Genomic DNA, 135,416 nt, shown 5'->3' on the forward strand with positions numbered 1-135,416 from the left:
TATCTCCAAAACTAGGTGCATAGTAAGACAGAGCGCCTGAACACACCAGCAATCTAGGCTCACCTTTGGTCCTGACACCCGCCGCAGATGACCTACAATATAATTCGTGTGCGGAGGGCATGCAAGGAAGAGAGAGAGAGAAATAACTTGAAAAAGACCGGTATTTGGGCTTACCCAGCAGGGAGTAGTAGGGAGCACGACTCCGCACCTCTGTGTACGGACTCAGCTGCGTGGACAGCCAAGCGCGGCCACGGCCAGACTAGAGGAGCAACGCATGCTTGATTATGTGAACTCTAACCTCCTTGACAGCTTATCCTCGCACACGTGCTTGCCTTTGTACACTAAGCAAAGGTCCTGTGGACGACTAGTTGTATTTGTACCTTAGACTTAACTGTCAACATCACGGCGATGACGACGGCCAAATTCGTCTGGATTGTCCGCATTGACTGATAGCGAAATAAATAAAGCGCAGCCTTCTATGCGGATGAAGCCGATTCCACAGGGACGTGCAGGTTTCTCTTTAAAATAAAAATAAAATGTGCGATCACGGACTGCTTTGTCCTTACTCAAATTTCTCATAAATTTCACGTTTCGTGCACCTGATTATTCAATATGTGTCATTGCGCCTGTCATTGCTCCTGTCCTGTCTTCTTACATGTGATTGTCTAGAAAGCGCAACCAATGTTTCCTATTACAATGAACCAACTTGCCCAACAGCGCATCCTGCTAAATACGTGTCATGGTTACTTGCCTTGTTTTAAAGAAAGAAGAAAGAAAGGTCCAGTTACTGCCGAAAGGCGAACCATCGATTGCAATAGCAGAGAGAGAAAGAGAGAGAGAAAAGGGAAGACGGAAAGGCAGGGAGGTTAACCAGACTGAGTCCAGTTTGCTACCCTACACGTGGGGAGGGGAATGGGGAGTGAAAGAGAGAGAGAGAACTTAGGTGTAGGATGTCTATAGTCGGACACTCAAGTCTATTGCCCTCAGGTAGCGAAAAAGCGCTTGAACTGCTCTCTGGGCTGATGAACTGTGAGGCCAGGCTCCCAAGATCTTCGCTTCCGTAAATGGCCTGTCATCCAGTCTATTTAAGGCACACTAGAGAGTCTCCCGCTGATTGTCGAAGCGAGAACAGTGGCACAGAAAGTGACTGATGGTCTCTTCGCACTTGCACTTAGCGCACATTGGCGAATCCTCCATTCCAATACGATAGCTGTAGGAGTTGGTGAATGCTACTCCTACCCACAGCCGACACAGCAGTGTTGCGTCACGTCGTGGAAGGTTCGCAGGTAATTTAAGTTTCAGTGATGGGTCGAAGCTGTATAAACGACACTTAGAGTTCTGTGGTATATACCAGCAAGCTAACGTGATGGTACGAGCGAGACTGCGAAGCTCTCTTGCAGCGTCGACTATGGATAAAGGTATAAGGAGTGTCGGTGAGCTAGCCTGGGCACGTCGGGCAGCGTCATCGGCGATGTGATTACCAACGATGCCACAATGTCCCGGCAGCCACTGAAATATGATATCATGTCCTCGTTCAGAAGCGCAATGACAGGTTTCGTTGATTTGTGACACCAGCTGTTCATATCGCCACGTCGTAAACTTCGCAAGCTCTGGAGGGCTGCTTTCGAGTCACAAAATATTGCCCATTTGTTGGGCGGTTGTCTTTTAATGTATTCGATAGCAGCGCGAAGAGCGGCCAGTTCGGAACCTGTAGATGCCGCATCAAAGGAATGTCCGAGAGTTAAGCGAGAACTCTCCATATTGAAGAAAATGGTGAGGGATCGGTCGACTCATCGTGAAGCAGCTGCTGACGTCAGGCGACGCCGTTCTCGTCGCAGACGCTCATCAAGGAATTCTGCTCTCCGCACAAAGAATACGCGTGCCGCACAGCCTCATACTGTTGAATCTGCTCCAACCCCTGTGCAGAATGTGTCCATTGCAATAGCAAATTAGTACACAACTATGCGAAGTAAGGATAGCAGTTCTATCGGCCGTGTAAAGTTGGGAAAATTCGCTCACCGTGACTGAATTAACAAGCGTGGTGTCAGCACGCACATGCAAACATGAACACCTTACGCTCGGTGAACGCAGACACTCGCTGTCAGAACGCTGGTGTTAGCGAGCGCGGCAGTAGCAGCGAATGAAATCACCTTCGTGTTTTCTATCGCTTCAACGCAAACAGCGGCAAGAAAACAGTGCGCACATAGGTATGAGCCCTCTGCAGATCACTTTCAAAAGCCGCCCACTCCTCCGCCCCCACGTTACCTCCCCATTTTCCCGTTTCGCGCGCGAGATTGAGCCGGGATCTTCACTTCCTCTCGTACTCGGTCGCGAACTATGCAGTTGCTGCCGGAACACATTGCGGCTCTCCTCCCTCCCACCCACGTTCAAATGGCCTTTCGCGTGACGGAAGACGACGCGTTCTCTCTCGGCCTTCCTCGTAGCGCGCGTCAGATTGAACCGCGATCGTCGGCTTCAGTTGCGTGCTTTCGCTGGCTCATACAGCATGCGATGCGCGGCGAGGGTGTCATCGCCCTTGGACATTATACGACTGACTGACTCTTTTTATGCGAAGCATACTAGCCGCACAACCACGCTCTTCCTTGCTGCGCCGCGCGCGGCCGCGCAGCTACCATATGACGTCATAACAGCTGCAAAAGCGGAGGCTCAACTCGTGCGCTCGCTTGCGGCCGCGTAGCTGCATAGCCGGGTCTCAGCTCGTGCGCTCACCTGCATGAGTTGTTTCTTCGTCTAGCCGAACCAAATATAGCCAAGCAACAGCAGTTCACCAGGCTAAACAGTGGTTCAACAACTAAAATAAAGGCTAGTATGCTTCGCATCCTGGGCTTAACCTTAGCTAAGCCACAGCCATTTTTCTTCTCTGTCCTTTGTATCTAGTCTTCCCCCTTCCCCATCCCCAAGTGTTAGGTAGCTAACTGGGCGCGAACTTGATTAACCTCCTTACCTTTACCTTTTCGTTTCTGTCTTTCTCTCTCTCTCACGGCGACAGCAAGGATACACTTGGAGATTCCATGTGCCTTTGCTATCGGAAATTTGCCTGCATATACGGGGAAGCTAATTGCTAAGGTGGTAAGCATTAATCTTGTGTCGCTGCCTTTCGGCAGCTGAAAAAGGAGCCGTTATGGGAGGCTTGCTGCGTGTTGCCCTCTAAAACAGAATGATGAGGCAGTTTCGCCTTATTACAGATCTATTTTTCCTTCCCCCAAATGTACGCAAGCCTCCTAACAGTGGTGGTTACCGTAACCTCGCGTGCAGATGTACATGTAAAAAACAGAAATCATTTTTATGTGTCAACGAGTTCGTGTTCGATGTGTGCAAGGTGGTCCAATAATGGGGTTTGCAATGAAGTGAACTGGTAAGTTGCGGCTTTGGAAATAATAAAAAGAAGTGCTCATACTGTGTATCAGCACTGATACTGTGTTTCATTCTTGATACACAGTATCAAAACTTTTATTGGGCCAACTTGCGCCCAAGAATGCAAGTGATACTCAAGATGCAACGATAGCAGCGAGCACAGTTGGCGATCGTCTAAACCTGATTAGCAGGTCAGGTGCGTCGGCTTTTTACATGCCCTGTCGACGGTTCCACCGTAATCCAGGGTGCACGCGTGCCTTCCAGAATGAGCTACACATTTGGCGTATCGCACACAACCAAATTACACAAGATTCGGTGACAACAGACAATGGATAGAACTATCTGCAACATTCTAGAAAGTTCCGACACATTCGGCCGTGTCTTAAGCTGAGCGATTACTATTAACATTTGTTAGGCGATGAAAAGCGCTCTCCGTAGAAAGATAAACAACTACCCGTGTCAATATAATCCAATGCGCATATAGAGCTGCAACTCTGCAAGTTAGTCTAAATTTCAAAGCAGTGTTGAACACGTTTCATCGTCATCATCATCAGCCTGGTTACGCCCACTGCAGGGCAAAGGCCTCTCCCATACTTCTCCAACAACCCCGGTCATGTACTAATTGTGGCCATGCCTTCCCTCCAAACTTCTTAATCTCATCCACCCACCTAACTTTCTGCCGCCCTCTGCTACGCTTCCCTTCCCTTGGAATCCAGTCCGTAACCCTTAATGACCATCGGTTATCTTCCCTCCTCATTACATGTCCTGCCCATGCCCATTTCTTTTTCTTGATTTCAACTAAGATGTCATTAACTCGCGTTTGTTCCCTGACCCTATGTGCTCTTTTCTTATCCCTTAACGTTACACCTATCATTCTTCTTTCCATAGCTCGTTACGTCGTGCTGAATTTAAGCAGAACTCTTTTCGTCAGCCTCCAAGTTTCTGCCCCATACGTGAGTACTGGTAAGACACAGCTGTTATACATTTTTCTCTTGAGGAACAGTGGCAACATGCTGTTCATGATTTCAGAATGCCTGCCAAACACAACCCAGCCCATTCTTATTGTTCTGTTTATTTCCGTCTCATAATCCGGATCCGCCGTCACTACCTGCCCTAAGTAGATGTATTCCCTTACGACTTCCAGTGCCTCACTGCCTATTGTAAATTGCAGTTCTCTTCCGAGACTGTTAAACATTGCTTTAGTTTTCTGCAGATTAATTTTTAAACCCACTCTTCTGCTTTGCCTCTCTAGGTCAGTGAGCATGCATTGCAATTGGTCCCCTGAGTTACTAAGCAAGACAATATCATCAGCGAATCGCAAGTTACTAAGGTATTCTCCATTAACTTTTATCCCCAATTCTTCCCAATCCAGGTCTCTCAATACCTCCTGTAAGCACACTGTGAATAGCATTGGAGAGATCGTATCTCCCTGCCTGACGCCTTTCTTTATTGGGATTTTGTTGCTTGCTTTATGGAGCACTACGTTGGCTGTGGAGCCGCTATAGATATCTCTCAGTATTTTTACATGCGGCTCGTCTACACCCTGATTCCGTAATACCTTCATGACTGCTGAGGTTTCGACAGAATCAAACACTTTCTCGTAATCAATGAAAGCTTTATACAAGGGTTTGTTATATTCCGCACATTTCTCTATCACCTGAGTGATAGTGTAAGTATGATCTATTGTTGAGTAGCCTTTACGGAATCATGCGTGGTCCTTTGCTTGACAGAAGTCTAAGGTGCTCCTGATTCTATTTGCGAGTACCTTAGTAAATAGTTTGTAGGCAACGGACAGTAAGCTGCTCGGTCTATAATTTTTCAAGTCTTTGGCTTCCCCTTTCTTATGGATTAGGATTATGTTAGCGTTCTTCCAAGATTCCGGTACGCTCGAGGTCATGAGGCATTGCGTATAAAGGGTGGCGAGTTTCTCTTAAACACTCTGTCCACCATCCTTCAACAAATCTGCAACAAATCAACAACACTACTGGGAACACATATTCAAAAATAATAAATGTGGTTCTCTAATTTTCGGAATAGAAGTTTTCTTGAGACTGCACACTCTATGACGTCGTTATCGCAATTTTTCAGCGTGCTACGAGCAAGTGCGGGCCGCACCTAATTTTAGAGGTTGCGCAGAAAAGGTTCCGTTTGTCTTAAGGAGACCGCCAAGTAGGGACGCGTGTTATGCCGACATTCCGAGAGAGAAAGCCCGTGGGGCATGGATTCACAGAGAGTAGGATTACACAGGCTGTCTGCGTGACGCATTGCTCTCTCCTAGTTTGTTCCTTTTTTATCGTTCTTCGCGTGACCGCCAGGCCCAATTGGCACAAAAGGCGCCCAAGGACGCATCCTGGCGTGGCAGTCACATTGGCTTCGGAATGCAATGGCAGGCCAACGGGGTTATTGCCACAGTCGGCCCAGCCCGCTCACTGGGGTCACTATGTGCTAAGCAGTGGGAAGCGAACGCTTTTGGTTTCGTGGTGCCCAGCCGCCCAGAACTCATCAGTTGGCTTTATCAGCGTTCCCGAGAGTTCCAACATCACCTATACGTTTTGTGTTTCACGCAGACTTTCGTACTTTTGAGTCATTTGACGGGTACGCTCTGACGGTGCTTCAATAGCGTTTGTGCTGAGTTGTAAGGACATGTCTCTACTGGGTGTGCCCGGGTGGCTGTTGTTCGCCGTCACATTGTGCGTTCTTCTATACCTGTGAGTAAACTAAGTACTCTCCGCACTTCGTTTGCATGCTAATGACAAGGCATGCAGTAGTGAGTCGCATGCTTTCTCATTGTTACGTTTAGCTGCAGTAACGCAGCTAAAAGCAGCTTATGCAGCGTGACATAAACGGTTAAAGAACCAGTTTCATGAAATACAAGCAAACGTTAATACTATCTATACGAAATTCATGTTTATGTTTCATGTACTCAAACTGCGCGGTAAGTGTATAGTCTATCGTAACTATCACGTCCGGTTAGCCGCTGTTGAGGTGCCAGGTGTATCGCAGCAGCGACTCTAAATATAAATACTAATTGTTGGATACAAATTTAACTGGCTTGATATTCGATGTGTACTATTGCAGTAGTAAGTCGCATTCTTGCTCATTGTTACGTTTTCGTTGCAATAGGCCGCGCCATTACAAACCATGGCATAAACGAATCAAGAACCAGGTTCTTGAAATACGCGCAAACGTTAGCTAAATTCAGAGCACGAACTACTGAGACACAAGCTAAGGAACAAGAAATCACAGGACATGGCACCATGTCGTGTATTTTCTTGTTCCTTAGCTTGTGTCCCAGTAGTGCGCGCTGTGAATTTAGCCATGCTTCCATACCAACTCACCATTCCTGACTTTTGATCACGCAAACGTTAATCCTTCCTATACGAAATTCATGTTTAAGTTTCAAGCACCCAAACTGCGCGGTAAGTGTACAGTCTATCACAGCTACCACGACCGGTTAGCCGCTGTTGAGGGGTCAGGTGTATAGCAGCACCGACTATAGCTAGAAATACTTTATTGTTGGATATAAATTCTACTTGCTTGTTATTACATGTTTGTTATTCCATGTTATACGTTAATGGGTTTAGCTTTTCAGCTCTTGTTTACGGTTGCTTCCAAATCGCAAGTCCTGGTACCATTTACTTAACCTGTGCAAATTGCACTGCAAGTGATAAGAATCCTGAGTGTTAGTTACGTGTCGGTATATCCCGCAATCATCCACAAATACCCTTACCGAAGAAGTCATGAAATTACCTATTTCATTAATATATATTAGGAACGAATTCGGCCCCAGCACCAATCTTTGTGGACCTACTGATTTGACGTGTGCTAATGGAGAACTGTGTTCGTTTACTGCAACGAATTCAAAGCGATTGGTTAGAAAATGCTAAAAGATCGAATGGCATCAAAAAACGTTATTGGCGCTGTTGTGCCTTGCGATCCCTCGGAGCGAAGGATGCTTTACCGGCAGATATGCAGCTGTCACCGGTGCTGTTTCATGCCTCGTCGTTCACTCAAGGCAACTTAATCAGAGTCACCTGAGTCTTACGGCAAGCAGTCATGTTCCAGATCTTCGGCTTTTCGAACGCCCTGAAATGACAGCTGAATTCAAGACAACACTGCCCTCCGAATAGAGCGTAGGAGAGTCTCCGGATTCTGACAGATTGACCATCATGAAAAGGTCAATAATTGATGACACGGTCATTGTCAAGGACTCACGGGGAAAGGACGTAAACGGAGGGTTCACCATTTGCCGTGTGTTTGCCTCGTATTCTGCAATGTTGGAGACAAGAGGGTCGACAAAACGGTGGGAAGTTGGAAACAAGTGGGACGTTGGAGGCAAGTAAGGGGTTTGGAAAAAAAAGTGGGAGTACTGCCAAATGGTGGGACGTTGGGGGACGTGATTGGCCAGTGAATTAACTTGATGAGTTAAAGAGGGAAATAAACGCCATTAAATGTGGATATGAACTGTTGCGAGAGGAAGGCTCGGACATGAAAGGACTCTAGCATGTAGCGTGCTCCGAGAGTTGGAGCCGTGTTTCTAAAATTCAACATTGTACTTTTGAATACAAACCTTTTTCTCATTCCTTTAAACCTCGCTTGGAACCTTTCATTCTACCGGCACCCGGAACGGAACTATCCATAGAACCTTCATAGCCGCACGGGCCCCCTACTTAAGAACAGCTGCTACTCTACTCTACTGTGCACAATATAAATTTGGTTGTTTTAGAGTAGGATGGCTCGTCCTTTTACAGCAAAGCTGGCTTTGTATAGGATCTGGAAAAAATTGTGTCTGAGATGTTGACAAAAGCAAATGATTATGTAGATCTTGGCGATAGTGTAGAAAGGGCCCAACCTCAATGGCACATATTTCTGTCGGCTCGGGGACCTGTAATGCACCCTCGAACTACCCTTGTCACACCTGGGACCCCAAGAGGGTTGAGGCACAAGGGTAAGTTGTTTTCGAAAAACATTTTGTTCAAATTTTTTAAGAACGACTGTTAAGAAAGCCTCGGCTCCAACCGCGCAACGCGCTAGTGCCACTGCTCGCGGTTTCACCATCTTTTTTTTTCTTTATTGCCAAATTGGCACAATACAATGAAAAACAACATCATAACATCACATTAAAAATGCTAGCTTGTGTCTGGCTAGCGTAAATGGGTAAAAAACGCTTTACGGTCAGGAGTTCGTCCAGATAAACACACCAATCTGGCTTTTCTTCCTTCTGTTTGTACACATCTCGTAAATATGCGATGCTTTCGTTGAAGTTGTCCCGGGCTGACCTCGCGTTGACGTCCGCATTACGCACTGACATTCTGGTTTTCCAAACACTGTGCATTACTAGAATCATTAGCATATCGTACGGCACACCTTCACTTTCGACGGGAAGAAATCGAATGCCGTAGGGTGTAAGCGGCATTTTCTTTTTCAGGGTTCTTTGCAAGATGTCCCGTAAGAATACGGCATCGCAACAATCGAGAAACATGTGCGCGATTGTTTCAGGCCTTTTGCATATTACACAGTCTACCGACCATGGTACCAAGAATCCTTTTTCCTTTAGCCACGGTATTGTAGAAAGTGTGCCACTATATATATATATATATATATATATATATATATATATATATATATATATATATATATATATATATATATATATGGAGCATGAAAAAGAAATTTTTTACTGACGATCGGATAGTCATACTTTTAACCCTTTTTAACATATTGCTGCCTGGCCCAGGATTGTACATCCTTCGATACAAGGGAACAGGCATCATCACATCAATTAGGTCTTTGTAGAGGCGTTTTCTCTTGACCTCGCTGAGATATTCCATTGAAAATCTTACTTTTAGAAACTGGACAGCCGCAACAATTTCATGCATGTATCCGCGGACATTGCGTTGCATATGGGCGCATGATGACACAATGACATCTGGCAATGCGTTCGCCAATCTCACTTGCATAACACTTCTCAAAAAAGGATTGGCTCCGTTGTGCAAAAACCTATCACCATCAGCAAGGGCTCGAGCGTCGTCGTCTTCCATGCTGATTCCGTTGCCGCTCATCATTCCAGCGTAGAATTTCACTGCACTTCTGTTGTCGTAATGGGGAGGCCGCGTTAACGCAGGGTTCAGCTATTGCTCAAAGGGGGTACGTATGAGCCATTCATTGTCTTACGCGACGGACACATTTTATAGCAGAGGTGATACGTGAATGTGTGTAGGCACCTTTATCGCCAAGATGACCACAGATTAGGACAATAGATGTGTTCGCAACTTTGTTCAGTATTCTAGGTCACCTTTTTGTTGTGCGTTAAGCAGCTTCACTGGTCTTCCATTTTCACATAGTGGAAAGGCTCTGAATCTTTTTTGAAAACCCGATGAATGAGAACTGAGACAACCTGTGTAGACCGCATAACTTGAAAGGAATAAATGCGCTTTTTTTATGCTAATTGCCCGAGTCATCAGGGTTGTTCATTTGATATTTACTGGTTGTATTTGCAGATATTCGGCACGAAAAAGAAACTATTGGAAGGAACAGAATGTTAAGCATGAACCTCTGTCTGTGTTTGCAGCGGTCAAACGTTTGCTTTTCAAGGTAAGTAGATGGCAAAACTAAACCGTGCATAAATACTTGCATGTGGGAATACGTTGCAGTGAAGTTTACGTTTTACGACCCATTCGGTACACATTAAGAAGACAGGGGCGAGCGCTAGCGTAGACAGAAAATGGTATAAATTTTTGGGGTCATTTGCGATGACCTTGTGACCTGAGCGGTCTCCTGTCAATACGTTTCGTTAGACACCGTCAGTGACAAGGAAATGCAAACAGAGCAAGCTGATGGCTGTTGTTTTATTTTTACGGCAGTGAATAATTGAGTTGGTTACGGAGGCAGCATGCTACGTTAACTTTGACTGCCCAAGACCCTTTGCCGTAGAATGATAACGTTGCTGTGCGATAATGGGCGATCATGGACAGACAATGCGAAGTAGTGCAACTGGCTCTCAATTCTCGATGCATTTGTCATAAACATTACTGCGGTTTCGTCTTCAGAAAATTTTCACCCCTAAAAAGACAAAATGTGCCGAGAAGCGCACACGGAAAGCACTATTGAGTCGGTCGTTGCTCAACGAGCATGGGTGGCCGGCATGAATGAATATGTACTCAAACAAAATTATCTATGTATATAATGCATAATTAAGTCCGCCCAGCAGAAAGGAAATTTGAATAATTTTTTGGTTATCTAAAAGCACCCATACCCAGTGGATCATATCCAGCGACCCAAGTTTGCGTCAGAGAGGATCGTTGAAAAACTGCACATAACTAATTAACCTGAACTAGTGACCCAAGTCGGTGCAAAAGAAGTTCATTGAAGAGGGGCATATACCTTGCGGTACATACCTTCTGGCATAGGCCCAGTTCTGCATACTCAGTGACCGAAGTTGTCGAAAAGAGGTTAATTGAAGAGTGGCATACGCCCAGTTGCACATACACACGGACACAAATTGGAACGAACGTGGTTTATTGAATAGCGACACATAAGCACTCGTGCATGCTCAGTGAACTAAGTTAGCGGGCAACGGGTTGACTGATTGTCATTGAAGCGCACCACATACGCAGCGGCACATTTCTCAGCTAACCAAGTTGGCCTCAAAGAGACTGAGAGTGGCACATACATTGTGTCCTAAGCTGCCATAAAAGGGTTTAATTAAATAACAGCGCATACCTACTGCCACATATCAAATACGTAGGGAAAACGGTTAGAGACATAGACATATATTCAAACAGTCCCCCCCCCCCCCCCCCCCAAAGTGAGTTAAGTGCCCTCAAAATGCTACTGGCATGAAAACTATTATCTTCTGTCACTCACTCGGCCGTTGTTCAGTCGGACAGTTTTAATGCGCTTAGTGTTCTCCGAGTATTTCACGCGCTTTCCAATAATGATGTTTGTTTCGGTTAGTTTGTTTCGACTTAGGTGACTGGGTGTCCATTGGTTTAATGGATATAGAGTATAGGGACTGCTGTGCTGAGGGATCCGCGTTCGAAAGGATCCATTGGATGAACTTTGATCATTGAGTACGTGCCGCTAGGTACGAGCCACATTTAACAAATTTCTTCGATGCCAACTATGGTGACTGGGTATGCCTCACTGAGTATGCGCCACACTTCAATCAGCCGATTTGATGTCAACTTTGGTTGCCGGGTATGCGCCATTCTTCAATTCGGACACACAAAATCCTTTAAAATTTCTCAGTGCAAGGAAGCATTGAAGTCACGTCATATATATTCAGACAATCTTGCCTGAATACACATTTAGACAACCTTGTCTGTACACAGCGTGTAGACAACGTGTAGACAACGCACCACGCACATGGTTCGCGGCGTGCGCCGATAGATGGGGAGGCGTGTTCGGAGGAATGTCAAGTCAAGTAACATGGATATCTGGGTGTATACATAAATACCTACTAAAGCGTCCACCAAGTTAACCTAAATAAGAAGGGAAGCGGAATACAGCAACAATGAAAGATAGAGCGCATTGTGGCTACAATCAATACCAGATTGTTAAAGGAATTTAGAAAACTATGATAGGGCCTAACGTTCGCAAATGCAATTGTGTGCTATAAATCATAAATCCTGTCGCCGTTTGAGATCAACCAGACGACTTTGGGCTGCCTGGCTTAAGGAGTCCATGGTGAAACCACAAATTAGGGCAGGGCAAGGAGATACGGGCTACTTCTTTTGCAGTCGGAGAAGCGCAGAGCGAGATTAGTTTTGAAGAAGTACAAAGGAACATGTGTGAAATGAAATGGTTGGTTAAAGTGCGCAAGCAGTTGTACCTTAAAAGTGTAAACACGCAATGAAGGAAGAGGGCAGAAAAGTTGGCAACCAAGTACATGGTAACTGAAAGGGTATATAAACAACCAGTAGTCAGAAACAATGAGAGAGAAACGGAGATGATAAATTGAGTGGACAGAATAATTAAAAAAAGATCATGGAGATTTACAAAAACGCGAAGAAAGAAATCAGGAGGGAAAATTTCTATAACGCAAAGTGGAGTGCCTTGTTGTTTGAGGCACGAGCTAGCTGCCTGAGGACAAAGACCTACCGGTGCGTACATGCACCACAGGTTGAGGCATGTGTGTGGTGCAAAATAAAAAAAAATCAGTCGGAATCGAGTCGGCGCATCGAAATGGAATGCCAAGATATTCACTCAGTTAAACACCTAGGGATGTCCACCTTTCAGAAGCGCTGGGACTCAAAGTAGAATGAAGAGTTAACCAGCGAGGAGTCCAGTTAAGTAAGGCACGATTCGAGTATTGGTGGGAAAAAAAAACAGAGAAGAGATAGGTTAAATTGGAGCCTTCGCAAGTGTGGGGAAGGGTACACTACAGTGATAGACGTTTTAAACACGAAATTTAGGATTGATGTCATATAGGCAGAAGGCTATATAGCCCCAAATGTTGTAAAACATTACTAAATAAAGCAGGCTGGGTGACTATTTTTGAACTGCGCCGTTTAAAAGGGTATGTCAATAAACATCATCACTATACTGACAGTGCGAGAGAGGAGCCCAGTTGAATACACACCGAAACATCAGACGTTTTCGCAGTGGCAATACGGTCTATCACTACATTCCTTCAACGGTGATTGCATAAATGTCTACATTACTCGTCAGATGGTTTCTGTTGTAACTTTTCTTCCGCAAAGAGGAATAGCCGTACTTGTGTGCTTTAGCGCCTGAAACGAGGTTTTGTTAACAAATTAACTGGAACGCCAATGCATTTCTCCCCAAAGTTTGGGAATTTATATCTCGAAACGGGTGTCGTCTTGAAAATTAGTTCCAAGTGTATCCGGCTTGCAAACTCCATGAGTAGAATTTGTAAATTGCAACATGGGCCATTATGTAATCAGCTAAAAACTTAATTAGTCAATCTTTAATAATTAGTCAATTTTGGATCTCAATTTCCTGTGCAAGTATTGTCCGCCGCTTCGAACAGACCAGCTCAGGAATTAAAATTGTGATGTCTGCCACAGGCAACGTTTAAAGATTTTTGAAAGCGTTCGCTGAAACACCCTGTGTACTTTCATTCTGCTGTATATACTCAGACAACAAGTAGTAACCATCCGGGTACAGCTGTGTACTGAATTTGGTATGTAAATAAAACCCTATGGATGTTGCTACATAACTAAAGCCATGATTAAATAACACATAAACGTTGTATAGATTGAATTATTAATTGAAACGTACACAGATCGCACTAAAGACGGAATTATAGGCCCACCTTGACCCCCAAACGAGGCAAATTCCTATTTCGGATGTATCTAGAGGGGTTTATAACTCGACAAGGGGTAGACGTCTACAATTGGGACCAATATCGAATGATTAGTCTTGACGAGATCTATCGTAAAAACACGGGTATGTTGAACTGATCACGTGAGCGCAATTTCTCCGATAGATGGCGCTAGGCGTGGATCGCTCCGCTAGGCGGCGTGCGTGCAGGCGTATATAAAGAGCCGCCTTTCTCGGGAGCTACGCTCAGATGCGCTCCTTTTGCCGATGCGTTCACTACCAGAGTGTGTTTGAAGAAGGACAGAACATTTCCACTGGTGTACCTCTCTTTATTCTCACCCACATGAATTCTAACAAGCGAAACACCTAACGCTCGTTACTTCAACGTCTTCCAGACGGTGGCGGCAATTCTTTGAACTCTATCGCGTTCCATTCATAAAGGCGAAGCTTAAGCACCAACGAACTTTTGGTTCGGCCATACCGAGGCGCAGTTAGGACGCAGGCGAGAGCTTGTACGGACTAAGAACGGGTGGACACAGGTTTCCGAGAGCGAGAGCGAGGGTGATGCGGCTTCACTGCAATGCCCTTTCTCCTCACACAACACCTTACGCGCTAGCGCGGCAGCATGTGTATCCGCTGTACGAACCACTGCTGAAAAATCGAACCGCAAAACTACGCGCGCGGCTGCAACCAGGCAACGTTGGGCTCAGCAGACCGCTGTTCAGAGAGCAGCACAAACCGTAGCTGGCCGTCGACGCCGGGCGGGCAGTTCACATCGTTCTCGTGAAAACGACGTAAAGATACTTCACCGCGAAGACCCTCTAGTGCATACTGCAAAAATGGAGCTCCCATGGAGCCACTCCTCCTGCGTACGCTGTGACTGTGATGCGTGTGCCGTGCCAGCTTGTGACTTTGTTGTGGACTTCACATCTCTTGTTGCAACCTCCATGTACTTCCCTATGTTGAACAGTGTGCACATATTGAAAACCAGTTTCACTTTTGCGGTGTTTATTTCAGCCTTCCCACATTGTGGACCAGGAGCGGTATAAGAAGATGGGCAGACTCTTTGGGTGCGTGTGTGCATGCGAGGCTAGATTATTGCTGGAAGTTTCGTGTGGGAAAACTTAATACATAAAAGGAACGAAGAAGTGCTTTTCTCTTACTGTTTTAAAGCTTTTATACATTTGCACTCTGTGCAGATTTTTTGAAGGTGGCGAACCAATTCTCATGGTGGCAGAACCGGATTTGATCAAGTTGGTGCTTGTGAAAGATTTTCCGAATTTACCAGACAGGATGGTGAGGCTGAAATTTATTCAACGAGAACGTACTGTTGAGGGAGTGCCTATCATATCAAGCGGTACGCAGGAAAGTTCATACAGTTAATGTTCTGTTCCTCAATCTCGGCCTCAAATCGCATATGCAATCAAACAGTCGGGAAAAAGATATGCAACTTCAGATAGTTAATTGTGAAATGCCAGCAAAGCCATCACGCGGTTTTACATAAGATTATGCCACGGTGATACACTGCAGGCTGCAGAACATAATAGCCTTCCAACGACGTGCACAAGTCCTGTTATCTTTCATCATTCGCTGCCGTTATCGCTGCATTACCACGCTCTGAAAAGACGACTAAATAGCTGTTTAACATGGCGTTAGAGTGTTTTAATTTACCTACGGCCTTGGTACGTGAGTGCTAACGGCTATAGAATAGTCACTCTTGTACAATTAGCAACAAAATAGCGAATAAAAAAAGGCAGAGCAGTGAGAAGAGCAAATATCAGAGGGGGGGGGGGGGCTATGATGCGTGATGAATAAGTCGGGCACAGGCCGGGACTTAGGAAAGGGAACGTGAACTGGGAAGTATCGCAGAGTTGAATGAGTTTATCATGAAAAATTGCCTATGGAAAGCATGTTTCCTTTTATTTCATAAGCCCGAACATGTCCGTTGTTGTAGAATAATATATAATTTGAATTTTAGTGTAGTGCATTTCGAGTCTCTACAGCATTGATGCACGTCGGTGGTCACATTTTCGAAACGTTTCGCGTTTGAGACAGATTTTGTTAAGAACTACTTATAGATGTGTTCAAATTAGGTGTTTTGCTTGCGCAAAATACCATGCGGTCAGATTTCGTTGAAAAAAAAAGCAACCACTTAAGCTTGAGCATACATTATCAAGGCCACAACATCAGGGGAAAGAGGTGCTGGAACTTCAAAGTTGCCTCATCACCGCTCTTGAATCTCTCTTTTGGTTTTGCTGTCGGATGAAGCATCCGCTCAGCTTAAGACTAACCTTTATTTTAGAAATGCGATCTTGAAATGCAGCTCCACTTGATATTATTTTTGTAGTCCTTTAAGAGAGAGCGCAGACATCAGGTGATATGCAGCATAAATAGAACCAAAACATTAAAGAAATTCGCAGGAAGATGGAGGCTCGAAGCCAGTAAGAGTGGTCGAATGCCGAAGGAGCGAATGTTGCGACAATGGGACCTGCCCTAGTAACTATGTTGGTAACGTGCAGCTCGAGATAACGTCGCCGATGATCTTGACTAACCTCAAATCGATGCAGTGATGCCATAAATCTGACATGATGATCGGGCTGGCGTGACCCTTAACGTCATCCCAGATTTTAGTACAAAGTGTTGATTCTTTTGGGGTCCCCAGAAGACCTCGCTACTGGGCCTCTTCTTCGTGAACGCTAGAGAACGTTAGTGACAGCTGGCCACGAGAGCTCCAGCCTTGCAATGTTTACCGACCGGCAGCAAACATTAGGTTTATAGATGCTGTTAGTTTCATAAATGCCCCGCACAAGGCCAAGTTACCCATTGATCCCCAATAATGAAAGCACAATTTAACAGTCACATACCGACGTTTATGCAATTAAGTCCTTACAGCAATTGCTACGAATGGCCATACTTTCAGCTAGTTTGATCGCCAGCTGAACTACTGCTGTCGAGAACTCCAATGCTAGCGGAAACGTCCCTACCAAAGAAATGCCGTTAAAACTACCGCAGTTAGCATCATAGAACGAATCATGCCGACATGCTTACGTGCGCATGCAGAGAGGTTATTTGAACAAACTGATTGCTCTCGGTCATTTATTTTGACAATAGGTGAGTTCAATATGCATCAAAATCAGCGCTTATCTGAGACATGCGCAACACTTTCAGCCGTTTCAGTTTTTTGAGCCTTTGCTGGATAACACGGTTGGCGTCACGCCGTTGGAAACATGGCGAAGAATTCGGCCAAGTGTCAGTCCCGCCTTCACAACGGGAAAACTGCGCAAGGTTAGTGCCTCTTGCCTTACCTTCTGATGCCATTTTGCCGTTCTGTAGACAGTAAATGAGCAATAGGTGGCACTTGTTGAATCTATGGTTAGTCTATTGTGCTCGAAGCCATTTGTTTTGAAGGTTACTTTTTGACATTTGTGAAGTGTGCAGCTATTCTGCACTTTTTCTAGCTGATTAAAATTTATAGCGTGAAAAAATCTGCGGCTTTTTCTTCTTTTTGCTACTGGTGGCCACATATAACAGTTTTTTTCTTGCACTACATTCATGTGAAAGTATGCGTCCGTCAAGGATGGACGTTTCTTTCCCGTGCTTCCGGGCTGCCATGTAGGCATGGTATTTGTCATCAAACTATCTGACAAAACACATTCTATCTTGTTCAATTATTCATCATTGCAGTTATAAGAAATCAGTCCAGAGCATTATTACTGCAGTGACCACTTTTTAAAGTGAAGAGTATGAGCGAAGAGTGTGAGCGTGAGGTACTGGAGGCAGTTTTAACAAACAGCTGTGCCTAACAGAAGCCTTGAATATAATTTGAAGCCGCGTGGAAGGAAAAGGACATGAAAATGAAAAGAAGAACGACAAGATGAGCGTTTACGGATAGCTATCGTCCTGTAGTGGTTTTCTTCTTGATCCTGTCCTCGTCGCTTCGCGCAGGTTCAAGTATATGCGACATGAATTAACTGATGCAAATCAAGTTGTTCCTCATACGAGAGACTCCACTTAGAGGGATAAAAACAGGGTACTTCTGTAAGATCGCCGCTCTGAGTCTTTGTGTTCAAACTTCAAGTAGGACTTCTGCCCAAGCTCGAAGTAGGGCGCTGACACAGTGCTTTTTAGTTCATGGTACGCAAGTTATTCTATTATTTTCAGATGACTGACTTGATTCAACAGTGTGCGAAGAAAACAGCGAGTCATCTGACGACCGCTTCACATACCCAAATGGATGTGGAGATGAAGCAGTAAGCACTTGTTTTCTACCTCCCAATCGAAGTTTATTCAATTCGTTTTTGACACCACGTTGCTTAACTATACCACCGACATATTTTCTATCAATAGTATTAAAAACCTAGTTTTTATTCAGGGAGGTTCACAGGAACATGTGAACTTGCACCGCGCAACAGTTCTCGTAGAACAAGGGATGTCTCAGGCTGTAGAAAACGTTTCAACAAGGAAAAATGTCTTCGTTAAAGCTGCAACTGCTCTCCCGGAGAGCGTTTATATAGAGAGGGAATGGGTGAAATGGCGGGTATAGGTGGAGATGTCGTTTTTTGAGAAAAGTGCCCGATGATTACTAGTACTTCTTAATGAGAAATTTTAGCACAGCTGTATATGTGCTTTCATTTTGCGATATATTGAGGGTAAGGATTTGTGACCGAAATCACCATAACACCGACTCACAGGGGGACAGTATGGCAACGCTGGCATGATGAGTGGCATCGGAACCAGATGCAGAAGAAGACGATGACGAACGCTCGAGCCATGGCATAAGTGCGTTCGCGCGGTTACGCCCAAGGGAGGCCGACACTCAGACCAGGAACGGGCGCTAAGAACTAGAAGCAGAGGGTGACAGTTATGGAGAATAAGCTTAAGAATGCTAGCACGCTTTATCAGTCTGCTGTTTTCCTATTGAACAGGAAGTAAGAATGGAGTGGGTTTGGGCTGCAGAGGAACAAGCACTATTCTAACTCCTCGGAATGCTGAGAGTTGACCAATTTGCACATCTTGAGCGGCTGCGCTCTGTGTGCGCTCTGCGTATGCTCCTAATAAATGAGTGCACTCTTAGTAGTTATGTATGTAAACCCCCATGTCATGTTTACCTGCTCTAATTTCCTGTGTCCTTAAAGCTCCCACTGTAATGACCGTAGGCGCTGTTGGTATACAATAAACAAAGAAGGACGTGGAGGGGCGGGCATCACGACATTCAGTTGCATCAACAGGTGCATGCTTCACAGAAAGGGCGAATTGGAACTGAAAGCAAATAATTGGTCGGAAGCAACCGTTAGCGACTGCCTGTGACATTTCTTCCCCGACCAAAGTGCAATGCTTCGAACTGGCAAGACGATTCTCTTTGCAGGCTTATATCAGATTCGATAATTTCCCTTTTTATTTTCATGTTAGCTTCTTGTAGATTCTACGAAGCATGCGGTGCGTAACTGTACAATATGCAAAAATAAAATTGGGGGTAGAGACAGTTTCTGCGGTAATAACCTACGGGCTTCGAGTATAATGATGTAGTCAGAACTTAATCTTGTAGGTGGATGTGGACCTGCGTGTAACGTGTTATAGTTCTATAACGTTATTAAGCAAACTTTATTGCTCTGTTTTGGTAATAAAATACCGCCTTCCCCTGCTGCAGAAAATGAAGTTCTCTGGTATGGTAACTATTTTTTCGTGATTCACAGGTTTTACGGACACTACGCTATGGATGTGATATCTCGTTGCGCATTCGGCACAGAAGTGGATTCGCACTCAGATAAAACGAACGAGTTCGTGACATGTGTCAGAACGGTGATATCGGGAGGCCTGAACCTACGCCTACTGGTGCTAAGTATGTTTACTGTGGACAAGTTCTGCCTGCAGGCATAATAATGGTGTTACTGGATGGGACTTGATATTCTGCAGAATGTTGGGCGAGTTGGTGTTGACGCATTTGCTGTGACATAGTTACTAGCGTTAACAAGACTAACGGAAAAAAAGATGGGAGAGGACAGAGAGCTATAGACTTCAACTGACAAGCATTGTTCAGAGAAAAGATGCAAAAAACCACCGTATGCTCAAATAAATGCGCAGACGGATGCATAAACGAATGTGCCACGTAGGAGAACACTAAATTCACAACGAAGCCAACAGGCGCCCACTGCAAGCCATTACAAAGCATTGTTCAGGTTCTTCGCAAGGTACACCTCTTTATCAGTGAGTGCCAGTGATGGAGCACTACACATCCGTTTACAGCTTTTGGAATGCAATACGCCTCAAATATTTCCCTATTGAACTGCCTGGCGAACCATCTGAGCATTTGCGTGTTATGAAAACACGGGAGCATTTACGTGTACATCTATGGCAGTGGTCAGCCAAGTGGCCAGCGCCTGCCAGACCGCTTACAGCATTCTGAGGCTCCCTAAGCCGGTCATGTAGGCACGTGCCTGTTTGTCCAATATCGCACTTTCCGCAGGGGAATGGAATTTCGTGCACCACCCCCACATGGCAGACAACAGAGCGGGTGACATGGTCTTTAGTGCATGTACTCCAAGCGTTGATTACCAGCCTGCGCATTCTTGCGAGCTTGAGTGGCGCTGAAAAAACAACATCCTCACAGCACTTGTTCACCACCTTTCTTAAGCGGTGGGACAACCCGTGTACGTATGGCAAGGCCACAGGGCGCACGCTGGGACGTGCGTTATGGCCAATGTTCTTTTTCTTTAAGGCGCATAAAGTAGACGTCCCCCCCCCCCCCCCCCCCAGAGCAATTGTAACTGAAATAGAGTCTCGACAATGAGAAATGTGAACAGTTCTTCAGAAATACCTTGATAGGTTACATGTCAATGACCCATTCATGTAGCATAACTCCAACGAACTGGTTAACTACCTTTCGACACATGAAAATACCGCGGAATGGTTGGTTGCCTTCGCTGTTGATGTGGAAGAGCTTTTTTACTACCTCCCCCAGGCTGACTTTTAATTTCTGTCAGGGAGCATATCGAAGAGTCTGGTCCCGTTGACTTTCAAAATACCACTGGCCTTTCTATTGACAATTTTGTCGAGATGCTAGGATTTTGTCTCTCTTATGCCCTTGTTTTTGAAGAGGACACTTTTGTCCAAGAAGATGGTATCTGCATCGGATAGCGCATAGCGCCTTTTTTAAGCGATTTGTTATTAGTATTTGTTAATAGTATTTGTTATTATCTGTTCTGACAATCGTATTTTAACCTTACTTGGCAGTACTTTTGTAGCTAAGATTTTTAGGTATGTCGATGACTTTCTTGTTGTTCTGAAAGGTGTGAAGCCTTAGGGGAGCGGCTACGCTGTTAACAATGTTGTGGGTGTTCTCAAAAGTGTGGAGTTGGTATTAAGTTCACACATGAGTTGCCAGTAGATGGTCGCCTACAATTCCTAGATATTTGTGTCAGAATAAATGATAGTTACATTTGTTGTATCTACTCTCATAGGAGCAAGAAGCCCTTGCTTGACTACTCGTCGGCCCACTCTAAGTTAGTGGGAAGAAGCATAGCTATTAAGTGCGTGGAAGCTGCTCTGGTTTAAGCTTATGTGCACCAGGTTTCCTGCGCGTTCAGCAACAAGCGAACCGTTTACGCAGGACCGGGTATCCCGTTGACACCTTAGTGTCAGTCCCTGAGAGCTCCATTAAAGAGATAAAAACTGGCCCGGCAACCGCTCGGTGCAATAATACACGCCCCAGAGGGTGCCCTGTGACCGTGGCATACGTACACGGTGTGTGCCCTCCACCTAAAAAATGGGACGAACATGCGCAGTGTGGTTGTTGCTTTTTCAGCACCACTCAAGCTCGCAGGAATGTGCAGGCTGGTATAAAAATGTTGGGAGTCAAGGTACACGCACTAAGTACCATGTCACCCGCTTTGTTGGCTGCAGTGTGGGTGTAGTGTACGAAATTCCACTTCCCTGTGGAAAGTGCTACATTGGACAAACAGTCAGAAGCCTGAATAAGCGGCTTAGGGAGCACCTGAATACTTTAAACGCTATGGCAGGCGCTGGCCACTTCACTGACAACTGCTGTACATTAACACGTAAATGCATCATCTGTTTTCAAAACACGCAAGTGCTGAGATGGTTCACCAGGCAGTTAGATATGGAAAGATTTGAGGCGTATTGCATTTCAAAAGCAGCTGATGAATGTGTAAATGTTCCATCCCTGGCACTCACTGATAAAGAGGTGTTGTAGCTTGAGAAAAGCCTGATCAATCCTTCGTAATAGCTTGCTGCGGGCGCCTATCAGCTTCGTTGCGCATTTGGTTTTCTCTATACGTGGTACATTCGTTTATGCGTCCGTCTGTGCATTTATAGCTACGGTGGTTTTTTGCATGTTTTTTTTTTAATAAAGCTTGTCAGTTGAAGTCTAGCGCTGTGTCCTGTCCCACCTTTTTTTCCGTTAGCCTTGTTAGCTCTAGTCACAGCGCCAAAGGAATTGATAATTCGCACACGTTGGTGTTCGCAGTGTGCGTTGTGTGTTTGCGGATAGGTAAAAAAAAATAGAGCGATAAAAATGAACTTGAGTAATAGAACAGATACTATGGATGCACGGGTGTAGAAGATGCGCACAAAACGAGCTTTAGTAGTCGATGAAGTTTTATGTAGAATGCCTGAATAAAGCGTTATTGTTTCTTTTGTACCGTTTATTCGAGCTTGCGTTCAGTGTATTGGCCATATTATGGAAAATTTCGCAAACATCTGAACTGTTTAGTCCTGTGTTGTGATGCGTCAACAACCACTGGAAATACACGAAAATTTGTTGGTTCTGCCAAGGCTCCTTATGTGGTAACTGTAGGAGACTCCGCGAAATTAGGTGCAGCATGGGCACTCCAAACAAAGCTGGCCTCGCGAACTTTTGCTCAAGTTATGCCACCTGCTGCAGTTGCATATTAGGAGCAAAGGAGCTTTGATGCTGCGCTTTATTTTCAGCTGGCGCATACCTGCGTGTGTCCACAGCTGACAACAAAAGCTCGTCTTAACGGGGAGTAATGTCTGTGTTCGTGTTGTTCTTTCGCTGTGTCCTCTGTTGCGCTGTTTCAAGCTGTTGTTTCCATGAATGCATCTCGGTGCGGCGATTTACAATTGACTGAATGGCGGCAGTTCTATGTTATACTCGTTTATTTATGATGACGATGATGTTAGTGCATGACTTGCAGCTTTCGTGAAAATGCATTTTTCGAAAATTCGTCAAGAGAGAATATATGTTTTTTTAGTGTTGTTTCCTGGACTGATGAGTGCACTTCGAATGAAGGTGTTTGACCCCAGAGCCTTTGAGTATCTGAAGAACTTCACACTTGCCGTTATCAAGAAAAGAGAAAATGAGGTATTTATGTGGGCCGTGTTTAAGAAATGCTTGTTCCTGCATGGTTATACTTCTTGTAAAGTGGGTAAGCGTGCATACTGTCACCACACCACAGTAAGTAAACGTGACCTTTACAGCCAAAAAACCCTTACACAAAAGACAACATAGGAGGAAATACTTGTGCTTTATAAAAGAAATAAAGAAGCGATAACATGGAGCAGGTGGGGAACAAGCCCACAACCTTGCCCGGCTTCCACTGCCAGGGTTCTACTAGGAAACAAAAACACCCAAGAAAGTGGATGGGGAAACATCTCAGTGGTAGTTCAATTGGTAGAGCACAGAATACGAAATGCAAAGGTTGTGGGATCGTTCCGCACCTGCGGCAAGTTGTTTTTTCATCCAATTTACTTTCCATTAATTTATCGTCTCTTTATTTAACTTATTAGGCACAAGTAATTTCCCCCTATCTTGTACTTGGTGTCAGTGTTTGTCGCCTTCTTATGATATGACTCATAAAAATTGGGCCCCTCGGTTAGCCCGCTTTGTTCTCGTTTACTACGTAACGAGGGTCCCGAATTCGGCAACATTGATGCCTTCAGGTGACATGTGGGGGTTTATTGACTAGTTGCCTTCACCCAAAAAGATCAGGTTCTGGAGACCCATGCGGCAGAAAAGGATGTTTCGCATCCGCCGCGAAAGTCTGTGAGTGGTGGCGCTGGCTAACACTCCCAAGGTTGTACTACCAAACATAAATACCAAAGAAAGTGGATGTGGAAAGGGCGCCGCTATAGCTCAATCGGTAGAGCATTGCGCGCGAAATGCGAAGGTTGCGGGATCGTCCCCCACCTGCGGCAAGTTGTTTATTCATCCACATTCATTGCCATTAACTTATCGTTTCTTTATTTCATTTATGAAGAACAAGTAATTTCCCCTATGTTGTCCTTGGTGTCAGGGCTTGTTGGCTTCTGATGATATGACTAATAAAAATAAAGCCCCTCGGTTAAACCCCTTTCTTTTCGTTTGTGACCTTAATAGGTGTTTCTTAAGTTTTTTAAACCCACAGAAAGACGTGTTCTCGTGGACAAACTCATATAAAAGGCTGTTTTGTTGGAACGCATCTTGTTGCATGCGCCTCGTTGGAATTGATGCTGTTGACAATGCATGTCACTAAATTGTTTCAATAAAAATTGCTAGGCAGCGTATGATACATTATCATAAAGGCCACACAATGGCCTTCATAATACTTTGATACTACTGTGACTGTGTAAGGTGCTCTAACAATGACTTGAAACAAAATGCTCGGAAAAAGAACTTCTACGCCTGCTTAGATGCTTGAAAAGCAAAAGTGGGAGAGAACGCTTAAACTACACAAAGTGAATTCCAGTTTGCACCTCTATCCGTTGAACATCCTGAAGTAACGCGAAGGTGCAGCAAGGGCATTCTGGTAACAAGTGTAAGCACACTTTCATAAATTGCAAGAAAATGAGGTAGAAGGGATGGTGTTTCGACAGCCAACACATCCTCAAAGATCCAATTTTTTTAACAAATGCGAATAGACAATGTTTGGAGGAAATAGGTGCAGTCACCTTAATAGCAGAAAAGGCTTGAAAAGATTTCATGTGATGAAAGAAAAAACGAAGAGGCCAAGCCGTAAACCAGGCCGAGAAAAGCATCGAGGAAACAAGTTGTGTATCAGTGAACTATCAAATTATTTATTAATGAGGGTGAAATTTGCCACATCCGCTCATAAGAAATTAACCCTTCATATAAATAAATGCACTGTGCAATAAAGGCAGGTAACTATTATTCATTAAGTATTTGCTTCGAATGTGTGGTAATAAAAATTGTATATCTCGGTTGTTGTCATTTTGGTCCGGCACAATAAAAAACCAGGTTCCTTATGAATCTTTAGTGCCCGTGCAAAGGATATGTTAAATCTTCAAATACATTACTGAACGCAACTAAACTGTTTTGGCACTACCATGAAGCGAAATCCAATTATAATGTCAGCGATGCGCTTTATTTTTATTCAAAGTGATAACATTTCCGAAGTTCTTCGTGCCCAAGTTGGCTAGCACGAGAAAATTTCTTAAACGACTCTGCTTGACGTCCCTGGAATTTTAGCACTCTACACTAATTATTTGAGGCGTTTTTCTCCGTTCGTCACTTTTTTTAGTTGCACCTAAATTCTAAAAAAAAAATCCTGCGCTCGACTGGTCATGGACCCAAACTCTTCCGAAGAATAAGCCTTGGCTATGCGCTAATGGCACGCTTTCTTTTTGTGCACTCATGAGTTATTGTACGCACTTTGAAATTACCCTGTTTGTGAATTGAACATTCACACGCCCTTATCTAATATTTTTCAGCGCCACGAAGACTTTCTTCAGCTTATGATAGACGCGCAAGAAGGAACCTTGAGTGATGCCGGTGAAGGCACACAAGAACATAATTCAGAAGTATTCAACTTGGGGTCCGACTCCAAGTGCAACGTTTTGTTTGGTGCGAGACGTAAGTAAGAAATACCCTGGCGGAAATATTTTTTTTTGCATTTTATGAAACGTGGATATTCTTTATGCATTGAAATTGATCAGCATCCTATTTCTATGGCGAATGTAGTGGAACCAAGGCCTCTGTTACTGCTCACTAATCATTCTCAGTTTTTCTCTACCGTGAGCTATCTGAAGACGGCGTCGTTTTCTGGAGTAACAAGTCGCCCGTTAATACCCCCGAATGTTGGTGAATTTATTGCATTCTGGCTCCATTTCCATCTAAACATCGCTGAAGTTATTGTTGTATATGGAGTCCTCGTCAATAAGTTACTATAGCGCAGCTATTTTGCCGCTGGTCTCGACTTTGTGGGTGCCGACTGGTGTTGTTTTATAGGGAAGACATAGCACCATTTCCCTATAACGACTACCACACTACTCATTAAGCCAACACCCAGAAATCTTGCAGGAATTCAACAGTTAGGGGACCACGAACGTGCATCAGGGCTGTCGTGGCTGCAATTATGGCTTTGCGTTTCTCGCCGCGTGATACAATCAAATGCGTGAATCTAACAAGGTGATGCTCATGTTCATTCCTTCAGACGTTCTTGGAAACAGAAAATAAAGAAGTCGGCGACTGAATTAGTTACCCGACTGTATAGGTCAGTTGCCTTACGTGAAAACACATCAACAGCAAAACGGAGCCAACGGTGTTCTGAGCGCGTGAAAAAAAAAAGGACGCTAAAGTGCAGCATGGAGTGTAACAAGAATGTCCTCGTTACGTTGCGAATGGTGGCGCAGAACGCGAGCGCATGTGAGACTATAAAGAGGAAGTGGAACAAGCTTACGCGGAAGCTATCGTCACTGAGTCAGCATTGTTCCTCGCCCTGTGCTTTGTTAAGTACGCATCTCAGGCATGGACCCCTGCATGGGTACGAGAGCAGACACGGCAAAACACCATTGGTGTTCGTTGGAGGCTTAGCGTTGATTGACGAAAACTAGAAAACCGTTGGTTACCGAATTTGATGGGATGCACTTTCCTTGTACGTTTCGCTAGGTGTTACCTAGCCTGTCATCACAGATGGAGTACAGGTCGAGCGACTGCCCATGTGGTTTACATCAAGAGGGCAAGAAATGCTGATCGTAGAAACAGTCAAGCTGAACGCTTCTCTTCAGGTCTCGTATTTCATGACGCACTTGCCGCTTCTCACTGTTGTGCCGAGCAAACAGCGCCATCAAGAAGATACCAGACAAAATACCATGCACCAGGTTCTTCTGCGCATCACTTCTATATATTATTACTGCTAATGTTAAACCGGCTTTATTCAAGGGACGAGATTGATGGTAAAGTCAAGATGGCGTCCTGAGGCTGCATCAGCTCACGTCTTCTTCCTCTTCTCCTCGCCCGGCTCATGCCGTAGCAATCCCCGGTTGCCAGACGAAGCCCGCTAGGCAAGTCCAAATCACCCAAAAAGCGTAGGGTGAAACCGCTTGAGACGGGCACATGTACTAACTGGGTCCGGCTAGACCGACGACCAGCCGACGTCAAGCGTGCCACCACGTACGTCAAGTCACTCAAGCGATCTACAATGACGAATGGGCCCGTGTACTGGGGTAAAAAGTTTTCGCATAAGCCACGTTTACGTTCCGGAGTCCACAACCACACAAAGACTCCTTTGGCGTACGAGACAGACTGGTGTCGGCTGTCATAGCGCTCTTTCGATCGGTGTTGCGATGCCACAGTACGAAGACGAGCGATACGCCGGGCTTCTTCGGCAAGACAAAGCGTCTTGGCAACAGAGTACTAGCTGTGAAAGTAAAACGGTAGTATAGTGTCAATGTAGCTTAGCGGTGAACGTGCGTAAAGGAGATAAAAAGGACTGTAATCGGTCGTCTCATGCTTTGCAGTATTATCAGCATAGGTGATGAAGGGGAGTACGTCATCCCAGTCCTTGGGATCGGAAGATACGTACATGGCCAGATTGTTAGTTAGAGTTCGGTTCCTACGTTCTACAAGCCCATTTGTCTGAGGGTGATAAGGCGTTAAATGACGGAACTGCGAACTGCAGAGACGAAGCAATTCTTCTACGGCGTCCGCAACGAACTGACGACCACGATCGCTAATGATCACACGGGGTGGGGTGTGACCATGTTGAAGAATAATGAATCGAAGCAAAAACGTTGCAACGGACGCAGCTGTTGAAGATGGTACGGCCGCCGTTTCCGCGTAACGGGTCAGATGGTAGACACATACGATCACCCATCGGTTGTCGTTAGATGATCGGGGAAATGGGCCAAGATCGATACCCACTTGTTCAAATGGCAATCGAGGCGGCGGCAGAGGTTGGAGAAGACCTGGCAGAGCGGTCGTAGGGCGTTTGTAGCGTTGACATTGTTCGCAACTGGCGACGTAGTGCTTGACTGCGTGCCGCATTCTGGGCCAGTAAAAACGCTCCTGTGTTCGGTTCAAAGTTCTGATGAATCCTAGATGGCCAAAGGTCACATCGTCGTGCATGGCTCTCAGTATGTCCGTTCGCAGACTCTGCGGCGCCACCAGAAGGAAGCGTGCGCCTTTAGCCGAATAATTGGTCTTGTAAAGCAGGCCGTCACGGACAGAAAATTGACCGATGGCTCCAGGACGTGATGCGGCTACAAACAGAGGTTCCAAACTAATGTCATTTTCCTGTTCTGCTTTGAAAGTCATCGAGTCTGGGAATGTATAGAAGAAATGGGAGCAAAACAGTCATCAAAACTGTCTTCGTCACACTCCGTCGTCGTCAGAGGAAGGCGGGAGAGACAGTCCGCATCTGCGTGGCGACACCCGGACTTGTAGGAAATAACGAAGTCGTACTCCTGCAGTCGAAGAGCCCAACGTGCCAGTCGTCCACTCGGGTCACGGAGATTCACCAACCAGCACAACGCGTGGTGGTCAGTAATGATAGTGAACGGGCGTCCGTAGATATAGGGCCGAAATTTGTGGACAGCGAAAACAGCTGCCAAGCATTCTTGCTCGGTCACAGTGTAATTGCGTTCCGCCTTAGTCAAAGAGCGACTAGCATAAGCCAGAATGTGTTCAGCTCCTTGATTACGTTGCACAAGTACGGCACCGACGCCGATGCCACTGGCATCAGCGTGCACTTCCGTACGTGCGGATGCATCGAAGTGACGCAATATGGGCCCTGACGTTAGTAGAAATTTTAGCTGACGGAATGCGTCCTCGCAAGCCGATGTCCAGTTGAAAGGGATGGCTTTTTGTCGAAGATATGTTAGGGGGTGCACCACGTCGGCGAATCTTAGAACGAAGCGACGAAAATACGAGCACAGGCCCAAGAAACTCCTCAACCCCCGCACTGATTTCGGTGTTTGAAGGAGCTGGCTGCCTCAACCTTCCGTGGATCCGGCCTCACACCGTTTTTGTCGACCAGATGCCCAAGTACTAACGTCTCGGTTTCTCCGAAAAGAGATTTCTTGGAATTTAGGATCAAGCCAGCTTGTTCGACACAATCCAGAAGAAGATTGAGACGGCTGTTATGCTCACTCAATGTGCTGCCAAAAATCCCCACATCATCAAGGTAGCACAAACTAATTTCCCATTTAAGTCCTCGGAGGATAGTATCCATGAATGGTTCGAAAGTTGCTGGCGCGTTACAAAGGCCGAACGCATAACGTTAAATTCATAAAGACCGTCTGGTGTCACGAAGGTCGTTTTCTCCTTATCGTCTGGGTGCATGGGTATCTGCCAATACCCTGATCGCAAATCCAGTGATGAAAAGTAGGCAGCGGAATGTAAACAATCGATGACATCATCAATTCTAGGAAGTGGATACACATCCTTTTTGGTGACCGCATTCAGTTTCCTGTAATCAACACAAAACCGCCACGATCCATCCTTGTTCTTTACTAAGATTACTGGTGCTGCCCACGGACTAGAAGACTCTTGAACAGCACTTTTCCGCAGCATGTCTTTCACCTGTTCAGCAATAACTGTCCTCTCTGATGAAGAAGCGCGGTAAGGGTTTTGCCGAATGGGGTGCGAAGATCCGGTTTCAATTCTGTGGCGAGCACAAGAACGCGGGAGTGAAGCCTGCTTGTCGCCTTGTGTGAAATCGAACACAGAAAGATGTGCCCACAAAACTTGTGTGAGAGCGCGGCGCTCATGTGAGGGCAGTGCCTTGTTGATCATTCGTATACGATCAGCTCTTCAGAAATGCTTCGTTGGGGATCGCTAGTATGAGACTGATCCTCCTCGCTTAGAACTGTAATGGAGCTCTAAGTAATCTCGTCAAATTCAGCGAGCTTCATATCACGCGGGAGAACGGCAGGGACGCAAAAACGATTGAAAGCCCACAAATTTGAGGCGCCATTCACTACTCTCACGACAGAGCGTGGTACAAGTACATCTTTCTTTGCGCAGCTCGACGTAAGTGGGTGGACTTGCGTGTCAGCCGATGAAAGGTCGGCAGCAGCGAAATTGACAGGGATACGTGACAGCGACCAAGGCGGTAGCAGCAAATCGTTCGAAACAACACAATAGTTTTTCACTGGTACGGATGTGTCGGCAAGGGTGGCGAGAAGCGCGCTATTCAAAGTAATTTCGCCTGTGCCACAGTTAATGGTTGCAGCACAATCCTGAAGAAAGTCGATCCCGAGAATCACATCATAAGTGCATCGCGGTAGTACGAGAAATTCTGTTTTAAGGTCTTATCCTCCGGATAAAACACTTGGAACACAAATACCAAGGGGAACTAGGCACTCTCCACTGACAGCACGAAACGTCCCACCATCATTCCACGGGAACATAACTTTCCGAGCCAGCCTCTCTTTGAAAGTCACACTCATGACGGAAACGGTAGCACCAGTATCCACTAATGCTGTTGCAGGTATACTATCCATTAACACACGCACTTTGTTCTTCCCCATCATAATAGGAGGAGGAGTATTTCGTAGAGACGCAGACTGTCCGGCGACCTTACCTCCATCGGCCGCGCCGGCTAGTTTCCCGACGGCGGTGGAGACGTAGCACGTTGCCGTGGTGACGGTGAACGGCGTTGGCGACTGGTTGAGGGCGCCAGGCCGCGGTATGAAGCTGGCGAGCCACTCCTACTATACTGACGGAAGGTATTCCGAGGTGGCGCGCCTGTGGTGTTTGCAGGGTCTATCGGCCAACGGTCGTCATAACTATCACGTCCGAAATTAGACCAAGTTGGTGGTGCGCCATATGTTGTTGTCTGCAGGCGCCGGCGACAAAAACGAGCAATGTGTCCTGAAGCGCCACAGCTGTAATATACAGGCGATGCGCGACCGACGTTGTATGCCTCGGAGTCAACCCTGGGACGCTGCGGATAATAAACATGATCTTCCGAATTCTGATTCGTGGTGGTAGCTCAACGAGTTCGTTGATCGTGCGTCATGTCGTCGGGAAAGGTACGTCGGTGCTGTCGCAGCTGATCGACTCGGACGTCTGCAACGCCTGGCATGGCAGACAATGCTGACACAGCAGATGCATGTTCTTGAGGTTGGTCGGAAGCGCAACAAAGCTGTTCAACATCCGCCCCTTTGGTGTGTCGTTCAAGTTCTTCGCGGACAATTTGCCTTATAGTTGCCGCAAGGTCAAATTGAAAACTGTAGTTGTCGTTTTCGTCAACGCTTGCCACCGTTGTGACATTTGCTAGCCTGCCAAACTTTGGCGTGATACGGCGCAGCTTCAAGGCCTCAAATGTGCGGCAATGTTGATGAGGTCGGTGACCGAGGCGAGACTCTCCTTTCCGATTAAATAATTGTAGACATCCTCGGCTATGCCTTTGAGAAGGTGTCCAACCTTGTCCTCTTCGGACATTCGAGGATTGATAGTCTTACAAAGCTTCAGGATCGCGTCTATGTACGTAAAACAGGTCTCACCTGGGACTTGAGCGCGCTGAAGCAATGTCTGCTCCGCCCGCTTCCTTTTCGTGGTGGAATCGCCAAAGCACCTTGTGAGGTGAGTAACGAAGCTGTGCCACGTTGTGAACGTATCTTCATGGTTCTCGAACCACACTAGCGCAGTGTCTGTCGGGAACAGAACCACATGGTCGAAATGAGTCGTGGAGTTCTAGCCATTGTACTTGCTCACACGCTTGTAGTGGGTGAACCATTCCTCCACGTCCTCGCCGAATTTTCCAGAGAAAGGGCGGGGCTCCATCTGATGCATCCAGGCGCCGGTTGTTCGCACTGGAGCAGCGAGAGAATGCTTTCGGTCGCTGCTGTGGGACATAGGGATCTCAAGTGGTGTTGCAGGCAGTCGAGCGAGGCGTCGGCTCCGGTGTGGCACTTGCCGCAGCAGCTCCGTTGTATTGGTCGAAGTACCCCGCACCTCCACCACAAAACTGTTACGGTTAATGTTAAACCGACTTTATTCAAGGTACGATATTGATGGTAAAGTCAAGATGGCGTCCTGAGGCTGCATCAGCTCACGTCTTCCTCTTCTCCTCGCCCGGCTCATGCCGTAGCAATATGACATGACGTTCGTGGAATCGTGCAAAATTTTGCTGGTTGAACTCGCATGGGCGTTTGCGAATGCTGACGTTTCTGATTACAACTAGCGTGAGAAAAAAACTTGGCTTTGTGATGTGGTGGTGATAATATGTGCAGTGCGAACTATCTACAGACACTTGCGTTGTATTTAATAAGTTTTGGGAGTACTTGTGCCTTATCTGAAGTACGTGTAATCTACACTGAAGCACTTGCCTAAATGTGTTACATCCGTGTCGTGTTGTGTTTGCATTAACATTGGACTAGAACCTTAAGTGTTACATTTGCGTAACATTCGGGTTAACATATCAGAAAAAGCTTCGCTTCGCACCAGTTCCCACATATATGCCACGAAATGTCTGTACTAAAAGTGTCACAGCCTAAACCACCATCAACGTGAGTACGCTAGTTTCAGTAATCGGTGAAAGATCCAAGTTAAAGCAGTGGTGGCTTCAGCTTTTATAGTGGTGAACACCGTCGAACACAAGTCCTTGGACAGTGCCTGACACCAGACTGTGAACTTTGTTGAAAATGCCGAGCACTTAATGGTTATTACTTATTCATTATTGCTTACGTTAAATATTTATCCTAGCTTCGCACTATCGGTATGGTTGAGTTTTAAATTGGGACTTATGTTCCGAGGTCAAAATATATTTTTCTTAGCAGCGGTACAGCGACAATAAAATCCCATTTTCTCCTCTAGGTTTGACAGAAACGGAAGCTCTGGCTCAATGCGTGCAGTTCTTTCTCGCCGGCCTGGACACCACGTCAGCAGTATTGGCGTACACCGCACATCTCCTGGCGCTTAACCCGGATGTGCAGAACAAACTGCGAAAAGAAGTTAATGAATGCATTGAAACACACGTAAGATCTGCATCTGCGCTGACGTTTATTGCCATTCAGCTATGGAAAGCCACAGCTTGGGTGCACCTAGAGGGTGTTGCTCATTACAACTCTGATTTATACACCATTGCTTCCACGTTATCACTAGTCTAAGGGCAAACAGCGGCGTCTGAACTAACGTGGGCTTTATCGAAATTAATGTTTCGTTAGTGGGGCGATAGTAGCTAACGCCGTCTTCTCACATGCGCCAGTCGGTAAAAGGTAAGTGGGATTTCGAGACAGATCTGTGCGTAAGTGGCACAATAACAATTCAAGTCACCATGAATTAGTCTTCTGTAGTGGAGAAATGGAAATTATCAGGTCTGAAGGCAAAATAGAAGCAGGCGCGTCCTTTTGCTAGTGCCTTTTCGTAGCGTATTTTCGTGTTGTCATGCAGTTCCGCTGCCTTAAGTCAAGTCTCATAGCGTAAAACGGCGTTGTCTCAGACAGGAAGAAAAGAGGTAAGCTCAGCTGCCGGCGTTTGTGTGTCCTTCCAGTCATACGCTATACGAGCAGGGGGAATTAATAATTACACGCACAAAGAACCCAAAGACGAAGGCGGAGATTCAAGGCCCGGCTAGATGGCGCAATTTGGTGGGTAACCCGATGAGCTGAGCATTCGACAGTAGGTGAAATAGCGAAGTGGACTGAGCTATGGATCAGCTTGGAGAAAGGGGTCGAAAACACAAGATTATCCAGAGCGCGAGAGATGTTTTTGATGAAAAACACATTTGGACAGACTGGTTTTACAGATGGAGGCACTTCCTTCCGCAGGATGGTGGCAGTGAGTCATGAACTTTCAGTGATGTCTCAGATTGTTTCAACGGCTATTTATGTATGCCTTTTCAGAATGCTAAATTTATAACAGCGTAGATCCATAACTCTTCTTTTATATTTGTTTCTTTTCTAAAAGAACAAGACCCTTTTCCTCAGTTGAATTTCTCGGGTATATTTATTCTGGACGAGCAGGAGGGGGGGGGGGGTAATAAACTTAGAATGGACACAGACGAAGTGAATGATAAATGAAAAACTCCGCCCGCTGTCTTGAAGCATGGCTCTGTGAATATAAACATACAAGCATGTCTATTCTCCTGGGCTTTGATGCACGGCATTTTGCCTCGAGGCAAGTGCTTGGATATTATTTTATGTTCGGAAGACGCGCAGATGAAGCTGTTATGATGAACGGAACGAAGATAGCTTGGTAGGGTAGCTTGTGCCAGAGCATATAACTAGTACACATTTTATAGAAAGAGCACGCATTTCTTAAAAGACTGGAAAGGCGCGTTAAAGGGCGGAACGTGTCCAATGAAGTTCATAGTACGTGCCTGGTGCATATTTCGCTTGTTTGGTTCTTATTAATTTTACACTTTAATTCCATGATTGTGTCTACATGAACGCGCTGCAAACCTATATTGCTTGGAAGAGATACGTCCAGGTTCACTTCACCATTCATGTGGTTTGTGGGGTGTCAGCGCGGATTTCTTGCACAGATGTGCTATTAAAGCTCACCAAATACGGACCTTTTGACCCCTTGATTTCTTTACTATGGTAATTGCTGTCCGTTGTGAGGAGGGTTCTCATTTCGCGTTCACTGTATTTGTGAAACACAATAACAAAATGGAAAACGTCAGGCAAATTCCTTTTGTAGATAGCCACTGAGGAACCTTTGGTGGCTTAAATTCACCCTGATTTACTTCTTCTCTCTTTGTCTTCTCGCCTATTTGCCCAGGGCTGCGATCCTAGTCTGGATGTTGTTTCCAGGTTGAAGTATCTGCACTGCGTTTTGTCGGAGACTCTACGGATGTATCCACCTGCACCAAGGTCAGGATGAATTGTTCTTATGGCCAGATAAACCATTATAGACCAATAAACCTTTACCAATAAATAGCTAGACCAATAACTAATAGACCAATAAACAATAAACCAATACCCCAATAAACCGTTATATACCAATCTCCTTAAGTTGTACAGTTGGGAAATTGCTCGTGTGCATAATCCATAATTCGTAGAACTCAATCACGCGAAATAGTCGTACCGGTAGCCTCTGGTGTACCGCAGGGTAGTGTTCTGGCATCGGTATTATCCTCATTGTTTTTCTAAACGATCTGCCTTCAAGTGGTAATCTCGGATGCAGGTTATTTGCAGGCGACTGCATTCTGTACAAATGACAATGGGCATATCCTCTTCAATACAGCCTTAAAGGCAGGTTCAGTGTGGTTCAATGACTGGAAAATGTACATTAACAATAAAAAGTCGGCTTGATTATGCATCACTACAAAAAATATTCCTCCAACTTTAAATTATACCATTTATTAAACTGATCTGACTAAAGTTAAGGACGATAAATACCTAGGTGTCATATTGTCCGAACATCTACGATGGGATATTCATATTGAATATTCACATCATTTGCACTAAAAAGAATGCTTTTTATGAAGAGGCGATTACAGCTAGCACCACCAGATATAAAGATAATGGCCCAAAATACGCTTATCAGACCTATCCTGGAACACACACACACGCAAACACACACACACAAACACACACAAACACACGCACACACACACACACACACACACACACACACACAAACACACACACACACACACACACATACACACACACACACACACACAGGGACACGCACACACGCACACACGCACACGCACACGCACGCATGCACAGCTCGAAGGAGTTAAAAAAAGCGCTTAGGGCCATTTTCAACAAATTTAACCGAACAGATGCGCACCCAAAACTGCGTAAGAAGGCTGGATTACTAAACATAAAAAACCATGCGAAATTGGCGTGCCTAAAGGTAATGTATCAACTATTGCACAACCACCTAAATACAGACCTGTCCCGTTATATTAAGCAATCCACAGCAAGAACTACCCGCCAGAAACCCTTGCGTCATACAAGTTTCGTACAGATGCCCTCAAATTCTCGTTTTTTCCCCTAGCGATCGGAGAATGGAATAATCTGACCACCTCCATTCTCAGTAGCACATCTTTAGCTCGTTTCTCTAAACTAATTGAAAGCGATTAGCCAGCCTCGCAATTTCGGAACAGTCTTATGTTTTTGGCTTTCTCCTCATAGAAGCCAAGTGCCGATGGGATTTGTCTGTGCAGCAGTTAATTGCGCGACGTTTGGTTGTATAATGTTTAACTTTTTTATTTTCCATTTTTTGCTCTGTACTTGCCCTCCTGTTATAATCCGTATTGGGATTGACAGTAGGCAAAAATAAAATAGACAAATCAATAAACCAGGACGTTCCGTGATGTCCACTGTGCGTTCAACATAGTGAGTGATTTGCAGGGCTGGTTTAGTATTTAGAGGGTGGCAACGCCAATAATATTGATAGGAACCATGACGGACACAGGGACGAGGGGGACGTGCCAGTCTATTTTCTACTTGCTGCTCCTCTCTCAACATGTATGAAGTTGCTAAACAATGCACATTGCAAGGGTTGAAAATTTGTCTTGTGTTCAGGCTCCAAAGGATTGCCAGCAAAGAGTACGTCCTTGGTGAGACAGGAATCAGGTTGTCAAGCGGCTGCGCTGTCGTCGTGCCTGTCTACGCTATGCACCATGACCCTCTACTCTTTCCAGATCCTGAAAAATTCAATCCAGACAGGTAAGGTTATGTTCTATGAGAACAGACTTAGTACACACTGAGAAATAGAGATAAGGTATGATGAACGCATGCTGAAGGTATTTGCAGCGTTTGGTGCAAATAGACAAAAGGGCCATAATCGGAACCTTGGGCTAGTTGATTTGACATTGGGAGTGGCAAATCCGTCAGAATGACATGTATAGACTCGGAGACATACTGACGCCCAAAAGACGCAGTTGTCGGCTTTACGAACCTGCTTATGGGAGGCTCGTTTAGCGTTTGTATGGAGAAGAAGAAGAAGAGCCGAGCGGCGTAGACGTGCTTCGCATGGGCTCTGTCGACTTTCATTATTCTCTTAAGAAATTCACATCGTAGGACGGAAGCCTTTGTCGGACGACCTTCGTGAAGTCATCCGGAACCCCCTTGGGAAGTTTGAAGATCGTGAGTGCATATTATTTTGCGCTTTTGGACTTTGAAGTTCTCCGGGGTGGCGCTGCCGTGTTAAGCCTGACGCCGCCGTACGTAGCAGCGCGGAGGTAGGCGAGACGCTCCGCCGCCTTTGCCGCCGCTCGCTTGCTACGATTACTCGGCACTCACTATGGCGCACATTGCTGGATCCCAGCCGGCCACTTCTACTTCTACCAGAGGGAGTGGAGGTGGAGTTGTTGCTACAGCCCCACCCGCCCCCGGTGCTATTGTTCAAGCTGCCGCCGGGCCTTCGTCGCCAGAAACTACAGCCATGGACTTCCAAGACATTTCGGAAGATCGCCACGACGACCCTGCCACTATGGAAGAGGACCTTTCGCAAGGGATGCCATCCGAATGTCCTTATTCCAACTGGTCATTACACCTCAAGCGAAGAACGAAGAAGAAGCTCGCCAGAGGCGAGCAAGTGTGCGTGGCAGGCAGGGTGATCTCTCCGCTATCACCCTCCTCTGCCACCACGTTATCATCATCATCCTACGCAGCTGCAGGCGCTGGGGCATCAAAGAAGCCTTCTTTTACGAAGAGGCGACGACTCCCCCCCCTGCCACGTAGCGACTTCAAAATCATCATTCGACCCAAGAAAGCTTAGCCTTCAGGTGAAGAGTTTCAGCAACCACCAAATATCAAAAGCCGTCTCGGCCGCCTGCGGAGGGAAAGTTGACGATTCGCATTTCATCGTGCGATTGAGACCCGGTTCCAACATAATTATTGTTAGTACCCCAGATCAGGAGGTCGCGGATATTGCGCGCACGATCACGCGGATTGTGCTGGGCGGCAACCTTTATGAAGTCAACTCTTACGTTGCGGCACCGCACGGAGTGGCCCGGGGCGTCATTCATGGAATCGACCCGGATACTGCGCCCGAGGAGCTTATGACTCACCTAAGGGTTAGGACCCAAGGCGTGGAAATCGTGCAGGCCCGCATGCTGGGAAAGACCAAGACCGCCTTGATCACGTTCAACTCTCACGTAGTTCCACGATACGTTTACTACTACGTAGGGGAGACCGAGTGCCACACCTACAAGCCCACAAAACAAATCTGCTATGTGTGCCAGCGCATGGGACACCGATCAGACGTTTGTCCTCCCCCGAACATCAAAATCTGTCTCGCTTGCGGGACGCACGACCCGACGGACGGCCACGAGTGCACGCTCAAGTGCGCCGTCTGCGGCGAAGCCCACGCCACGGGGTCTCGCGAGTGCAAGCAAAAGCTAAAAAACAAGAGCACTACCACCAAGAAGCATCCTCCACCCGGAAGGAGGAAGGAAGACGACGACAATGATGGAGGAAGGCCAAGGCGAAGCCGCCTACGGTGGTTCAGCTCGGAATCCTCGGCGAGCCGCTCGAGGTCCCGGGCCCAGTCCAGGTCAATGTCCCGGTCCCGGTCCCGGTCCCGGTCCCGGTCCCGGTCCCGGTCCCGGTCCCGATCCCGGTCCCAGTCCAGGTCCAGGTCCCGATCCCGCTCGGAGTGGCCAAAACTAGGAGAGAAGCAAGGGCAGCGGCAGCCTCCTACCTCGACATCCACGTCCAAACAGAAGAACCAAGCCAACAACAACAAGGTGAGCCGGAATCAGTCTAGTACCTCCTCCGCTCAAAATACCGGTGAAAAAAGTAAATGCTCCTCAGAATGTACGCGCATCAGGGAAGAAAATACAAAACTCAAGGCTCAGGTTAACGACCTAAACCAACGCATGCAACGCTTAGAAGCGTTGCTAAGGAAAACCAGCAACAACACATAGGCGGGGTCGCAAAGCGGAACGATAGGCCACGAGCCCGCCATCTCCATTCCTCCCCCCTCAAGAACCACCACGCCCTCATCGCTCCCCGGTGCGGCCTCGGCAGCGGCAGTCCAGTCAAGTATAGTCACCCTCGAAGGTATTTATGCTACGATACAACAGATGCTTCACCAGATGGGCGAATTAAACAATAAAGTCAAGGAGAACACACTAAGCCATGAAGACCTTGAAAGAAGAATACGCAAGGTTGAGTTTGGCTCGCGCAAGCGGGTCGACGATGAGAACAGCAACCCACGCATCAAGGCGTACAGGCGCATAAATAACACGGGTGACGTCAGGGACGCCGACAACTGCGACGGTGGTGGCATGAACGTCAGCAATGGCTAACACCACACGCAGCGCGCCCGAACACCTCGAGATCTGGCAGTGGAATTGTCGCTCTTTCAACAAGAAGGCAAGTTCACTCCAACTCTTCATCCAAAATCACCTATACCCCCCGACGTCATCTGCCTTCAGGAGGTCGGGAACCAGCCGATCAGGCTACGGGGTTACTACGTAATTAAACACGCGGGATCACCGAAAGTCGCTGTTTTAGTGCACAAAACGGTGACGGCCGTGGGACAACATTATAAACATCATGACATTAATCACGTGCTAGTGGAAGTCCTCCCGCAGAAGAGGGGTAGACGTAGCACTTTCATCCTGAATTTGTACAGTCCGCCGAGGGCTCGGAAAGACGACTTCCGCAACATCATTTACGACAGCGTGAGAGCCGCTGGCTGCAACCAGCTGGTAGTTGTGGGAGACATGAACGCTAGACACACGACTTGGGGCTACCAACAAGACACGCAAAAGGGACGGTCGCTCCTCGATGCGGTTGACCAAATGGGCCTCGAATTGATAACCAACCTCCTGCAGCCAACCCGAGTAGGCAACAGTGTAAGTCGAGACACGTTTTCGGACCTGTCATTTGTCAAAAACGTAAGGGAATATTCATGGGCGAACCTGGGCGAAGCATTGGGCAGCGATCACTATATCCTCAGCATCTCGGTGTCCACGCCGAAACTCAAGAGAACAATTGGCGAAATTAGGCTTACGGACTGGGAGGCATTCAGGCAGTACCCCCCGCCCGAAAACGGTATAACAGACATAGCGGAATGGATGCAGCACCTCCGGGACGCCCACATCCAAACCACTAAAACCATCCAGCGCACGGTCGAGACGCCCGAAGTCGACCGCCGGCTCTTACACCTGTGGGAAGCCCGTGCGGGCCTCCTCAAACGGTGGAAGCGACAGCGGCTAAACCGGAAGCTACGTCTTCGAATCGAGAAAATAACAGACGAAGCCAGAAATTACGCAAACGAGCTGACGCAGCAAAATTGGGTACAGTTTTGCACCTCGCTCAAGGGTACCCTGAGTACGGCGCAGACGTGGGCCATCCTACGCTGCCTGATCGAGCCCGACAAGGCGAAATCGACAACTAGTCGGACGCTTCTAGAAATCGCTCACAAGTTCCCCGGAAACGACCAGGATTTGATTGACACCCTAAAAACCAGATACCTGGGTAGCGACCCCATACAACCCTGCCTCCTAAAATATGAAGAACCAAGACCAGAACTGGACGCTCCCATCACGGAGGAAGAGGTATATGCCGCGGCACGAGCTTCACAGCGCAACACAGCTCCCGGAGTTGACAAAATCACCAATGCCATGATTAGAAACCTGAGCCCGATGCACATCCAGGACTTGACCGAATACCTAAACGAGGAACTCTGGAGCAAGGGCCACGTACCAAACGAGTGGAAACACGCGGAAATCGTGACTATCCCCAAACCCGGCAAGAAGCCCCCGATCGACGCCCTGCGCCCCATCTCGCTGACTTCGTGCCTCGGCAAGCTGTACGAGAGGGTCATCGAAACCCGCCTCCAACATTACATAGAGGACGGTGACCTCTTTCCGCACACCATGCTTGGCTTCAGGCCGGGACTTTCGGCTCAAGATGCGTTCCTAATCCTAAGGGAAGAAGTTCTCAAGGGCATCCCGAAGGGAGGAGAACACCTCCTGCTCGCACTCGACCTAAAAGGGGCCTTCGATAACATCTCCCACGAGGCCATTCTCAAGGGACTGAACGACATCAGCTGCGGGGAGCGCATCTTTATTTACGTTAAATCGTTCCTGACGGGCCGGACGGCAACCATCGGAATAGGCAAGACTCGATCGGATACGATCGACGTGCCGAACAAAGGAACACCGCAGGGGGCGATAATCTCCCCGATTCTCTTCAATGTCGCGATGCTAGCGCTGACCAAAGAGCTGCGGAAGATCCCCGACCTAGGTTACGCCCTGTACGCAGACGACATCACGCTCTGGGCCACCAAGGGCTCTCTAGCGCAAAAAGAGGCGACCCTTCAAGAGGCCGCGACGGCCGTGGAGAGATTTGCGGCAGCGAGCGGGATGCGTTGTGCTCCCGAAAAGTCCGAGGTGATCCGGTGCACGGAAGAGGAATCTACAAGTCCCCCGGCCCTATCGACCTCTATCTTGAGGGTCAGAAGATAACGGAAGGCAATAAGACTAGGATTCTGGGTTTTTGGATCCAAAGTAACCTGAAAGCCTCCCACACCATCCAAACCCTAAGGTCGGCCACCAACCAGATCTCGCGGATTATAAAACGAATTACAAGAAGCCGCAAGGGCATGCGAGAAGAGGACACGATTCGCCTCGTCCAGGCTCTGGTGATCAGCAGAATAACGTATAGCATGCCGTATCACTATCACTCGCTAAACAAACGCGACCAAGAACAAGTCGATGCCATCATCAGAGGCGTGTACAAAACGGCCCTGGGTCTCCCTGTCACCACCTCAAACGAGAAGTTAGCAGCCCTCGGGATCCACAACACCTTCGCTGAGCTGTCGGACGCGGTTATGGCTTCGCAAACGACCAGACTACAGAACACGGCGGCGGGCAGAGCCATCCTCCACCGGACCGGAACGGCAACGGAGCTCCGTGCCCTCGATGGGCAACGATCACTCCCGCCTGAGGTCAGAGGCAAGATCAAGGCGAATCCGATACCGAAGCACATGAGTCGATCATGAACTCCATAAAGGACGACGCAAGGCTCGCGTCGACAGACAGCGCCGACAATTCAAGGGTGACCCGTACGTGACGTACGTGGACGTGGCGGCGTACCCTGTGGGGGGCCTCTTCGCGGTAGCTGCCGTGAACGGGAGAGACAACTCCTTGACTCTCGCGGCCTCCGTGAGGGCAGAGACCCCAGCTGCGGCTGAGACCATAGCCGCGGCGCTGGTAATAAAGCAAGAAGACAGGGTAGGCAGGGAAGTCCATGTCGTTACCAACTCACAACAGGCCTGCCGTAACTTTACGAACGAACGAACACGGCTGCTGGCGGCTCAGATTCTAGGCCCGAGGCTGCAAGAATACCATCAAATCACGTGGACGCCGGGTCACGCGGGTCTGGAGGGGAACGAAAGGGCGAACGCCCTAGCTCGAGCGCTAATAAACCGAGCGGGGCAAGACCAATCGTCTCATCAGTCCCCACCCTTTACCTTCATGCCCCTGCCATCCAATTATTGCGACCGACTGGAGATCCAGCGACTGAACCGCGGGATTTATCCCCCGCCTCACAAAAAGCTCAGCACTGAAGATGCCGTAGCTCTCCGACTTATACAGACCAACACATTTCCAAACCTACACATATACGGTAAAATGTTCCCACATACATATCGCGGCATATGCCCCTGGTGCGGCGACACACGCCCTACACTCTTTCACATCTCGTGGGGGTGCGAGGGCAAACCTCAACACTTTAAGACGCCTAGCACGTCATTTGAGCGGTGGGAGGTACAGCTGACCGGCGATACCCTGGCGGGACAAGAAGCTCTTGTCCAGCAAGTACGTCGAGCAGCCACGGCCAGTGGAGTCCTGGGATGAGGACCCCACCCACTCGACCTCAAGAGCAACCACCTCGGTGGTCCGAATAAATGTTTTTTTTTCTCTCTCTCTCTAGCGTTTGTATTAAACAGAATATTTTATTGTATATTTTGGAGGGCGATTGTTTTTAGGTAAAATCTGACGGAACCGAAATTGGCGCATCCTGTTGCCAGTGGCAACAGGACTGTCAGTTTAGTTACTTGGAATTTTGAAGGCCCGAACACACAAGCAAACCGTATAAGGGACCAGTTTTTGTACTACAGGAAAGACGCTCCTCAGTTACATCGCGGAAAACCTTGGTATCAACAAGAAACAGTTAGAAAGTACATCGAAGAAGCACCTATTTTATATTGCGGAATTAACGGATGAGCTGTAGATGGATGGACATTAGATATGCTAATGGAACGCAGGCAAACAAAATATATACACTTGTGTTTCAATGAACACGTCGCCTTGAATTCATTACTTCTTCCCAGAAATACCTGCAGAGGTCAACTGAAATCGTACAGAAAGCATGTAGTTAAATTTATTAAATACATCATTAACCTTCTACCTGGCGCAACTATGACTTAAAAAGGCTTACTTACGTAGGTTAAAACCAACGTTACTGAAGTGAAAACGTATGCCCACGTCCTTGCCTTTGTGTTTTATACAACTAAAGTGTGTATTCAGCAATGCACGACCGAGCATGTTCACTCAACGTGAAGCGATGTTGCAGGAGATGAACGTGCTAAACACAATCCGCCTCAAAAATATTAATTATAAAAGTTGCGCATCAAAGAGTAACATAAGCTGATCTAACAGAGATACGAAGATACAGAAGTATGTAAGTCAGGGTAGCTCAACTGTAAAACACTGAGGGCGAAAACGAACTTCATTAGAGCCACATGATGCACACTACAGTGCGAAGGGTTGCACCTTTTGCTCGACAATATGCGGTATATTTCGTGTCACATTTTACTGTCCGTAGCAGGTCTTGTAACGCAACGTGGGTCACCGAGGCCCGAAAGCTGCTTTTGTTCCCTCGCCCCTCCCCTCCCCCCCAAAATGACACTCGCATATGTAACCTTGCGTGATTTGAAGGAGAAAGCATGAGGGCCTTGTCTATGTTATCACCTTATCTTAAAACTACACCTTAATACACCGTGCTCTAATTTGTACTAACCTTAATCCACCTTAATTCACTTTGATCTAGATTACTCCACCTTCATCTTCTTTAATCTACAAAATTAATTCACCTTTATTCACTTTATCTCCCCGTGGGATTTCTAAGTGCGAGCCGCCACTGATCCAGCGCCAGGAACGTGATGCCATCACTCGGTTACATTTGTTTTGGTAGGATCAGGCGATAACGCCAGACGGAAGCCGGATTTTTCACTTCATTGAGCATATAAGTTGTTAGATGTAAAAAGATCTGCTGACAGATTTAGGCGCTTCCGGGTACGCCAGTTTCAATACATGATTAACGCAAAAGCATTATATGTCCCATGAGGCGGGGAAGCTGGCCTTGTCCGAAACGAGTGGTAAAAAAAAGTCACCATCATTAGTGACATCATCAGCGAGTTGTATGAATTCAGTAGTAATACCGAATTAAAGTCAGAACAAGCGAAGAGTAAGGTGACTTAAAGTGGAGTAAAGTAAATCTATATGAAGTAAAGTGAACGAAGATGAACTAAAGTGGACTTAAGTGGATTAAGGTTGGTACAAATAAGAGCAATGTGGATTAAGGATAATTAGGGTATATTAAAATGCATTAAGGTGTAATAAGGTAGACTAAAGTTGGTACAATTTAGAAAAGGGTTGAATAAAGTGGATTAAGGGAGAGTTGCGAATGACGCATAACAATTTATGACGCCACGTATCATGGACGTAAGCAATTATTTAGAGCTGCCATTATACTTTCGCATTCAAAGCACGCAAGGATGCTTAGGTGACTGTCAATTTTAGCAGTGTCTTTTTATCAGCTTCTATAAGGCTTTGTATAAAACATAGTCGGAATCTTGCTAAAAGTTTCTCGACCCGTTCTGAGAATTTCTTCATGCCTGCGAACATTTATTTGGAAAACTGAAGCAGTCACTGTAGAAATTATTGAAAAGACGCCATTCTGACATCACGTTCTAGGCATTATACCGATAGAAAACGTTCTGGTTTTCAACTTTAACATCGACTAGCCGATCCTATGAGCGAGGTTCCGCGTCCTAATACCCATATGGCCCGGTATAATACTATGGAAAGAAATTGACCTGCCAAACGTTGGTCAGTTTACTACAAGGTGATTAACATGCGTCACTGAGGAAAGAGAAAAGCTTGGTATCTGTGTTTGTGTAGTAGAATGCTTTGAACGACCTTATTGGCACCAACATTACTAGACACAAAAAACTGATGGCCGCCTAACCACGATAGACACGATATAAGCCGATATTTGCCAGGATGACTTTCGCTAGCTCAGCAGTCAACAATTATTCAGTCTAATGTTACGGTATATAAGTGAAAGCGCATGACAGATTAATCATGGACGCGGCGCCAATAAGGTGGCCTTGGCGTTAGTACGTTGTGTGGTCGTGCGGCTTTGTTATCTGCTCCTAACATGCGATCCTACGCTTCTACATTTTTTCCTTTAAACTTTTTCAGTTTCTGTAGTTTCAATATGGCAAAAGTCTTATATTACGTGCACCCGAACAAGAAGAGACAGGGAAAATATGTAAAAAAGTGAGAATGGAGTTTTTGGCAAAGAACCCCAGGTTCTTTTTCATCAACTACCAAGAAACTATTGAATTGCAAGCAGCAAGCTGTTTTTAGGACTTCATAATTCACAATCATGATTGAGTCAAATACGATGACAGATTGTTTGAAGACCTGCTTGGCCTATTAGGCAACAGAGTCCAAAGATACAGCTCAGACACCAAACCCCAGCTTGCTGTGACGCACAGGGAATTGTGAAATATCAGGGAGACACATTTATCTAGGGAACAAATTTGGCTAATTATGTAATAAAGGGTGTCTCACATTCGCCCACCTTGGCTTGTAGTGGTGCTGGCTAACACTCGTAATACCAGGTCTGGTAAACATAGATGCTCAAGTTAGTGGACTGTTTGGTAGCCTTCGCTGTAGCACAATTGGTAGTGCAACACTCGCGTAATGCAGAGGTAGTGGGTTCGGTTCCCACTGGCGGCACGTTATCTTTTCGTCCACTTTCATTTCCTTTTCATTATTTTTTTGTACATTTCACTTTCAACTACAGCTAATTTCTTCGATGCTTTCCTTGCCTTCGTTATCTGTTGGCTTACTATGGTCATGATTAACAAAATCGAGCGCCTCAGTTCCCCGTCTTCTCCAAACTATGTAATAAGCACTTCTGAATGCATATTGACGTAAATTATTTTATTTTTGACTTTCATGACATTGAATATTTACTGCGAAAATCATAATTCCAGGGTTTATTAGACCAGAAAGGGTCGAAGTGCCTTACGCCGCCAACGGTTCGTGACTTATGCTGTTCTGGGGGAAAAATCTGCCATTCCATTCATCTTAGAGTGATGGTGGGATTGCCGCACGAGCACATCATATAAATATTAACTGGCCGTGGGCCGTATTGTGCAGCCCGCATCTGAATTCTCGAAACGGCGTTGCTAATCCACACTAAACATATTGAACTGATAATTTCGCGTCAGTGGAAAGTCAGTAAAATAAAATTCAACTATTGTAAGATTTAGGCGGAAAATAAATGACTAGAAGGGCTAAAAATATTAAGGTAGAAACACATATTTAAACTAGAAAATTATTAGTATGTCTAAGCTCAGTTTCAGGTATGAAAAAGGATGCGAGGTACATTTTAGGGCGATATAGCGTTAGTTTTTCTTATGGACGTCGCTAGGAGGATGAAACGTAGTGTGCTTCAGCGTAATAGCACTGGTGAGTGCTCAATGAAAATGTGATGCCTTTTCAAAGTGAGAAGCGCAGTGTTGACATTATGACTTCATTCACCGAAGTAGCCCGAGGGCGATCGTAATTTGCGGAACCGTTTTGTTGGTTCGGCACTCATGCTTAGAGACCCAGCAGCCGAGCGTTTGACCTCTCGTGCCAAACTGCTAGTCAACATCGATATTTTTCATCAAGATATCGATATCGGCAGCCGCTGCTACGAGCACGGTTATCAATACGCTTAATGTGAACATTAAGAGTTAGGAGGGCATGCCGTAACGTATCGCGAAGGCGAGAGCGTTAAGGAGGACCGAAAAATTCCCACTTCTGAGAATCACCGTTCACGAAATAATTGCTGCGAAAATTAACCAGGAGGAAATGCCAAATAAACAAATGAAAGGCAGTTGTAAAAAATTGACATCGATTAACAGCGTAGGGAGCTGCGCGCGGGGCTAACCTTGCGCTTTCCTGGAGAACAGGCAGCTATCACGAGGAAACCTGACGCGATATCGGAGGAGCCGCCTGTGCTCCTCTATCTTTCTATCTTCCTATCTATTTATCTATCAATGAAATTCCAATAGCCGTTCATTTTTGACCGCTTGCCAGATCATCATCACTGCACCTCATGCCAAAGCTGCTCAGTATCCGCATACGCCACGGATTCAATCTAAATTTTTTGAGCAAACAATTAAGTTGGGGGTGGGGAATTTGACATTTCCCTGCCTAAGAAATTGAAGAAATGTTGAAGATGTTGTTGAAGTGCAAAAAAGCGAAACTTTGTGGTTGTCTTTCTATTGAGTTTTAACGAGTGTCATTGAACGCCTTGGCGACATGCTACATAAAATGGAAAGAAAAGAGCGTTAAAAAATTGGGAAAGTGGTAATCAAGATGGAACAATTGACTTCTGAATGCAGACCATGGCCGCTACCGCTTATAGCTTTCAGTTCAACCAGTCCTTTCGGGCTTCTGTTGTCGTCGACGCAGCGGCGTTGAACACGTCATGTGGTGACAACAGCGCAGTTTCTCTTGACGCAGAGGCATCCATTCATGTGGAATCAGTTTCGCAAGGGAACAGTGGTGCATTTACTGCTGGTGCGCCCTGCGTCTTGCTGCTTCAGAGGTTGCAGGATTTGGTCGCATCGATCATCTGGTTTATTGAGCTGGCCAGTGGCACAGCATCAAAGCTCGCGTTAACTCTAGTTAACAGAAAAAATAATTTCATGCTTGACATTGCCACGTGAAAAATCATGAGCCATTCCACTCTGTGAGGGTGTATGACCAGCGAAGCTGGGTAGCGCAGAGAAAGGGGACAGAGAATTATGAACAAAGCTACCAACACATCTATTGTTTTGGTCGGTGATCGTCGAGAGCAAAGGTGCGCATGTACATATATATTTATGCATTCACGTTCATTCGTGTTATACATCCGTTAGACACATTCGTTATATCCATTCGTGTTTTCATTTTGCGATATATTGAGCTAAGCAATTTGAGTCCGAAACCACCGCTGCGATTGGCAGTGTACCAGTGCCGTCAGTCCCTTCGCAGAGGGGGGTGGGGCGCAGTATGGGAACGCTGGCATGATGAGCGCCATAGACGCTATAGCTGGGGAAGAAGACAACGACGATGGCATGAGCAGTGGCACGAGCGCGCAGGGAAATATGGGAAGGCTCGGCTGATGAGCGGCAACGAAGCCAGCTATGGAAGATGATGACGACGACGAGCACATGATCAGTGGCACGGGTGCATTCGCGTGGTTTCGCCAAAAGGCGCCAACGAACCAGCTGTTGAAGCAGACGGCGACGAAAGAGCGAGCAATAGCACAAACCATTGCACATGATCATTTTTGCTCGCACAGATGAAAATTTCACGGAACCCTAGCCATAAACAGCTTCCCTGTAAAAACATTAGCTCATAACAGAGCCTTGCCTCCATAATATTATCTCGGATCACCTAAATAAAAGTTACACCCGTGGAGAGGCCACGAGAAAAGGAAGCAAGAAAAGACAGTGATTCATTGTCTGTTGACTTCGCGTTGTAATTGAATGAGTCACTCAGTTATTTTGATTCTTCAAACTTTATGAAATGTTAGTTTTTTTAAGCTTTAATGCAGAAATGTGCAAGAAGCTTCCGTAAATATTACCTGTAAACGCACATTAGTAAGGAAAGATACGTAACAAGCAATACAAAAGGCACCATTGTGTTATTCAAAAGTTTGCTTTACTCAAACACTTGTCGAAAATTTCTTCGTAATATTATTGCGTTATTGTTTTGATAAAATGTTAGCGATTTCACTCATAGCAGCGACACAAACGAAGAACTGCGAATAATTTCTTTGCACTTGGCCATGTGCAAAGTCAGGAAATAAGTCCTGTAATTCACTGGCGCTGACGTGGGGCAATGGTAGAGGCCTACATGCTTTTCCGTTTCTTCACGGTTTCACGGCCACCCGCTACCTAGCTTTTTCACTTCATACCGACATGTCTTGGCTACGCCTTGGTTATGCCCTTTAGCTACATGGGCATGTTTTCCTGGTGCCGGTTTTCAGCGGCTCGCCACTGTTGCTCAACGCAATACACGTGTTCCTGTGTCACATCTGTTTCAAATGCGGCCGCCTATTTTACAGCAAAATAATCTTTGTCGAGTCAGAGTGCGTGCGCGATGCAAATAGTGGTGCAGTTTCAGGAGCGCACGCGAGAACCACCGACTACTCTGGCATATACGGCATGTATATGGCATGTAGCCTTTGATGCGAAATTCTTGAGCATATAATATATTCACATTTGGCTGAGTTTTTAGAATCAAACTCCTTTTTCAACCCCTGTCAACATGGTTTCCGTAAGTTCTTTTCCTGTGAAACACAGCTCTTAACATTTACTAACGATCTCTTTGCAATTTCTGATCTAGGTACCGACATTGACTGCGTATTTCTTGATTTTGCCAAAGCCTTTGACTCTGTGACCCATGATTTACTTCTGCTTAAGCTGACTCAAATTAACTTGTACGTAAATGTGCTCGAGTGGATGAAAAACTTTCTTTCTAACAGGACGCAGTTTGTAAACACTAATAACTGTAATTCTCGGTTTTCTAACGTACCAGCAGGTGTTCCTCAAGGGTCAATCCTGGGTCCACTTCTCTTTCTAATCTATATTAACGATCTTCCGAACTGCGTTCTTTCCTCTTCCATAAAGCTTTTCGCGGATGACTGTGTTCTTTACCGAAAAATTACTGATCCTTCAGATTCCCAAGAGCTGCAGTACGACCTTAACCGCGTAATTGAGTGGTGTTCTAATTGGTGCATGCAACTAAATTCAAATAAATGCAAGGCCATGCGTATATCTCGTAACACTGCCACGCACACGTACTTTATTAATGGTGCACCTGTGAGGTCAGTTACCTCTTGCAAGTATCTCGGCCTTCACATATCAAATAACCTGTCTTGGCGCTCGCATATTGACTCTGTTACTAAAAGCGCTAATCGCATGCTCGGTTACTTGCGCCGTAATTTTAGCTGTGCCCCTTCTTCCCTGAAGCTAACTCTTTATAAAACTTTAGTTCGCTCCAAATTGGAGTATGCTTCAGCCATTTGGGATCCGACTCAGTTTTCATTAGTTTGTACTCTTGAAAGTATTCAAAACCGCGGTGCACGCTTTGTCTTGTCTAATTATTCTCGCTATGCAAGTATTTCTTCAATGAACCGAACTCTTAACTTACCTGATGTTTCGTCACGCCGCAAATCTTCCCGTCTCTGCCTTTTAGACAAAGATTTTCATTTGAACCCCCTTTTAAAAGAAACCCTTCTTGCCCCTCCGTTTTATATTTCGGCCCGCACTAACCACAGCCTTCAAACCGGGGTGGCATTGTGCCGCACAAACCGGTACAGTGACTCATTCATCCCCAGGACAAGCACGGACTGGAATCGCCTTCCCGCCTCAATCGCACTCATCACCGACCCTACTAACTCCAAGACCGCCGTTCAGAATGCATTGTGTTAATATTTTTGTTAATAGTTTTTGTTTGTATTTTTACTGCATTACCTCTTGTTTTGACTCCACTCCTTTCTGTAACGCCTTCGGGCCTTGAAAGTACGTGAAAGAAATAAATAAATACGGACGAGTCTTGTTTCTAGCACTTGACCCGCATAACTCATTTATTTGAACAGTGGAATAATTAATTGTAACTAAATCAATAATTAGGGGAAATTCAAAAATAGACGGACTTTATCCAAGCAATGGCAAACAAGGTTACCTTGGCTCTGATCAACTAAGTGGAACGTGCATATCTTTTACATTTTGGTACAAATTACGCATGACACGGATTATAGCCAAGGAACTTGACCCGTAAATCTAGTTTCGATAACCAACGACTCTGCTCGCCGCTGTCGTTGTGCGGTCAGTGTTTGTTGTTGCTGGCAATGACTTCGCCCAATGAAAAATAAATGTTTTAGTTCATGCCCCTCGCAGTCACTTATTCTTCGCAGTTACGACAACTGACAGTATATTCACGCCTGTTTATAATGTTGTTTCTTTCATTTAGGTTCAGCGAAGAAAACGTCGGCTCCATCCTGCCGTACACCTATCTACCTTTTGGTGCCGGACCGCGGAACTGCGTCGGTATGCGGTTCGCTCTGCTTTCGCTGAAGCTGTGCCTCCTGCATTCTGTGAGAAGCGTGGAATTCGTTCCCACGGAAAAAACGAAGGTATCTGCTGGCCTACTTTTGAATATCGATGCATGCTAATAAATAACTTATGAAGACAGTATTACTTCGACCACATTTAGCATCTCGGAACTGGGATGTTTTCGTCGCTTCATTCTTTTCTGTTGTGCTGTTGCCTCCAATTTCAAGCCACTTCATTATTTCTCAATTCCCTTTCAGTGCGTGGGCAAAGCAAAACAATAAACACACACGCACACATGCACACGCGCACGCACACACTTATGGGGTTTTATGTGCACGAAGCACGATCTGATTGCGAGGCACGCCCTGTGCAACGAGAAGCATGTGGCTTGCCAGGACCAGCAGCCGCAGGGAAGGCTGGTTGCAATACCATTCGTATACACGATATGCAAGACAATCTGTGCTAGCGAGCACACCGAAATCTAGCTTTCGCTAAGTTCTCAGTTGTTGCACACGTGTTATTCCATTCGATACGCGAACCCGCACAGTTCCGGAGGCATGTTCAGTGCAAAATAACACAAGGTGGAAAAAAGGAAATGTGCGCCACGTGTCTCTACATATGCGTTAGCTTTAAAGGTCACAGCATCTCATTGAGCCCTAAAGTATGGCGCATTATGTCAGCTCCCTAGAAAAGCACCGAAGTTTTTCAGCGCCCGCTGCAATTATGATCTGCTTGCTTGTGCAATGCGACCGTTGCACAGCTTTTACGTTGCTCGGCTGGAAAACTCAGAATTATTGGTAATGCGATCCGAGGCATACCTACTTGTTCATTTCATTTTCATTTTGTATCATGGCTCAACCGAAACTGTGACTGCCCAATCGAATGAATTTACGCATTTCGTCGCTCATATTTGCTGCTCCACTGATAAAAACTTGAAGAGATTACAACAGAGTCATATGCTGGTAGTCAAAAGTCGAAGCCATTGTCGGCGTGGCATGCGCGACGAAAGATGCGGCGCGATATTGCCGTTACGCCTCCAAGGCGAGTGCCGAGACCGAACTCAGCGATCGACGGCTATGTTCGAGCAATGCACCTAGAAGATGCACTCTCGGCGTCGTATAAAATGCTCGGGAAATAACGTATTCCAATGCCCTCCAAGGCTACATAAATATCGTTAGAGCTCAAATGAATTAATTATTAGAGTTAAATTAATTTTACGCTTGCTAATGTTGAGGTTCAAGGCTTAGTTCGTTCTCAGGACTAAGTAATCATGTGAATAACCACAGGTTTATATACCCTGACTTCTTAAATGTTCCAGGAAATATTGATACGATAGATTTATTTTCACAACGTTTTCTTTTCAGGTGCCGTTGAAGTTCCACAGAGGCATCCCCGTTCTCAGTGCCAAAAACGTCTTTCTCGGAATCAGAAAAATACGCTCCCCTATAAGCGAACGTATGCCGCACTGAAGACACGTACCTAAAGCATATCATATATTTGCAACCTCGGAACAGCGATCGTGGAACTTATGTCTAGCAATAAAACATGCGCGTGCTCGTTCGCAAAAGCTCACATATCGCGCTAAGTCCACTAGTTGCATTTTTTGTTAAATAAACAATTTTACTGGAAACTGGACGTGCAGAATCCCTTCACAAATTTTATTTCTATTCGTTTGTGTGAGACATTCTAAACGCCTATGTATAGCGAGTGGAGAAAGGAATTTCCAGCTTCTTTTCAGGTAAATCAGGTGAGTACGTTCCAGTAGCCCGTAAAGCACAGATTTTCAACGTAACTTGGGAACAATCTTTACTGTTCCACTGAACTTGCGGGAGTCAATTTCAATCAGAGTCTATGGGACGCAAAAACGCTCGAAAAGGTTTGCACAACCACGACATCACGTGGAGCACGAAATTTTGCGTATATCCTTGCGCAGAGCCTCAAAGTGGTGGTAACTCATAACAGGTGGCAATTAACAGCTATGCAGTGACCGTGCTGCCATGTGAAGATGAACGGCTGAGGAAACGATAGTTTAATTGTACACGTTTTTCTTGCCTCACCTAGATATTTCATTTCTCGTTGGTTTTGACTTCCTTAGAGTCTTTACAATAGCCAGATTAGCATATAGCGATGAAAGCTTGAGCTCTTATACCATTTTTTGCCTTCTTTTCTAAACGGAAGCGACTGCAGACATTACCGCAGCAACACAATTGTTAAAAAAAGTGGCAGTTTGTCTAGAAGCTGTTGAATCGAAAGTGAAAGCAAGCTTAAGAGCGGCGCTCGAGCTCCTGCGACCGTGTTCAACACGTGGCGACGACATGTTGGGACGAAGCCACTCGCAAGAAAAGCGTTACTGCGCAGCAGGAACAGCGCCCTGGTAGACACCAGGTGTCTCACGACGCTCTGGCACAGCGAGTAACGCCAGCAGTAGCATTACAGGCGTCGCCACTCGATGGTCCATGAGATGACCCCCGACGCGAAAACCATCCGCGTTTGCATGCGCCTAATTAACGGATTAGATAGCTTTAGTTTCATGTTCATTGTCGGGACATTACTCGCGCTTACTTACCGCCTTGACGCTGCCCGTCTGCTCAGACCAGTATGTGTGCCACGCCCCGGTATGTTCAGCACAAATCCTAATATCTTTGCGTGGAAGGTTCGTGCCAGCAGCGTCATGCATGGACGCTGCCCTGGCTGCGCTGCAAGGCTGTTTTGGCGAGTGGATCGCGGCACTACGCACACCTGGCTTCGCCATTTTTGCAGCCCGAATCGGAGGTGCTTTAGCGGTCTATCTAGACCTTCTAGTCCATCACGAGCAGGCATCACGCATGCACGTCGACACTGCGATTGCAAGACGGCAGTGATGACGGTCCCTCGCTCGAGTGACCGTACGAGTCATATCACCAAAACTAACTTATAGTGTACACAACCCAAAAATCTAAGCCATCAGCGTGCAAACACCACTCGCGCTGCAGATGACGCTATTGCTCCAGCAAAATGGCTGTGAAGCCCGGCATTCTGAGTTGTAAATTGGTGTCAAAACGCGCATTTCTGTTCCTTGTAATAAAAGAAGAAATCTTGACACGATAGCCGTACGCAGATTGGTCCCGCTCTCATGCACCCTGTTGTAATAGAAAATTTAACATCGGGGCCGACTCCAATTTCTCTATTCATGTATACAATGAAAACGGAGAAAGCTCTCATTCGGCAACTCAAAATTAATTTTAAATTCTCAGGTTTTACGTGCCAAAACCACGGCATGATTATGAGGCACACGGTAGTGAGCTTATTTAACGTGTTTCCAATGCACGGTATACGGGCGTTCTTACCCTTCGCCCCCATCGAAATGAAGCACCTGCAACCGGGATCAAACCTGCGACCTCGAGCTCAGCCATGCCACGTTACAGCCACTAAGCCAAGCCGCTGGGTGAACGAATATTCAATGAAGTTTGATTATATGTGGTGTAATTCGGAGAAAGTACTAAATTCTCTCGACTTTAGCAATTAAAGTTTTAATTTAAGACTTGGAATGTAATGCAAAAATTGACGAACACAGGCAAGCTAAACAAAAAATTATAGGTCCCTTAAGCATCGTTAGTGAGTTGAATGCGAAATGATTCAAGTCCACCTTGATCCACTTTAATCCACCTTAATTCAGTTTAATTCACCTTTATACATTTTTTCTTCACCGTAATTCACTTTACTCCACCTTAAGTCACCCTACTTTATCTTGACAACTGTACCTTAATCTACTTGAAATCATCCTAATTCATTTTAATACACCTTAAGCAATCTTACTTCAACTCGCTCTAACTTTAATTGACTTTACTTCGCTGTATTTCACCTTAATTCATTTATTCGCTATATATAGGCATGATTACTATCATTATTAATGTTCCTATACCATTTATTATCTTCCGTATTACTACTAAGGTCATACAAGACGCTGACTACGATCCCTCCTCCCCATTAGCTGCACCGTCACTTGCCTAACGACGCATACACTAGGCCACACGTGCACATAGCAAGATGGCTGTGACGTTACGTGCGCAAAGACACACACGCTAGGCCCGCAAGCGGAACCAACGAATCCCCGTGGCCTCGGGGAAGCGTGCTCGACTCGAACCTCGGAGTCCCGGGGTAGATTCCAACACAAGCCAAAACTTTAAAAAGTTTCTTTTAAAAGGTATTCATTTATTTTGTTGACAGGAACCACCCTGAGAAATGCCACGTCACTCCTGTCATTTTTTTGACGTGCTCTTACACTTAGCGCCGTCGACTGTTTTTGGTATCATCGCGTGATCACGCCTGATTTTCTGGCTCATGGGACATAATGCATCCGCATTAAAAATTGAATCACCTAATTCATAAATCCTTAATTTGATCTGTACCAAAAACATCATTGCAGTTCCCTAAGCTTGATTTGCTGCATCATCTAAAGCGGAGGTATGTTATATATAAGTTTACTGCACACAGAAAGGTATTACGATGCTCAGTACGGTTTACTGAAAGACTGACTCACAAATTATGGGTGAAATTTACAGCGACGCATACTACATCAGTTTTGTCCACTGTTGATGTATCCATACTTGAAGTGTGGGGCAATATTGATATAGCTTTTAATGTGAAGTTACAGCGTTTTCAACTTGATTTTTGATATCTTTTATGAGCTTTAAGAATTTCTGCAAAGAAACAGTGTGGCACAGTAAAAACACAAACAGTAAAAAATACAATCCCTTCAGTCGGAAGATTCTAACCTTTACTTCTGATTGCAACAGTCCTCATTCTTATTAGTGCAGCCATTGCTGAGAAAAACTATTCCTTCTTTCTTATGCGTTTAGATAAGAGCTCCGCTGGTAATGCTTCTCGGTGTTTTTATTCTCGGGTGACAAGCTCAACGTGCAACTACAGTCAATTATGCGAATGCCAGCTCTTACGACTCGACACCACTTAAAACAGCTAGAATTGCGTTCAGGAGGCTTAGCATTCAAAGACATTGCAAAGTATAAATAAGACAATTATACGTAATAAGGCTTGAAGATTTATCAGCCGTATAAATGGAAGTAAACATGTGCTTACTAGCTAAAGAAGCATGGTGTCACGCGCACTTGCAAACATAAACCGATCTCACTCGACATAACTCATGCTTGTCCCAAAGCGAATGCTTCCTGTTGCCGCTCATTTCACTGTTTCAACTGTGCCGCTTCTCCGGAATTCATATTAAGCTCTCTCCAACACTAGGTGCATGTGAAGAAAGAGTGCATGAATATACCAGAAATCTAGACTCGCCTTTGACCCTGACACCTGCCGTAGATGACCTCCAACATAAAAAGTGTGCGCAGCGCATGCGAGGGAGAAAGAGAGAGGGAAAAATTAGCTAAAAAAGGGGCAGTATTTGTGCTTCCCAGCAGGGAGTGCTTGGGAGCACCGCTCTACATCCACTCTGTACGCGCTCAGCTGCGTGGACAGCCAAGCGCAGCCACGGCCAGACTAGAGGAAGAAACGCATGTTCTCCTCGATCCTCTAGCGATCGCTCGATTATGTGAACTCCCACATCCTTGACAGCTCACCCTCGCATACATGCTTGCCTTTGTACACGCAGCAAAGGCGCTGTGGGTGACTCGTTGTATTCGTACTTTGAACTGTCAGCATCACGGCGATGACGACGGCCAAATTCGTCTGGATTGTCCGCACTTACTGATAGCGCAATAAATAACGCACGGCCTTCTACGAGGGTGAAGCCGACTCCACAGGAACGTGCATGTTTCTCTTTAGTCTAAAAAAAAAACATTTGTGATCACCGACCTGCTCTCTCTTTACACAAATTTCTCACAAATATCACATTTCGTGCACCTGATCATTCAGTACATGGCAGGGTTACTTGCCTCGTTTTGATCGAAAAGAGGTCGCAGTTACGCCCGAAAAGCGAAGCATCGATTGCGGCAGTAAATTAATACAGATCTATACGAAGTAAGAGCAGCAGCTTTATACGCCGCATAAAGTTGCGAACATTCGCTGGCTATGACTGAATTAACAAGCCTGGTCTCAACGCACACAAGCAAACACGAGCACAATATACTCGATGAACGCGGACACTCGCTGTCAAAACGCTGGTGTGGCAGCCGCAGTCGGCAGCCGCAGCGAGCGATGTGACCTTCGTGCTGTCTGTCACTTGAGCATAAGAGCGGCGAGAACACAGCGCGCTCTGAGGTATGAGCCATCTGCAGATCCAATTCAATATACGACGCGCGCGACCACGCGCGGCCTTGCAAAGTACACACTCCTCAGCGTAGACGAAGCCACTCGCCTTCCTTATCGCGAAGCCTCCCCGCTTTCCTCCCCATCGCGTGCAAGATTAAGCCGCGATCGTCAGTTCCCCTTCACCGGATCACGAAATACGCCGTTGTTGCCGAAACGCTACGCCTCCCCCCGTCCCTCCCTACCATCCGCGCACGGTCTTTCGCAGCTGGTATCGACTTCCCAGAATGTCTGTGACCAAGTATCACAAGAAAATTCGGCGGAAAAGTGTTGGCAAGACTTATGAATTGTGTTTTGCTAGGTTATAGTGATAATAGTAAAATTAACTCAAATAGTTGTTACCAGAAATGTTTGTGAGGGCATGTAATGCTCACGCGTCGCCTCGCTTGCGCGCCGTGGAAGTGCTGCTCCTAAACACGCAACGAACGAAATAATGTCGCTCGTACAACGAAGTGCTTCGGACGTAAAATATATGTCGCCTTCCTTCAAGGCAGCTGTTACGTAGCTGCTATGGCGGAGAAAGATGGAAGTCGGCTTCCACGCCGACGCCGGCTTCGCTGGAGAGATCACACAATTGTTTAGCCATCTATACTACCCGTAAAGATGGTTAGTGAGTCCATTCTCTAGAAAATTGCGCAATAAAGTATACCTCCTTCACTGCAACAATTGTATGTCTTCAAGCTCCTAACTCCTACAATGAAGCGAAAATTTTGCTAGAAGCGTCCGGAAATTCTCTTACATTTACAATCATTGTCAGTGGTTGCTGCGCATACTAAGTATGTTTGTTTTTTGGTGGGTTGCTTTACCATGCTGAAATTGTCACATTTATTTATTTACTAATTTAGCGCAAGAAACAGTTGTCGGTCGGCACTTGTCTAAGGGTCGCGCGTTTCTTTCGCGTCGTCCGTGCATGTGGCTCAATAGCGCCATTTCTGTTCAACATGTACAACTATAACCTTCCCAATATCTTAGTCCTTCTCACCCAACGGCCCGTAGTTAGCTTTTCGTGCCAAGTGCTGCCATTTTCGGCGCCGTCAGATAACGGCACTGAACGTGTTCCGCTGTTACTTTTATGAACTCTTCTTCATAAGTCATCAATTCAAGTCTCTCATTTTCGAATGTGGATCTCCAACATCTCAAACATCGGTGTATCTGAGTCTCTTCTTCGGCATGTGGAAGCTAAAAATGGACGAATTATGATGACGGGACGAATTATGATTGTTGGAGATCTAGTTTCTCTCCGGGAGTCAGCTGCATGATCCTGAATAATTAGGCTGGATAGTGAACCAAAGCGTATCAAACTTTTTATGAGCTCGCTCCCCACAATTAGGGATCCAATCGACAGATGGTTAGACGATGTTCGACTAGGTATCGCGTACGGTGCGATTCTAAAATTTGCATCAGCTTGTATTCATAATGTGTGTATTGTCTCTCCCATTGAGGCACGCGTCCTATGCTTCTGATATACCATCCATAATAATAGATGCGTCCTACCTCCACAATAGGTGTAATTTTTTGCCTGCTTGGAGGATAAGGATACATCAACTCTAATCCAAAGCTTATGCGGGTCAAGTTTGTGCTAGCGCCTGTCCATCCTTAACAATGAAGAACGCAGGCACCTTCCTCAACCAACAAGTTTTATTCCGTAATCGATTAGAAGCCATCCAACCCTCACGTCCTTAAGGCCAGTCAGTCCGCAATCCTGAAATGGAAGACGTCGTTTGTTTATACTGAAATGCATTGCGTTTAAACATCATTCCTCTCTAAAGCTTGATATAATTATTATTCTACAACTAATTAGAGGCGAACTGCAACAAAATTTCAGTTAGGCCACAACACTAAAGAGTATGCTGGCGGGGTGCCCCGCGACTCTTCCCAACCTCATTGAAGAATGGACACAGTGTGAGAAAAGGATCCAAAGCCCATTGTTTCAGGACCAACTAAGGGCCGTCCAGAGGGCCCATGATGTCGCTGAAAGGCTTGGCCTGACAGTGCCAACGTGGGAGCGACCCGCCTTGACTTAAGAAGTCGAGCCTCCGGACCTCATTCCAATAAATGTTTTCACACACACACGCCCACTTGATGACGCATTAAGTTATGCAATCTGAGCGGTCAGACTTCTGGCAAGACATAACGAGCCGCAGTGTGACATACACGTGTGGCAAGCCGTAGTCTGCGGGATTTGGCCTCCCCTCTACGTTGTCGTCTCGATACGTCGCGTTGCTGCTTTCCCAGTTCGGCTTCTTCAGCTCGTTTTCGACGCTTAGCTGCAGCTTCGCGCGCCCGTATGGCGAGGTCGGACTCGCGCCAACGACGTTTCTGTTCGACTATACGTTTACGTTGCATCCCCACAGCAGGGGAAAGCAGCAATCGAAGTCGAACGCCTTTGTCCCGCAGCTTCGCATGCCACACCTCGCTTCTCGCTTGGCGAGCATCCTCAATCGTATAGTGAACTTCCGAGGGGGGTATGCGATGCTTTATTGATAGTTAGGATGCTTGTTTTGAGCTTGTTTTTTATTATAATTTGTGCTGTTCTGTATACTGTATGAGTGATTTCAGTGATTGTGCGAGCCATTGCATTTTTGCTTGCTTACGAGGGTATGAGCCATTGCTGATGATGATAATTTTTGTACCGCTCTGTACCAATGTACGGTATGGTACTTGTACCAATGGTGCGTGAGCCATTGCAACGAGTGACTAAAGGCTTCCTACTTAAGAAATGAGTGGTATATTGCCGTATATTTGCCAAGAGGACACTCTTGGCAAAGCTGGTCGCTGCCATATTTTATTGTTAGCAAGAAAGCGGTGAGCTGAGCCAGTTGGCACGTGCTAGAAAAGAAAACGAAAAACCAGGTGTAAACACTAATAGAAGACGAGGAAGACGGCGGAACAGGATGGGTATTATTATTTTCTGTTATTTAATTTTCTTCTTAATTTTATTTTAATCATTTATTTTGATTTATTTTGGTTATTTATTATTACCAGTACTTAAATAGCATCTCAGCACACGACGCTTGCATCTGGTGGTTAGCGGGTAAGAGGCAGGTGAGTGAGTAAAATCTTTATTGAATAGAAATAAAATAAAGCACGATGGTTGGGCCCCCTATTGCAGGGCCCCACTGGCACGAGTGCCTCGCTGTGCTTGGTCCAGGAGAGCCGATTGGCTCTCCCGACCCTCGCCCACAAGCCATGCCTCCCACTGCCTGTTCCTCATTAGTGGGTGTTGGCGTAATCTGGGGCTGTCTATGTGCGGAGGCCTCCTGGGGCACTCCCGTGTGGTGTGTTTTAGTTTGGGTGTGCCTGTGCACCACGGGCACTCGTCAGTGAACCTCGTGGGGTGTGTTATGTGTAGGTGGTGCAGGTTGGGGTGTGTATTCGTCTGAATACGACGCCACTCCCTCTCCTGCTGGCTGTTTAAATCACAGTGAGGATGTCCACAACGTCCCCGCTCATGGCTTTGCTGTAGGAGGATGTCACGAGAATTCGGTGGAAGGTCGTCACTGGGCCTAGCCATTGCTCGGACTTTTAATCCTCGAGGAATACAGTGTGCCCTCGCGTTTCCTGCCAGTCCCTCATGTGCCGGACACAATATGATAGTGTGGTGCCCTTCTAGTTGATTGTCTAAAATTTTGAGTATTGATTGGGGTGCCGTTCCATTTAGAAACAGGCGGCAAGCCGCTTGTGAGTCGGTTAATATGACAGCCGAATTGGTTTGGCACTCGGCGTTCCGAATGGCCAACGCGATGGTTGCAGCCTCTACCACGAATACCGAGGTGGTTATGAGGGATGCTGTTGTTATGTTTTTCTTACATGTAGAGACTATGGTTAAGGTGTCTGAGCTGGTTCGACTGGCATCCGTGTAGTATACACTACCGGTCCCATAACAAAACGTTTGTGAAGAGTCTTTACCCCTGCTATGCGTCATCCGGGATGGTACTTGGAGTGCCTGTTTTGGGGAATTGGGGCCACCACGATGTGCGATCGAACGTTGCGGTCTATCTGTGCTGCTTCATCTCCGCAATACTGGGGTCTCAGAGGAAAGCCTAACCTCGAGAATACTTCGCTGCCCTGAGTCAAATACCAGACACGTCGCTTTCTAGAATTTTCATTGCACCGCGGGCCACCGAGGCTGGCTCCAAATCGTGGAGGTAATGCCAAATAGCCGCGCCTTATGATACATGCTTTTTGAACAGCTCAAAGGACAAGGACGAGACGAGTACACATATACAGCGCTTGCTGGCCCAACCTCCTACAGTGTTATGATACATGCGTCACTTCAGAGTAGTAATGGCGGAGCTTTTCCTTTTTTTCAAGTTTCGGTATGAAAACCGAGCCCTTCGTGACGCGTCCGCTCGTATTTCAGGCGTAGAACTTCACATGTATTTTTTACTATATCTACACTCTCTGAAAGTGTGACTCTTACGCGGTCCATAATTTTGTTCGATCGTTAGTAAGCACTATTGCAACGTTTCCGGTATATGTGACAGCGATAATACTAGGTTGCTAGCCCGGGGAATTTCTGATGAAACTTACAGGTGTGTGTCCGATGGTTTAATATTCGCGGATTAGTAATACATCACGCGAAATTCTTTAATAAACTGCAGCAACCCTTCATTCTGTGATACGGAATTAAAAATGCCTGTTACGTACTTTTCTACTCTCAGAGGCTGACGCGTACGGTACCCATAGAAATAGAAGGTGTTGCGTGCAACTTATCTAGTAGTTCTATCAACATTCTTTGCGGGCTTACCTCAGTTTGAGGTATATATTTGAGCATTTATGTACATATGTCTGTGCCTAACCTCTTTCGCGTAAATTCTGGTCGCTTGGTAGTCCATGGTCATGTGGGCAGACGATCTGGCTGCTATACCGGGGAAACCTGATTGAAAACCAACCGTCTTATGAACTTGGGTGGCTGGGTACATAACTCCTTGTATCTAGCGCTCTTCAGTGACCCTCTCTGACGCCAAAGTGGGTCACCGGGTATACGTACCACAGTGTATGTGCTGCACATCAATGACCATCATTCTCTAAATAGTGGGGCATTGGGCATGTGTCACTGGGGATGTGCAACTGGGTAGGTGTTGTTGTACATAACAATTAATACATAACACATATTCTTAGTAGCATTAAAGTCTCCAATCATCTCTAACGGATGGATGCACCGCCAATTTTCGATTCAGCGAATGAGTGCGCAATTAATTCAGTGACAGTGTTTGATGCAGCAAGCTAACGAAAGCAACAACCAAGCTACGAGAAACGAGATCTTTGTGCGCAGTTTCACCACTTACGGTTCTTTAATATCCAGTGAAAGCTCGGTACCTGGGCTTTATTGCATAGAAGCATAATATGATTACTACAGAGAGAGCAGAATAAGATCCGGAACTAAGGCTTTTTGTGCGTGGATTGCCGATTTTCATGCGTAAGTTTAACCGATATACTCCGTGCTCCAGCTTGTAATATTAGCGCGAAAAAAAATAATGCCAAAGATCGCTTGGCACATGATCCCTGCCGAGTACTAGCTTCTAGAAAAAAAGGGAGGTATCTAATCTCCAAAAATGCACGCCAGAATAAAACCATATTTTACTCTGTTATACAAAAGCACAATCACCCGATTTCAGCGATTATACAGAAGAGCCGCCACAGTGTGGCGGCACTGAAGAGGAGCACAACGACATGTTCCCCATTGTTATGGGGTTGAAATCTTGGCCACCGTTGGCCTACGTGTAAATATATTGTGAATAGCCTGATTCATAAGCTACACGTAAAATTATTTGGTCGAGGTGCGGAATATGCGGAACGTCGACCTACGGTACAGCTGCTGGCGGATTGCAGTCCATGACATGAACCGAGAGAAGACTGCATTTGTTACCCCTGACGGTTTTTATCAGTTCAAGGTGATACCTTTCGGGCTCTGTAACGCGCCAGCCATTTTCGAACGAATGGTGCACTCTCTGCATCAGGAGTTCAAGTGGTCCACCTGTTCCTGCTGTCTGCACGAATTCATCGTTTTCTCGTCCACATTCGACACGCATCTCGATCGACTCTCAGCAATTGTTGACGTATTCCGCCGGACCGGTCTCCAGTTTAATTCTTCAAAATGCCTCTTCACTCGCCGCCAAATCACCATCCTTGGACAGCTCGTACATGCAAGAGACATGCGATCTGATTCAGACGAAGTTCACGCTGTTATGAACTTTCCGGTCCTGAAGTCTACAAAGGACGTTTTTAGTTTCGTAGGCCTGTGCTCCTATGTCCGGCTCTTTGGAAATGATTTTGCGACCATGGGACCTCTTAAAGAAAGACGTCCCCTTTCTTGGGCTTTTGATCATGCCACATGTTTTTTCTCATCTCCCTACTCTCCTTACCACGCCTCCAATACTTGCCCACTTTGACCCGTGCGCCTCAACGGAAGTTGGAGCGGATGCCAGTGGTCACGGCAAAGGATCAGTGTTAGTGCAACGCCAGTATGGACACGATCGCGTTATAGCCTATGCCAGCAGACTTCTACCACCGCCGAGCGCAGTTATTCCATCACAGAGTGTGAGGGCACCGCTCCTGTGTGGGCAGTGGTGAAGTTTTGTCCATACATGTACGGACGGCTATTGTGTGCCATCACTGATCACCCCACTCTCTGCTGGCCATCCTCGCTCAAGGACCTCACGGGACGACTCGCTCGCTGGGCTTTACGCCTGCAAGACTATACCTTCTCCGTCGTATATAAGAGGGGACGCGTGCACCAGGATGCAGATTGTTTGTCCTGCTACCCCATGGAAAAACTGGCAGATGCGGACGCCATCGCTTTCGTTTTCTCTGTGTCAGTTGCTTCAAATCGGCAAGGAGCAACGCCGCGATCCTCCATTACGAGCCCTTATCGACCGGCTGGAGTCAACGCCTGGTGCCGCCTCCATTTGGATGTTTCTTCTCAAGGAGGAGACATTACACCTTCTGCTCGCGATCCCATCACATCTGCATTTGACTGTCCTCCGCCAACTTCACGAAGCTCCTTTGACTGGGCACTTGGGTGTCTCACGCACGTGCGACCGTGTACGCCGTTGCTTCTTTTTGCCAGGTCTCGCCCGCTCCGCGCGGCGTTACATTGCCGCTTGCGATCCCTGTCAGCACCGGAAGAAGCCCTCCGCACTTCCACATGGATGTCTGCAGCTGATCGACGTCCTGCCCGAACACTTCTTCCGAGTTGATAAATACCTTCTTGGGCCGTTTCCTCACTCGGGCTTCGGAAATAAAGGGGTCGTCGTCGATACCGATTACGCTACGCGGTCCGCCATCACAAGAGCCCTCCCGAAACGTTGCGCTACGGACCTTGCTAACTTTCTACTCTATTACATCATGTTAGTGCATGGTGCTCCACGCCAATTACTAATTGAACGGGGCCCTAGCTTTCTCTCGGCAATCATCGAAGATATCCTCCGCTTCCGCTCGACAAAACACAAATTCAGCACGTCCTACCACCTACAGACCAACAGCCTCACGGAGCGGCTGAGTCGGACTATCATCGACATGCTTTCGAAGTATACGTTGCGGCCGACCATCCTGACTGGGATCTTCAATTACTATATGTGGGGTTCGCGTAAAATTCATAGCGTTACGACACCACCGGCTATTCACCATTCTATCTTCTATACGGCCGAGAACCTGCGTTGCCATTGGATGCCTTGCTGCTCTGGCTATCATGTTCCGCTACTGAATACGCCCGCGACGCGATCGCACGCGCCAACAACGTGCGGCAGCTCTTTCGCACCGGTGTAGAGGCCTCAAAGGAGCATCAGAGACGCCTCTACGACTGCCAGCATCGCGACGAACACCTTTCTCAGGATTTTCTGATGCTTCTATGGCACCCAAACGGTGTGTGTGCCTTTCCGAAAAGCTGCTATCGCGTTACACTGGCCCCTACCGTGTGATGCGACAAGTGATCGATGTGACATATGAAATCATCCCCGCCGACCACTCATCATAGCCGTCAGCTGCAAGTGACACCGTTCACGTAGCGAGGCTAAATGGCACCTTTCACCATGTATGTGTAGCTTGAGCACTGGGACCATGCTTCTACTACCGGGATTGGTGATACTGAAGAGCCGCTACAGTGTGACTACCCTGAAGAGGTGGGAGATGACGTGCTCCCGATTGCTATAGGGTCGAAATCTTGGCGACCATTGACCTACGTCTATGGGAAATAACCTTGTGCATCAGCTAAACGTAAATATATCTCAAGGAGTATGAACTGGCCGTTAGGCTTCTGTCGTCCAGTGGTCCTGGAAAAAAATCTTTGTTGTATTCCGAAGCAAGTGTGAGCCATACTCACTAATAGGCGTTCTTAATAAATTCCTTAATGATTTCGCTGGAAGGAAATAAGGCTTACAATCATTTTCTCAATTAACTTCTTCTTTTCCATGGAGAGCAAAGGATAGTCCCCCTGTCATAAAAAAGGAATGGTTTTTAGGCGCAACGCATGTTTCAGTATCTCAATAGATAATAAAAAACATATTTGGTTCTCGTAACATTTTTACTAGCCCCTTAGCTGAAAACAGAAATGACATGCTCACTTAAATGTGGTAGGAGGGTTGCAGATAATGGCCATGAGTTGAAACATGTGCTACTGACGTACGTACGTACGTACGTGCATTCTCGCGCATTAGCAAAAGCTCAGGGCCTGGGTTTAACGTTATAAGTAATAGATTTTGTGCTGACACCTTTTGGCATTGACGTGGATGTGCTCATAGGCTGTCAGAAATTATTATCTCCAGAACATAATGCAATAGTTCCGTTAACACGAATTTGACTTAACTTCTTATTCAGCATGAAGGCGGATAACACCAATCATTCGTTATCACAACGACAAGCACGCGAAGCCTGGTTTAACCGGATATTTGTCGGAGTCTGAGTGGGTTTACTAGGGCATATGGTAACATAGGTTAAGGAAGCAAACAGCAGAGAGATCTTTCAAGAACCAAAGAGCTTGCAGAATTTCACGGTTCACGACAGCAGAGTCGATCCATAGGAACGCGTATTTTCGGTTCTTATGATGAGCTCAATATTGATAAATACGGCCGTGCGGGCCTGAAACTCACCCACATTGCCCAAAGTTTTGCCCTCTGGCACTCGGTGACATTCTGGAAAGAAATGATGGAAGTACAATTATTAGTATTAAAGGAAAGAAAGAGAAATGGAACAATGTTAGAGATGCGCAGGCCTAGCCAGCGGAAAGCATTCGTTAGTAGTCCGAAGGCTTAGACGCATATTTCATTTGATTTACTTGCATTCGAGGCCATTGAGGCATTCAAAAAGAATGTGTTGATGAAATATCGAATCAAAGCTGGCCGCTCTTTAGTATCGTCGGAAGTGCCGCCGGGTTCCGCGACATCGAAGCTAGTGCTAGAAAGGAAGACGAGGAGGAAAGTGCGAACCCCGCGACTGGACGCTGCTAGCCAGCACTGAGGCCTGCGGGCTAGGACTGCGAGCCATCGACCGCCCCATCTCCAACAGTATACAAGGAATGTTGTGAAATATGATGCAAGGAAAGAACATTTTCAAAGGTAGTAACGACTGTGGACAAATGGCCTGCCGTCGGGCTCGTTCGTGCTTGGAGTAGTACCTCGCGCGAGCAAGTGGGATTCGTTATTTTTGGTCGCTGGAAAACATGCACGGGCTGACGAGGGCTGTCGACGTGACTGCTTTGCCGACACAGCTGTCGAAGCTCGGACTCATCGGGTCGGCTTCTCAAAGCGTTGTTTTTGTCAGATAATGGTCGTAATTGTAGCGACGCGAGTATCGATAACATTTCCGTTAATCATATCTGACGCTTTCATTGAGCAGGAGAGAGCTGTTCGTCATCTGAAAAAGATCATCCGAGTTATACGTATGTGCGTGCGTGTGTGCGGAGGAGAGTGGGCAACGAGATATAACACATTGAATGCGGAGTTGATGCAGACACCATTATATATTGGGGGAGACTTAACCGTCACGCTTAAGGAATGGTCACGCGTGACACCCTCGCATCAGCTCCTTTGTAAACCCAACACTGGCACTCCATTGTAAACAGCGTAATGTTACCTAATACCAGTCGCCTATCTCGCTGGCAACATTACACAACACATGCCATCACTCCAGTGTCGTCTCGACTACACTTTAATACACTTTAGGAAGCTGTCTTTTTCTTCTTTAGGCGACGCTCAGTCCTCTCACAGTATTGGTGACATCAGTACCTACGATATATAATGCAGATCACTGTATAGACTTCGTTCTTACTCGGGCATGGATGAACCGCAAAACAGGGATAGATTTCAATATTTGTTCTCGTCGTCGATGTAGTAAAGGAGAATAAGCTGGACCCATAATCACAAAAAAACTCTTACGCTAACAAGTTTTCGTAGGAGCAAATTTCAGCCAATCTGCCAAAAGCGAAGAGCCCTTACAAACGTAAAGCGTAGTGAATTTAGCCCCTGTTATGCAAGAAGAATTTGGCTAGTAGCAACACCGCAATTTCAAGCAAGCAAGCGAGCACGCACGCACGCACGCACGCACGCATGCACGCGCGCGCACACACACACACACACACACACACACACACACACACACACACACACACACACACACACACACACACACACACACACACACACACACACACACACACACACACACACACACACACACACACACACACACACACACACACCTTGCCCTGTGCAGTTTTCGCGACGCACGTAATTTCACAAACGTGCAAGTATTTTTTCAGTCAAGGACGAAACTGACTGGAAGTTCACGTGCTATCGATGGCGTCCGCCTGCCCTTCTCCTTCCATGTCGCATGCTGTTAGTTTCTGAATGGCTTCCAGTATTTAAAACATTTTCCGAAGGCAAAAACCCGATGACAGGCTAATCAGCGCGGCGGGAACTTTATCAAAATTTTTTTGTCACCAATGTGGATTCAGACAGTTAGCGTGAAACAATACTGGATGGGTGTAGTTGAGTTTGAGAGCGTCTGTTTACAAAAAAAAAAGAAGCAGTAAAGGGCCATCACCCAGTACTTCATCAGTTCAGCATTCTTTAAAGAAATGAAAGCAAAAAGAAAATGCGTAGTGATACCAAAAAAAAGGAAATATGTTTGTGTAAGACAGATTAGGCTGTTCTCGTGAAGCTTGCGAAATAGAGGAAATGGCAAGACAGACACAATACCCCGCGCCATCCTTTTTCGAGCGAATTTGCCTTAAATATAAGGATATACGTTCTTTATGTCTATAAATAAGTGTTTTCTTGACAAAATACCGGTTGTGCGGCTTCCTGCAACTTAAGGATGGGATCTGGTTGTAGGCCGCGTCTTTGGGAAAAGACAACACTAATAGTTTTTTCAGTTGAGAAATGAAAACTGTTTTCGGATGCCCACTGCGTGAGTTTGTTTAATGCAATTTGAATTTGCCGTTCGCAGGTTGCCAAGTTCGATGCACGACATGCAATTTGTAGATCGTCCATATATAAGGAGTGTATTACAGAGGATGGAATTACATTATTTACCGAGTTCATTTTTACCACCAACCGTGTTGTGCTTAGTACACATCCCTGTGACACACCATTTTCCCGATTGAATACGTGCGACAGCATCGTTCCTAAAGGCACTTGGAATGTTCTGTGGGACACGAAATAAACTCGACATTTGAGCATTCTACCATGATCGCTAAATCCGCTGTCTCTTAGAATACCAAACCTCCATGTTGTGTCGTACGTCTTTTGTATATCGAAGAAAACTGCGAGACAGTATTGCTTGTGTAGAAAGGGAGCACGTATCTCGTGTTCTAGCCGGACAAGATGTTCTGTTGTAGAGTAACCTTTCTTGTACCCACACTGATGGTATCTAGCAGATTCTCAGTTTCAAGGACGTATGTCAATCTTGTGTTTATAGTAGCTTCATAAGACTTTGCAAGACAGCTTGTGAGTGCTATATGTTTGTATCTGGTTAATTTGGTAGGATGCTTTCCAGCTTTCAAGAAAGGGGTTATAGCGGCTTTCTTCCTCTGATTCGGCATTCTTCCCGTTTCCCAGATTATGTTGAAGAAAGGAAGCAAGGTCTCAACTGCTTTATGGGATAGGTGAGCTAGTATTGTGTAATGTACTCTGTCCGGACCAGGTGCTGGTTTTTTGTTAGTTGTGAGTACTCTGTTGATTTCCCGGAGTGTTAAGGTGGCATTATATGATCTCTCGGAACTTTTTGTTGTCGTAAGCTTTTGTTTTTCTGCTGATTGCTTATATTTTTTAATCTAGCACAATAGTTTATTGAGTTTGATAAGTTATAGAAAGTGTGCCCTAATATGTATGTTTGTTCTCTTAAGTTCGTTTACATACCTGCGGGTGAGAGTGCGGGGATATTGTAATGAGCTTAGTCGTCTCTAAACTTACGAAGCTGATCCCACATTCTTTTGGATCTTATTGAGCTATTTATGGACGATGCATAGGTTTTCCAAGACTTTCTTTCGGCTTACCTGCGTGTGTACCTGGCTTGCGCTTTTAATTGTTTGAAAGAGACGGGGTTATCTTGTGTTGAGTATCTGCGAAAGGCACCGCATGCTTTATTTGTAGTTTTTTAGATTCTTCTGTACATTCCTTCACCCACCAGAGCTTCAAATTTTTAATAAGGCGATGGATGATTGTGGGATTTTCTGCTGTGCTGCAGCGAGTATACAGGCAGTAATCTCGTCGTTCATTTCGTCTATCGTTAAGTCAGCTGATATGTTATCCAGACAGGGCTTTTCATTCAAGAGAGGCCAGGCTGATAGATGATGTTTCCAACACGGTGATCTCAATGGAATTGTAGGGAAAGGGTATGTTTTTTAGTGATAGCAGGCATATGGTCACTACACTAAGGATTATCGATAACACTCCATTGAAAATCGCCAAAGAGAGATGGAGAGCATGGCACCAGATCTAGCGCCTGTGTTTTCATTTCATAGATCCTGTGTTTGGGGAGCAGTAGGTTGCAGCACCAGTGTTTAAAAGGCATATGTCGATTTTGAGAATAAAATCCTTAAGTGTTTGTCCCCAGTATAGGTTATTTTACTACCCCATAACGAGTTATGCACACTAAATTCAACCGTTATTAGAAAACGTTCAGGCAGCTGGGATAACATCAACACTAGGGGCGCTATAACGTAAAGCCATTCCAACTTTCCTATTCGATTGTACAATCAGCCCTCCATGATTGGTAAACAAAATTTTCGGGCTAGCCCCACTTCGCATGTGTCGGCGAAAACCGCGAAACCTTCCCATCTGATATGATGTGTGCACACTGATTATGCATGATTACACCGAAAGAAAAGAAAAATAATGATTTCTCATTCGATGCTCTTTTCGCCATAATACTCGGTCATTGATCAAATGTTTTGAGGCTGCGACCACTTCGCTTGTCAATCACGCGACGTCACAAAACCGCGAAAACTCATAGCGTCGAAGTGACGTGTACGCGGGGAAGACGCATCAATATTCCGAATAAAACTGAATTTTTTCTAAGTATCCGGAGGCCTCCCTGTTCCCAAACGAACAGAAGATGGCTGCCCAACGACTGCTCTGGCACTAGATGCCGGGAGCGGCTGCGGAGCATGGATTTATTTGCGTATGATAAACATTTTTCCGTGGCACTATAACGTTATCAAACCCTTTCAGCAAGTATGAAACATCCCTTTGCCGACAATTTATTGCTGAGGATCCGTTCTGGCGGCATTTTTAACCTTCCCTTGCACGCCACCGCGAATTTAGACCATGCACCGCAAACTAAGTAAGCGGAAGCGGATCTGTCACAGAGACCAGCATCACCCTTTCACTTGGTTATCCACTTTGTCTATTCTGGCTTGGCCCCATCGAACACTTGTGCATCGACTTGTGCATCTGCTAGCTGCCTGGTTAGTTCAGATGGTAGAGCGGCTGCCCCGCAGAGGCGTTGGTCCCGGGTTCGAGTCCAGGACCAGGACTAATTCTTCGTCAACTGAGAGGCTTTTTCTTTTGAGGAACCCGTATGGGTTTCCTTTGTAGCAATTTGCTTCGTTTGGATGGATGTCTCATTTTCTCTTAATTAAGTACTTTTCTCCACCCTGCGGGCTTCCCCAGGACTATTACTTCAAACTCTTGCCTTTGCTTCGAGTTGTTGATGAATTCGACTTCGCCATGCCATCCGCTAATCGCATGGTTAGCTCAAATGGTAGAGCGGCTGACATGGAAAGGCGGTGGTGCCAGGTTCCAGTCTCGGACCAGGACAAAATTTTCTTCAACTGGGAGGCTTTTTCTTTCGAGGAACCCGTATGGGTTTCCTTCGTAACATTTTGATACGTTTGGGTGGATGTCTCATTTTCTCTTTATTAAGAAATATGTTAGGTGACAGAAATCTAAAGAAGGCAAATACTAAGTATTCATAACGTTTAGGTTATGGCTTTCTTTTTTAATGTGGTTATTGGGACTTTGTCCTTCTTTCAGCGCTTGAGAGAGCGCTTGTCCTTCGGCGTCGATGACGTATGGGTTTTTGCGTCGACCTCCTACACCCTGTCTGAAACGCTAGAGGACCGAGAATCGGGCGCCGAGACATGTGTCTAGGACCTTGCGGGACGGGTACCTGCAGGCCCTTCGAAGATGATAGGGCAGTAGGGGCCGCTTCCACCACGGGGGCTGGAGGGCTCACTGCGGGACCACTGCGCGTGGGCTCGGAGGACTCTTGAGGCCTCCGACCTGCGTCCTATCGGCATGACTTCTCGAAAGGTATAATAATCGCTGTCTTGCTTCAAAGAACGAGATTTGTTCTTTCACAGTTAGTGCAATCACTTCCTTTTGCTTTTTCCAGCAAGGGCAAGACCGCGAGTAAGCTGCATTGTCTCCTTTGCAGTTTACCCAATGTGTGGAACAAGTGCAACTGCCGGAAATTTGAAAATAATTTTTGAGAAGCAGAAGTGCGTAAAAACGAAACCGAAACCTGACCAGGCAGCCGAGTGAATCTCTTCGTGTGACATCACGAGTGCCTCCACCGGGGAAAACGCGCAAGGCATGCCGGTCTCGCCTCCTGGCAGCGAAGAGCAGGACGCTCGGCTGAATCGTGACCGCGGTGGATTTTCGGGTGACAATGTCAGCTGCACCAGCTCTTCGTATCTGTCAAATATTGACACGTATGATTCTGATCAATTCGATAGCCAGGAATCGCCGTTTGCGTTCGGCCCGCCACCACGAGAGCCAGCGCCCATGCGCTACATGTCGTGTTGCAGCATGAAGACCAAGAATAAGCCAAACCACTGATTGTATTACGTGCTTCCAGGATCTTAGTAGCCAAACTTAAGGAGCACGGACACAGATGGAACCACTAGACGAGGACGCACCTGCACTGCCAACTAATTTCTTTATTGAAATTCCCGCTCTTATTTATTTCGTCGCCGTATCTCTTCTCTTATCTATCTGAGGCGCTATCAAAAAGGTGACTTCCTTTCTTGTGCTGATACATGCTGCTTTCTAGTTTTGATGTTGCACCTCGGCTCAGAAAAACGCTTCGCATGCTCCCTGTAAGATGTGGAGCACGACTTTCCGCATTTATATCTCGCAAGAACGCCGCTGACAGTCCAAAGCACCAAACGGTTAATTTGTTTACATAGGCAGGTGCAGCGACCACTCGTCGTTCGCTTGAAATATAATGCTAGCTGCTCATCTTCCACATCACATAATGTCAGAACGTATCAACACAGGCAGATGTTGTGCATGTAAGCACCGTTGCATCACTCTGAATCGCGCTGATATGAGCGACCACGCACCTTCGAAAACAGCGAGAGGGAGACTGTAGTACGGGAGCGTTACGCTGCCTACTTATTATTCATCGTATTCTCTTCATGCACACAATATGTTCCGTAAAGTGGGCATAGATGAGAACTTTGCGCGTGCGATCGTTCTTTAGAGAACGCGTAGTTTTTTTCGCGGAAATGCCGATGCCAGTATACACCATTGTCAGCTGAACGAGGCGGTTGTTTACGCTGCTCTATCGAGGGGCCTACGCTTGCTGCCCATTTGGAATACGAGGCAAGCAGTGTATCTCGAAAGCTAAATAATTAGTCGGCATGACAATACGTAAATATACACCCATCTTCGTAGTCGCAATAAATTTAGGCAAGTGCTGGTGAGCGCGGTGGGCAGCTTTCCGTCGAAAACGCCAACGCGTTGAAGTCGACACTGCTCTGTGTCGTCGCTTCTCGCTTTTCGTGATTGCACTTTACGAAATGACGAATAGCTTATTTGAAATCCCTATGGGCGAAAACTGAACTACAGAAGAAGTTTTCTTCATCCTGATGGCTCAATTAGCTTCAGGTCAGTCGCTCAGGTCCGCCAGCAGCAGACGCATGAACTACGCAACTGCGACATATAGGCTTAACCGCGGCTGAGCGCGATCGGCTTCGGCTCAAACTGCGTGTGCGGATAGCGAAGGCTGAAATTTGTGCAGCCAGCAACGCAACAACACTAACCTCCCATCTCGTGCACTTCTAGAGGGAACGCAACTTCTCGCGACAGCAACTTCTCAAGCCATGCACTAGCTCACGATCGTCGGCTCCTCGACACCCTGGTCTCTGTCGTCTGCGTGATCACGGCATGCTCTGCATGCAAGATTCCTGACGCCATGCACAATGTGGCCTGCAACTGAGGATGAGGCAAGGTAGGGTGTTCGAGACAATTATTTAAATTCATTTGTAAAATATCTGCGCAATTGTCAAACCTTCCTTTCGGAGGACCTGACGGAAGTGTTCAGAGGAACGTACCCAGTGAATTTCATCGACATGCGTTGACATCGATAAATCGCCAGAGTTGTCCGTTAAAGGTGCGGGCACCCGGCATCGGATAAACCGCCAGCATCCACTTTTCCCCAGACACGCCTAAGCCGCGTACGGCTTCACGCGGGAGGATCCAACCTTCATGTGCTCGGGCACATGGTGTCGCAACACACAACAGTGAAGTGACCCCGATGTATCGCAATAAATATGTTCCCTCTGAAAATTTTGAAAAGCAGATAAAAATAGGGAGGTACAAAGGGCACAATATTGACGTCCACCATTGCTTCTCAAGAGGTTTCCTTCCTGCTGGTATCGACCTTTTGTAAAATGCTGACAGTTTCTTTCTGCCACCATCGTCAAAAATAGATATTGTTGGATCTGGAGGACAGTCCCAATTGTTGCCCCCCAGATATTGGATTTTGCCGTTGGTTGTGGGAGTTGGCCGAGGTTGAGGAGGACGTCGGTATGAAAATCTGGAGGTTTATTTACATTATTTACAGTGAGAGTACAAAGAAATTAACAGTCATAAAGTCATCACGGGCCGGCAGCAACTCGGACGCTGCGGCCCGTGGCAAGAAGCTCGAAAGAGATGAATCAAGGAATGCTCTCTGGCTGCTCCCGGTCTGTGTATTTTAAGCCCTTCGGTGTCTCGAAGTCACGTCACGTTCGGCCAATCAGCGAGCCCGCTCAGATGTCATCATTTTCGGCCAATGGCCGGCGCCCGTGCGATTGCGTCACACCCTGCGCCGAGGGTCGCTCCTTGGGCCCCAGTTGTCCGAGTGCTTACTTCTCTCTGCGGTTTTGCCAACCTGACTTGCAAGCGCCGTGACAATAGGCGGAAGGGGGCGACGTTTCAGTGCTGCAAAGCAGCTTTGCTCGGGCCCTGCGTTACCTGGAACCGTGCCAGGCTCCCGCTATACTTTCGGGAAGAGTCAAGCAGTGAATAGCTCCACCTGCGGCGCACGAGGTGGGGGACGCCAACTCGTTTTCACGTGCCGCGCCTCGGGAACGGGGTAGGTGTGCTTCTGCGCTCCCCAATTAGCTGTGACGCGATTCGATGTGGTCTGGTGAACTTGAAGTTGGCTCAGGGAAAGGTCCCGTATCTAACAATATGCGGCCGAGCACCGGACGCACGTAGAAACTTTGTGAGCCGCGTAATTCTGACATAGGTCTCTGAGTTTGCTGTAGTGTTCTCAAAGAAAGACAGCGCATTAGCAGAATAACGTGGCCCTGCTTAACAATTACTGTTATTATTTGCTCGTTTTAATTATTACGAGCAGAAACAGCAGGCACAACCGTAGGCAAAATGGTAGGCGCAACGGTAGCCCCAACACTAGCCCCATGTGGGCTCGTGCCTGCCGCTGCCCATTGGACTCTTACGCTGGCAGCGGCAGCTAGAGAGGCGATGGGTTTCGGTTGTTTTAAAGACAAGTATCTGGTGTTCGTCACCAAACAAAATCCATCGCATCAACCTTGGTTCGTTTTTCCGGGTAGCCTAAACTAAGGAAAGATGATAATTTGTAAAGTGTGATAAATTACTTGCCTTGAAATCGAAATTGCCGAGTTCCTTTGCGCACTCCTGTCCTGTGTCACAGAGGCTATTAAAGAACTGAAAGGAACAAAATAACTGTGCGTAAATGCATTGAAAGGTTGCGACTTTGACTGTTTAATGCAACATGTCGAAAACGAAAGCAGCGCCAAGAGCTACAAAAGAAAAGTATGCAGATCCCACGCACTGAGGGAATTGATGTTACCAAACAACACCACCGGCAATCAAACGTTCTCAATCAATTGGCAAATTCAGAAAAGAACTGAAAAAATTCCTCGCACCCATTCCATATTCTGCATAATTCTGGCTATTTCTTTTAGTTGTCCCGCTCCCTATCATAACTACCTGTGCACAACCTTCTCTTGATGAGGCTTCTCATCAGGGGTTCTTTTACAGTGGTGAAAATAGATGCGACGTATTTTTGTTTCTTTTTCATGTAATTTAAGTATTTTTTACCCTGTAAGAATCCGACAACTGCTTAGTAGTGTTGAATTACCTTTGATTTTACCCTGCCTAATTGTGGCTTTTGGTTGCTTTGTTTACTACTCTTTGTTTATTATTTTTTGCCTGCGATGTATTTTATTGGTTGATGTCGCTACTGGTGTTTGCTATTTTAATTAATTTTTCTACATTCACAACCATAGGAGGTCCAGATTCAGCCTCTTGACTATGGGATAACCGTCTGCATACACAAATTCTTGTCATTCATTTTATGCCTAAATAAAACCACTTCTTACTCTGACTCTGACCTGAAGCATTTTGCAGGCAGCTTGCTATGCAGCATGGTTTGGGGTTCCGCAACGCATCACTGGGTTGACTAATGTGTTTGCCTAAGTACCATCTTGAGCAATGTGAGCGGGAACACACAAACGCGTGGAAATAGCCTCGAAACAAAGTTAGCGTGATACCCGGATTGCGCTGTCGAAAACTGATAGGAAAGGGGGGTGGAGATTGGAGACACGCAATCAGCTGTCGTTTCGTAGCAACGCTAGCAAGCCAGGAGTTTAAACGGTTATTTGAACCGTGGCACCCTTTCCCCTTTGTTTTCGACAGCGGCAGCCTCGAATCATATTACGTTGGGTTCGAGGCTATTTGCCACGCGTTAGCGTGTTGCCGTTCATATTGCTCACCATAGTACAGTATTTGAGTGTGTGATACAAGTACAGTGAGCTAGAATTAGCGTGAGAGTGCGAGCGTGTGTGAGGGCAGCGGCAACACGACGATGACGATAAGGACCATTGCTTGATTTCTACGGATCAAATTTATGTAAATGAGGAGCATGGAGGTACAAGGTGGGTAAGAAAGGCAGCAACTAAATGCTCACTGACGGCAGCACGTGTTATCACTTGGAGGACACAAACGGGTGACTTGATGGCGATATTGTACCACAACTTAAAGCCAAGTTCATTTTATTGTCATACGGACTAGTCGAGTGCTGCAGCTTCTCGCCCTGGCGATCTGTGTTGACGCTGCCATTGCAGAATTTGATGAATTATTGTCGTGTTCGCGCACTACGGAGACAATAGATGCAACCACTACCAGGTGTTCTGCTGCCGAAATGCCGGAATCGTCTTATGCGTGCCACCTGGCTCAAGCGCATGTAGCAAGCGGGAATCAGAGGCGAGAGTCGGATTATGGAGCTGGAATGATGATGAACGACCTTCACGGCATTACGAACACGAGTACATAGCCATCGGCTCAAGTTAGTAGACAACTTGGTCCACTGGGTCAGCATAAGCTTTTGTAATGCTAATAGTGTAATGCCCCGCGTATTCAGAATCTCGGTAATGGATGCCATGTCATTCAATCCCTTAACGCGATGTCATTGATGATATTCATGCCATGAAATAATTGTCATTCATGGCAGGTCCATTTCCTAACAACTTATGTATTACTATATTTCTGACATGACATGCGTGTCATGACGTAACTGTCATAACATAAATGACATGAGGTGATGTAGTCGTGGTCATTTCATTAGGTATGTGTCAGGATATGTGTGGGGACGCACGCGTTCAGATATGTCAAGGATGACATGGCTTGCCATGATAATGCACTTCTTGTTATTAATATCATGTCATGACGGAGGTTCACGCAATTCGTGGCAATCATGTCATGCCACGCTTGTCATTCATATGATGACGTTTATGTCAGGGCAAGCATGCATGTCATGTCATTCATGTCCAGATAAATATCGAGGTAAAGAATTACCACAATAGCAGCATGTCACCCATAGTATATACATCATGACAAACATGCCATGACAGGCATGTGATGTCAGTGATGTCAAATTATGACATGCGCATGTAATTCATGTCATGATACATGTGACATGTCATGAAATTCATGTCATTCATCTCATGCCAAGCATGCGATTAATGCCATCTCATCTTATCATGTCATGTATTGCATTTCGTTAAAATCATGGTTATATTAAGTTAAAGAAAAGACCCCAACGGTATCATGCCAGTCATACCATTTATTTCATAACATGCATGCCATGAAAAATATGTCACTTCATTGATGTTATGACATGCCTATCATGTTATGTGTGCATGTCTGTCGCGCCACCTATGGAGTTGAAGCAACGGTAATGAAGGCATCGTGACGTAGGAGGCTAGATAGATAGATAGATAGATAGATAGATAGATAGATAGATAGATAGATAGATAGATAGATAGATAGATAGATAGATAGATAGATAGATAGATAGATAGATAGATAGATAGATAGATAGATAGATAGATAGTGTTAGGTCTTAACACCACAAAGGCGTTAACTGGACGTTAGCCACAAGGACAACATCAACCCATTCATCACCGCCTATCCAGACGTCAACGTAGCGTAGACAACGACTCTTAACGGGTCCCCAAAAAGGCCGCCATCACACCATTACCTGACAGCCTGAGCTAAGGATCAAAGGGAGGCCCCCATCCAACAATGCTACCAAACAATGGCGGCGACCTGGGATTCGTAGTTAATTAGGTGTTTGGCCCATGGCATCTAAGAGCGCTTATCCAGAGGTCAATGCACCGTGCACACCGACTCTTGATGGGTTTGAAAAAAGGTCATCACCCCATCATTACCTGGCCGCCTTGTACCATTGTCCACTTGCCGCAATACTGGAAGCGCATCCCTTTAACTTGGCTTGTACAAATCGAGGCCCACTTAAGCACCTCTTGGGTAATATTGGATATTCATATCGCAGCCATTATGGAAGACGAACTCCGGGGCTGCCGTCATCGAGATTACCCACTATCTGGCACCATTCTAGCATATCCGTCCGGCCTCACCTTAGGGTAACCCAAAGCTTGCCATCGCACAGTAAGGAGTGCATCTGAGTACTGCAAGGCCAAGCCACTTGTCTCGTCAGAGAAAATCATGGTGATATATGCTCGCAGTTCACTGTCATTGGCATACATGCCACGCAAGGTCCGACATTGTGCTTTCACCGCAGACGTCTTTACCCACACGAATCATACTAGTTGCATGGACAAAGTATATCTTATGGCGACGTTAGCCGTATGTTTAGCCGTTAGCCGTTAGCCGACATCGCCCTATGTTCGTCGCCCAGCCGGCGTCACTAGATTCGCTGTGCACCGAGTGGATTATTCGGACTTTTTTTTTGGTTTCGCTCCTGCGTGTCATCTTTGTCGCTCGAGGTGATTAGGCTTCGGGAACTGGCATTGGTGTATACCACTTCTGGGGTAAGTGATCGCTTCCTCTTCGCTATTTAAAGAAAAGCTAATCCTGCGTTTACAGTTCCTCATATACTATGACCTCACTGCCTAAGATTCTTTTTGTACATGTGCCGCATGCACACTTTCGTTTCTGCCTTCTCTACAACCTTTACTCGACAATTTTACTTCTGTGACACACGATACTTTCATTTCTTTCGTTAAGTAAATATAATTACGGGATGACGAAAATACAAGTAACTATCTTACGGAATCTCTTACAGACAAGTTGACACAAGTTCTAGGGTATCTTTTTCTGTTGCGTATAGAACAGGTGCAAACAGCCTGCAAGCAGCCTGGGTGTATTGTTATTTATGGTCGGACATATGCAATAAACTGGCACTGAAGTCAGTGAACCACAAATACACAGGGAATAGTCTACTGCGAGTAAGTCTCATCATAATAAAGTTATATGTTATGCCGTGTAATTAGTAAGCTGTAAAGGACGGGAGAAATAATCGCTCTACCATTCCAGGGGGATTTGCGTGTTTTATGCCCTATGTTCTGAAGCGAATTCTCAATACTGATAGTATTAATTGAAGTATAAATTTCTTCTGGAGAGAAGACGTGCACAACAGTATGGGAGCGAAGCTCAAGTTGATTTGAAACCTTGTCAGGATATTCCCATATTCATCCCTGCAAGGTAACACAACATAACACATCCCGATTAGTGCAGAAATTAAATGCATCTTTTATGCCGGTTGCCATTGGTTGAAAGGTATTTGCTTACCTTAACCATATCTGATGTGGGTGGGCGAGGACTTATGCCTCCAAGCAACGGCATGCAGCTACGAAAGAAGTACTGCGTTGCTCTCCCGAGGCTGGTGGCTGAGTACACCACTACATAAGAAACGTTAAGCTGTAAAAATTTTATTATAGTGCCTTACTCTCTCTTACAGAACATCATTCAACAAGATTTCGTACATGATCAACCATACTATTTCCCTTCTGTAGCTTCTTCTTCTACATTAACAAGTATAATGCAGAAGCAAAAAAACATATATTGCACCAAGCTTGCGAATTCAATATAGCGTTATGGAATTATATTTACCATTTCTGTATAGGTAATCCAAAAAATCAGTGGAGGAACCATACCTCTGGATGTCTGTTGTAGTAATAATTTTCGGATATATTTGTCAAGCCCAAGTGCGACAAAATTATAGTGACTTCCATGCTCTCAATGCGTATAAAAACTACCTCTTAAGAGTGTAATCCCAAAGGGATACTATAAGCTAATACTAAGTCAGCGTGGATTGTTTAAATACCATTTCAGAAACCTCACAGCGCTTATTTCGTGCGAAGAAAAGACTTAGTTTAGAAGAAAATTGCATCTGAAAGGTCCGAATACCGTTTTTGAAATTAAAATCTCCCGCCACCCAATGAGGAGAGTGGTGACGTTGCAAACGCCATTACCGCCCTTTGCTGCTGTCGGTGAGTAAAACGGCGCCCAACAGATGGCGGTACCGAGCCAAGACAAAGCAAAGAAAAGAAGAATGACAAAAGGAAACAGCGCGAGGTAGTAGAGAGTGAAAGGGTGATTATCGCCGGCGGCTCAAACCTGGCTGGCTGCTCAAAAGCAACTGTGGAGAGGGTGAAAGGCAACAAAAGCGTGGCGGTAGGGGCATTGCCAGGGCGGACACTGAGTTCTGTCATAGAGCGAGCAAAAGAAAAGCTCGCAGAAAATGCCCAAATACGCAACCTTGTCATAGTAGCAGTTGGGCTAAATGACGTCCTAAACAGGAAAGGGACTGGACTAGCCCAGCGCTTGGCTAAGGGGGTGGGCGACTTGCGCGAGCTATCCTCTCAGGTGCAGATCGTGGTGTGCACGGTGCCGGAGGTGCCTGTACGTGACAGTCACGTACAAAAAGCCGTAGTGGCTGCTTATGAGGCAATATGGAAAATTAGCCGAGAGAAAGGCTTCGAGGTTGTCGAAGTAAACAGGGAAGTGAGAAGTTGTGGTGGTTTTAAACGAGACGGGGTCCACTTCAATTACAGGCTGGCACAAGAAGTGGGCTGGAGACTTGGTGGTCGCGCTGTTGCTTTTTAGGCGGCCCGCGGGCGCTCAGGAGGCCACAGTGGATAGTAATAAAGAAGGTCCCCTAGGGGAACCTCAGAAGAACATCGTCATCGATAACTGAAAAAGGAGGAAAGAAAGAAAAAGAGCTCGCCATGCAATAGGCTACATAAACATGCAGGGCGGCAGAAGAAATAAAAAGTGGGCAGAGATTAAAGAGCAGTTACATAGAGAACAAATAGGGATGTATGCGGTTACAGAAACGCACCTTAGAGACTCAGAAGAGCCGGCAGTTATGGAAAATTATGTTTGGGAACGGTGCAACTGAGCTAAGTCGGAAAGAAAGGGAGGGTGAGTCGGAATGCTCATCCATCAGGGAGCCAAATGGAAAACAGTAAATTCAAAATGTCACGAGCATCTTTGGTTATCAGGCACAATGAGTGGGAAAAAAACTTGGCTGGGCGTTACGTATTTGTGGACCGGAAATAATTGCACAGAAAAGAACAAAGAGTTAGTGTAATGCATGAGCGCTGATATTAAGGGTTTCGGGAATGGTGCTGAAATTGTCCTATTAGGTGACATGAATGCCAACATACAGGATTTAGATGGCTATACCGACAACAGTGGGAAGTCAATGCTAGAGCTTTGTGAGCAACATAACCTCGTTATCGTGAACACAGGGCCTAAGTGTGAAGAGCAGATCACGTGGGAAGTGGGAAACCGGCAATCAATCATTGATTACTGTTTGATGACAGAAAGAATTTGTGATAAGTTGAGACAAATGGTCATTGATGAGGAAGGGCATAGCAGCATAGGGAGTGACCATAAACGCATCATTTTGAAACTAGGATATGTAGTTGGGAAAGAGAGCAAGGAGCTCAAAATGGCCAGTCCAAATTTGAACGCTGAACAAATTGCAAATATAGTCACTAGAGTCGAGGAAGAACTTGGCAAATGGCCAAAAGTATGAATATGGTGAGCTTCTAATTGTAATAACAACAGAAATGCGGAAAGAGAAGCAACATGTTCGTTGGAAAGGAAGAAAGAAACCGAAAAGCTGGTGGAACAGGGAGATACGAGAAGCGATCGCCGAACGACAAAAAGCATCTCGAGAGCACATGCAGGCAAAGAAGGCGCAGTTGCCGCAGGATGAAGTAACCAGTAAATGGGAAATATACCGAAAGAAAAAGTCTATGGTTCAAATACTGGTGCAAGCAAAATTAAAAGGTGAAAGTGAACGCTGGTTGTCCGAAATACGTGAGAAAAAGAAGGCCGCACCTACAATATTTTGGAACCACGCAAAACTATTAGGCAGGAAGTTAACAACAATACAACATATCCTAGGCGAAGATGAAAACAGACTGGAAGGATAAGCGGCAATAAATTACATCCGAAAAATAACAGCCGAATCTTTCCAAGCCAATGACGGGGTTGTATTTCAAGGAAAAAAGAGCATGAAAGAGACCTAAGTGGAAAAGGAGCTGGTGCTGACAAATTTAAACTGAAAGAAAGGAAGAGGAAATTCCTAAGCGCGCAGCCACAGGGCTAGACGAGGTTCCCGTTACGCTGATAAATGAACTAGGACGAAAAAGTAGGGAAGCTCTGCTGAAAGCAGAGCAGTGGAAAAAAAACTTTAAAAGAAAGACGAATGCGAGAAAGCTGGCGACAAAGTAGAATGAATTCAATTTATAAATGTAAGGGGGAGAAAGATAGAATTCACTCGTATAGACCATTGACCATTACATTGGTAATATACAGGGTAGCAATGCAGGCAATCAAATTAAAGCTTCAAGCATCAGCAGAGAATAATGGCATTTTGGGAGAACTTCAGAATGGCTTCAGAGTAGGTAGGCGTTTAGATGATAACTTATTTGTTCTTACTGAATGTATTGAAATATCAAAAATAGAAAGCAGGCTAATAATAGCTAACCCCACTAATAGCTAACTCCACTATTAACCCTGTGCAATTTTCTGTGACCTGACTGTCAGGCACTGCCAGTCAAGCCCTCTGAGGCTTTGGTAGGCCTTCGATATGTACTTTGTTTTCTTTATGCACAATAAAGATTGTATTGTATTATTGTATTTATGTGTAGCCTTTTTAGACATTACAGAAGCCTATGACAACGCAGACAGCCACATTTTGTGAGATATTCTGGAAGGGAAAGGCTTAGGTGACGATTGTCTACAGCTTTTGAGAGAGATTTACCTAGAAAATACCGTCTGCGTTGAATGGGAAGGGATGAGGAGCGAGGAGAAAGTTCATATCAACAAGGGACTGAGGCAGGTGTGCCCTTTATACATGCTGCTGCTTATGATGTACATGATAAGGATGGAGAGGGTGCTAGAAGGAAGTGATATCGGGTTTAATCTCTAATACAAACAGGCGGGTAACGTAATAGAGCAGCATCTCCCAGGTTTATTTTATGCGGACGACATTGTCTAGCTAGCTAACAAGCAAAGAAACGTCTGGCAGGAAGGCAACAATTTAGGTTTGAAATTCAGTATTCTAAAATCAGGTGGTATGGTATACAATGAAAACAGAGAACAGACAGTGGAGATACAAGGCCAGGAAATACCTGGGGTAACAGAACATAAATATCTTGGTATATGGATAAACGAAGGCAATGGATATATGGAAACACAGGACGAAACAACAGTGAAGGCGAAAAGAAATGCAGCCATAATGAAGCACAGAGCGCTATGGGGATACAGTTAGGTACAAGGTCCTCCGAGGAATGTGGAAAGGTGTGTTGGTTCCAGGACTTACTTTGGGAAAGGCGGTTGTTTGCTTTAAATCAGCGTTACAATCAGGACTCGAGGGGAACTAGAGTATGAAGGGGATAGCAACGTCGAGAGGGACGAACCCTTCACCGAACGGGAGCTGGTTGCGACCATCGATGAAAGTAATCAAGGCAGCGCACCAGGAATTGACGGCGTTACATACAAGATGCTAAAAATTATGAGCAACAGAAGTCGAGCTGAACTGCTAAACCTCGCCAACGTGTCGTGGGAGAAGGGCTCGTTGCCAAAAGAACGGAAAGAAGTGGAGGTGCATTTCGTTGCCAAGCCAAGCCATTACCAAGACGCTGACAGCTTGTCGCGTTACCCTGTTGACGACCCTGACTCCTCCGATATTACGAGTGCTGCTTGCGTATTCCCTGTATCACAGCTGCTTCATTTCGCTGACGAGCAACGTCGTGACGCCTACATCAGAGCACTCATCGATCGTTTTGAACACTCTCTGGCCGATGCCACTCTACGCCTCTTCGTTCTCCGCGACGGGGCTCTGTACCGTCGTAACCTGCATCGGGCCGTCTCTGAGTTCCTACTTGTAATACCTAAACACCTCCGCTCCACCGTTCTAGAAGAGCTTCACGACGCACCAACGGCAGGACACCTCGGCGTATCTCGAACCTATGACCGTGTACGTCGTCGTTTTTTCTGGCTGGGCCTTGCCCGTTCCGTGCGACGTTACGTCGCCGCTTGTGAACTTTGCAACGACGCAAGAAGCCTTCCCAGCTCCCCTCTGGTTACTTGCAGCCGCTCGATATCCCTGCCCAGCCCTTCCATCGTGTTGGCTTAGACGTTCTCGGCCCATTTCCGGAATCTACATCAGGAAATGTGTGGGTTGCAGTCGCGGCTGACTAGGCGGCCCGCTACGCCGCAACCCGCGCTCTTTCGACCAGTTGGGCAACTGATGTTGCGGACTTCCTGCTACATGATATCATTTTGATGCATGGTGCGCCGCGTCCATTGCTAACAGATCGTAGCCGTACGTTTTTGGCCAAAGTCATTGACGACATCATGCGGGCCTGCTCCATACAGCATAAATTTACCACCTCCTACCACACTCAAACGAACGGCCTCACTGAGCGTTTGAACCGCACCCTTACAGACATACTATCCAAATACGTTTCAGACGACCACCATGACTGGGACCTGGCTTTACCTTACATTACCTTTGCATACAACTCTTCCTGTCTCGAAACTGCCGGCTTTTCCCCGTTTTACCTCTTGTATGACCGAGAACCGATGCTACTACTAGACACCGTGCTTTCGTCCACCAAAGCTTCAACTAGCGCCTATGCGCGTGATGCAATCGCCCGTGCTGTTCATGCTCGTCAACTTGCGCGCGTTTGTCTACAAGGGTCTCAAGACAAGCAGAAGCGACGCTACCAGCTCCGTCACCGTGATGTCCATATTACGCCCGGCACCCTCGTGTTGCTTTGGTCACCATCGCGTAAAGTTGGCCTTTGTGAGAAACTGCTTTCCTTTTATACAGGCCCATATCGCGTGCTCCGCGAAGTGACCGATGTCACCTATGGAACTGTTCTAGCCACGGCCACCCCGTTCTCCGCTGTGACAACCAGTGAAATTGTCCACGTCGCCCGACTCAAGTCCTACAACACTTCACGCGCCTTGGATCTTCAACAGCACCGTGACCGCGCTTTTGCCGCCGGCGGTAGCATTACGATATTATCGGGAGATACCCAAGAGACGAGCCGCCGCGAGAACGATGACGATGTGGGTCTGTGCCCTTGGGGCGAGCGAATGTCAGCCTGGCGGTCTAAGCCCCGTCCAGTGTAAATAGCCTCTTCCGTCTGTGTCTTTCTACCCGTAACAATATCTGTAGCGCCTCACAGCCACCGCAGTCGTCCAGAAAAAAAACCCAACAAAATTCCAATAAAGAAAGGCATCAGGCAGGGAGATACGATCTCTCCAATGCTATTCACAGCGTGTTTACAGGAAGTATTCAGAGACCTGGATTGGGAACAATAGGGGATAAATAGTAATGGAGAATACCTTAGTAACTTGCGATTCGCTGATGATATTGGCTTGCTCAGTAACTCAGGGGACCAACTGCAATGCATGCTCACTGACCTGCAAAGGTACAGCAGTAGGGTAGGTCTAAAAATTAATCTGCAGAAAACTAAAGTAATGTTTAACAGTCTCGGAAGAGAACAGCAATTTACGATAGGTAGCGAGGCACTGGAAGTGGTAAGGGAATACATCTACTTAAGGCAGGTAGTGACCGCGGATCCGGATCGTGAGACTGATATAATCAGAAGAATAAGAATGGGCTGTGTTGCGTTTGGCAGGCATTCTCAAGTCATGAACAGCAGTTTGCCATTATCCCTCAAGAGGAAAGTGTATAACAGCTGTGTCTTACCAGTACTCACGTACGGGGCAGAAACCTGGGGGCTTACGAAAAGGGTTCTACTTAAATTGAGGACGACGCAACGAGCTATGGAAAGAAGAATCATAGGTGTAACGTTAAGGGATAAGAAAAGACCAGATTGTGTGAAGGAACAAACGCGAGTTAATGACATCCTAATTGAAATCAAGAAAAAGAAATGGGCATGGGCACGTCATGTAATGAGGAGGGAAGATAACCGATGGTCATTAAGAGTTACGGACAGGATTCCAAGGGAAGGGAAGCGTAGCAGGGGGCGGCAGAAAGTTAGGTGGGCAATTGAGATTAAGAAGTTTGCAGGGACTACATGGCCACAATTAGTACATGACCGGGGTAGTTGGAGAAGTATGGGCGAGGCATTTGCCCTGCAGCAGGCGTAACCAGGCTGATGATGATGAAAGACTGCTTGGTTGCCTCTGTGCCCAACATTTGTTTGAAGTTTCCCTTGAGCGCTAGTCCATTATGGGGGTGGGAAAGGGAACCAGAAATCGCGAGGGGAAACCAAAAAGACCGAGAAGATCACAAGACACCTTGTATAGGTCTCCTTGGTTGTTGTTGTTGAGTGTCCACCTTGGCTGAGGAAGGACATGGGCCCAAACCAATGCTGCCGCCAGTAACTCTCATGTTATTTCACATGTTTATAAGCCCTTTTAGATGCCATTTCCTAACTGCAAGGCAGGCTGTGTAACCGCCTGTATATACAGGGTGTCTCAGCTAACTTTAGCCATAGCTTAAAGATATGTAAATACCATGTAGCTGTTTTTTCATTCCACGTTATTAGATAATCAGTGTTATTTAATTATTCAACATCTCAAATATTTTAATTAGAGAAAACGTGTCAAAGAGAAAATTGAAGAGCTACATGAGAAACTCCCGATACAGCTTTCTTTAGCTCAATACGTGCTACATAAAAGGGTATTTCGAGCGTGAAACAAGACCGCGAATACACGCAAAATGCATCGAGCGCTTGGTCGCGCGGCAATATTTCGTGCATTTGGGGGCATCTTTCACACTCTGAAAAAACACTTTTATGTAGCACGCATTGAGGAAAAGAAAGCCGTATCGGGAGAAACTCTATACTGCTACTCAGGCTTGTAAGCTGCTGAGTAGAAGCTAGGCATCTAATGCGTAACCACGTGCGTGTGGACCACTGGGCACTTACTTTGCTTGCTTAGTTACAGATTTTGCATTTTCCTGTCCATGTATTTATAATTGTCTTAAACGCACCTAAATAGGAACACTAATTCACTTTCGACTTTCAGATCGCTATATTTCGTTATTTCGGTAACAGAACGATTAAGAATGGGTCAATGTAAATTTTTTTAAAATTTTCCGTCATAAGCACAGAGCTGCGGTTCGTCAATTCAACGTCACAGATTTGAAAGCAGTTTTTCTATTTTGGCCGTCGTTGCTTGGCAAATTTTCTAACGTTCACTCTTTGGCGGCGCTCAAGCAAACGCCGTCAAAATCCATGACGTCATGGCGAGCTAGTGCGAGAGTTTGATGAGGGCGTCGCCACCAGTATTTTGTTCTCGCGTCTTTTCTGGCTCGCCAAGCCTCTTAACACAGTCAGGGTTGCTTTGATGGGGCTGCATGCAAGGGAAATTTATGATTTCGCCTAAAATTGTTTTTCTGCTTACTGCGTATGTCCAACGGCTATTGTGCGTAGCATTGCGCGCTGTAGATCAAGCAATGGCTATTCGGGTCTCGGAAAGTATCCCGGGCCGTTCAATTCGTTACACTCTATCAGACGTTTGAGCGCACACGTCTTTCGGAAAAAAGTGCCGCTCGTCATCCAGGTTGCGCGAGCAGCTAAGCACACAACGCAGTGCGGGCTTCCGTCTTTCGTGTCAACTATGGGCGACAGCGCCAACGCGAAAAATAAAGGCGGAGGGCCATCAGATTGACGTCATACACGTCCTTTATCCGGGTCCGTTTCGCTTTGACTGATTCGTGAGGTGAAACGTCCCAAAGCAACTTTTGGGCAACGAGAGATGTCGCAAGGTGGAGAGCCCCAAATTCAGTTTGAATGCTTGGGTTCCTTAACACGCGCCTGCCTCTAAGTACACAGGGGTTCCTCCATTTAGGTTTCATCAATATGCAGCTTCCGTAGCGGGGGATTGAGGGCACGACCTAGTGCTCAGCAGCACACATGTCATACATAGCCTTTGAGCTAATCTGGCGGATGTTTCTCTTTCAGCGATACTTCCAATCGCCAAGTATTCGTTCACGTATTTCTAACAGGAGCTGGGTTATTAGTTACACCATTAGTTACGCCCATAAATTCCGTAGTTACTCCCTACTTGGAGGTTACCAATCTGCGCACTTCCATGGTGGACAATCCTAGAAGTGCTCCCATTGGGGCTCATCTCATCCCCAAAGAACAATCGCCATCTTTCTTACATGCCTTTACCCTCTTTAACACGTTGCACCAAGTATTTTCATGTCCCAAATAGCAAGCGCCTTATCAGGGGGACATGGCATTTTTTACAGCAAGGAGAGTAGTGAGTGCAGAGTTTTCAATAAAGTAAACGCAAGAAATACAGATGACGATCATTGTCTGGGTGCCTAGGTGCGCTCTGAAGGGTGCAAACATATTCTAGAGTGCCGTCCATTTTAGTTCCATGCTCCGTCACTCGCTAGCAATAACAGGTTATGTAAATGCTGCCCTACGTAAAGGTGTGCGCGATATAAGTTTGATGCAATGCCAGTGGAACTAACAGCTAGTTTTTATGACAAAAATGGCCTTTAGGGGTCACTTCAGGCCACAAATGCTAACTACAACGAAATGTCACTTTGGGTAAATACGTTATAATACAATAGAGTGCACTATCTGCAGCAATATTCGCAGATCAGAATGGCTGGTTTTAACAGACGACCCTTGTATGTGGTGGTTAGCAGAGGCGTCGTGATTCCCAGCATGGACTATGTCTGACGTCGTAGAGTAGATTGAGGAGTAGCGTTAGTTTTGAAGGTTCTGTTTTCTGCGTCATTCCCGACGAACGGTAATGGCGGCGTCTTTTTGATGCGGTTAGCATTCTTACGCTACCTGAGGTAATTTAAATATATCTGTTTATCTATCTATCGCGACGTCTCAATAGAGCTATGAGAATTCCTTAGATGTTTATCACGAGGGAACCTCCCATTCATGAGCGCCTATCCAGAAGTCGACGCAGCGCTGACGCCTACTGCGGACGGGTCAACAAAAGACTCATCTGCCTAAACCAGACAACGGGAACTAATTTATGAAAGCGCCAACGTCCGTGGGGATGGCTTCGACCTCAGATTGACAGATTGCTACGCGCTTGCGCCATATGCCGGGCCGAAAGCTCAAGATAGGAGGTGGAGTTCGGCGGAACGGTGCAATCATGAGCAGGATTTGATGATCTATTCCCCCGGCGATTGTGATTGGCTGCGATACAGCCATCACATTTCCTAGTCTGGCGGCTTAACGAACACGATTATATTAAAAACGTAGATCTTTGGTGCAGTGATAGTGCTGACTTGCCCTGATATGAACTGAGACGTTTAATACGTTCTTACATTGAGTAGGCTTCCGTATGTGGAGCCGGTGTACATAGTGTAAAATAAACCATTTTTGCTTCTTTCCTACTACCGGCCGTGTTCGTTAATGGGCTTAGTTGATTTCTGGACGCCACCTCGAGCCGCAACGCACAAATGGGGGTGTCCATTTAGCGGCAAACCTGGGTGTCTGGGTAGTTCATGGTCAAATTTGTAGCGGGTAGGGTTGCTGTGCTGAGGGAAGAGCGTTCAAAACCCACCATAGTACTAACTTGGGTCATGGTACGGTGTATGTGGCGCTTTGTACCTATGTCCCGCTATTCAACAAACCTCTATGGCAAAGGTTACATGATTGCAACAAAAGCGTATCGTATTACGAGTAACTTTTAAGCGCATCGCACCTATTGTAAGCTAGGTAATTCGCTAGGAAGGCGTATGGCCTGAAATGTGCCCACAGAGGTAACTTGAGATGGAGAATGCGACGAGTATCTTATAAGGAATTATGGGAATGCATTCGCTGCGCGATGACAACCGGCTAACCAACCGGCGATGGCCGCTGCCACACTGCAGGACATCAAAACAAACATGGCGGCTTGCCAAGCAGGCCACACGCAATTTCTTTTCACTCGTGAGTACATTACGCGCGTTGAAACAGCGTTTTTTTGTCATTAATAAATTGCATTACCAAGGGAAAGTCCCTTCTTTCGCGGCATTTACGCAGCCAAGTTCGCTTAGAGGAGATAGAAACCGGTATGTACACGTTCGGCTACGACAACACTTTGCAGTGTCAAATTTTGGGCTAAATGGTGGTTTCATATATAGCTTTCATTGATTACGAGAAAGCGTTTGATCCAGTTGAAGCCTCAGCTGTCATGGAGGCATTACGGAACCAGGGTGTAGACGAGCCGTATGTAACTCCACAGCCACCGTAGTCCTCCATAAAGAAAGCAAGAAAATCCCAATAAAGAAAGGCGTCAGGCAGGGAGATACGATCTCTCCAATGCTATTCACAGCGTGTTTACAGGAGGTATTCAGAGACCTGGATTGGGAAGAATTGGGGATAAAAGTTAATGGAGAATACCTTAGTAACTTGCGATTCGCTGATGATATTGCCTTGCTTAGTAACTCAGGGGCCCAAGTGCAATGCATGCTCACTGACCTGGAGAGGCAAAGCAGAAAAGTGGGTCCAAAAATTAAGCTGCAGAAAACCAAAGTAATGTTTAACAGTCTCGGAAGGGAACAACAATTTACAATAGGTAGCGAGGCACTGGAAGTCGTAAGGGAATACATCTACTTAGGGCAGGTAGTGACGGCGGATCCGGATCATGAGACGGAAATACTCAGAAGAATAAGAATGGGCTGGGGTGCGTTTGGCAGGCATTCTCAGATCATGAACAGCAGGTTGTGATTATCCCTCAAGAGAAAAGTGTATAATAGCTGTGTCTTACCAGCATTCACCTACGGGGTAGAAACCTGGAGGCTTACGAAAAGGGTTCTACTTAAATTGAGGGCAACGCAACGAGCTATGGAAAGAAGAATCATAGGTGTAACGTTAAGGGATAAGAAAAGACCAGATTGTGTGAAGGAACAAACGCGAGTTAATGACATCCTAATTGAAATCAAGAAAAAGAAATGGGCATGGGCACGTCATGTAATGAGGAGGGAAGATAACTTGTGGTCATTAGGGTTACGGACTGGATTCCAAGGGAAAGGAAGCGTAGCAGGGGGCGGCAGAAAGTTAGGTGGGCGGATGAGATTAAGAAGTTTGCAGGGACGACATGGCCACAATTAGTACATGACCGGGGTTGTTGGAGAAGTGTGGGAGAGGCCTTTGCCCTGCAGTGGGCGTAACCAGGCTGCTGCTGCTGCTGCTGATGATGATGATGGTGATGGTGTTTTTTTTCTTAACTCTGCTTACAGTGCCAGGCTTTACGTCGACGAATTAAGAGAGTAGGACACATGTCATCGTCTGTGGCTTGGCCATAAAGAGACCAAGCCACGCACAGACATTGTAAAAGTTTCGAACGCGCTGTGAAATTTTTATATCTTGCTAGAATGTGGTAGGTTACCGCAAAATAAGCGTCACGTAAGTTTTTCCACGCAGGTGAATGAAGGAAAACGTGACGGTATGTAGTCGAAACTCTGTAGGTACTTTCGGTGCATTTCGCAGCAAAAGCAGGCCCATGGGAAGTTAAAGCGCTAACCTTCAAATGTGACACTAGTTGGCGTTGACTTGCCGGGCAGGAAATTGTGCACTGATGCAAATGGTGGCGTATGACTACATGCGATGCGATAAGTTACTGCTATAAGCTTCTACCGCTACTGGGCATGTATTGCTCTTCAATGCATCTCTTATACGCTACCGCTTTGCAAGGAACATATTACGCACCAACTTCGGTGAGTAGGTGATTTTCACTTGGAATGTCATAACGAAAAACAAATCCTTTTAATTTATCCGACGATTGGCTGACTCAAACTCCCGCAGTAAACGAACTTCATGGCGACGCTGAACGATGTCGCAGCATATGCAGTTGGAGGGGATCCCGGAGGCTGCATTTCGACCAGCCTATTTCATGATGGGCATTTAGATCCAGCTTAATGTAACACTAGGAAACCTTTGAAATTTTCCGCGTACTTGGCAGAATCGAGCCCACTTTTCAGATGTGCAACAGTAGCCCGAAGTTTTAGCAAGCTGCACCCCAAGTGCGCTGGGTATGTGTCCCTCTTCAACGAAACTTTCGCGCCAGCTTGGGTCATTGAATATGAGTCACCGAGTATGTCGCCAGAGAGAGAACAATTGTCAGCCCTCGCAGGCACTGGCGGGCAACGAATCTCGTCTCGGAGGGCATGCGCGGGCTTGTCGGAAGCGTAACTAGATTGTGCAAGTTGTCCAGAAAAAAAAAAAAAGAGCGCAAGAGTCCGGCTCCCGCATGATGAATTGCTTAGGGCAGGCACCGGCGCGCCATGCATTTCGGAGGAGACGCGCAGGCTTCGTGTCAGTGGTAATAGATGGCACAGATTGTGCATAGGGAACCCCTGAGAGAGTAGTCCCAGTGCAGCACACGCCTCACTACACACAAGGTGTTTCGATAGTGACAATACCTCAGGTCGCTATATAGCTTCCACGTGACGTGCATTACCGTCGACAGACGTTGTAAGGTAGCTTGTGTCGAATTTTATTAATGTGATTTGCATTTGTCGGCCACCCCTCCTCTCCTCCTACAAGATGTAAAAAAAGAAAAGACGTCTTCAGCAGCGTTATCTCTGTCTTCCAGCGTTATCTCTGTGCAGATAACGCTGGAATCGTAATCGTATTAACGTCGACATTCATCGTAAGATAGATTCTGCAAGATTAGTTCCGTTCGTAGTATTGGAATCGGCAACATCTATTTTTACCCGCCGTGGTTGCTTAGTGGCTATGGCGTTAGGCGGCTAAGCACGAGGTCGCGGGATTCAAACCCAGCCACGGCAGCCGCGTTTTGACTGGGGCGAAATGCGAATACCCCCGTCTAGTTAAATTTATGTGCACGTTAAAGAACCCCAGGTAGTCGGAATTTCCGAAGTCCCCCACTACGGCAGGCCTCATGATCATGTCGTGGTTTTGGCACGTAAAACGTCATAAGTAAGTTTTTTAACATCTTTTTTGTCGAGACCTCCGTGGTCCATTCACTCACATTTCAAACGCGGAATTTCACAGGGAGGCTGCTGAACATCTACGCTACCTGAAACAACGCCTACTATGTGGTTCGAAATTTCATTGCAGTAGAACTTTAGATAGGTTGTATAACCAAGGCTCGTATAGTAAGTGTGCAAAGTGTAAAAATTGAAATTATTTCATTCATTTCGCGAGCAATAATCGTACGGTGGAAGACTGAAAATGTTTGCGTTGTGAGCCAGTACTGACGAACACGTCCTTACATAATAACTGTTTCAAAGAAGTGCCACCTAATCGTATGGTAGGACATATGAATTGTGAAAGCCAGTCAGGCCGATGACAGAGGTCAATTGGGAGCAGTTCTTGCGAACGAATCGGTTCGAGAATTCGCTTCTTCATGAATATTTGCTGAATGACGCCGGCCGGCACGCCCACGTACTATCGCTTTTAGGCTGTTAGCTCCGCTTTACGCTATTCGACACTTGGCGGTGCAAGCATTTTTTTTTCTTCGTGGTCTTTTGGTTTTGTGCTATAGGTTCAGTATTAAAACAAAGCTGTTATGGTTGAATTGTTCGTAAAAAAAATTTAAGCCTATCATCTTTCCGGGCATTTAATTAGCGAAAGCGACCAGCTAATGGTTAGGAGCACCTGCGAACGACACCCCAGATATTTTTCACGTATAACTAAGCCATTCTTTACAAGTTTCATTGCACACGAACAAGGTGAATGCTAGCGAGCTGTGTATCTTTGTTGTTTCGACTGTATGTAGTTTGCGATCGGGGCTTTCGCGCATTGAATAAACAGTGCCTGGTTATGGTAGAGTTCCATCACGTCGCCTTCCTCGCGATAGGATACTGCAGGGGGGTCAATTTCAGGATGAGCATAGGCTTATTTTAGAGTGAAAAAGACGAAGACGTGGAGAGAAGACAACCGCGCACATGCTCCTTTCACTAGGACGTGTTTTCACAATTACAACAATGTTTACACTGAACCAAAATTATCGAGCTACGGGTTGTTCCCTCTTTCACCTTCAAACCTCGCGAAAAGCAGAAAGCAATAGCTGGTTTTTCTCCTACGATGATGTAGGCGTGCAGAGCTCTCTGTATACAGCGTCGTTAAGGGGTGCAGGTCGGCGGAGGAAAAGCACACCGGCTCTAATACATTTGACAGGCGTAGTCGCATATATTTTGACTTATGTGGCTGCGTGGAGGAACTAAATTCCTCGTATCCCACGCATCATTTGGTACACTGGCTGGTCACATGCGACAAACACATACCAAAACTGCATATGGGTTCAACATGTCGATAAACGTAACGCGAACGTGCGCGGTACGTTATGGCATTGTTATCCAAGAAACCTAAAATAACTTCAACGTGTTATTCTCAGCACAGATTACACATGCACGAGTGAACGTATCAAATATCGGAGATAAAGAACTCGTCATACCTTCCCTTCTGTCTACTTTGCAGGCATGTGAACAATTCATTGTTATAAGCAGAACGAGCAGCTTTACATGATGTGCCATGACTTGACTTGCAAGCTCTGAAGCTCTCCTATCTGGTGGAATTATGAGAGCTCGCGCGAACTCGAGCGCGCCGAATCAGGTGAGAGAATAAAATCGAAAAAAGAAAAAGTGATCTATTCAGCCTCTGACTAAACACCCTCAATCACTGGAGACAAAGCAAATGACATTGGTTACGGCCTCTTTATCCTTCATATTGTCGCTTTGGTAAATCCGACTCGCACGCAAACTTCCGATCAGGAACTTTCGCGGTGCTAGATCGCAATCCATGGATCATCTCTTGGTGGACATTATGTATGTCGAAGCACGTACGAAGGCCGCTTTCATGGCTGAAAATATCCCCTTCAGTCACGGCGTACACATCTGTGTACGCGTATTTTTTAAATATTTTTTCTCCTCCTAGAATTTAGATTTCCCGTGCTATTTTCCCTGCACAGCACTGTGGGGTTTGTGAAAAACCACTAGCGGCACCTGTTGTCTATAACAAGAAATAGACTCGTAAACAGGCACTTCCAATATGGACGTCGCCACCTTCTACGGTGACGCTGGTAAGTGCTAAAGCCCCTTCTTCCACGCGTCAACGCCGCTTTTGCTGGTTTTAGGGGCTTTAGTATGTACAGTACAGAATCGAATTTTTCTAAAATGCTAATACTTTTGGGAGGCAAGTGTGCGGGTTTTGATGCTCCTTTATACATAAGGAACATGTGGAAACCGCTAAAGGTATTAAAAGTATTCTTGCGCACCAGAAAATTGCGCACAAATTTTTGCGTACGCAAATGTGTACGGTGCGACTCTATTGGCAGAAACCAAATGATGATGTTTCTCGTAGTTCCCGCTTTATTAATAAAAATTTTGGAGTTTTCACATTTCACACTTGAGAAATCATGCGAGAAATTCAACTAGGCTTGATGCTGACCAGGCAGAGAGACTACTGTCCAGAATTGCCGATGGCAGCACATCGGACACTGGCCTTTTTGAGGACGAGGAGGAGGAAGGACACCCAAATCGACTTGTGGTGTTCGGGTCTGCCGGCCTCGACAGAGCAACTGTTTCGTTAAGCTGCAGTCGTGTTTTGACTGAGTATCGGGTGGTTTCAGGTGCCTCACTAACCTTATTTTAGTTCCTGGTTGATTGACATCCCTTGCGGCAGCCGTCTTGGGCTGATGTCGACCAGTTCTCCTGGACAGGCGGGATCCACCTGGTCAGCATCCCTGCCACCCAATGAATTGTCTCTAGATTTATTTTCTCGCAGTGGCGTGAGCCCCATTCCTGTTGCGCTTGTGCCTACCTATGGAGCTTCTATCAGGATCACGAATCCACAAGCTTTCCAGAAGGCACTTAAGATCACGTCCAAGCATTTCCAGACCATCACTGACGTGCGAGCTTTCGGATTGGGAGGTATTGTGTGCCATTCACCCGACCAGACCTGTGTTGAAGACCTCTTGAAATGCACTTCATTCGCTTCCACCCCGGTGAGTGCTCTTATTCCGCCTCATCTTGCGTGCAGCAAGGGTCTTGTACGGGGCCTAGACTCCCAGTTAAGTGCTACTGAAACCCTGGACAAGCTCTCCGCAGCAGGCGTCATTGCTATGTACCATCGCAATCGACTGGTAAATAAAGAGAGGGTTCCGACGGAATCTCTAATTGCAACGTTTGCGGGCACATCATGTTCATCTGAAATAAAGGTGTGGCCTCTTGTGTTCCGTGTAGAGCCACTCGCGTCACATCGAATCATATGTCAAAATTGTTGGAGATTCGGGCACAGCGCAGGAGGATGTAAGTCTAGCTTGCATTGCTGCACCGTGGAGATGGTCATTCTTCAAGTGAATGCTCTGCTCAATCTCAAAAGTGCCGCTTCTGTGGGGGAGCACACCCAGCAGACTATTCGAACCGCTGAGCCCGCGCTCAACAAATACAAATTCTCGAAATAATTGACCGCCGTCGCTGCTCCAGAAGAGATGCAGTTTCGGTTATCAAGGACAGGGCCTTCGGATACTCTGGTGTTACAGCGCGCAAGAACCCAAGAACGGATATTAATCTTTTACGAGAAATTGACTCTTCTGTGCAAAAAGCAACGGATAAAGCTATGGATAAATTCATATCTAGTCTTTCTGATTGCATAGCGCAAGTTATTTCCAGTTAGATGATGCAAATAATGCAGACCGCTAAGTCACCAATGCAGTCCCCAGTATCTAATGCCACACTTCGAATGCCTAGCAACTTGTAGAGATGCCTGCTACATTTGCAGAACCTTAGACACTACTCCGCTAGTCCAACCAGGCGAGGATGAGCCCTCTTATTCAGGCACTGTTAGTGTCACAGATATGGAACTTGACACTCGAGCTCCCAAACGTATGGGATCTCCAATTTCAAAAACTATGAAAACAAAATAAAAAAAAAGAGTCAAGCATCTCCTATGATTACAGAAAGTATTCTAAAGGCGGCAGTTACCGCTGCTGTGCGTGCAACACCATTGGACAGTTGAAAGTACTGCAGTGGAACTATCACTCTATATTTTCACCTTTTACACATTTATCTTGCCTATCTATTCAATTCAATCCAGATATCTTACTTAATAAAAAACGTGGCTTTTACCAGAGAAAAATTTTCATTTAAAAGGTTTTCGGTGTTTCTGATTAGATGGACATTCGAGAGGTGGAGGATTACTGATACTTGTTTCCAGTAAGATTTGGCACACGGCGAAAATTCCTTTCAAATCATGGATTCCAACTGCGAAATTTCGGCTTTAGATTTATGTCTCCCAGAGTGCCATCAATTTTCAGTTTTAAATGCTTATTTCCCCACCGGTGCGCAACGCACACGTCAACTTGATAGGGCTGTGGCTGCCTGTAGAAAATAAATTTTGTTGGTAGGGGATTTTAATTCGCATCACGTGTTGTGGGGGCTAAAAGCATATTTGTGTGGTAAGCGACTGTGGAAGTGGACTATTGATAGTCACCTTTCATGTCAGAACACAGGACAAGTAACGTTTGCTAATAGTCCCTTTCGTTCGGTGTTAGATTTAACATTTTGTAGCGCTGGCATCAATGTTTTGTCGTGGGTAGCGGTTGGCTCAGCAACCAACAGTGGTCATCTTCCTGTGTCATTTGAAATCATTTGTCCAATAACATCTCTAGAATACCAGGCATACACATTTGTGAACCATACGAAATTTAAGACTTTCTTGCGTTCAGCCATTTCGAAACTTGCCAATGCCAATGATAAGCAAATCACTTCAACCATTTGCTCAATTCTAGAGGATTCCCGGAGTCAAGTTAATTTTTAATCCCTTCGGTTGAAGGCCCTACCTGTCGTTGGTGGAATAATGAGTGTATGCGGGGCTATAGAAAAAGAAAAGCAGCTTGGAAAATGCTTCTGCATAATCGGTGCCCAACAAATTGGAAAAATTGTCATTTTCCTGCTGGTGTATTTAAGTATGCTGTTAATCGAGCCAAAGACGAATATGATATTAGGCATTACGATTATCTATCAAATTAAAAAAATAAGCATGCTTTATTTGCATTTCTTCGTGCTAGGAAGGTGCTACCAACACCCTTAGCTTTAAACTCAATTACTTTGACCCCGCCACAATTGAGCGCCTCCCTAGAAGAGATTGCCAAATGCTTGGAAAATAGATTTACGGCCCGGCTTCCGGCTATTCATTGTACATTTGATCCTTGGGATGGTTTTCTGCAGCTTAATTTTTGGACCCACTTTTCTGCTTTGCCTCTCCAGGTCAGTGAGCATGCATTGCACTTGGGCCCCTGAGTTACTAAGCAAGGCAATATCATCAGCGAATCGCAAGTTACTAAGGTATTCTCCATTAACTTTTATCCCCAATTCTTCCCAATCCAGGTCTCTGAATACCTCCTGTAAACACGCTGTGAATAGCATTGGAGAGATCGTATCTCCCTGCCTGACGCCTTTCTTTATTGGGATTTTCTTGCTTTCTTTATGGAGGACTACGGTGGCTGTGGAGTTACATACGGCTCGTCTACACCCTGGTTCCGTAATGCCTCCATGACAGCTGAGGCTTCAACTGGATCAAACGCTTTCTCGTAATCAATGAAAGCTATATATGAAACCACCATTTAGCCCAAAATTTGACACTGCAAAGTGTTGTCGTAGCCGAACGTGTACATACCGGTTTCTATCTCCTCTAAGCGAACTTGGCTGCGTAAATGCCGCGAAAGAAGGGACTTTCCCTTGGTAATGCAATTTATTAATGACAAAAAAACGCTGTTTCAACGCGCGTAATGTACTCACGAGTGAAAAGAAATTGCGTGTGGCCTGCTTGGCAAGCCGCCATCTTTGTTTTGATGTCCTGCAGTGTGGCAGCGGCCATCGCCGGTTGGTTAGCCATCCTTCGGATGGCTTTAAGAAGTTTGCAGGGACGGCATGGCCACAATTAGTACATTACCGGGGTTGTTGGAGAAGTATAGGAGAGGCCTTTGCCCTGCAGTGGGCGTAACCAGGCTGATGATGATGATGATGATGATGATTAGGTGAAAGAGAATTCTATTGTTGCGAAAGCGGCTCTTCTTCTAAGCACAAACAAACGAGAAGCGTATCGCAAGGCTCAGTCCTTTCCCCGGTGCATTCTATTGTTCTCATGAGCACACTACCTTGTCATCAAGAAGTAACTACTTATGTTTATGCAGACGATATTGCGTTTTTCACATCTTCAAACGACATCCACACGCTATACCAACGACTGCAAACTTACATTTGTGCTCTGGAGAGGTGGTTAGATGTTAATCACATTATACTCAATGCCAGCAAATATTTTGTTCTCGTTTTTCCGATACGTGACATAGTGCACATCTCATTGTCTTATCACCTTCAAGACATACCACAGGTGGAATCGGTGAAATACCTCGGAATTATTATAACGCCTCTCTCAACTGGCGCCCACACATAGGTCATGTGACTGGAAAAGGTACCCGTGCAATTGGCATACAGCGTAGGCTGAGCAGTCATCGATTAGGATTGAGAAGAGATAGGCTCGTAATGATATATCGTATGTACGTTCACCCTGTATTAGAATTTGGTTGCGTGCTCTTCTCTGGAGCTTCAGCCTACATGTCCCGTCCTCTAATACTCTTAGAAAGAGAAGCATTACGTCTGTGTTTAGCTCTTCCTTAATTTGTTGCAAATTCTATTCTTTATCTAGAATCCCGTGTTCCTCCTCTTTCGTGCAGGTTCCGGCTTTTGACATTGCAGATATTCTTAAGGATTTATGAATCACTGCAGCGACATCCCCACAAATCTTTATTTCCCAACCTGCGTTGTTTTTCGGTGTCAACTAGCCACGACTACATACTCCGCAAATTATATTCGTGCAAAAATTACTTGACTCTTTCGGCGTGCGCATATGCGACGTACTTCCTATTCCCGACAGAGCTGTTGCAACGGATATTAAATCCGATGACATTTTTCCTAATCATGCAAAAGTACTTCTACATCGTATTCTAGACGTTATATTAGAAGATCATCTTAAGAACTTTCAAACAAACATTGTAATTGCGGCAGATGCTTCATAATGTGAAGAAAAGTCAGGTGTAGGAATATTTTCCCCGATTCTTGAGTGGACATTTTCTCTTCGGCTGTCAGATTTCATACCGATATTTTTAGCCGAATTCATGGCCGTGGTACTGGCATTACGCAAATTAGGACCATCAATTACGCCAGCTGTGATAGTCACTGATTCGTTTTCATTGTGCTCATCCCTTACTACTTCTCGTGATTCTCACGTGATGACGACGTTTCAATCATTGGTGCCTTGGTACTTGAGAAGCGCGCATTTTATTTGGGTGCCTGGCAATAAAGGAATAATTATAAATGAAATTGCAGGCTCTCTAGCCATGGCATAGATGAGTGACCTGATTCTCCCTTATTGCCCTTTGACTGCTGATGTTACTGCTGCTAGGTTTCGCAGGAGTGTCATTATGCAGGCAGTATCAGGCTCCGTAATTACCAACTTTGTGGATTACCGACATCTCCTATACTCTTCGCGCAGACATTTTTGCCGAACACGGAAAATTGAAGGGTCCATCACGAGGCTACTGCCGTATACCTGCGTTGAACTTCGATCTCTACAGGTTTGGTCTGGTGCACTCACCATTATGCTCATTCTGTGGCGAAGCTGAGACAATAGACCAGTTCTTGTTGTCTTGCAGGCGTTTTTCTATTATAAGAAAGCGACTACTTGGAACCCCGCTTCGCACTATTGGTCCAAATTTATCGGTGCCTGTGATTCTATCTTTTGGAGCCTCCATTATTGGCTTCAGTCACAGGAATGTTTGCTTGGCAATCCAAAATTACCCCATTGAAACCAATCTATTTCCATGTTAGACTGATCGCTGTCCCTCCCGACCATAGCCATTTTTTATTTGTTATCTATTATTATTTTATTATTTTTTCTCTTCTTTATTCCCGGCTTTCTTCTGATTATTTTTTCTCCAAACGCAAAACATTTACTTTTAAACTCTAATGTTTGAATTCTTAACTCCTTTGTTATTATTATAATTTTAAGCACCTGATTGAACCACCCGATTCATGGCCAATCCCCCACTGGGGGTATGTGCCACGGCCACTCATGACAACAACAACAACAACAACAACAACAACAACAACAACAACAACAACAACAACAACAACAACAACAACAACAACAACAACAACAACAACAACAACAACAACAAAAACTTGTGAGTGTGGAACTATTCTGGTCAGGCTTCTTTCCTCTCTCTCTCTGTTTCCGTTTCCATCTCCTTTCTTGCTTACCATTTAGTGTTTACCTTGCCTTGCGTATTCCCGTTTTGGTGCTGTGTAATTGGAATCCCTAAATAATTTATTTTATTTTATTTATTTGTACATACTTCAGCCTGATCGGGATATTGCAGGAGTAGGTGTGAAAGGCAGAGAAATTAAAATAATAAGTAATGCAGGCAATACGAATAATAGAGACCAATACAAACCAAAAGTATTCAATGGCCGCCAAGAATAAGTTTAAAGGGAGAGAACGAGTAGAACCAGGCAAAGAATTCCAGCACTCGATTACACGTGGAAATAATTTGTATTTAAAAGTGTCCGTACGGGCAAAATAAGGTGCGATGTTTAGGTGATGGTGACTTCTAGTATTAGATGGTTTTGCAGGAGTTAGGCATTTATCTGAATATATACGACAAGAAGAGTTAATAATGCAGTGCAAAAACTTTAGTGATGATGTGCGTCGGCGATCTGAGAGTGGTTGTAAGCCTAGGGATGAAAGCGCTGTATACGGTGAAAAATTCCTATCGTACCTACGGCATATGAAGCGGATCGCTTTCTTTTGGATAGCCTCAATTTATTAATGTCGCACTGTTTGTGTGGATTCCAGACGGGAGAAGCGTATATTAGTACAGGCTGGATTAGTGATTTATACATCAGTAATTTAGTATCCCTTGGGGCTGTGGTCAATGTGCGGCGCAGATAGCCTAACTTTTTCAGTGCTTTTGAGGTTATTTAATCTATGTGCTTCGACCAAGACATACCGGATGTGAAAATAAGACCAAGGTATTTATATTCACTAACGCTCTGAATTGGAATATTATTAACTTTGTAAGTAAAGCGGTTAATGCAAGTTCGCTTCGTCCAATCCCCTCAGTAGGTATGCGCCAATTGGGTGAGGTGAAAACAACCCGTAATGTGATTGCGTCCTGTTACTCAGGGCAGTAATAAAATACAAATAAAACGTCTTTTGCAGGGTGATCACCCAGACAGTGAAGGTGGTCTGTCGGGAGTAGTGCAGCGTCTTCCTCATCTGCCACACACTGATGACCATGAAGTCGTCGGCCAACAAAAGAGGGAAACTGTTTGGTCCACTTCGGAATTTGACCCACTCGACACCACATTCGATTATCCCACAGACCGTGATGTCAACGTCGTGAGCGAACCGCCCGAGTACTTCTTCACGTACTTCACAGATGACCTTTTTGAAGAAATTGCACGATGCACAAACATTTATGGGCTGCATACTACAGGAGCTATTCTGGGAACAACACCAGAAGAAATCAAAACATTTTTTGTAGTGGTAATGATAATGGGAACCCTGAAATTCCCACACATCAGGCTGCATTGGAACCCTGCCACGCAAATTCCTAGTGTGGCGGATGCGATGAGCGTAATTACATTTTTCAGGCTACGCTCTGCATTTTAAGTCACAGAGCCAGACGCGGATTACAGTGGAACTGACAAGTGCTGGAAGTTGCGACCACTCCTTGATGCTGTGAGGAAGAGCTGCCTTGAGCTACCGCCTCCTGAAAAAAAATAGCATCGACCAACAGATGATCCCCTTTACAAGTAGAGTTGTGGCCAAGCAACTTGTCCGTATCAAATCCAACCCCGAAGGTGTGAAGGTGTTCCTTCGATGCAGCTCCAGTGGTGTCGCACGTGACTTTGAGATTTATCAAGGAAAAGGTACGGGCATGTCTGTGGAGCACAAGCATCTTGGGCTTATTGGCTCCATCGTAATGAGGTTGATCCAAGGTGTCTTTCAAACAAGGTAACTTCAAATGTTACTTTGACAACTATGTTACGTCAATACCACTTCTTAACGAGCTAAAAGAAACAGGCATTTGGGCCATTGCCACCGTCTGCAGCAACAGACTACAAAAATGTCCACTGTAGTCAGGAAAAGTGCTGCAAGAAGACGGACGGGGAAGTATGGATGCCTGGGGCACTGTAGGCGGTGACATAACAGTTGTGAGGTGGCAGGACAACAGTACTGGGAATCTTGCGTCAACATTCGTGGGTGTTGTGGAGCTAACTACCATGAAACGGTGGAGTGAATAAACAAAGAAGCACGCTGACATCGCGTGCCCTGAAATTGTCAGCAAATACAATCAATTAATGGGCGGAGTCGACAAAATGGATGTCTTGCTGTTGTACTCGCTAAAATAAAGAACAAGTAAATAGCCTGCATGTGTAATTTCACATTGTACATCATTCGCACTAATCAACGGCTGGCAAGAGTACTTGACTGACGCGAATGATAACTCCATGCCACGCAAGAAAGTTCTTAATTTGCAAGCCCTCGACGTCCCTTCGTGGGAGGCGTAGGCCCGGCCACCATAAAGTGCTGGTTCTACAATAAATGTTTATTCCTCCTCCTCCTCCTCTAGCCTTTCAAAACAACGTTGGGTTGGCGTCAATCATGTCCAACAAGAATGGTGCCAGGAAATGGGGTCGTCCAAGCAACGATGCCAAGGACGGTGCCACGGAAAGTGCACAATGCCGAGCCGTGGCTTGTAAATGATGTGCTGTCCTGTACGGTGGCCTGCACCACTGGCCAGCCCACACAGGAAATAGCTATGGTCAGCGTTGCAAGCTCGACGGCTGCAATTCGAGAACACGAGCCCGATGCAGGAAATACGATGTGTTCCTCTGTCTTTCAGCCACAAATGACTGTTTCTGTGCTTTTCACAACAAGTGAGATTTGATTTTGGTTTCACGAGCCTCACGCAAAGACAGCATGTGCCAAAGCATCCTTGCTTCCTGTGTGCAATAGGCAAGTGTTTTGCCTGAACATGACGTTCATCCTCGTCTCATTTGTGCTAAGTCACAGTGTACACATATGTGTACGCGTGCTAAAATTTTATTAAAAGTGAAAACACTTTTTCTTTGGTTTATTTTTGTTCTTGGGACATTCTTTTATAGAAAAACCATGTCAGATAATTTTACTGCCGGTGGTTTTAATTTGTGACTGAAGGGGATATAATCAGACAATTTCAGCAAAATACTAAAGCTCGTCAGAATATTCGATTTCTTTGAGGACTGAGATGATCGAGTAATTGTTTGACTTAATGAAATAATGCAGGACATTAAACGTGGCAGTTCAATTCCAAGAATAGGCATTATGAAGAGGCGCCACCAAATTTTCTGCCTTGGGAAATGGCTATGCTTTAATAACGTCGAGCTAAAAGTGGAAGTCAGTGTCGGCATGTGGAGGTGTCGACATGCGTATGACCTCTTCTCCTACCACATGAACGTCTGAGACATGACTGAGAAGGAAGCCACATAAATGTCATTCACTCTGCTATGCAGAGGCCCGCGGGTTAGGAATCAATAAGATGACAGATATGTATAGGATATAAATCATGATTTAATGCTCTTTTCAAGCAGAGCACAGGTGGGCTAGTAGTATTAGTTGGTCACTAGTATTATTTTATTGGTCATCAGTCATAGCTATACTGAGCAGGTTTGTTAAGCGAAACAAGAACAAAGGAGGTGAAACTCCGGATAGTTTGCAAAGAGAGAGTCGCTTCAGAACAACGACATTATTCAGGTAAATGAGGCAGCCTCTCTACTTCAGGTCAGTCATTACAGCCTACATGACACTTTAAGGGGGACTGTAACGCACCAGGCAGCGAGAAGAAGCACTCCGAGCTCGTAAAAAACTTGAGATGTGTCAATGGCAGTTCTTTCGCGGTACCGTTCATTGACTTAGACCTGTGATACCGCTCTCTATAAATGAAGCGATGAAAAATTGTGATTTGGTGGCAAGAGCCTGAGACAATGGTATATGTGGCGCATTGGGTAAACATCTCTATTTGTGACGTTGATGCGTTGCCTTTATTTGACAGAGAAGCAGAGTGTTCCATTTTCACAAATATGACCGGTAATGGCCGCAGAATCTTTGAAAGTTCAATAATGCCGTCTACCATCATTACGTTTTGTGCCTTAATTGCCTCCCGTTGTTCCACTGAAATATGATATGTATAATATTGTATAGGGCGCGCAACGTTGATGGCAATTATTCTGCGTTACGTCATCAGCATTTGGCTCACCATACATGAACGTGTTATATTTAGACAACGCATACTTTTTTAGAAGCAGCGCACTCCATGACGTTCTGCATGCTTTCAGGGTAATCGAATTCTGGGGTTTTACGCGTAAAAACCACGATCTCAACATCAAGCACGCCGTAGTGGGGGACTCCGGATTAATTTTGACCATCAGGGGACCTTTAACGTAGCCACAATGCACAGGACATGAGCGTCTTTCCATTTCGCCCCCATTGAAATGCGGCCGCCTCCGCTGCGATTTCATCCGGCAACCTCGCGCTCAGGAGCGCAACGGCATAGCCGCTAAGCCACCGCGGCTGGTGCTTTCACGGTAGGTACTGGCAGTGCCACAAGAAGTCTTCGGTGCTCATTACTGAAATTTGCGAGCAAGACCTTGATCCAGCCACCCTGAAGGTCGACAGTGACTCGGGCAACACAAACGTCTAGAGTATGCAACATAGTGGGTCTGGCGGCGGCATCGCAAACATGCGCTACAAATTTGCCTACTTCTTCGTACAGGTATGCAATTGGTATGGTTGTAAATGCTATAGAAATGATGATCGCTTCTTGTTGCTGCTGCCGGACCCTCCCACGTTCGTGTTCCCCAAAAGTGCTGCCTGTCTTGTGCACATTTTGAAAAGCCTGTTGAATCTTTCAGGCGAAATAAAAACCAATCCGGGTCCCATCACCGAGAAAATGTTGGCCGAATCGCTATCAGGACAGGCTCGCATAAGCAACGAAATATCGGCACTAACCTCTAAAGTTTCCACTTTCGATGATCGTCTCTCTAAACTAGAGTGACTTGTGGCCAACACCAAGGATGTCGGTGAGCGCGTGCAGGAACTATAGAAGATACTCTTTCTCGTCTCTCAGATATGATCCAAAACCTTGAGAGTAAGAATGACGACCTTGAAAACCGGGCGCGACGTAATAACTTAAGCATAACTGCGAGTCGGCCTAGTAGGAGCAGATTCATCTTAAAACTTTTTGTGCGCAAACAAACAGGGACAAAGAATAGAAGAAACACAAGGACGAGCGCTTTCTTGTCTTTCTTCTATTCTTTGTCCCTGTTTGTTTGCGCACAAAAGGTTTTAGGAGGAATAACTTAGTTATTCACGGATTATCTGAAATACTGAATGAGACACCTGAGGCACTTCTTACTTCAGTACTAAGCATGCTAACGTCCAAGCTTGACGTCACGTGTGATGACATCAAGCGTTGCCCCAGACTTGTACAAAAAAGGACAGGTAAAGATAGACCTGTAATCATCAAACTGTTGGATTTTTGAACTAAATCAGACATCTTAGCTAACGCACGCAAACTGAAAGGTTCAAACATTTACATCAGTGAAGACTTTAATAAGCAAACGTTTATTATTTGTAACAGATGTGGTGCCCCAAATAAGGCAGCAATAATGAAGGTGGCTCGCAAACAAAGCATTATAAATTAACATTTTAATCTTCCGAGGCATGTAGCGAATAGAGAAAACGCGTCCAGTAATTTGGGAGAGTTTGCCTGCAAGAAAATTTATGTGATTGCTCCAGCTCATATTTTCATCAAAAAACACCCCGAGTGTTTTCACAGAAGGGACGAGTTCAGTTTTAGAAGACCCTAACACCACGTCCCTACAAAGACAGGTATTCTCATTCTTCGGTTGAAATAAAACTACCTTTGTTTTTTCAGCGGTAATCTTAAGACCATTTTCTAGAAACCATAAATATATTTTTTCCAAACAAGAGTTAGCCACTGACACTAGCTCTGGAGCATTAGTGGACGAAAATAGGACAATAGTGTCGTCGGCATAGATTATGAATTTGGCATCGCGATCAATATTACCGAGATCATTGACGTAAAGATTAAACAGAAGAGGCCCAAGAGGAGGCCCAAAAACACCTGCCGTGACACAACGCATTTTGGACGATTTGTTGTTAATGAACACATATTGGCATCTGTGCTGCAAGTATGATTGAAATATATTTAAGGCGACACCGCGGATACCATAGTAGGTGAGTGAGTGAGCAGAGAAACTTTGTTGTGAATGCCTGCAGAATGGTTAGCCTTCCCCTCTTAGGGAGGCGTTACCGTGACGCGGCCATGACGTCTTCGCGGCGTGTGGCGCCTCTACATCGGCCGTGGCCACACTATTCCCTTTGGCCGACCGCACCTTCCCCTCTTTTGGGGTGGCAGCCTCGCTCCGGTTTCGCTCGGTCGTTCCCTTTCGACGGCCGCAGATATCTGCTGAACGGTCTGGGTTTTGACATCTTGGTCATAGCACCTCTTTACGGCCTCGAGCCGCGGCGGGATCGTTGTTATCGTTGAAGCTTCGTGCGGATTCTTAGCACAGTCCCAAAGGATGTGAGCTGCAGTGGCTCTTTCCTTCCGGCACAAACAACACCGATCACTTTTATAAACACTTGTACACACGTGCCTCATCAGCACCGGGTTGAATAACGACCCCGTTTGAAGTTGTCGATATCAAACCGCCGCCTTACGGGTCAAGCCCGGACGAGGTGGTGGCATAGTCCTTCGCTCTAGTCGGTACCATTTCACAATTTCGTTGTAGGAAGTCATTTTGTCCGTGGTTTCCCACCACCATGACGGGTCGGCCGTATTAGCAGCGGCATGGTTGGTTAGTCCTCGCGTGGTTTGCGTTGCCGCGATCCGACACATCACTGCCCATGTTGGCCGGAAACCACTTTAGCACCACACACCGACTTTCACTCGCGAGATCCACCACATGCAACACACGCGCGGCTTCACCACACACCCTTGTTCTGGTGTGATTTTTCACTGCCGTCCTAGAATCGCCATGGTAGGCAAGTTTACTTAATAATAGTTCGTCGCTGATGGAGTCGAATGCCTTACTAAAGTCAATAAATACCCCTAATGTAAGCTAGCGGTACTCAAAATTGTGTAAAATGTATTTTTTCTGCCGAAGAACTGCAAGCTGAATCGATCTGTGTTTGCGAAATGCATATTGCGAGTCAGTGAGGAGCTTTTAATTTCAAGGAAATTAGCTAGACGGATAAAAATTATTCTTTCTAAAGCTTTCGAAAAGATTGGGAGTATAGATATTGGCGTGTAGTTGGACATAGCCCCTTAAAAGATAGCTCCTGTCTTAAATAAAACTAAGACTTTTGCAGCTTGCATTTTATGTGGGAAGACACCACTAGACAGTGATAGGTTATAAATATGCGTTAACATTGGGGCAATTACACCGAGAACATATTTAACAGGTGTAATCTGCAAGTTATCTATATCGCATGTGCTAGTGTCTTCTAAATTTGAAAAAAAAAGATACAGATAAGTTCACCTTCATCAGTCAGCCGGAGAAAAACGGTGTCAGGAGGCGCGGCTTTAATCAACGTGGGCAACGTACTAAGCATGTTTTCCATAACTTCAGATAACGATCAGCGGAGTTCACGGCCTCATGTTAAATATTGATACTAGCAAAAGTGCAGGACCAGATAACATTCCAAACACGTTTTTAAAGAGATACTTGGAATACTGTGCGCGGTATCTGACTATCATTATAAAATCTGTCGAATCGCAAACTGTTCCCAGCGTCTGGAAGGTTGCTCAAGTTGTACCAATACACAAATGTGGCATTAGGCAAACAATTTCCAGTTATAGACCAATCTCGTTATTATTCACTTGTTGCAAACTACTAGAACACATAATTCATAAGCATATTATAGAGTACCTCAACGATAGCAACATTCTTTCACATCATCAGCATGGCTTTAGATCGGGTACTACACGGTTACGCACCTAAATGACTTCAGTCACGACGTTGCTACTACACTTAACAATCGTGGCCAGATTGACGTCATTTTTGTTGACTACTCGAAAGCGTTTGACAAGGTATGTCATGCTAAGCTACCTATGATGCTTGACACTTTGTTCAGAGGCATACAAAGCAATAACTTGTATGGCTGGATAAGAGACTGTTTGCATCTGTGGGCCCAGTTTGTCTCATTTCATCAGGCGCACTCATCTTCAGTCGGTATTTCCTCCGGGGTCGCACAGGGCTCCGTATTGGGACCACTTTTATTCATTATTTACATTAATGATGTCGAGAGCGTTTTTCCTAACACTGCTGTCAAGCTCCGTTTGTATGCAGACGACTGTGTCTTGTACTCTAACATCGCCTCCGTCAATGCCCAGGAGATGCTGAATAACATGTTCAATGCCTTCTGCAACTGGAGCAAGACCTGGCAAATGAAAATCGACTTCGATAAAGTGGTGTCAATGACATTTTCGAACAAAAAGGAACCCCTGAAATTCGCCTACAGTAATGATGAGAAGATTTTGACTTATGTCACCGAGTTCAAATATCTTGGTGTAACTTTTTCTTCCAACATAAAATGGCACAAACACGTCGACTTCGTTTGTTCCAGAGCAGTAAAATGACTTGGATATTTAAAAAGAACACTAAAACCAGCAACCGAAGAATGCAAACTAGCAGCTTATAAATCCCTCGTGAGGCCCACTCTAGAATATGCACCTGTTGTCTGGTCACCTCACTGCGTATCTGAGGTATCAAAGCTTGAGGCTGTGCAGAAGAAAGCTATTAAATTTATTTATAATCGATACGATCGCAATTCCTCCCCTTCTCTGCATGCTGGCCTGCTATCGTTTGAGCCGTTGGCACATAGGAGCACGTGTGAAAGGATTATAATGTTGCACAAAAATGTACATGCTTCTGTTATTGACGACATATCTGTGGCATTTGTTGGCTCCTCGGCACGTGTAATGCGAAGAATCAATCCCTTGAATATTGTTTGAGCTCACTTAGATAGCTTCAAATTTTCTTTCTTGGCATTTACCATTGAATTGTGGAACAAGCTACGTACTCATCTCCGAGAATTGCCACATGAGCGTTTTGTAGATGAAGTTCGTTTACATGTGACATGTTGATTGTATGTTATCTTGATGTACTTACCCACTCCTGCTATGTCTCAAATTTCAGACAGTGGTATGTGTAAATAAATAAATAAATAAATAAATAAATAAATAAATAAATAAATAGCGCAGCTGCCATCTGCTTGTCCTTCACGACCGGGTGTCCCAACAGCTGCGACCTGAACCATAACATTGGCGCGGGGCGGTATTGCAACGCGGTCGTTGGAAGTGCGAAGAGTTTTATGTCAGCAAACTTTATCTTTTGTCATTGTCATTTTTGTCTGTAAACTCATAGAGCAATTGCGGATACTGGTGTTCCGTGATAAGCCCGCAGACAGCACATGTCACCGGTTACATAACAGAAGCATTCACGGACAATGATGCAGCTGCCGAGGAACGCCCGAGTGCGAACTTGTACTGTAGTGGTGCACACACCAAGCGGTGGGACAACGTATCCTGTAGGTAGGCGGATACATTAGTTGGCGCGCACCTTCGCTGGCGCACTGCCAAGGTGAGCGCCTGCGGAAGGCACCAACTGTGCGAAACTGTAGCAACGGGGCCTCGCTCGCTCTCTCTCACAAAACATGGTGCCAAGGCTGCGAAACTGGGCAAAGAGCAAAGAAAATGTAACGCTCTAAAAGAAAATTTGTTACTTTTGCTTGTATAGCGAAACAATCAGGCGATCGCCGACCAACATGTTGGTGGCCGAAGGTTGGGCGCCTGAACCGCACCATCATTAAGTCAGCAAATAAGACAACTGCGTCTCGAGAGCGCAGTGTAGCTGGCAGCTACTGTGATTGATTGATTGGTTATGATCGGCTGATTACCGCTCTGCAGCTTATTCATAAACTTGGTGGTTCGAGTTCGACGCAAAGAGACCACAACACAAAAGCAAAAAAAAAAGAACTTCAGCGCACCAGGTATTGGACGCCGCCTCAATGATGAAGAGAAAAGTTATTGACACCACACAATTAAAATACGGTTTTTGTGGTTTAATAGGGTGGGTAAAGAAACGATGTATAGGAAGCCAGCGTTCCGAGAAGAGGGCTTAGGATTGATTATTTTCCTGAAGAAAACAAGTACACTTGACGAAATGTTGGTGCCAGTAACGTTTTTTGGCTCGATCACTGTTCCTCAAGTGTGCATCTTTCTCAGAAATTTTGTCTTGGCTGAATTTCTGACATTAGCTGTTCTACAGCTCGTTCGTAAGATACGTTTGGCGCTTGCAATACACACCTCAGTCATGGTCGGCAGCGAAAGATCACTCAGGGACTTTAACTGCATTCGCAGTATTAGATGAGTGCGGCGATTCTGTGTTGTCGTCCGCCCATTTCCGTGAGTAGTCTTCAACCATCAGTAAACCACCCATCACCGTTTCCACGCGTGGTTTGTAACGCACACTACTGATCGATGTCAGTGTAGGCCTGTCATCAGACCTACTGCTTGAACAGCAGGATAGCATGTCGCGGGCTCTAGCGCAGTCCATAGATTTTATTGAAGGCTTCGGCAGCAGGATTGTATAAGATACTCACCCCAACAGGGTACAGGAACGTCAGCGGCCAAAGCGCTTCGGCAACGGGACAGCAGGATGTGGACAAGAGCGTGGCCTTCATTGGCTAGGCGCGCCAGCTGCCAAGCAGATCAGGCGACGTGAGCACAGGCGACGTTCGAAGTGTCTCTTTGCGCCCAAGTACCTGTCGTTCCCGAATCTTGTACCACAAACAGCTCGGTGGCAACCTCGTGCGAACAGATCTTCCACCGTGCTACTTGTGGCTAGAGTCCTATAGCGTATTATTCTTTCATGGAGCGTTGAAAGCGCCTGAGAAATTCAAAACTTCCCATCAACGGGAGGTGCGTTCTTCGCTATAAACCAGTACAAAGATAAAACATTTCCAGCCAAACTAGCAGTAAGAAGTAACTCCGTAAATAACCAGAAATAACTTCAGGTCGGAGTATAATGCTTTCCTCTAGCGAACCGCCGTTTGGAAGTGTTATACTCCGTATAATTGGGGTATAATTCTTACTTCGCGCGGGCGGAATTTTCGCATAGAGCCTTTGGAGTTTTTTTATCTCTGTCTGTCTTTCTGGTTTACTTCCCGCTGGACGGAGCTTTCTCGAGGTGCATCAGGAGTATAAAAAGTGGCATCACTTCAGTTTGCGTGATGATCTGTAATTATGTAGAGGCCAGTGGTCAAATTTCGAAATATACATGCAAGAATGCGCCAAATTCTGTGAAACAAGTCAATGAGAGCAGATAAACCAAGACATACATATGCATTTGAGAAACGCTCCATGCGGAATATTGAAAGCCGTCCAACATACACGCGACACAAAACGAAAAGCAACTACGCCAGTATATAGGGGTTTTCATCGGGTGAGGAGCAAAGGGCACGCGGCGAGCCTTTCCTCCTCTCTGGCTTGTGCGATCCGGCGCGGCGCTGCTTAAAAGTATTGCTGTCACATGCTGCGGAATGATTTCGAGATGCTTTAGATCGCACTTTGTAAAATTTACGCAATCTCCGTTCATAAGTCGTCAGGGAAGCCTTCTGGTGCATCGGTAACTACAGTACGCGGAAACATCTTTTAGGAGCGCCAACATGTGACGCGCATTACCAGCCGCGGTGTGTATGCATGCGTGTGTTGTGAACTACTTTGCGTGTATCGGTTTTCATTTAACCAAGAGATCTGGTGTCTCTGTGTTATCAACATGAAATGGTCAATCTACTCACTATCTGATCGCTTGAACTAGGGACTAAAACGTAAAACATAAGAGCGCATGCTGATGTACTGCCAACCTAAGGCAACTCCGAAATATCTGAGCGGCAGACGCTGTCAAATAATTGTGATACATCGGTATTGTTCTCACGCATTTCAAGTACAGTAGGCTTGCAATCACTATATGTCTACGCTAGCCTTCGTGCATAAGGTCGATGGCGCTGCTCAACACAGAGAGAAACTGCGGTTGGTGAAGCAGCATGATACGTATATAAGCTATGTGCGTTCGGCATTGCCTTTTTGCCCTGTCAAGCCACAATATATGAGAGGGATCGCATAATAAGAATGCGATGGTTATTTTTGAGGAGAGAGAGAGGGAGAGAGAATAAACATTTTTATTAGGTAAATGCAGCAGGTACGCGCACTGAATGCAGAGGCGTCCTCATTCCTGAATGCCTTGAGATCGGGCTGCGTCTTGGGCCCTCGAAATCAGCCGTTGCTGATCCTCGAGGTCGGATCTGGTCAAGGCTCTCTCCCAACGCTCGTTGGTGTGGTGAGGGTTCGGAGGATTTAATGGTGCCGCTCTCCAACCCCCTACTCTGTGCCTGAGGGACCCGGGCTCTGCGCAGAAGCGGGATTGCGGAGAGAATTATGTAGGGGTTTTGAGGTGATTTCTGATTAGGTGGGGGAAAGTATTAAACTGTAGAGCTCAAAGGAATCGCTCCTGCTCTCTACGTAGTGACTTGTGTGGGGGTGCATATGTTCTGCCGGTTAGCTTGCAGTGTTGTGTGATGTCTTGGTACGAGACTAGAGGGTGCATTAGCTCGGGTTCAGATTCCTTGGCGTCGTCTTGGTGGGTGAAATCTCGAGCCACGTGGTTGGTGATATCGTTGCCAGGAATGCCGTGATGAGCTGGCGCCCAGATGATCATGACTGATCTCGTTGACGGCTTTTGATTGATGATCTGGAGCGTAGTTGCATGAATTCTGCCGCTAGCAAAGTTGCGATACGCCTATTGGGGATCGATCACTATGACTTTAATCTCTCTTTGGGAGAGCGTGAGGGCTATGGCGGCTGCTTTGGTTTGCAGGGGATTGGTTCGGGTGAGCGAAATTCTGCTCCGATGTCCTTTGTTGATGACTACGGTGGCTGTTGTGGCTGCGCGTCTGGGGTAAGTCCCAGCATCCGTGTAGATTGAAGAGGGTAAAGTCCCGTATTGCTTTGTATGACCAGGGCCCGGCCTCCCTTCGCTGTGCGTGGTGCACTGGGTGCATGTTGCGATGTAGAGGACGTATTGTGATGTTGCTCCGGAAGGCATGGGGTAAGCTCACAGTCTGAGGCGGCGGATGGCTGAGAGGGGAAGAGAGCCCCAGGCGTAAGGGGATGAACCGCCCCGCTTCCGTAAGCGCCAGCCTTGTTCCCTGACTGGATAAATATGCCTCGATCAGCTCCTCGGCCATGTTGTGCGCTCCTAGTCCCAGTAGGCGTCCTGTGGATCTACTGATCGGCGAGCCCATCACCTCCTTATATGACTTTCTGATCATTGTGTTGATTTTCTTGAATTCCGTTGCGTTGAGTGGTGCGTATGGAATAGCGTAAGTTATTCGAGGCATGACGAAGGCTTAGACAAGCCGAAGCATGTCTGCCTCCCACATTCCTTTTGCCTTGGTTCTTATTCGCGGGATCATGGGGGTAACTTTGGCTGTTGTAATCTTAAGCTTGTGAATTAATGTGTTGGAGCGATCGTACTGGAAAACCATTCCCAATATCTTTATGCATTGAGACGGAACGATGGAGTGTCCCTCCAATTGTATGTTGATAGTGAGCGAGTAGGATGCGTGCTTCTTTCGAGCTGAGACCAGGAGTAGCTCCGACTTTTGGGGGGTGCGGCTGAGGCCGCATGACTTAGCATAGTCGCTCACCACGTCTGCTGCTCCCTGCAGGCAGCTTTCCATTGCCCGATGGACCCTGTGGACGACTGGATGGTAATGTCGTCGGCATATAGGCCACGTCGGATACCCGGGATGTTATTGAGAAGCGGCAGAAGAACTATCAGGGTGACATTGAAAAGGAGAGGGGATAACACTGCGCCCTGTGGTGTGTTGCACCAGTCGAGTAGGAAGGGTTTGTGGCTTGGTCCCCAACATTTAGGATGGATTTTCTATCTGAGAGGAAATATTTGATATAGGAATACGTCCTGGCCCCACAGCCCAGCGTTTTTGGCTTCTCTAAGATTGCTGTGTGCTCGACGTTATCGAACGGCCCTTTAAGATCTAAGGCGAAGATAGCCGTGAGGGAGTTGCATGTCGCAGGTACAATCACCTCCTCTTTCAGCTGAAGTGGGATGTCTTGAGTTTAGAGCTATGGACGGAATCCCATCACAATATTTCCGTAATACGAGTGAGTGCGTCCTAGAGAACGGAACGAACACAACCTAAAAAAAAAACGGTTGTCCTCTTCCACGAGAAAGAAAGAGAAGGGCTAACGCCGCAATACGACCACGCATAGCTTATACACCGCTACGTTTATAGATCTATAAACGTTGATGCTGTATGCTTGGACCATGCCCTATATAGAACAAAGATACCTGTAATCCGGCACCTACCACTGCTTAGGAGGCTCGCGCAGTTCGTAAACGGTCGCTTTGCTGGACAAGCTTAATTCACACTGTCAGCTATGCTGTTATCACTAACCAAAACTATTTTATTCATGGGTGGAAACCGCATCCACCGAACCTAGTAATCACGTAATGTAATCTGCAGCTAACAGTTTGAACGCTTGTCAAAGTATAACAGCAGAGATCCTATTGTAGCAGAACGACACCCACGCTGTTACGATCGTGGCGTATATTTGATTGCTCCTAAACCGCAACTTAGCACTAGAGGATAATACTGCAATAAGGTCACATTAGTGAATGGCACATTCAGAAATGCACAATTTATCTCCGAGGCTGATTGTGGGCTCAAACACTCGCACACATATCGCGGTGCATGCTCCGTCCGCCTCAACGCCAGCAGAAATTCTGGCCGAACCGAATTAAACCACTTCAGTAAGTCTCACAGAGTCGTTAACAACGTAGAAAACGTCACGTCAACAGACCGCACGAGCGCGAAAACAAACGCCAGAAACTACCGCCCAGTTTATACCTGCCATGCACGACGGAGCGTACTCCCAAACAAGCATGCCGACTACCCATAGATGGCACCACTGCGTAGTAATTCAAGTCTTTGGCGTACTCTTTCTTATGAATTAAGATTATGTTGGCGTTCTTTCAAGATTCCGGTACCCTCGAGGTCATGAGGCATTGCGTATACAGGATGGCCAGTTTTTCTAGAACAATCTGTCCACCATCCTTCAACAAATCTGCTGTTACCTGTTCCACCCGAGCTTCCTTCCCCCTTTGCATAACTCCCAATGCTATTTTTACTTCTTCCGGCGTAACTTGTGCGATGTCACATTCCTCTATACTACTCCCTCTTCCATTATTGTCATGGGGGCCACTGATACTGTACAAATCTCTCTAGAACTCCTCAGTCACTTCAACTATGTCCTTCATATTAGTAATGATATTGCCGTCTTTGTCTCTTAACGCATACATCTGATTCTTGCCTATTCCTAGTTTCTTCTTCACTGCTTTTAGGCTTCCTCCGTTCCTGAGAACATGTTCAATTCTATCTATATTATACTTCCTTACGTCAGCTCTCTTACGCTTGTTGAACAACTTGGAAAGTTCTCCCAGTTCTATTCTAGCTGTAGGGTTAGAGGCTTTCATACATTGGCGTTTCTTAATCAGATCTTTCGTCTCCAGCGACAGCTTACTGGTTCCCGTCTAACGAAGTTACCACCGAGTTGTATTGCACACTCCTTAATGATGCCTATAAGATTGTCGTTCATTGCTTGAACAATAAGATTCTATTCCTGAGTTAAAGCCGAATACCTGTTCTGTAGCTTGATCTAGAAGTCCTCTATTTTCCCTCTTACCGCTAACTCATTGATAGACTTCTTATGTGCCAGTTTTTTCCGTTTCCTCCTCTAGTCTAGGCTAATTCGGGTCTTTACCATCATGTGGTAGCTGCAGCGCACCTTGCCGAGCACGTCCACATCTTGTACGATGCTAGGGTTAGGGCAAAGTATGGGATCCATTTCATTTCTAGTCTCGCCATTCGGGCTCGTCCACGTCCACGTCCAATATCGGCTATCCCGCTAGCGGAAGAAGGTATTCATTATCCGCATATTATTCCTTTCTATCAACTCTACTAATAACTCTCCCCTGCTATTCCTAGACCCTATGCCATATTCCCCCACTGACTTGTCTCCAGCCTGCTTCTTGCCTACCCTGGCATTGAAGTCGCCCACCAGTATAGTGATATTTTGTTTTGAGTTTGCCCATCGCCGATTCCACGTCTTTATAGAAGCTTTTAACTTGCTGGTCATCATGACTGGATGTCGGTGCGTAGACATGTACGACCTTCGATTTGGGCCCCTTATCAAGTGTCCTAACAAGACCTGCCACCCTCTCGTTAATGCTATAGAATATAGAATTCCTGAATATCTGTATATATATATATATATATATATATATATATATATATATATATATATATATATATATAGTTACGGGGAGAAAAGACGCTTGACAATATATTTGCAAGGTATGCACAACGGGCAGAAGACGGCCATACAAGAAGGAGCCCGTGCGCAGGACTATCGGCGATCGTCGTCTTCCTAAGTCCTCTCATCATCATTCGCTACAGCGCCTCGTAGCATGATGTCCAGCGGCGAAGTCGATGTCCTGGCGCTTGGTAGATTTGAGTGATATCGCTACAATTGAGCGACGTGAACGATATCAGAGGAGGATCGCGGTGTGGTGGTATCGAGAGCTGGTAACTCGGAGGTCACGTTGGTTACTTGACGCAAGACATGGCATCGGCCAGAGTAGGGCGAAATCAACTTCTTACAAAGTCCAACTCGCCATGCTTGCTTCCAAAGAAACACGATAAGAGCAGGCTTATAGTGGAAAGTGCGGTGACGAGCGTCATATATGCGTCGTTGCTTTTCTTGGGAAGTGGCGAGATGCAGGCGTGCAATCTTACGCGCCTCAGTAGGTCTAGGTATGGCATCTCGGGCATATTCAGACGTTGTATCGAGAACGGCTGGGAGGATCGTGTCAAACAATAGGTCTCGTCCATACAATAGAACAAATGAAGAGAAACCAGTAGAATCATGGCGGGACGTATTGCAAGCGAATGTGACGAACGGCAGAGTGGCATCACAGTCAGGGTGGTCGGTAGAGACGTGCATAGCGAGCATTTCGGCGATAGTCCTGTTGAGCCGCTCTATGAGGCCATTGATCTGAGGATAATGCGCCGATGTAAACTTGTGCTTCATAGCGCAGGCGTGTAAGATGTCCTGGGCGACTTGTGGGAGAAAGTAGTGGCACCTTTCAGTAAGGAGTTTTCGGTGAGCGCCGTGGTGAAGTATCACTGCGTCGAGAAGGAAGTTAGCGACATCGGTTGCACAACTGGTAGGGAGGGCCCGCGTGATCGCGTACCGGGGTAAAGTCCGTAGCAACAGTGATGCACTTGTTCCCGCTAAGTGCTAGATGAAAAGTGCCAAGGAGATGAAGACCAGCCCGAAAGAATGGCGCAGATGGTATATGAATGGGCAGAAGACGGCAGCTGCTAGGGCTGCTGGTTTTTTGCGGTGCTGACAATATTTACAGGAGGCGACGTAACGGCAAACGGAACGGTTAATACCAGGCCAAACGAAATGACGCGGAATACGGTAATATGTCTTTGAGACTCCCAGATGACCAGTGGTTGTGTCATCATGCCACTGTGCGAATACAGACTGACGCATATGCTTGGGAACGATGAGTAGCAGTTCAGGAGCCATCGGGGTGCATGTTATAATGGCACAATGTGCGATCTTGCACCACAAACATATGCAAAGAGGGGGAACTTGTCAGGTCCGTCATGCCGAGGATGATGTCTCTCAGGTAAGGGTCGCGTCGTTGCTCATCGGCGATGTCACCAAACGCCGTAAGCGCGAAGATGCAAGCTGACTAGCCGGTCTCAGGCTGGTCTGGTGGGTCTACTGGATGACGTGACAAGCAATAGGCGCCTTCATGGAGTCGACGTGTCCGATACACCACTTTTTAAGAGTACTGTTGGAGGCGCAGAGCCCACCGACCGGGACGTCCATCTGGATCTTTTAAAGACGAAAACCAGCATAGTGCGTGGTGATCGGTGATAACCGTGAAAGGCCGTCCCTAGAGATAGGGGTGAAATTTGCCTATTGACCAAGCGATGGTGTGGCATTCACGTTCGGTGATCGAGTAAATGCATTTGGCTGGTAACAGAAGACGGCTAGCGTGCGCCTTGACACCGTCGTAACCATACTATCGTTGTGCCAAAACTGCGCCGACACCGCGGCCACTGGCGTCTGTGCGAACCTACATTGGGGTGGACATGTCAAAGTGGCAGAGGATCGGTGGCCACGTGAGTCGCGTCGTCAGCTCAGCGAATCCACTAGCTTGGTCGGGACTCCAGACAAATGTAGCGTCTGTCTTAAAGAGTTCCGTTAGAGGGCGTGCGATGTCAGCAAAATTTCTCACGGATCTGCGCAAGTAGGAGCAGAGGCCTATAAAGTATCGAACGTTGGTTGCCAAGGTGGGCACAGGAAAATCCTCGACCAAGCGAACTTTCTCCGGATCGGGACGAACACCGTAATAGTCGACGAGGTGTCCGAGGACAGCAAGTTGCCGAGGGCCGAAGTGATATTACGTCGAATTGAGCTGAAGTCTCGCCTTGGGGAACCCTGAAAGAATTGTGGAGAGACGCTCGCGCTGTGTCAAAAGTGGGCGAAAGGACAATGTCATCATTGATGTAGCACAAGCAGATTGACCACTTTAAGCCGTGAAGGAGGGCGTCCATCATTTGTTAGAATGTGGCGGGAGCATTGCATAGCGCGAATTGCGTCCGCTTACACTTAATCTGATAGAACCCACCAAGTGTAAGAAACGCTGTCTTTTTGCGATCTATGTACCCAACTGCGACTTGCCAATACCCGGAATGAAGGTCAATCGAAGAAAGATACTTGGAACCATTGAGACAATCAAGGGCGTCATGTATCCGCGGTAAGGGGTGCACGTCTTTTATTGTTGCTTGGTTAAAATTTTGGTAGTCGATAGAAGCACCAGCTGTTGTCCTTCTTTCTAGCGAGCATGACAGGAGATGCCCATGGGCTTGAAGAAGGTTCGATGATATCAGGGCAGGATTTTGTGGACTTCCTTTTGTATAACTAGGTACTAAGCGGAAGTGACACGATAGGGACGCCGGTATATGGGTTTGGCATCGTCGGTGTGACTCCGATGCTTGACAACTGTTGTTTGGCCCAGTTGTTGGTCAGTGAGATCAAATATATCCCGGTACATGAGCAAGCCCCAAAGCGCACGTACGTGTTTGGCTGGAAAGTCAGTGGCGATCGCTTTTGCTATGTTATCTGACATCGTGGGATTCGAATCAATAGCAGTCAGAGGTGGTGCAGTAGGCTCAGTTAAGACGGAAACATCATAGTCCAAGGCTGGATCTAGGGTTTTAAAACAGATACCCCGGGGTATCGTTTGAGGGCATAGTCCCAAATTCACAATAGGGAGACATGTGGCATCGCCCTTTATACTGATGACTGAGTGCGGGAACATGATATTCTGCAAACAGAGGATGGTAGACTTGGGCGACACGATGTAATCGCCGACGTCCACAGGGGGATCAGGAGAGACGTTGGCGTACGTCACTGCTAGATGTGGTAGACGAATGCACTCCACGCAACACAGCCGACTCGGCGCAAGATCATAAGGCTCAACGGCATGAGGTAAGCATGGCATGAGCAAGCTGGATCACACCTGCAGAGCAGTCAATAAGGACGGAATGTGCTGAGAGAAAGTCAAGTACTAAGATGATTGCATGTGGGCACTGATCCAAGACGTAAAATAAAACTGAAGTGTGACGTCCGACAACAGTGACTCGGGCGGTACACAACCCAGCTACTGCCGGAGTCGCACCATCCACTACGCGGACTGCAGCGATCGGAGCAGGGGTAACAACTCTCTTCAGACGAATACGGGGGTTTGAGTTCATGATCGATATATTGGCGAAGGTGTCAATGAGTGCGATGACAGGTATACCATCCACGTCTACGTTGATGATGTTGTGACGTCCATGTAGTGTGAGCAGAGAAATTTCGGGTCGGCTCGTCGTGGCAGGCTCACATCTTGGAACTGCGCCCGTCACTTTTCCGGTTAGAGGCGGGGGTATGAGGGAGAAGGAGAGCGATGACGCAGAGGTGAGCGGGACAGGTGTCGGGATGGCGGAGGGGAGCTGTTTGATTGTGTTGGCCATGATGGCGGAGTGGTGTCGTCGTCATTGTCTGCCGGCACTTGGGAACTACCACCTGGGCGTCGGATGTTTCGATGGCTCAGTCAAGGCCGCGAGCTTCCAGCACTGCGACATTGGAGGAAAATGTGCCCAACGCGCCCACAACAGAAGCAGATGCACCTGTCATCGGAAGTACGCCATTCTGCAGAATTCTGATAATGAGCACGAACACTTAGGCTTCTGTATAACTAAGGTGTGGCGCGTGGGCGGTAGTCAGATCCGTTGACTGGGCGGAGCGTCTGTAATCCGGCGTTTGCTAGTTCTGGACGCACAATGGTTTGGATAAGGGAAATGGTTGCATGGGGCTCGTCGGGGTTACGCACCTGAAGGGGAACTGGCCAGGAAGCTTCAATATCGCAGCGGATGATGCGGACAATATTGTCGGGTGTAGCATGAACGGGTGGGAGAAGGAGCTGCTCGCAGGTAGACGTCGCAGATGTGTTCGGAAGACGCGTGAAGTTTGGAGTAACGCAGCGTCTTTTTGCTTCTTCAAAACCTCGGCATTCATTGATGACGACTTGCACGGTGGATGAGTTCTTGAAAACCAGAAGTGTAAACGCGTCATCCGCGATACCTTTGCGGATTTTCGCAACCTTTCAGGGCATCAGGGCATCGGCTTTGCGACAAAGCGCGAGCACGTCCTGGATGTACGTCACATAGGACTTGGTGGAAGTCTGAGCTCGGCAGGCAGGTTTTTTCTACGCTGTACGACGGCATCCGATGGGCTTGCCGAACAGATCGATGAGCCCCCTTTTGCTTACGTACCTCCCAGCTCCTAAGTTCCTGTTCGTGGTTCAGAAACCACACTTGTGGTGCGGCCGCCAGGTAAAATATGACGTTTACCAGCATCAGAGTCGGGTCCCAGTTGCCGCTAGTGCTCACCCGTTTGTACAGTTGAAGGCAATCTTTGACGTCGGAGTTGTCAGAGCCGGAAAATGCAGCCGTGTCACACGGTTGTTTGAAGACGATGGGGCGGTTAGCGGTGGATGATTGAGGCACGGTTGGTGATCTGCTCGACGCATTCTCGTCCACGCCTTGCGCTGGCATTGGAGATGCCGCCAAGGAGCGTCCACTGCGCAAATCCGTCTTTAAAATTGAAAAATCCGCACTTTCCACCAAAATGTTATGGGGAGCAAAGACGCTTGACATTATATTTACAAGAAATATATACAACGGGCAGAGGACAAGCATACAATATGGAGCCCGTGCGCACGACTGTCGGCAATCGTCGTCTTCGTCAGTCGTTTCACCATCTTTCGCTACTGAAGCTGCCCCCCTCCCTCCCCTTCTCTCTCTCTTCCTATACACACACACACACACACACACACACACACACACACACACACACACACACACACACACACACACCGTGTCCCACGTAACTTGACTTAAACATTAAAAATAACCAAATGCCACGTAGCTAGACGAAACCAAGGCAGCGTTTGCCGTCGCTTTGAGATACTCATATTATTCTTTTCATTCCGCGTAATTAGATAATTAGCCTCAAAAGATCGATCAACTTTTAAATATTAGAATTAGATGAAAAGTGTCACTCATAAAATTGGGAAAAGACGAAAAACTCCCGATACAGCTTTCTGTTGCTCAATACGTGCTAAACGAAAGTGTTTTTCGGAGCGAGGAAGCCCTCAAACACACGCAAAATTGTCGCGCGACTGGCCGCTTGAGGCACTTTGTGTGTATAGGCGGCCTTCTTTCACGCTCAGAAAAATACTTTTATGCGGCACGTATTGATCAAGAGAAAGCTGTTTTAGGAGTTTTTCATGTTGCTCTACAATGTTTTCATTGACACTTTTCAGCTGAGTATAATATTTGAGTAGTGGATTAATTCATCTCCAAGCGACGGCAAACATTGCCTTAGTTCTTTCCAGCTACGTGGCACTTCCATATGTTTGGCCGAAGTTACGTGGGACACCCTGTATATGCTGCAGCATCCGTGCAAATATTGTAAGCTGCATTATCGGTGATGGAAGCTGCCTATGTATTGTTTTTTTCGCCCTGTGCAATCACAGGCTTATTTGTTCTGTTTTTGGATATCTTAGTTGGGGGTGGGTTGCGTGGCCTCACCCCCGCTACCAAAAATTCAATGCTCCATAATCCCACTTTGGGAAAATGGCGAGAGTCAGCATGAAGCCTCTTCTCGGGGCGCGCCCTCGATGATCAGCGTTCGCCCAACACCAGGTACGTAAAGAGGAAAGAGCAAGCACCTCGCATCCCTCGAACTGTGCCACTCTAATATGACCGGGCGAATGCTTGGCCCAAAATCAAATATTAGTCTCAGAAGCTCACTCATTGTAGTCGGTATTGCCTGGACTAGGCAAATGTTAATGCGCAGAAAAATACTTTTCAGATAATGCAAATGAAGCCCCCGTAAGAGTTGAAACTTCACTTATTGATGAAAAAATTTTTGGTTGTGCACCACAAGCACCGAGTTCTTCAATGATGATGCGGATTGCCCAGCACTATTGCGAAGAAGTGAAGTGGATACGTGCTACCGCATTCACCTACTAACTCGTCTTTCTCTTTTCTGCACATGACAAAAAGGTGGATAGACTTCTGTTTCGTTTCTTCTAGTGCGTGGATCTTTTACCATCCTCACACGTGCACCTAGTGTACGAGAGCAGCCACAGTCATCATCACGCACTCTAGAACAGACACAACATTCTAGTTCAGCGAATACTGAACCCCTGCGGAATAGTCAGCAATGGCGGCTAAGATGAAGCTGCACGCTAGCCTCAGCAACAAGATCTGCGTATGCCCATAACGTTCTCGTGAGAGGATGCTGCGTGGCCACTAGAATAAATTGCCTGCCACCTCAAGATTTGACAATGGAATTCATTTGGTTTCATGAACCCTCGCTTGCATTCATCTCGTGCCTTACTTGCGACGTCGCCTGCCATCCGGACTCTCACGTCATGAAACAACTTTATTGCGCAGTAAGTAGTTAGCAAAGACGGCGATAGCGAAGAGAGCGCGAGGATGAATGCGGAGGAGGAGAGTGCGGCGAAATTGTGAGGATGAAGGCTGAGTGCCGTACAAGACATGCTCTACGGCGGTGACCAGTCATGCGACGACCTGCCTGAGCACATGGTCAGCGCTGCCGCCGAGAGCACCCTGTCGTTAAGAATCAAATTCTTTGCTACGATACATTGCGAATTCAAAGAATATAAACAACCACACTCAAAATCTGCATTGCGAAGTATCGGTGATTTTTTTTCCTTTTTTCGTCTATATTCTCCTTTCCCTTCCCAAGGGTAGGGTAGCCAACCGCGCACGTCCTAGGTTTACATCCCTGCTAGTTCATATTCTTATTTCGCTCTTTCCAAAAATGAGTGCACAGGTTTTCTAACACATCAGCCCTTCAGTATTCTTAACGACTGAATTGTTTGGGCCCCATTCGCGCTATTCATAGTTGTCATTTGCTGAGTTTTGCTGCATAGTTTTGCTCAGTAAAACGCCGCTTGTAGCGATACAAAGGTACATGGAGCGTAGTGTAGGCTTCAGAAAACAGGCTCGTTTTGATGTCAACGGAGCATGATGCTTTACCAACAAGCCAAGAACAGAATTCCGCGATTTAGCGATTAATGCGGAAGAAATGCGTGAGCATTTTGCCCACCCTTTTGACGTTCTGGATCCATGATTTAAACCGTCCACACCACATGCCAAAACGTTGTTCAGGAGCTTAATCAATGCATGTAATGTCCTTCAGTGCAACTGCCGGTGGTGCGGCGCAAACATCGTCATATGTACAGGGTGTCCCAGACCCAACCATCATGCACCAATATTTAAAGATATGTGAATGCCACGTGGCTAGACAGAACCAAGGAAATGCGGTTCGGCGTCACTTAGAGAAAGAGTGTTTCTTGCATTCCCCCTCATTACATAATTATTGGTAATTAAGGAATCAACTTCTCAAATATTAAATCTACATGAAAAGTGTAATATCAAAAAAAGGGTGGAGTAATACGAAAAACTCCCGTTACACCTTTGTGTTGCTGAATACGGGCTACATAAAAGTGGTTTCCGAGAGTGGAAGGAGCCCGCGAATACACGCTACATTGCCGGTCGCGACAATTTGGAGACTGCAGAAACTCGCCGCCAAATTTTATGACCGCGGAAGCTCGCTGTCAAAAGCGCTGGACTGAGAAAGCGCGGCAGCAAGAGCAAGCGAAAGGAAATTCATGCAGGCTCTCGCTTCAACGCGAACTAAGCGGCGCACTTGGAGCATTTTGTCCCCTTCGCAGATCGCTTTGAAGGTAGGGCACGAGCGGCCGCGCCATACATAGCTGCGGCCGGAGTAGAACGTCCCCCTCACCCCCAGCCCTCCTCCAGTGCCTTGCGCCCTGTTTCCTCTCTTCGGCACGCCAGATTGAGCCGCCATCGTCTGCTCACCCTAGTACGTTTTCACTCGCGCACACAGCATACGGCACACGGCGGCGATATTGTGATTCTTGGACTTTATATGGATCATCACGACGACGGCGGTGGCGAGGGCAGTAACGGCCTGGAGGGTCCGTATAACTGCTATCGCAATAGAACAATCTGGCCATCTCCAAGCGACGGCTAACGACTTTACCTTGGTTCTGTCTAGCTACGTAGCGTTTACATATTCTTAACGTTTGGCGCAAGCTAGCGGGACACCCGGTATAGTGTCATTACTAGCCGCAAGAGCAGGGCAAACACGTCAATGAAGGAAGGTTCCATATGGAATGCACACTTGCCTGTCTTCTCATCCTAATATATATCAGTGGCATGGACCACTGCAGGTACCGTTTCCAGGATCTTGTGCGTGTTTAGGACTTCTAAATTTTGTTTAAAATGGCGTTCATGACTTACCTTATTTTGGAGCTAAGCAATAAGGATGATAATAATTAAAAAACAAACGGGCGCAGTGGGCTTTTCAAAGCGTTCCTGACGTGTGAAAGAAAATGAAAAAGCTTCAGAAAGGGGCCTGGGATGCAGAAGCTTTGTGTCTTTTCATAAGCTTGCAATGGACGCCCTGACTCCAGTACTTGAAAGCAATGCATAGCACCATGGCCCGCACCTCGTTTCCTTTCCACAAGGAAGTCAAGACAGCATCTCTGTTACAGTCAGGGCCCATGGTCCTAAATCGAGAATTTCAGATTTTAGACACTTTGTCTTCGAAAACATTTTTCCCATCCTCGTAATTTGCGAACTGAATGTGCAGAACGTTACACGCATTTATCGCTATGAGGGCTTCATGTCTTCTACCTGCGCTGATGTGAGCAAGGTAATTGTATATATTAGATGTGATATTCTTCTAATGTTTCTCTCCCGTATATATATATATATATATATATATATATATATATATATATATATATATATATATATATATATATATATATATATATATATATATATATATATATATATATATATATTGCATAAGATGAACTTGAGAGCGAAGCCAGCCAGCATGTACGCGTGGAATAAGCAAAAGGACCATGGTTGCAGACATAATTTGCAGGTAATCATTGCCTCAACATCACAAGAGACTTTGCGAGGATACTTTGCAGAGTTGTGCGAATGTAGAAAATGATGTACGTGCTTTTGAGACAATTCGACTCCCCCAGACAAAGGAAGAGCATGTCGTGTCGCAGGGCTAATATTGTCCTGACATTTGAAGAAGCTGATGAAAATAATCACTTTTCAAATCGATTTTTCTTACTGATTTTTCTCAAAGTGTCAAGCTTTGATAATCGAAACGCGGTCTCCATATATATAGACAAATTCATTTCCTCATGTTGAATGTGACGAAAGCTTCTTTACGTAAATAAAGGCACGGAGATGCAACATTGCATGGTTTGTGACCATGATGACGCTGCATAGGAATTTTCATGTCAGTTCCTAGAATTAGAAACACACTTCATGGTTACTATTCCTGCCTCTGGAGAAATAATGGTCTATATCAAATTGGTTTTCACTCTCCCACAGGTGGGAGTAGAAAGTGTGATTAAACCATGTTCATAAAGTTACGCATGCATACGACCTCATATCTGGGGGGAAAATGACATAATCGCTACCTAGTTAAGGTTACTCAGGATGGACGTAAATGTGCAAGATAATGCACAAGAAGTCTCCGGCACACTTTGCCTAGTCTCTCTAACTTTATTACTGAAAACTGTAACTGGTTCCAGTTCTTCCGCCAGTAAGGAACGCCGGCCACTGGTTTACAGAGGATATTAAAGGTATGATCGAAGCATAACATCTTACATAAATTCCAAGACTTTTGTCGAAAACTGGGTCGCTGAACTCTTGAAATCTCTAAATGTCGTTATTTGCAACAAACTGTTAAAGAAGGGACAATCACTATAAAAAAAAAAGCCGGAGCATCAGTGCTCTAAAATGTACTTTTTTACAGACAGATGAAGTCAACTTTTTTGGACTACGGTTGTTTCATTACCTTCATTACTCAACACCGCTAGTGGAAATGAACAAAACAATGTTATTGCATTGTTGCAATGTTTTAGTCTATGGTAAGATGCACCTTCTATTTCCTTATGCCTAGCAGCGTCTGTGCCGAGACAAACCTATTACCTTTTAGGTATTAGTCAACACAGAATAATAAACAACCAGAGTGCACAGTCAAAATTTCATAGCGTTGAAACTAATTGGCAAACCTCTCCTACTGTGCCTCTCATTGCGCGTGAACTTTTTTGAGAGGTTAAGCCGGGTAATTTTAATTTAATCATTAGGTATAAGCACGGCTCTGCCAGAATATTCTCAGGAATTGTACTCTATATAGAGAGAATGTAACGGTCTTCAGTTCGATTTAGCTCAGGCGGGAAGACGTGTATGCTCGGTGTATTTAGCGGCAAAGCACTAGAACACGGCTAATGATTTGCTCCCGTTACTAAAGTCATCAGTGCAGACAGTGGATAGGCGTTATTAATGCGTCCTTGTTAGCTCTTCCCCAGAAAGCCAAAGCAGAACCTGACGTTATAAATTTGTCTTGTAAGAGCTTTGTAAAAAATCGAAAAGTATTTTCACGACTGATTCTTCAGAGAAAGTCAAGATTTCGTGAATGAAGGTTACCATTTACATGAACTAAATACATTTTCATCATACCTTCTCTCTCGTCCACCTTGCAGGTGGAGGATACGTCCAGCAATACTAACAGAACGAGTAGCTTGCCAAGATGGGCCATGATGCGCAGGGACTCTGGTACTTCGATGAATGCGGAACTAGTGGAAGCTCTCGCTGGCTAAAGGACACACCGGGCTTGAGTGATATGATGAAAAACTCCAGAAAATACATACATCCACCCCTGAATAAACACACTCAGTCAAGGCTGCCTATCGCTGTGTACAAAGCGGCTGGCATGCTTCAGTGCCTACTTATTGTGTGATATTCATGATTCTAAATCGTGCGGCCATGCAAGCATTCGATCCAAAATATTCATGAAACGAGGTAACAGCATGACACATCTATATAGACTTTTTTACTCCCAAGGGGTTTCTAAAAGTATTTTTTATGGCGAGTTTCGTGAATACTGCTAAGTGTTTTACGAAAAGAAAACCATCATAACGTTAGATCGGTCATACAGTGTGCATATACTTCCCATGGTGTGAGCAGCTAGAAAAACAAAGGCAAAGATCACTTCGTTTCTAAAAGCCAAAGTGAAATCTAGAATGAAAGAAATAGTATCGGGAAAGTAACAGAAAAAGAAGCATCGTCATTTTCAGACTAGCAGCACAGCTCCTTAAACAAATCGCTACTGGTTTCCCAGAAAGAAGGTGTGGCAGTAGAGGCAAATTTCTTCTTTTCCAGGGAATCGAACCGGGCACCGGCACCTCTTAAGGCCGGCCGTTCTACCAGATATACTCTCCAGGAGAACTGCTAGCCCGACCAAGCCGTATTATTTGACAACTGGAGACACTGAAACCTTTAGTATGGCACATATTCAGAAGCGCTGATTTGTGAAGCTCTTTACTTTTTCAGTGATTTCAGCCAAAGCCAATAAGAAGTAAGGATACTTGCAGTGATCATTGTTTAGAGAGCGCATTATATAGAACACTTCCGCGATCATCAATCATATAAGAACATGAAACAGTTCTAGAATGTTGCACTGCATCTTATGCAGTAAGTTCAAGGCTTGAGGTGCACCCGCAATTACAACGAACTTTTGCGAATGCATGAAACGCTGGATATATATGCGCGACACCGGAGAATAAATTATGAAGGCTCACCTGAATTGCAAACGGGAGTGGCTCGCGCTGAAGCTCTCCCTTTTACCCGCTGCCACCTTCAGTTTCCAGGTGCATACAGCGTGTCGCTCAGGGTAATAAAGAATGACACGGAAGAAGACACTGTTTCTGCGTCGATTCTGCTGTGGCGCGTTGAGCAGGATCTCAACCATGACATATTTGACTCTACCACTCGCCAGCTTGAGGTCGTGCCTGAGATGAGTAAGCCTTTCATTGATCAAGGTACGAATTCCTCGCCCCCTGGGCAGACCAGACATAGCCCTGTAGCCCTGGCGCGAGGAGACAATGTTTCCTGGACAGCAATGACCGGAAGTTTGGCAACGAAAGAGTTGCAAAACAGCTGCAGAGGGGCTCTCTTGTTAGAATACTCCCTGCAGTTCCATTGCCAATTGTGAAAGCTTCCTTTGGATCTATCATACATCCACGACCATCTGTATGGTCATGATTCCATTTTGGTCATTGCAACATCGCGATTCGAACTTTGTAAGCCGACTCTGGTCATTCCGTCATAGTAATACCGCCCTCATGTAGTCTTCGTGCATTCGTTGTCACCGTTGTCGTCACGCCATCCTGGTTGTTTCATCACCGTCACTTCAGCTTTCTGACCTGACTGTCGCCATGCCGTTGTCGCACTTCTTGCGTCGATACAGTGATTCAAGTTGTCGTGTTCGTGTTTGTGATACCGTCGTGGTCGTTGCGTCGTCGACACTTCCATTTTGTCATGCGACTCTCGTCAAGCCATCGTCGTCACACCATCGTCGTCATGCAGTCGTCATGCATTCATTGTCACACGGCTGTCCTGATGCCGCCGTGGTCCTTTCAACCTCGTCACTTGGGCGCTGAGGCCAGACTCTCGTCGGGCCGTCGTCGTCACACCTCTTACGCCGACCCAGTGACCCACTTGCCGACTAGTTTGGGCCAGCAAACAAATGCTCCTGGTCGCGATGAAATCGGTGTCAGTGCATCAACATCATTCTAGCTTTGTGATACGACTCTCGTCATGCCGTGGTAGTCCCACCATCTCCATGCAACCTTTATGCGCTCGTTGTCGTACCGTTGTCGTGATGCCATCGTGGTCGTTTCATGCTCGGCTCTTCAGCGTCGTGACCTGACTCTAGTCTTGCCGCCGTCGTGACACAGACCAATGACCAAAGCCGTGACCGAAGTTGTCTACTCGCTTGGGCCGCAAGTAGGGCTCGCGGCCGTGTTGCCATCCTTGTCAGTGCATCGTCGTCATTCCCAGTTTGTCATCCGAATCTCGTCATGCGTTCGCTGTCACACCGTTGTTTTGATGCCGTCGTGGTCATTCAAATGTCGTCATTTCAGCTTCATCATGCTACTCTCGTCATGCCGTGGTCATCAGACCATCCTCGTCATACTGTCGTCGTGGTACACCCGTCGTCACACCATTGCCGTCATAAAGTCGTCCTCACCCAAATGTCCCCATATAGTTTCCATTTCGTCGCCATCATTGCGTCGTCGTCATACAGTCGTCATACCATCATTGCAAAGCCGTCGTGGTCCTTCCGACGGTCCTTGCATCATCTTCATTCTAACTTCGACACGCGACTCTCGCTTTGCCGTCATTGCTAAGCTATCGGTGTCATCGCTTTGCAGTGGTCACGACGTGTCGACGGCGAAGCATCGCATAGTACCTTTACGCGGTATGGGCACCGGTGATAGCTGTGGCCCACTTCTTCCTCAGGCACAGCACAGTGGTCGCTGGCCGGACGCACTCCCTACGCCTGTCTCCCTTCAGGTGTTGTGCAGGCCGACTTGTGGTCAGGCTGGTGGTTGTGCTGGCCAGCCACAAAATTGCAGTGTTATGGGCCGTTGACGTGAGCATTGGGGTAGAATGTGAGGGTGGCGGACGAGCGATTCAGCTCCAATGCCGGTAGTGTATATGCTAGGTAGAGTATTACTACAGGTATAACTAGCCGTAGAGAACATCCAAAGATATGTCGCGTAGTTACCGGCGAGTGAGTGAGTGAGTGAGTGAGTGAGTGAATGAGTGAGTGGGTGAGTGAGTGAGTGAGTGAGTGGGTGAGTGAGTGAGTGAGTGAGTGAGTGAGTGAGTGAGTGAGTGAGTCAATGAGTGAGTGAGTGATTGAGTGAGTGAGTAAACGTTTATTGGGTCCAGCAAAACACGATAAAATGCGGACCCGGCTAATCCCACGACGGGACCAACAGGTCTAGCCTGCCAGCCCGATCGTGGGCGCGCTGGACAACAAGTAGTCTTGTCACCGGCGGTATTGACACATCTCATAGGTTCTACGTAGCGAACTTAGCTTTACTTCATATGATCCGTTACAACCGAATCTTTCGTATTCCATGAAATTCACAGTCACAAGGAGAGCAAGGTTTACTTCTGTTAGAGAGTAAGTAAATAATAGTGCGCAAACGGGGGGGGGGGGGGGCTTTGTCGAAACGAAAACAGAATATGGCAATTGTTTATCAGATATTTTTCTGTTCTCTTCTGTTTTTATTAGCTTGCTTTCTGTGATTTCACCAAAATATTCAGTTTTCTGTCGTTTTTCTGAACTTTTAGAGAAAAATAATCGCTGTATAGTTTATCCATTATGGGAGTAAGTTTTTTACTCTCCTCTTGACTGCACCTTTTAGGATGTCTGAAAGAGTTAAACGCTGATATGCGGTTGTGACAGATCATACATGCACACGTAAGCAGGCTACGTAGAACACACCAGATCTATCCACTGAAATCTGGTGCCAAGAGACCCTGCACTACGCGACACATCCAAGTATAAACTCGGCGAGTTCGTATAGTCATGCTCTGTGCGGCACCAATAGTCCGGATTCCAGCTGTGCCATATTCACACACTAGTGGCTAATGCGGCAAATCACACCGCTCCGCATCGGGGCGCCCCAATGCGCCATTTCATCCTAGCATCGTTGCCCCGGTGCGATTTGGCGAGTTCGCCGTGAGACTCATGGGCTCGTGCATACGAGATCTATTTACCTACCCTTGCATGGCCGGTAAAGTAATGCAGAAATGGTAACTGAGGCTAGTAAAGAGAAGCAAGCGTGATTTCGCTCGCAGCGGTCGCTGGCAAATTATTCAGTTTACCGTGCTGAGGCGAAGTCTCTTAAAATCAATAAAACTTCTGTCTTTGACTAAATATAGAAAGTTATTTTCTGAAATGAGGTCATCTCCGTTCCTTTCATTGAAAGAAATGACTTATAGTAAATAAAGACAATTATAATTTTTTTTCATACTATAAATTTACAGTGGAAATTCCTTTTTTTTGTCAATTGAAAAAAAAATGAACCGATGAACACAAAATGTTATTGAGACTAGAGAAAAAGTGAGAAACTGAAAGCAGAAGAAAATAGAAAAGGTGTGATTAATAAAGTTGCCACACATTTTTGCTTTTATTCTTTCACGACAAATTTTTCACAGTGCATGAGCGACGCTCGGCGCTGCGCAACGCATGGTTTCAGTACTTAAAAAAGCAGGCAAGCGTCTGCCTGTCTGTCTCGGTTTTCATTCGGTTGTATTCAGCAAATTTTCCGGGCCTTTACGCATAATCACAAAATCCTGCTTACAACTCGATCGCATTGTTGAGCCATTCCACAACAAAGATAATTACGTTGTCGCGAATAACACCTCCAAAGTTCGATATGATGATGGTTAGAACTTTTTTTGTAAGACTTGAAATAGATGGTCGGTCTCCTTCTGGCGGGAGCCGTTGGATCTTGCACCTGCTCTAGGCTTTTCGGCAGCTCTAACGTAGAACAAATAGGCTAGCGGTATGGGTGGATGGAAAACTTTATTTTCGTTAGCACGCATGTGCGGACGATTCCGTGCTAGATGGCCATCAGCTCATGGCTGACGGTGACCTGGGTGGCCCACTCCACGGCCCTGGTCTGGAAGACCGGGTCTGAGCTGGCCAACACGACCTCCCACTGCTCGAGAGAAGGATCACGCATAATATCCGCGGTGGCGGCGCTATGCTACAGCTCCATAATATGGGGTCATAGGTGGCCAGTTCCTGGCACCATTTGCATTCCGGCTGAACGTACGGGTAGATTTTGTTTAACACGTATGGGGCGCGGGGGTTATAGAAAGATCTCGTCTGCAATCTTCGCCAGACGCTTCCCTGCACCTTCACCAATGGCTTGTCCGGGGGTGGGTAAATTCTCCGCTCAAGTTTGTAATGGTTAGTAATGTCGTGAAAGGACACCAGCCCATCTCTCGTGGACTTCCCCGGAACGTCCGGCTCACCTGCTCGGCTGACGAAGCTTCGAGCATTCATGTGAGCCTCCTCGTTCCCAGGATTTCCAGAGTGTGCTGGTACCCAGACAATTTTTACCTCCGTAGTCCCTCGCCCTGTGGCCCGATTTAGTAATCCTGCCACTGTGACAGATATTCTGCCCCTCAAGTCGCTGAAAATCAGGTCAGCTTTAGTATTACCTATAGCTAGCGCTATCGTCGCCTCCTCTGCAGTTTCTGAGGAGTGGGTTTTGACTGATCCAGAGGTGACTAAGCGTCCCCACCCGTCCACCACCGCAACTGCAAATGCGTCCGTGTTCTTATACTCGGCGAGATCTACGTAGACTGCCCCGTTGTACTTCCCATACTTGGCATGTAAAGCTCTGGCTCAATTCCTTGTCCTCCACATAACCCTGAAGCCTGTTGAGGACCACATGCTCCATCAATTTGGCCAAGCAGGACGTCAGCGATATGGGACGAAGATTCTCAATGCAGATCTTCTTCCCTGGTTTAAGAATAAATTTAATCCTAGCATGCTACCACTCTGCCGGGATCTGCCCGGCCGCCCAATATTTGTTCATCAAGTCCGTGAGCACCTCCACTGACTTGAAATCCAGGTTCTTCAGCATTTTATTA

The 135,416-nt window shown here is 46.1% G+C and overlaps 1 protein-coding gene and 1 pseudogene across 1 annotated transcript; one reads left to right on the top strand and one right to left on the bottom strand.

Moving 5' to 3' along the window:
• Positions 1–6,006: 6,006 nt before the first annotated feature.
• Positions 6,007–52,654, top strand: LOC135909478 (cytochrome P450 3A8-like). The gene is made up of 15 exons (XM_070536029.1): positions 6,007–6,083; positions 9,876–9,969; positions 14,680–14,732; positions 14,862–14,958; positions 16,831–16,947; positions 17,824–17,912; positions 19,356–19,501; positions 22,893–23,002; positions 23,787–23,792; positions 25,348–25,489; positions 32,678–32,838; positions 34,586–34,677; positions 36,346–36,489; positions 51,096–51,258; positions 52,543–52,654. Exons 1-15 carry the CDS (start codon positions 6,019–6,021, stop codon positions 52,645–52,647), a joined length of 1,584 nt encoding a protein of 527 aa, XP_070392130.1. The 5' UTR covers positions 6,007–6,018; the 3' UTR covers positions 52,648–52,654.
• A 71,707-nt stretch (positions 52,655–124,361) lies between these two features.
• LOC135909484 (U1 spliceosomal RNA) lies at positions 124,362–124,507 on the bottom strand (annotated as a pseudogene).
• Positions 124,508–135,416: the final 10,909 nt, after the last annotated feature.

The sequence above is a fragment of the Dermacentor albipictus genome, chromosome 3, assembly GCF_038994185.2.
Source record: "Dermacentor albipictus isolate Rhodes 1998 colony chromosome 3, USDA_Dalb.pri_finalv2, whole genome shotgun sequence".
Classification (NCBI taxonomy): Eukaryota; Metazoa; Arthropoda; class Arachnida; order Ixodida; family Ixodidae; genus Dermacentor; species Dermacentor albipictus.

Bases quoted from the DNA above. Each gene is read 5' to 3' on its own strand.
- LOC135909478 (XM_070536029.1), top strand. From the start codon at position 6,019: ATGTCTCTACTGGGTGTGCCCGGGTGGCTGTTGTTCGCCGTCACATTG. The intron at 14,959-16,830 runs GTGAGGCTGAAA...CAACACTTTCAG, and splicing joins CGAATTTACCAGACAGGATG to CCGTTTCAGTTTTTTGAGCC. The intron at 34,678-36,345 runs GTCAGGATGAAT...TCTTGTGTTCAG, and splicing joins ATGTATCCACCTGCACCAAG to GCTCCAAAGGATTGCCAGCA.